This window comes from Anabrus simplex, chromosome 7 (genome assembly GCF_040414725.1).
Source record: "Anabrus simplex isolate iqAnaSimp1 chromosome 7, ASM4041472v1, whole genome shotgun sequence".
NCBI lineage: Eukaryota > Metazoa > Arthropoda > Insecta > Orthoptera > Tettigoniidae > Anabrus > Anabrus simplex.
In genome coordinates, this window is record NC_090271.1 from 69,382,119 (window position 1) to 69,526,297 (window position 144,179).

Below are 144,179 nucleotides of genomic sequence, written 5' to 3' on the forward strand. Positions count from 1 at the left end.
AGTGAACTCATTGTCAATATTCATCCTATGTTCCCAAAAGTCTTGAGTTCGAACCTCGGATGAAACAGCGGCCCTGGGTTTGACAGTGGAGGTATAACAACGATTTTGGTTTCCACTTTGTTCGAATTCCGTTTTCCATAGGTTCCACTACAGTAAGTAGTTTGTATTTCAGCGTTAATTTCCATGAAATGCGAATATTTTCTTAAACACCAGGTTTCGTTTTATATAGATTTTGCTGCGGGCAAATTTCGCTGTATACAGGGTGAAGCGAAATTCGCGCACTTGGGCGTCGCAGCGCGACTCCTCACATGCCAGCAATAAAAAAAAGTCTCTCACAAAAGTTCGTCCTGCGAGTATATCCGGCAGGAAAAGGAAGTTGAAGAGTGGCAATCTGGCAACACTGTAATTACAGGTAGGGTAACTACATTTGTCAGCAGGTTTTAGACGTACTTTACAGTTGGTGCAGTGGGTAGAGTTTTGGGTTAGCTTGCAGGAGGTCGAGGGGTCGATCCTCGGTTGAGGAGTATGTTTTTCATCATCATCATCATCATCTGTTTACCCTCCAGGTTCGGTTTTTCCCTCGGACTTAGCGAGGGATCCCACCTCTACCGCCTCAAGGGCAGTATCCTGGAGCTTCAGACTCTTGCTCGGGGGATACTACTGGGGAGTATGACCAGTACCTCGCCCAGGCGGCCTCACCTGCTATGCTGAACGGGGGCCTTGTGGAGGGATGGGACGATTGGAAGGGATAGGCAAGGAAGAGGGAAGGAAGCGGCCGTGGCCTTAAGTTAGGTACCATCCCGGCATTCGCCTGGAGGAGAAGTGGGAAACCACTGAAAACCACTTCCAGGACCTCCCGAGGCTGAGTGGACTCCGTTCCAGCCCTCGTACCACTTTTCAAATTTCGTGGCAGAGCCGGGAATCGAACCCGGGCCTCCGGGGGTGGCAGCTAATCACGCTAACCACTACACCACAGAGGCGGACATGAATTTATGTCAATTATTTAATTCTTAAGAGAATGAAATAAATTTCGTACGAATGAATTCAATGAGGTACTTAGATTATTCATAGAGCATTGCAGACTAGAGACAGAAAGGCATATATAGTAAATCTATAACGCCGATACAGTTGAACTATTTCTACAGAATACCTACAAATTCCAAAAAAGTAACAATATTATACACAAGTGCTCGGGTTTTGATTTTCTCTCTATGAATTTTGGATCATTAAAGTCTGTATGTATGCTGTATAATATTATCTAGATTACAGCCTGTGGATGGGAATGGCAGAATAACAGGCAGGATACAGTGATTCCTGTCTGTCGTCGTAAAAGGCGACTAAAAGGGACACCAGGGGATCTTAGCTTGTGAGCGTGGGCTGGCGACCACGGGGTCCTTAGATGAATCCTGGCAGTGCTTCCAATTACTTGTGCCAGGCTCCTCACTTTCATCTATCTTATCCGACCTCACTTGGTCAACTCTTGTTTTATTCTGACCCGACCGTATTAGAGCACGTTAAAGCAACTAGCAAAAACCACCCGAGCTCGATAGCTGCAGTCGCTTAAGTGCGGCCAGTACCCAGTATTCGGGAGATAGTAGGTTCGAACCCCACTGTCGGCAGCCCTGAAAATGGTTTTCCATGGTTTCCCATTTTCACACCAGGCAAATTCTGGGGCTGTACCTTAATTAAGGCCACGGCCGCTTCCTTCCCATTCCTAGCCCTTCCCTGTCCCATCGTCGCCATAATACCTGTCTGTGTCGGTGCGACGTAAAGCAAATAGCGTATTAGAGCATTCAAGGCCTAGGAAGACTTTCATTTTCACGCTGCTCGTGGCTCTTGTCTTTCTTTGGCCGATACCTTCATTTTTCGATGTGTCTGACTCCCTTCATTTTTTTTCTCAGATTGGTGTTATATAGAGGATGAGTGCCTAGTTGTACTTCCTCATAAAACAATAATCACCACCACCACTTTCTTAAGATTTTCCGACACAATTTAACAGTTTCTGCAGAATCCCTACAGATTCCAGAAAAGTAACAATATTATCCACAAGTACTCGAGTTTTAATTCTCTCTCCTTGAATTTTGGTTCGTTAAAGTAAAAAGAAAATGTCATCGTATTTAAGCTATATCAGCCCGAATTAATTATTTAATGTGAATCTAATGAATTTAATGTCAATTATTTAATTCTTAAGAGAATTAAATGAATTTAGTACGAATGAATTCTATTTCACGTCACAAACGTCCGAATGAATTATCATGTATCGCGAACTAATGTATAAATATTATCATCATACTGGCCGGCTCCATGGCTAAATGATTAGCGTGCTGGCCTTTGTTCCAGCGGGTCCAGAGTTCGATTCCCGGCCGGGACGAGGATTTTAACCTTCATTGGTTATTTCCGATAGCTCGGGGGCGGGGTGTGTCTGCGACGTCTTCAGCGTTAGAAATCATCGTAGGTAGGGCCCCATCCTCATAGACGCGCAGGTTGCCTATACGGCGTCACCTCAAAAGACCTGCACCAGGCAGGCCACACGCTATTATTATTATTATTATTATTATTATTATTATTATTATTATTATTATTATTATTATTATTATTATTATTATTATTATTATTATTATTATTATTCCCACTCTAAAAGTACACTATATAGGACGTTGTTTACCAACGAGGCATTATTTTGTCTCCTATATCACATGTTGATCCAGAGGTAATGCGCCGTCTATTTCCTCATTCTCCTAAAACGTGTTTTCGAACTTCCTTTATCGTGTTTACTATTCAGCAGATACGGGTGTTTCAAGCCCCATACTTTTGACAGACTATACATCACTGGATGTGTGTCTGAACAACAGGCTGACATCATGGAAGTGTGCATGTCCTGTCTCAAAGGACAACAGCGTTCAGAGAGCTGAAGATTGAGGCCAATTATTCTAAGTTAATTATTCTTGAAATGTTCCCTTTGACGCTGCAGTACAATCTATCATACGTTTGAGCGAGTCCAGTAACGAGACACAAGATAACGAACTGTTATCTGTTTAATTAAAGAACTGTGACAGTAATCCTTAGACATTCGGGTAAAAAAATCTTGTGATTGGATTAGCTGTCACAGCGCACAGAGGGATTCCAGGAAGCGACTTTAGTACAAAAGAACACATAGCAGTTGTATGTTCTCGACTGTGAGCGGCCTGTTTGAAATAAATACTTGTCCTCATAGTATTGCGATGATCCTTTGTAGTGCTAGCAAGCATATATTTCGGCACTGAAAGAAAACATATCACTGTTGGAAAGAGGTTCTTTTTTCAGAACTTGCGTTACACCGCACCGACACAGATAGGTCTTCCGGCAACGATGGGATAAGAAAGGACTAAGAACTGGAAGGAAGATGTCGTGGCGTTAATTATGGTACATCCCCAGCATTTGCCTGGTGTGAAAATGGCAAAATACAGAAAACTATCTTCAAGGCTGCTGTCAGTGGGATTCGAACCCACTATCTCCCAAATCACGCGGCCACTCACTCGGTTTGTTGGAAAAAGGTACCGGGAAAACAACGACCTATCGAAGAACATTGCACAGCCATCTCCTTAAAACAATGAAGACACTTGGAAGAGTGGAAAGTTATCGGTCCATAGACTGGTTTCATGCAGCCGTCCATACCAACCTATTCTGTGTTAAACTTTTCATTTCTGCGTAACTGCTGAACTGTTTGTCATACTCATGCTTTGGTGCACTCCTACCATTCTTACCACCTACATGTCCTTCTGAAACTAACTGAACAAGTCCTGGGTGTCATTAGATGTGTCCCAGCATCCGGGAGATAGTGAGTTCGAGCCACACTGTTGGCAGCCCTGGAGATGGATTTCCGTGGTTTCCCCATTTTCGCACCAGGCAAATGCTGGGGGTGTACCTTAATTAAGGCCACTGGCGCTTTCTTCCCACTCCAAAGCCTTTCCAATTCCATCGTCGCCATGAGACCTATCTGTGTCGGTGCGACGTAAAACAAATTATAAGAAAAAACGTGTATCCTGTCATTCTATTCCTTCTTCTGGTCAAACATTGATTCCTCCCACGGGGGAGATAGAGAGTTCCGATAAATCGAAATAATAAAGAGTGTCACAAAAAACAATGGTACAGTTCATGAACTGAGAAAAAATTAAAGAGGTTCTAGACCTCGAAAATACGCCCATTTTAATAAAAAACATAACACCTTGAAAGACTAGAGATAGGAAGTTCATATTCATAGGATTTGTTTATTATTATGTTCTGCACAAACGATTACCATTTCATCCACCTAGGTTCAGCATGTGCCCTGTTGCTTAGTAGGCACTGTGTCCTCCATGGCCACTGATAACTTGTTCCATGCGTAATGGCATCGACGCGTATAAGGCGCCATCTGCATTCACCTGGTTCCACAGTTCATCTTTGGTGGTTGGCATTGGGTCACAGCGCCGCACCCGTCGTTTCACCATATCCCACAGATTTTCGATTGGCGACAAGTCCGGTGATCGGGAGGGCCAGGTCAACATTCCGACATCCTGTGTCAACAAGAAGGCACGTGTTCGTGCAGCAACATGTGGTCGCGCATTGTCCTGCTGAATTGTGGCGTCTGGGGCGTCGTGCGGAAAGGGTATGCCTACGTGTCACAGGACGTAATTCACGTAAGTCAAATTGCTCACAGTGCCCTGGACACGCACCCGCTGTGATTTGTGGTTGTACCCCATACACCCCACACCATAAGGCCTGAAGTTGGCGCTGTATGTCTTGTGCGAATGCAGTCAATGTGATGCCTCTTCCCCTGTCTGCGGCGAACCAAAAGGCGGCCATCGTTTCCAAACAAACAGAACCCGATTCGTCCGAAAACATTATCTGCTGCCATTTCTGTCCCCAGCGACATCGTTGCATATACCATTGCAGTTTATGCACATTAATCGAAAGTAGGTGGAGAAGTGGACGACACGCCGGTAACCCAGACCCTAATAAACGGCGACGCACTGTCACTCCTGATAGTGTACGATGTGTTACACGGTTCCACTGTTGCACCAGAGCCGAGGAGGACGAAGATCTGTCCTGCAATGCCATTCGAATGAGGTGTCGATCTTCTCTAGGTGGTCTCGGTGGAGCGACCAGGCCCATCTCGTCGTGTTTAAGGCCTCCTGTGAACCATTCTATACACACCCGTTGCATTGTCGACACACTTCCTCCCACACGAGCAGCAATTTCCTGGATGGATGCAGCACGTTCTCACACGCCAATAATGCGCCCTCTTTCAAACTGACTTATTTGACGGTACGATTCTCGCATACGACTGCAAGGCATCCTGCACGTCTGCTCAAGTCACACTGATCCATTACCTTCGGTGTATACCGACAACGAGAGCCGCAGGCACATCTTACCAGTCGGTCTTGGTTCGCCTAGATATCGATGTTGACATTGAACCTGAGGGCCGACATGGTTCAGATGCTAATCATTTCTTCAGAACATACTAATGTACATTTCCTGTGAATATAAACTTCCTATCTCTAGTCTTCCAAGGTGGTTTAGTTTTTATAAACATTAGTGTATAATATTATTATTTTCTTATTCTACCGCATTCCCCACACCTGCGGGGTCGCATATGTATATGTGGCCCTGTTTTGCGGCCGGATGCCTTCCTAATCCAAGCCTATATGGAGGGATGTAAGTATTTTTTTTTACGTATCTGTGGTGGTTGGAAGTGTGGTTTGTTGTCTGAATATGAAGAGGAGAATGTTGGGACAGGCACAAACACCCACTCCCCGAACCAGAAGGACTAATCGGATGTGATCAAAATCCACAACTCCGCCTGGAATCGAACCCGGGACCCACTGAACAGAAGGCCACAACGCTGATCATTCAGCCAAGGAGTCGGACATATTACTACTACTATTATTATTATTATTATTATTACTAGCGAATGTACCCGTGCTTCGCTACGGTATTCTACATTGTATTCGAATATTGAAGTAAATAGTGTACATGCAGTAAATAAGATTGTTTTAAAATTGCATGTCTCTTAGCGTTATCCGAGAAAGAGCATGGGGAGGTTCCCGTACGTTGTTTCCAATGTAAAGTGTTTGTTATGGATTTGTGATATAACGGCAGGCTCACTTGCCTACTGCCATTCACAATCGAGTTGGTAAGTTTACATTATAATTGCAGGTCCCATTGCCTACTGCGCGGACAGAATCGATTTGGGGAGTTTTCGTTAAAATGGCAGCCCCCTTTCCTACTTCCAGACAGATTACAGTTGAGGAGTTTCTATTATAATGGTAGGCAATTACCCTACTATCACTCGAAATTGAGTTGTGCAGTTATCATTATAATGCCAGGCCCATTTTCCTACTGCCAGTCACACCAAGTTGGTGAGTTTCCATCAAAATAGCAGGCCACTATGCCTAATGCCAGTCACATTTTAGATGAGGACATTTCTTTATAATGGCGGGCACCCTTGCCTACTGCCAAACACAATCGGCTAGGGAAGTTTAAAAAAAAACTGCATGCTCACTTGCCTTCTGCAAGTCAAATCGAGAAGGGAACTATTAATTACAATTGTAGGCCTTCCTTACTAATGACAGTTACACAGGAGTTGGAGAAGGAACCCTTTCCTACTGCCAGTCAAAGTCGGTGTGGGGAGTACTGATTACAATAGCAGACCCACCCTTTCTCGATCGCTAAAAGTCGACGTCAGTGAATATATATATATATCGACATACGAAAGTATATGCGTGTTTACAATATTGAAGACCTTCATTTACAGATTAACTGCTACTAAACGTACGTCATATCGACAAAGGATTATACCATAAGACACGCCGGATTTAGTGGCCTAAATGGCTGGTCCTATGATATCTCATCTATTCTTGCGTCAGATTGAGTTAGAAACGTGGAACAGCGTAAAGTTTTTGTAAGATTATCTCACATTGCATTACTTTTCGGATAATTATATGACAGCTACATACATAGCATTTGGCTCTCATATGGGTACTGGGTGGGCCAATTTTCGTGAAGAGTTTGATGATTCTGTATTTCATATAAGTAATCGAAAGTATGAATTATGCATGTGAAAATTCCAAATTGACTTAACATCGATTAATAGAGAAAAATCAAACGTAAAAGGGATACAGATACGGCAAAAAGTCATAAGACCAAGGTTGTAGATCATTCCTAATTGAACGGAGATTGCGCAATCTGTTATGTGATAGGAATTTCCGAAGGCTGCACCATAATTAAAATTGCCTGCATATTTCGATATTCTTCGGGGGAAAAAAGTGAAAATTTTAATGATCTTGGATGTTTTCCGTTCGTTACAGGCTAAAACGTATAATTTTGTCAAATTTCAATTATCTTCTTTTCCTTCTGGCAGATTATGCCTCAATCTGGATTTTGGGCGAGGCGGGTAAAAATTAGGACTTTCAGGAAACTAAACCAAAAATTATGCAGATGGTCATTATTACCCCTTAAACGGAAAGCTGTACGAAAATTTCGCCAAAATAGTCAGTGTAGAGGCACACAGTCGTTACGATTTGATTTATATAGATAAGGAATCTTCTCCATGTAAAACACCTTTTGGGCAATGTCCGCTGGACTTAACCTGCAAAACTGACCATTCATGATATCTCCCTTATTAATCCTCCTGAGGAAAAAATGCACATGGAAAAAAGGTTTAGAGGTGGAATTCTATCACGTTTGGTCGATTTCCAGTCAGGTGGGTCTTGTTCTGTATATATTGTGGAAGAGTAAAATCACCATTTCGGTTCCCTATAAACCGCCAGTCCATTCCGGAACATGAAATGTTATTTACGTTTAAAACCTACCTTTGGACAGGTGGATGCTAAATATAAATTTTGGTTCGAATGTCTTCAGTAGTTTTCAAGTTGTAAGGAATACGCTTTACACGCACCCGCTCGTGAGTTAAGTCCGATGGGACTTGTACAGAAAAACGGTCCGTTAATGATATCTCCCCTATTAATCCTCGTATCGAAATGATGCACATGAGAAAAAGGGTTTAGAAATTAATTTCTACCAAGGTAGGTATATTTCCATTAAGTTTGGTTGTGTATATTTTTTGGAAGTGCAAAATCACTGTTTCGGTTTCGTATAAACCCCCAGTCAGTTCAGGGATATGAAACAATATTTGCCTTAAAACCTATCAAGGACAGGTGTATTCTAAATATGAGTCTTGGTGAAAGTACATCCAGTAGTTTGTAGCACTCGCGTACATACGGCGTAATTAAGGAAGAAAATAATACAGTTAAGAAAGTTGAAAGTTATAGAAAATGGATAATAACTGAGGACAGCCGGACAACGACAAATATGTAAATGCCAAGTGAATGTATTGGAAAATCAAAAGCCCCTCAATAAATTAAGCTGGTGTGAGTTATGGATATAATAAAGCGGTAACAGAGGAGAAATTTAGGCGCAGTGATTCTTAGGTAAACAGATAAGGAGATGACTAATGGTGTTATTACTTAATCTATTCGAGGGCGGTTGTAAACTCCAACGATATTCCGCCAATATCCCGCAGATAGGCCGATTGACGCCTCTCTTGCCTTCTACGCAAGGAACAACCACGAATGTAAAAGCATGATGAGGAAAATGGCAATACGTTACTTCCCTGCTGGCATGCAGTCAGAGACGTTGCCATGGTAACCTGTAGGTTCGTTGTCGGTCTGTCGGTCACTCAGTGGTGGTGGTGGTGATTATTGTTTTAAGAGGAAGTACAACTAGGCAACCATCCTCTATATAACACTAATCAGAGGGAAAATATGGAAGGGGTCCGACATTTCGAAAAATGAAGATATCGGCCAAAGGCAGACAAGGGCCATGAAGGGCGTGAAAATGAAAGACTCCCTAGCCCTCGCAAACCTAATAGCGTCGGGGTCGGAAAAGAACAAGATTTGACCAAGAGAGGTCGGATAGGATAGATGAAAGTGAGGAGCCTGGCACAAGTAAGTGGTGTCGGTCACTCAATGCAGAGCATGATACCAGCGGAAATTTGTAAATTTCTCCGTCATGTGAAGAGTAAGGTAAATTATGAACATAACAAAAGTTGTTTATAATGAAGAGACGTTTCACGTACGGTAAACTAAGTTTACAGAAAATCAATAGTATAAGAGGAAATGGAGGAAAACCTTTCTGGTTTTCCTATAAACCCCCCGTCTATTCAAAGATTTTAAAATAATATGCATATCGAAACCTTCCCCGGGATGAATATACTGAAAATATGAAGTTTGGTTGAGATCTATCCAGCCGTTTCGAAGTGATGGTGGAAAAACCATTCAGCTTTTCCTATAAACCCCCCGTCTATTCAAAGATTTTAAAATGATATGCATATCAAAACCTTTCCCGGGATGAGTGTACTCTAAATATGAAGTTTGGCTGTGATATATCCAGCCGTTTCGACGTGATGGTGGAAAAACCATTCTGGTTTTCCTATAAACCCCCCGTCTTTAAAAGATTTTAAAATGATATGCATATCGAAACCTTCCCCTGGATAAGTATATTCTAAATATGAAGTTTGGTTGAGATCTATCCAGCCGTTTCGACGTGATGGTGGAAAAACCATTCTGGTTTTCCTATAAAACCCCCGTGTATTCAAAGATTTTAAAACGATGTGTATATCGAAACCTTCTCCGAGATGAGTATACTCTAAATATGAAGTTTGGTTGAGATCTATCCAGTAGTAGTAGTAGTAGTAGTAGTAGTAGTAGTAGTAGTAGTAGTAGTAGTAGTAGTAGTAGTAGTAGTAGTAGTAGTAGTAGTAGTAGTAGTAGTAGTAGTAGTAGTAGTAGTAGTAGTAGTAGTAGTAGTAGTAGTAGTAGTAGTAGTAGTAGTAGTAGTAGTAGTAGTAGTAGTAGTAGTAGTAGTAGTAGTAGTAGTAGTAGTAGTAGTAGTAGTAGTAGTAGTAGTAGTAGTAGTAGTAGTAGTAGTAGTAGTAGTAGTAGTAGTAGTAGTAGTAGTAGTAGTAGTAGTAGTAGTAGTAGTAGTAGTAGTAGTAGTAGTAGTAGTAGTAGTAGTAGTAGTAGTAGTAGTAGTAGTAGTAGTAGTAGTAGTAGTAGTAGTAGTAGTAGTAGTAGTAGTAGTAGTAGTAGTAGTAGTAGTAGTAGTAGTAGTAGTAGTAGTAGTAGTAGTAGTAGTAGTAGTAGTAGTAGTAGTAGTAGTAGTAGTAGTAGTAGTAGTAGTAGTAGTAGTAGTAGTAGTAGTAGTAGTAGTAGTAGTAGTAGTAGTAGTAGTAGTAGTAGTAGTAGTAGTAGTAGTAGTAGTAGTAGTAGTAGTAGTAGTAGTAGTAGTAGTAGTAGTAGTAGTAGTAGTAGTAGTAGTAGTAGTAGTAGTAGTAGTAGTAGTAGTAGTAGTAGTAGTAGTAGTAGTAGTAGTAGTAGTAGTAGTAGTAGTAGTAGTAGTAGTAGTAGTAGTAGTAGTAGTAGTAGTAGTAGTAGTAGTAGTAGTAGTAGTAGTAGTAGTAGTAGTAGTAGTAGTAGTAGTAGTAGTAGTAGTAGTAGTAGTAGTAGTAGTAGTAGTAGTAGTAGTAAACTCTGCTGTGTAGACTTAGCATGTCTTTCTCTTATTCCAAGGCCGTAGATTCGTTTTCATATCTCTTCGTTTTAGGAAGAAAGCGCACAGTGAAAAGACGGCACTACAGACCTGGTATATTTATTTATTTATTTATTTATTTATTTATTTATTTATTTATTTATTTATTTATTTATTTGTCATAAGTCTGTACAGATTTATCCTCCACATTCAACAGACACTATGCTCGGACTGAATAACAGAATGGATACATGAATGAATGAATAGATTAATTAATGATTGCGTGACTCAATTGTATTCATGCATGCATTAATGAATAAACACTTCTCTCTCAGTCACGGATAACCACCAACTGAGGAGAGAGCATTCCTAACTGAATGACTCGATGTACAAATGCATGGATGAATTTGTGAATGAATGCATTAATGGATGAATTAAATGCACTCGGCCTATAGCTACGAACCACCGACAATTACGGAGAGACTATCCCATTCGCTCTTCACTCCCAGTAACGGATAACCAGTAACTGCGGAGAGAGCCCTCGTTATTGAATGAATGAATGAATGAATGAATGAATGAATGAATGAATGAATGAGTAAATGAATGAATGTTTTCATCCTATAGCTACGGAACACCAGCAGCTGAGGAAGAAACATTCCCTCTATCGGACCGTGACCCATCACATGCAATTTAACAATTAATTGCATCGTGGAGAACTATCAACAACGACAATATAGTGATACTAATACTCACTATACTAATTACCACTAGTAACAGATTCTTAACTAACCTATTCATAAGTGAGACATCCATCCGTAATCTGCTCTACCCGCATTACAGGATCTTGCAACTTGCTTCTATATAATTTTATAATTAGAATTAATAACTTACTGAGGTTAATAGGCTTATACCATTCTTTGCTTATCATGCTAATAATTCTGTAGCCATTCTCATTCTCATTTAGCATGTGTTGTTCTATTCAAAAATTTCCTTGTAACCGCTATGGTTTCTTTACAGGATTTTAGCATGTGAAATTCTTCTCTATGTTCACTACAGAGAACTTACTGTATCATTCCCCCTAACTGACCTGGTATACATAGACGAACAGTGCTTTCCATGGTTACAATAGTGTTGGGAAATTGCTTGCGGTAACCCCAGATAAACCCCCAGCCCAAAAAACATACCCGTGTTAAAAGGGCTCATTGCCATATGCTCTCTATGAAAGGAATTGGTAGACGAAGCAGGCCACGGTTATTTCATCATCTTATGGAATGTTGTCCCTGTTGGAATAATATAATAATTACATGCACACTCGGCGGTTGTGGGTCATCAGTTGTCCAACCAGAAAACCGAAATAATTACAACAGTGCACCCCAGTTAACCTCACGGTAATGTGGGTAACCAAACATGCCGCAGTCAAATCCATTTTACTACACCTCGTCCCTTAGGGAAAAAAACTACTACAGTCCCGATAGAGAATTCATCACTTGATAGGTTGAAAATTGAATGTTAAGAAGCGATGATAGACCTGTCAGAGTCTCATCAAAGTCAACATAATATAACCTCATGTCACGAGTCAAGAAAACATCTAGAGTACGCGAAACGTTTAGTGATACTTCGGCTCCCTAGTGCTGAATCGGTAGACCTCGGTTATCTACTAGATTCGTATGGGCAACCTTTGACACACAAACTATGAATGGATTATTCATCGCCTTGAGACATCTGGCGTACACTTTGCGTACTAGTAGGACTGTTCTTTACACAGCAAAGCCAAGGTGATATTTCTGAGAAATCATGCTAGGAACAAGATTCGCATCGAGAAATGTTATATAATGTGTGTGTGTGACACAGTTGTTAGCTTAATATAATAAAGGTTTAGAAAATTCTTAACAATCGATCATACTATCGAATCAATTTAGATTTCATTTTCATTCGGTTGGCATATTACCGGAACCGGGATAGCTCCCTCCTTACTCCTCACCCCCGTAAAACGAAGTATCACTAAACGTTTCGCGGACTGTACTCATTCCATGGAACTCGTTACTTGTTAGACATTTACAGTGACTAAAGTGTCCTAAATGAATCTGTCTTCGCTTCGTTGTGATGAGCTCCTCTCCCTTGCTTTTTCTGTCCATATATTCTTGTTCATAATAATTTTGAATATCTGAGTTCATTTCCATCATTGTAATACTTTAGATTAACCAGCTGTTCAGCATATTTTGATATTCTGAAGGTGATTGGGATAGTGAGAAAGAAGAATTATTAAAAATCTGTACAAAAATCAGTCTGAAATGATAAGTATCGAAGGCTATGGAAAATAAGCAACAATAGCCAGAAATAAGTGAGGCAAGGCTGCAGTTTGTACCCTATCCTTTTCAAGCATTACATATAAAAGTCAGTAAAGGAAATCAAAGAGGAATTTGAAAAACGTATCACAATCTAAGGAGGGGAAATCAAATCTCTCAGATTTGCCGATGATATTGTTATTTTATCTGAGCCTGCAGAATATTTGGAGGAATTGCTGAATTGTATGAACAGTCTTTGAGAAGAAGTGTAAGATGAATGTAAATAAATTCAAATCAAAAGATATAGAGTGCAGTCGAATGAAGTCAGGGGATGCAGGAAATATTACATTAGGAAATCAAGTCTTAAAGGAAGCAGATGAATATTGTTACCCGGTTAGTAAAATAACTAATGATATCAAAAGTAAGGAGGACCTAAAATGCAGACTAGCACAAACAAAGAATGCCTTTCTTAATAAAATAAATTTTCTCACGTCGAACATTCATATATGAATTCTAAAGCCGTTTTTGAAGACTTCGTCTGGATCGTGGTATTGTATGGAAGTGAAATATGGACAATATGACAATGGCGTATGACTTTTAGTGCCCAGAGTGCCCCAGGACATGTTCGGCTCGTCAGGTGCAGGTCTTTTGATTTGACGCCCGTAGGCAACCTGTGCATCGTGATGAGGATGAAATTATGAAGAAGACGACAGATACAGCTAGCCCCCATGCCAGCGGTTGGTTAAAATTCCCAACACTGCCGGAAATCTAACCAGGGACTCCTGTGACCAAAGGCCAGTACGCTAACCATTCAGTCATGGGGCCTGACATGGACGATAACTAGTTAGGGAAGAATATAGAATGTTGTGTTACAGAAGAATACTGAAGGTGAAATGAGTATATCAAATCACAAAAGAGATACTGAATCGAACTGGTGAGAGGAGATCGAATTGGCTAAATTTGACTAGAACAAGAAATATAATTGTAGGACACGTCTTAAGACACCCAGGACGTATTCGGTTAGTTTTTGAGGGAATTTTAGGTGTTAAAAACGTCAGAGGTAGACCAAGGTAGTAAACAGATTAGAGTCGATGTAGAAGTAGAAGATGTAGAAGTTACATAGAAATGGTCCAGCCCTGCGGTATAGGGAGCAACGCGTCCGCCTGTCACCCGACGGCCCCGATTCCCGGCTGGTTCAGGGATTTTTAATTGTAAATGATTAATATCCCTGGCCTGGGGACTGGGTGTTTGTGTCGCCCTTAACGTTCCATTCCTCACATTCAACACTCTACACTTCCGCAACTACAATTACACGCAGGTTCATATCATACGGTGCAAGTAGTAGCAAAAGATCTACAGAGGTCGACGCCACAAACAAATATCATTTAAAAAGAACAATCGAAACAGTATATGGACTAACGACCCAGACAACAACAACAACAACAACAACAACAACAGTATATTATTGTGTATGAAGTCTTCTTGAAGACCATCAAGCCAGAGTTTCATAGGCCGACCACGCGGCATATTTCCAGATGGCGTGATGTGAAGTTCCGTCTGTAAAGTAGATATGCCTTATCTACGCATTACGTGGCCATACCGCCAAATAAATAAAATAAAAATAAAAAGAATGTTCAAGAAAGCACGTTTAGGTCACGTAACCAACGAAGAGGTACTCCATCGTGTCGGGAAGTCAAGTGAATTATTGACTCTCGATAAACCGAGGTAGGTAGCCTACTTCTGTCAAATCTTCAGAAAGGAAATACAAACCCTGATAAAACTGACAACTGAAGGCAAAATAGAAGACGGTGGACATGTGGGGACGCGATTATCCTGGACGCGGAACCTCCGACGGTGCCATGAAACAGCAACTCTGATACGGGAAACACAGAATAGAAAACATTACTCCATGATGGTCAATAATGATGGCACATGAAGAAGAGAAAGAATCACCTAATCCATACTTATAGTGTAACAGTCTTACTAATAAACGGGGAATAACTTTTATACTTGTCTTTGCTGTAAAGACCTAGTGTTATCAGTGCACTATGTCTTCTGATGTGGGCTACAACAAATTTGTTACTTTCATTGTCCAGTCTCAGCCTCGCCCTTGGCTTTGAGAACATGAAAGTGACTGAGTGATGCTAGTAATGCCATTCCGTATGCAGCCAGTCGCTGTTATAAATGGTGTGAAAATTTCACTCATAGGGTTGGTTGGTCCGGGAATTTCAGTGCGCTTGGCAGACTGATATGTAATAGCAACTTCTGGCTCAGTGAGGAAAGCAACGCGAAACTTACTCCTCACTTCCCTAGTACGCCTCTTCAGTGACGCCTGGGTCACTTGTGACGGCTGATGACGGAGCTGTTGAGGTCTAACCCAGCCTCCGGGCTGAGAACTCAACATGAATACAACTTTTATACCAGATTTATGTGCAATTTGTTACTAATAAACCGTGTATAATCCTCCTGTGTGTGCATCTGTTATCATTATTCACTGAATTGCTTATACAGACCAGGACCCTTGTATAATCGTTCTATAGAAGCGAATGACGAATAAGAAATAATGAGTGATCGGTTTATTTTAGTGGTATTTACTTTCTGCAGTAATATAATCGTGGTAAAATATCCGCCTAAACCATTAAGCACACAAAGAAACTATGGAAAATAACGTTGAAGCTCCACTTTAAGAGACGGAGTGACTCATTTCTCCTAGGTGACGAAAGTTTTAAAATGAAACATCAATTTACGCGATTTACGAAGCAGTACTCTCGAATTGTCATTAACACAGTCAGAAATGACTTAATGAAAGGTTCAAAAGATGGCTCTATATCTTGCGAAATTAACGTTCTCATGGCACTAAGGACATGAACTTGGAATCAGGTTAGTAATTTTTATAAGTGACATAATTATTAGTAGTGAGATAAATATGAAATACAGTATGTGTATTACTCTTCGGTTATTGCTTATTTGAACATTCTATTTTATTCTATTCGTGCTACCTCGTGGCTTATCGAAAGATTTTGCTCCTAGATAACCAGCAAAAGCGATCATAAAGACGGCGGACGTGAAGAAATACATCAGTGAACTGCAGGAAGAGATTCCTGCGGCTTGGAACGAGTGTATACGCGCAGTATAGTAATGCAATGAGTATCCCATGTTTATTAGTAAGAAAACTATGCAGCGTTTATACAGGGTTTATTCAGTGTATAACTATACAAGTGTTAACCAACGGTACAGCGAATGTTTATTAGTTAGAATGTATCAGTAGAAGAAGATGGTTGACTTATAGATCTTCCGCTTCTCCTCATTGACTTCACTCGAATAATTGTTCTTGATTCGATCTTAACGGTACCGCCGATAGTGCAAGTCGTGGTTGTGTCTTCTTTTGCTATCTGCTTTCCGTCGCACCGACACAGATAGGTCTTATGCCGACGACGGAATAGGAAAGGCCTAGGAATGGGAAGGAAGCGGCTGTAGCCTTAATTAAGGTACAGACCCATTATTTGCCTGGTGAAAATGGGAAACCACGGAAAACCATCTTCAGGGCTGCCGACAGTGGGGTTCAAACCCACTATCTCCCGATTATTGGACACTGGCCGCACTTAAGCGACTGCCATATCAATCCTCTTGATGCTTTCAATAACCACCAGACCATAAATTTCCTCGTGAATAATGTATCAACAATCCCTGATGACCTGAACGAACACGCTACGTATTCGATGTATTCTGATATAGCGCTGAAATATTTTACTTGTAGAGAATAATATGGGTATATACTTTACTACCTTACAACTATTTTTTCTGCTACCTCGCAGCACTTTCGTATGTGTTTTGTTTGTCCAACATTTTCGTGTGTGATGTCTTTGCTCAATGAAGTTGTTTTAATTAATTCGGTGCCGTTTTCTTCATGTTGTTCATTCGTTTTGTGACCTAACTCATTCATTAAGTGATATACTATTTATTGGTCCAGGGATCATGCTATTTTCCTTTCAACAAAAAAAAGTAGTATATTTATTGGTCCAGGAATCATGCTCTTTTGCTGTTTGAACTGCCCGCGCTAGTCATATGGACAAAGATAATGATAATTCACAGACATAGCACTCCCATTCTTCGGTGCTAACCTTGGACCTCAAGAAATAAACAAAAGACGGCACGAGCAGTGGAATGAAACATAAGGGATTCCTGTCTACGTATATATATTTATCTATATATTTCTCTTGTAACGAAGGCATTTCTTAATTTACCGCAGATTTTACACTTTATTATCATTATTATTATTATCATAATTATCATCTACCATTTGGGACAAATATTACAGTGACATTTGGTGGATCCAATTCGTTCCATAACCGCGCTGGAGTTTATCGTGGATGTATGTTATCCAGATATGGACAAAAATTCAGTCCTTTTGCACTGGTAAACACATCTCTTTAATTCACTATATCAATTAAAGCCGGACAAAGCAGTACTCAGCAATTCAGCCTAGAGCTCCTTTAATATAGTGAGATCATTGAAAGGTGTTCGTGACTCTTGACGGGTATGAGAAGCGGCATGCATTAAGAGAATAAGCTCACTTAATAGCCTGTCCCAAGCATGCATTTAGACCGTTACCTAACATTGATGTCCTGTACATGACAGGACGACGTTAAACCTGAAGAGCTCCCAACATGGTAATTAATTAAGTTCTCTAACTGTCCTAGTTAATCTTGAACACTGTCTCGTTTAACCTGTTTTGGTCTTTAGAATACTTTGTATATGGTTAACAATTCTACAGTTTCATTGTCGAATGTGCAACATAATATTAGCAGGTAACCTTCATCCGAACAGCAACCAAAGTAGTATGAAATTGTAGCTGTTGTTGCTTGCGCTATAATAATGGTACCCTCGTTGAAGATTGAAGCTAATAAAAATCGCGTGGCTTCAGTTACTGCGTGTAGGTAGTTATATATTACGCCATTTAGACTAGCTCCGTGTCACTTTTGACGTTCAGTTTTACTTTTCTTGTTAGCAGAGGAATCAGAACTCTACTTGACAGTCTATCGCTGAGATATAATTAATTTTGTCGGCTGAGGAACTTACGGGATTGGACAAGACTAGATTCGAGCAGGCGATGAGGGCAGTCGTGCTTGTGGCTAACTACCAGTAATAGAGAAGACATTACAAGAAGAAGAAGAAGAAGAAGCAACACCAAGAGCGTCAAATGCCGACGTCGTGCAAAGGGGAGTGTTAAATGGGCAGTTTTCGCCCTCCAAAATTTCGAATGGCTCTGCTGAATTTTCAATAGACGATCTTGGGATAAGAGTCGTTTTTTTATTAATCACTACTGATCTACATTTAGGGCAGTCGCCCAGGTGGCAGATTCCCTAACTGTAGTTTTCCTAGCCTTTTCTTAAGTGATTACTAAGAAATTGGAAATTATTGAACATCTCCCTTGGCAATTTATTCCAATCCCTAACTCCCCTTCCTATAAAAGAATATTTACCCCAATGTGTCCTCTTGAATTCCAACTTTATCTTCATATTGTGATCTTTCCTACTTTTAAAGACACTACTCAGACTTACTCGTCTACTGATGTCATCCCACGCCATCTCTCCACTGACAGCTCGGAACATACCACTTAGTCGAGCAGCTCGTCTCCTATCTCACAAGTCTTCCCGGTCCAAACTTTGCAACAGTTTTGTAACGCTACTCTTTTGTCGGAAATTCCCAGGAAGAAATCGAGCTTCTTTTCTTTGGATTTTCTCCAGTTCTTGAATCAAGTAATCCTGGTGAGGGTTCCAGACACTGGAACCATACTCTCGTTGGGCTCTTAGCAGAGACTTATATGCCGTTATATGCCCGAGCAAGCTGGCCGTGCACTTAGAGTCGCGAAGTGAGCTCGTATTCGGGTGATAGTTGGTTCGAATCCACCGTCGGCAGCCCTGAATATAGTTTTCCAATGTTTACCATTTTCACACTGGGGCTGTATCTTAATTAACACCACGGCCGCTACCTTCCTGGTCCTAGCCCTTTCTCATCCTTCCGTCGCTGAAAATGTTCGGCGTGTTAGTGCGACGTTAAATTTGGATACAATGCAGACGCTCTATAATTGACACACAGAGGGAGCTAAGACCGATGGAGTGACTAAGGGAAGTCCACCTTCGCTTGCTATTACAATTACTGCAGTACATCCGGAGAAAGACTGACTGCAGCTTATAATCAAGTAAGAGATGGATTACAATAAAAAAAATTAAATGGATCTTGCATTGAAAAGTTATAGAATTTACGGTAATTTGGATTTAAGCTTATTGAAAAATGTAAATGTAAATTTATTTAATGTTATGTTTTATTTGGGTCTTTGTCAAACAAAGAACGAAAAGGGAAGTCCACTTTTTCTCATAGGAGAAAAATGTACTGGATCTCTTTATATGTGAAGGCTTTTTCTTCAGCATTCGTTAATTCAATGATTTGATGAAAGTCAGGAATGACCGGGCGAGTTGGCCGTGCGCGTAGAGGCGCGCGGCTGTGAGCTTGCATCCGGGAGATAGTAGGTTCGAATCCCACTATCGGCAGCCCTGAAGATGGTTTTCCGTGGTTTCCCATTTTCACACCAGGCAAATGCTGGGGCTGTACCTTAATTAAGGCAACGGCCGCTTCCTTCCAACTCCTAGGCCTTTCCTATCCCATCGTCGCCATAAGACCTATCTGTGTCGGTGCGACGTAAAGCCCCTAGCAAAAAAAAAAAAAAAAGGTCAGGAATGTAGCAATGATTGTTTTAGTTCAATATGTACATTTATTCTACCTCTCCTGAACGTTCTCGCGAGGAAATTTGTGGTAGCCTCTTTTGACTCCGCTGGTTCGCAAGCCTATCCACACAAATCTTATCTCCACAACGAATCTCACAATTGTCCAGCACAAAAACAGGCTATTCTCACAACGCTCACCACGGGAGTGAAACGCATTTCTTTTAGGGCAAAGGCGTACACAATTCGGTTCAATGGTAAAAGGGAAGAGTAAGCGCTTTATAGAGCCTAGCAGCTGCTTGCACGACTCTCTGTTGCAACGAGTGAAGAGGTGCTTATCTAAACAGATTTAAACTTTTAACAGTTTTATTGTGCCTAAAGACTCATTCTATTCAATGCTTTAGATTATGCCGAAGAAACAAAATAAGTTATTTTGTATACATATGCCAATTTCATTAGGTTATCTGCAGGAAACAAATGTAATTATTTTGAGATGTAATAGCTAAATACTCCTTTGTCTACTACCTGCACTCGTAGAAATACTGCAGGCCAACATAAAAGCTTGTTTAGGAATACAGTATTAACAGTGCATGACAAACGAACTGTACGATTGTACTGAGTAGATATATTTAGCCAGGTGCAATGCTGTGCCTTGACGCCGCATATAGCCAGGTGCTACCTTTCTCTCGGCTCTGCCGGCGCCCATGCCGTTGGCACAAGGAGCGGGGCTGTCATTGCCGACCTATGGTTTAGTGTCTCCGGACGTATCATCCTATCTCTTTCACCATGGACTCTTCACCTCGGTCTTTTCTCCCTTAGTTATTTCGACCTTTCACCTCAAGCCTTGGTTCACCAATAATTATTATAATCCTTAGTTATTTAAAACTGCCATCGCAAGTGTTAGAGCACTAATTACAATCCTTTGTCATTTAAATATTTCATTTCTTTCGACGCAAGTGTTTCTTCAGCATTTCTTATTGCATTGTGGAGAAGCAGTGCAGTCAGTCTTCATAATTTCATGGCATGACACAAAATCAGAAATGACTGCTATCTTTCTCGTGGAATATTCAGGAAGCAGACATGGCACTCAAAGCATGACTGTTGAATTTCAGTCAATGTAAAACGTCCAAGAGGCACAGCGCAAGAAATGCATTCCAGAAAGAAACATTCCGCAAATTGTCACTCGATAGTACTGTACCATTACGTTACAATTGACGTCAGTTGACATGAAGATAGATCGGAAGAAAAATGGCGCAGATCAGATTCAAGCGTTAAGAATGCACGGAATAACTTTTTGTGACAAGTTGACCGCAACTAGGAGGCAGTGCCTGGCGAGATGGAAAGGAAACTATGAGAAATGAACCATTGTACGTAAAAAAAAATTGGAAAAAGTTCTATTATTATCTACCTTGGCAATAAGATTTCATCAGAAACGAACTGTGAATTGCAATTACCTAACCAGAAGAATAACTATTATAATCAATACAACCATATCAGAGTCCATACAAAGGAAGAGTATAGAAACAAACTACTGAAAAATACGTAAAAACGGCAGGGAAGCACGTATAATACATTTCAAATACTGTGCCGAAGAAGAGGTGTCGGAATACGGCAATCGTAAATAAGGCCTAAACTGACTTAGTAAACGGCCAGAGTTCCTCAAATAATCCGTATAACCCATCTATAAGATTCAAAAAACATTATTCAGGCAACAGATTTTACCAAGAAAGAACCAATTTATAAAAATATAATTAATTCTGAGCTTTATCTAGAGAGGATAAGAAATATAAATACAATTAGACAAAGTCCTTGGAAGAGCTATATATACGGAGAATTAAGATGTATTCTGTTAAATTAATAATATATTTTCGTTGCATGGAAATTGGATACGAAATGGAGCGAGCGTAAAGCGATGGAGGAAGGCTGACCAGATCATCGTAAGCTCAAGCCTGGCGACCTAGAGATCCAGCATGACGTAATCCAGTGCAAGGCTAGACGTTCCGAGATGCCGTGAGGAGGAAGAAGAAAGCAACGTCAGACCTAAAATGGCTTGAGATAAATAACATTTTAAAAAATTTAACTATAAAGTATTTCATTTAGTGTAGTATAATTGTAGGAATGCTGAAGTGCCAAAGATATGACCTGTTTGTGCCAATATGTGAATTCTAAGGCATATGCCGGAGAAAATAACCACAGATACGTATTATTATGTGTAGTAATATACTGCCGTGCTCATAAGTTTGATCTGAGGTTAATGTGAGCAGTATCGGGAAGTGAATAAGGATGTTTTTGAACCAATATGTTTAAGAGTACGTCGTATATTAAGCTAGGCAAGGCTAAAATATGAACGTGCAGTGTAATAATAATAAACCTAGGCTACCCAATGACCAGATTGAATAACTAGGCCAATATCGTCCATATTTACGATGAGTTGAAATAAATAGTAGCAGCTTGCGATGTTACGAAAAGATATTAAGGTAAAAGAAGTGTTTTACTGCGACGTAGTAGTCATTATGAAGAAGTTGAGTAGAGATATTGATTGAATGCGGAGGAATCGCAGTAATTAGAAGCATAAATGATAATATGTTGTTGGAGATTTGAGATGTTCAATAGGTATTGTGTAAGTAAATGATTGAAGGAAATAGGTGCGAATTTATGCTTAGTCACAATTATGTTGTGATTGAAAATGAGGCAAGCAGTGGAATTAAGGCCTAGATACGTGAATATTAAGTGTAGTAAAGAGGTTAGATGGTCGATTGGTCGAACTTAAATGAAATATGGAGATAGGTTAAGCGTAATTTACATGTATTTGAAGTGTATATGGGAAAGAGATACAGTCGCCTAGTAATATATTTGTCTCACATAGTGAATATACAGTATTGGAGCACGCGTTAACCTGAAAATGGTAAAATTGGTAGGCAGTAGAAAGAGTCATTTTAATTGAAAATACACATAATATTTAATTGAACTGTACGATTCTGGCAGGTTATGATGATTGAAGAACATGGAGATGGCACTCGTAAATGAAGATATTTTATTTTATTTTGGCACATATTTTTAATATATAAGGATGTTGGAATTAATATTAATGGTTAGGATTATTTTTTTTTTTTTTAGATACTTAAGATGGCATTTTGAAGCCATAATTGGAAAGAGTTACTTATCTCATGCCATAAACAAGTCAAAGACGCAATTCCCAAACCAATCCCAAAGAATACTTCAAATAGACCTAAAGGAAAGAAAGACCACTCCCTCCTTTAATAAAGAGTAAATCCTAATTGTCCCCATGATGAAATAAAATGATGAAATGTGGTCACGCAGCAAAATAATAATTGCCCAAATGAATTAAAGATACCTCCCCAATTTTAATTATGTTAATTCATTAATTTGAGCTGTCAAGAAAGATAATATGTGATATTCGAATTTATTTTCCTCTATTACCAGAGATGGTCATTATTTTGTTAGTTATAGTATTGGCATGCTAATAAATTAGTTTTAAGATTATTCAAGCGTTTATTTTTAAAGGTAGAGATAGGAAGATTAGTTGTAAGGATATATTTAGATTGGTATTTCGGAAATCATGATATTCAGCGGCTCATATTGATTCTACGGTAGGATTTTGGAGAAAAATGAGTGACTTATTGAAATATACACCCTCTTCAACGGAACTTGCTAAAGTAAATAGTATTTTTGAATATGTATAGATGTTTTTACCCTGAGATATTGACTTAATATTGACATGCAACCACCGCGCTTGATCTGTATATCCATTTCCAATTTCGGATACTTAATTAGTACCAATTAAGTAGGAATATTGCGTGGGCAACATCATATTAATTTAGTACCACAACATGTAGTGAGTTGAATGGAAGTACAGCGCGATGGTTATACCTATACTTTTATCAGTCCAATGTGGAACTTGGTAAGAATTAGGGCTGCGATACCACCAAAGGTTGCATTAAATTTATCGCCCATACTTGGGGCAAGTTGAATAGAAAAACACCGTTGACGCAGGTCGCAGTACGAATTATTCAGGGAGACAGGTCGTACCTTGGACTGCCTAGGAACTCACACGCCGAACACAATGTAACTAGTTATGGGCAGCAACAGCAGAGAAACCTAAATTTTACATAATTTCAAACGTTTGTCGCTGTAAAGTCCCGTTTCCTGATAAGCGGTCGGGAATGAGGTGACCGAATGCTCTTCCTTTTCTTTCTTTCTTTTTTTGTTTTTTTGTTTTACTATTTGCTTTACGTCGCACCGACACAGGTATGTCTTATGGCGACGATGGGATATTAACGACCTAGGAATTGGAAGGAAGCGGCCGTGGCCTTAATTATGGTACAGCCCCGGCATTTGCCTGGTGTGAAAATGTTAAACCACGGAAAACCATCTTCAGGGCTGCCGACAGTGGGGCTCGAACCCACTATCTCCCGATTACTGGTCACTGGCCGCACTTAAGCGACTGCAGCTATCGAGCTCGGTAATGCTCTTCCTTATGCCAACCACTGAGGAGCTAATGTTGAGTGAAATTAGTTAAGGAGATGGAAGGTATTGGTTGTGACTTATGGATAGGACCTGCGCCGGCATTCGCCTGGAAGAGAAAATAGAAAACCACGGAAAACCATTCTCAGAATAGCCAACGTTGGCGTTCGAATTCACTCGTCTTCCGAACGCAGAGCTGTAGTCCATATCCGTAGTGCGGCCACTGCACTCGGTTGTAAATGATGAATGGTCAACTTTGAGGTCTTCGGTTCAGAGGGTTTCGAATTTGATTCACGGCCGGGTCGGGCATTTTAATCCAGTGTCATTAATTCTTCTGACTCGGGGACTGGGTGTTTCTGCTTGTCCCAAGACTCTCCTCTTCATAATCAGACAACACTCTACACTACCAACCACTACATAAACACGCAATAGTGATTATATCCCTCCATATAGGGTTGGCGTCACGAAGGGCATCCGGCCGTAAAACAGTGCCACATCCACACAATTCGCACCCGCGACTCCATAAGGTGTGGAAAAAGTGATACAACAATTTTTTTTTAAATGCTGTTTGCTCGGGGCGTCGACCTAGAAAGATCTTTTGCCCCCACTTGCACCATAAATGAGGAAATTGCGTGTATTTTGTAAATGGCGGAAGTGTAAAGTGTTGAATGTGGGGAAAGGAACGTTAAGGATGACACAAACACCCAGTCCCCAGGCCAGGGATATTAGGCTAATTATTTACAATTAAAAACCCCTGACCTGGCCGGGAATCGAACCCGGGGCCGCCGGGTGACAGGCGGACGCGTTGCCCCCTACACCGCGGGGCCAGACTATAATAATAATAATAATAATAATAATAATAATAATAATAATAATAATAATACCGAGATTTAGACCTCAACCCCGTGCATTTAGATGAAGCGCCACCAATAACGCTATCTATCACATAAAAATTGAAACAACTAGTGAAAAATGTTGGGACGTTGATCAACAGATGTCTCTACTAAAGTGATAGACTAATGTGTTATTTTAAGGTTTTCTGAACTGACTGGATGTCTTTTGTTTTGTTTTTTCGGTGTATCACAGTTTACAACAACGATTTCAAGAAGTTTGGACTTTTCTCCATAGATGTCTCTATTAAAAGAACTGATGTCACGCCCTCTGTTGCAAAGTGGAATAACTAGAAATTCAAAGAAGTTTTGTGTTTATAGGTTTTCTGAACTGAATTGACTTTCCTTACTTTTGATACTTCAAGGTTTGCAACACTTCTTACTCATCCCACCAGCTTTGGAGTCTGGCCAATAAGGATGCTTTGTGTATTTATTTTCAGCCAATCAAACGCTTCTTGTAACTTTTTTACTGTCCAATATAAATGAGGGGATGTGTCTGGTCTTAGGCCAGAGCCTTCTCGAACCTTCCTCTCGGGTATAAAAGCTGACGCTTTTTCGAGTTAACTTGTCTTTTTGATCGTCGCGTTACTGAGTGTGTATGTTAAGAGAGGAGGCGGCGGCCTCATTCTTCGGCAGACAGAACATCAGCTAAGGTAATGGCCACCATTTTTCTATCTTTGTAGTTATTTGCGCGAGCTGATAACAGTCAGTTTCCTAATATGTAATATTTCTTCCTTCTCATGTAAAAGTTCAAGTAAGTCAAAGCACTTAACTGGAAACCGGGGATGAGAGTGCGTTACCCTCTCGAATTTCCCTTCAATTAACCCTGAGGTGACTACGATTTTGTAACTGTTTTCCTCTTGTAAATTGTAAATTGACTTGTCCATCTAGTCACCTCAGTAGTTTGGGATTAGCCTCTGCATTATCGGACCACAAGCCCAAGTAGGGTTTTAACCTCTTGATTTCTAGGAGTGCATGTGTACGCCTCCATACATTTTGTTTTTGGGGCCAGTAATTGAACCTGTTGATTTCCATACAGGCCCAGTAGGATGGGTACTAGATACCCCTCTAAAATTTTTAAAAAAATTGATATGGTATTGCAAAGACCGTGTGATGGCTGACGGACGTGCGTGAGATCAGCTCCTCAGTCAAAGTGAATTAGCAGGTGTTATTTCCTAGTAACATATATCAAACGTTGTGTTAAAGTGTGCAAACATAGTTTGAAAGTGTTTAAAGTGAAAGTGTCTCCCTGTTGTGGTCATATTCTTATCAGTTCATTAAAATATTCCATTGTAATACAAGATGACCAGGAGTAACAAGCGCAACAGCAAGGAAGCGAACGGTAGTGCCAACCTCGTGGAAGAGACCGTCACGAGGATCCTGAATGAGACTCTCAGCTCGGGTAAGTTTCTGGACAGAATTATAGAGGCGATATCGGAGCGAGTGACCACACTTGTCGTTAAGGAACTAGAGAAATCTCTCCAGTTCAATGCTGAACTTGTAGCGGATTTAAAGAATAAACTTGAGTGTCGGGACAAGGAAATCCAGGCACTTAGGTCAGAATTCGAAGCTAGAAGCGACTCTCTCGAACAATATAGTAGGAGAAATAACCTTAGAATCTTTGGAGTGCAGGAGAGCTCACAAGAAAATACTGACGAACTTGCTGTAAACGTCTTCAGAGATATAGGCGTGAATATAAACATCAATGATATTGATAGAAGTCACCGTGTTGGGCCTAAATCAGTAGGGAAAACTCGGCCTATCATTGTCAAGTTTACTTCCTATCGTACACGACAAGAAGTATTCCGTAACAAAAGGAGACTAAAAGGCACTCATGTTACCATCCGCGAAGATCTCACGTCCGCTAGACTCTCCATACTGAAGGCTGCCATTCACCGTTTCCATGTAGCGAACTGTTGGACTGCAGACGGCGATATCATCATTAAGAAACCCGATGGGGGCAAAGTGCGCATTAACCGGCTGTGTGACTTACCGGAGGATAGAGATAGCAACTAAACGGACAATTCACTTGACTGTTCTGATCTCTATTTACTATATTTCATTTTATTTAAATACCACCTTAGTGTAATTTGATTAGATTAGCTCACTGTACTTAGATTATTTCATTCACATAATTATTAATTTTTCATAAGGTAATTAGATTAGCTCACTTTAGTTAGATTATCTCATTCGCATAATTATTACTTTTTCATAAGTTGGCAACGAGCACTAATGGGTTACTCTCCTCTGACAGTACCGGACATTCCTTCCCAGCCACAATCCCGTTCAAGGCCTCACTCACCCCTCCACTCTCCACAAACAGAACACGACCTTTTGACAACTGTCCACTGACCCCTCCTGGAATTACCCCCCTTCCTTCTCACTCAACTAGAGACCTGCTACTAGCTAAAGTTTCCTCTTTCCCGAAAGGTCTCCATATAGCCCATCTAAATGTACATTCATTGTCTGCCCATTTCCACGAACTTAAAGAACTTGTCCCGGACGTATTTGATGTTTGCCTTCTCACTGAAACCTGGCTTCATGATCTGATCCCTTCGAAGACTTTCAACATACCCGGCTACTGTTTACTTCGGAACGACAGAGCTGGAAAGAGGGGAGGAGGTGTAGCAGCGATAGTCAAAACCAGTTTAAAGCCTACGATAATTGCATGTTCAGATAGCGAATACAATAGAAGACCGGAGTTCCTGCTCTTGGAAATAATCGTAGCCCATCAGAAATGTGCTGTCTGTGTGGTGTACAAGCCACCCGCGATTGGACATTTGGAGGACGTAGAAAATGCTTTGTTACGCGTACTCCCGCAATATGAACATGTAATTGTCATGGGCGACTTTAACACAGACACCGGAAACAACAATGCCGAATGTCGGCAGCTTTTAAACATGACTACATCTTGCGATATGAGCATTTTGCAAACACTCCCTACTCACCACACCGCCACGTCACACACGACAATCGACTTAATGATTGTCAAGAATACAAAGTACTACAACACGGACAGACATCTGTACCAGGAATTTCAGCTCATGACCTAATATACATATCCTACTCCTTAAAGACCCGAAAGACAAAACCAAGGACTAATACATTCAGAGATCTCTCTAAAATTGACTACAGTATGTTCACTGAAGATGCACTAGATGTTCCATGGCACCATATACTAACAGTTGACGACATTGACGTTAAAGTAAACATATTTAACGAATATCTGACAGCGCTCTATGATCGACACGCCCCGCCGAAAACAGTACGGGTAACGCGAGCCCCAGCACCGTGGCTAAACTTAGAGCTAAAGGAGTTAATGGCAAGACGAGATGCCGCACATAGAAAGTTTAAGCGACAACCGACACAAGACAATTTTGACGCATTTAAACGGCTACGAAATAAAACATCGCAGTCAGTACGCAACGCTAGAATTAGACATGCACATACCCTGCTAAATAAAAATACTAGACCTGCTATGGCTTGGAAAGAACTAAAACACATGGGAATAGGTAAACAAAGAGACGACCATCCTATTGACGTATCCCTCGACTCCCTAAATACATATTTTACCACTCCCGGACATACCATTGACAGAGAAAGGAAACATAGAACACTATACAGCAATTACAACTCCCCTGCACCTGACAGAGAAAAATTCTACTTTCCACATGTGACACCCTCGCAAGTTAAACAAGCCATATTTAGAATAAAATCGAAGTCCAAAGGGATAGACAACATAGAAATAGAACTTATTAAGACAATAATTGACATAATTTTACCTACTATAACTCACATATTTAACCACTCACTAATGACTGGCACGTATCCCTCCTTATGGAAATCTGCCGTTGTCGTCCCGCTCGCTAAAAAATCACCGCCTGAAGACGTAACTGACTATAGACCTGTGAGCATATTATCGGTCCTTTCAAAAGCCCTAGAATTCATTGTACACCAACAAGTCTCCAAATACTTGCAAATACACGATATTCTTGACGAACACCAGTCTGGTTTTCGACGTAACCACAGCACTACTACTGCACTACTTAAGGTTACAGACGACATTCGCAATGCGATGGACAAAAGACAAGTTACCATACTAGCTCTTCTTGATTTCTCTAAAGCTTTCGACTCTGTTGACATAGACATACTACTTTCCAAACTATTTAAACTCCAGTTCTCGACAAACAGTCTTCAGTGGATGAATTCATACCTCTGTGGTCGTCTGCAGTGTGTAAGAAACAACAACAATGAATATTCATCCTGGCGATCCGTAGAGGTTGGTGTTCCACAGGGGTCTGTCCTAGGACCGCTTCTATTTTCTGTCTATATAAATGATATTACGTCGTCGGTAAACAGCTGCAGACACCACATGTACGCTGACGATATACGATTATACTTGCACTGTGAACCGGAAAGACTAACCGACGAAATTAAAAATTTCAATAGAGACTTACAAGAAATCTGTAACTGGACTGACATGCATGGACTTAGATTAAATAACGTAAAATCTCAAGCTATAATAATTTCACATCCTCGGCTTTGTTCAAAAACTATAAGCAAATTCACTTTACCAAAACTTTACCTACAAAATTCACCCATTAATTTCAGTGAATCTGTCAAAGATCTCGGCGTTATGATAGACGAACATCTTTCTTGGAAGCAGCAGGTTACCAGCATCTCCAGGAAATTATTTGCGACACTCAACTCACTTAGAATATTCCGCAACATATTTTCTCGAATATTAAAAGAACGCCTTATTTGCACTCTGGTATTGCCTCACTTCGACTACTGTGACGCCGTGTACAACGACCTGACTACTACTCTTAACGACAAACTACAACGCGCGCAAAACGCCTGTGTTCGCTATATATGTGACCTACGTTACTTTGACCATGTTACACCTGCCTACGATGAACTCAGTTGGCTAAAACTCAAACAGCGCCGTAATCTTCATGCTTTATGCCTTCTTCGTCGAATACTCTCCTCATGCTCACCTCCCTACTTGTACAGTCAATTTCACCACCTCTCATCCAATCACAGTTTTGGAACACGGTCAAAATCTGATACACTCTTATCTATTCCACCTCACCGCACCACACGATACACAAACTCATTTGTTATTTCTTCGGCACGACAATGGAATGCACTGCCCGTCTCTGTCAGAGGAGCTTCGCCTGCTAGTTTTAGGCAACTTTGTCACCGCTACCTACTAAGTAATGCTATGGAGATATTGTAGATTTAGCCTCCCTCAAACTAGAGACTTTATATAATCCCACTGTTATTACCAAGGATAATAGAAATTAGCTAATCATGTCATAATTGTGTAAATAATCATCATCATCATCTTCATCATTCTCCTATTTTTTTTTCCTTTTTTAATCATAATATTGTATTGTTTAGTAGTTGCAAGATGTTTCAATTGTAAGTGTACCTATTTCAATTTTGCACATGTAAAAACTGTCTTTTCTGGTTAGATGGAAGAGAGGGCCTAATGGCCTTAATCTTGCCAGACAAAATAAATCTATTGTATTGTATTGTATTGTATCTTTCTTGGGAGTCTATGACTGAGTCTTAATTAATATTGTCGGGTGAACAACAAATGTGTCACGAGAGTTCTTCTAGATGACGATATCGTACAACATGGAGTGTATAAGGGACTTCTGTCCAAAAAAAAAGCAAAAAGCAAAGTCATCTCCTTTACAGGCCATGAAGGCTCTTGGAGGGGTGGAAGGTAAAGGCTTGATGGCACTTGATGTGGTAGAATACTTAGCTCTATGTCCGGCCGCCTTTGCCCCCAGGAATTAACCTGGTACTCATTTTTGGTGTAGACTGAGTGAACCTCAGGGCAATATGCACCTCCGGAAGTGGAAATCTCGTTTCTTAAATTTTATGACTTCCTGACGGGGATTCGAACGCACGTCCTTGCGGGTGAACCGAGCACGCCTTTACCGCCTCGGCCAGGCAGCCCTTAATAGACTTTTGCCTACCCTTCAAAAATCAGATTACCTCTGCCGGGTCTGAACCCGCTATCTTGGGATCCGGTGACCGACATTCTACCGCTGATCCACAGAGGCAGTTGGCTGTAGATAATTTCAAATGATCGAAGGAAATAAATGCTAAATATATATTTTAAGACTTTTTACGTCGCACGGACAAAGATAAGTCTTATGACGGCGATGGGATATAAAAAACTAGCAGTGGGGGGGGGGAAGCGGCCGTGGCATTAATTACGACGCAGCCCAAGCATTTTCCTGGCTTGTAAATAGGAAAGAATGGACAACCATCTTTAGGGCTGCTGGCAGAGGGGTTCAAATCCAATGTCCCCCGAATACAAGCTGGCAGTTACGTGACATCATTTAGTGTTAAATTCTTGGGTGAAACAGAGACGACACGTATGCAGAGAAACGTGGGTGAAACATGTATGAATGCAATAAACAAAAGTACAGAAGGAAATAAGTGAACATCCGTCTCCCTTACAAGAACACTTTGCACATTCCGACGTATGTGAATTCAAAGAATATCTCACTTTGACGGGAACATTAAAACGTACAACAACTCTCTGTAATATCACGTCATAGTTCATGGACTCTGAAATAGACTTTTTCCCCCAGGGCGAGGAATCACAGAAGGGGAGGCCATGCTCCATGTAGCCGCACACGTAGGACATTACAAGCGACCGTGATGAGTTTATTAACTGACAGATCAAAGAAACATTACACATGTGGTTAACAATTAATGTAGCTCTGGACACTGGTGCGGTAATACGTCGTGTGAGGCGTCATTTCATTTTTCTCAGGTATGCGGAAAATTAAAATAAAATAATTAAAACCTGAGAAAATTGCGTTGCGAAGAAGTGAGAGATAATATTTATTTCGTGAAATATCGAGACACTGGACAGATTATTGCTTCAAAATGGTCGAAAAAACATTCGAGAGGATAGAACGGCTTTTCGGATTTTTAAATCATCAATGCGGAGAGAGATGAGGTGTAGCCGAGTACATCCACTGCCCCAGTGGCAGAAAATTTCAAATTCATTCCATTTGGACACGGTTTAGACAATACTCAATACGTGAAAACTGGCGGCCATGACTCCGGCATAGCACCATTCGAATATTATCAGTACCACTCAGTCTCTATCGAGGTTTTCTTTGAGGCCCGCTATACAGAGAGTAAATGTAAATAACAGAATCTACTTATTATTATTATTATTATTATTATTATTATTATTATTATTATTATTATTATTATTATTCCACCACTTTTTCAACATCTGTGGGGTTGCGGCTGTGAACTGTGGCGCACATGTGGATTTGGCCCTGTTTTACGGCCGGATGCTCTTCCTGACGCAACCTTATATTGCGGTATGTAATTACTATTGCCGTGTTTCTGTGGTGGTTGGTAGTGTAGTGTGTTGTCTGAATATGAAAAGGAAAGTGTTGGAACTAACACAAACACCCAGTCCCCGAGCAAGAAGAATTAATCACACGCGATTAAAATACCCGTCCCGGCCGAGAATCGAACCTGTGACCCTCTGAAGCGAAGGCCTCAGTGCTGACCATTCAGCTACTAAGTCGGACTAATAAAATAACGGAACGATACCTAAACATTTTTTTTCGCCATTTAGGTAGGTAAGGGTTATTCTGCGCGAAGGCAGGTCCGAACCTCCGCAGAGGTGTTCCTGAGCCGGAGTTTACGTGCGGTAGGGTGGCCAGTTCCTTTCCGCTCCTCCATTCCCTTACCCCCCACCAACAGCGCGTGGCAACCCATCCAACTCCTGACCACGCCCAATGTTGCTTAACTTCGGAGATCTCACGGGATCCGGTGTTTCAACACGGCTACAGCCGTTGGCGCCATTTAGGTAATCATGTAAAATTGGGGGATTGGTATGAAAGCGTTTTAGCCTTAATAATAGACAGCAGTAACTCCCTCCCCCGTCCACTTTTCCGGAAGAAGAGTTATTGAAAACCTAACCCATCTTCATATTGACCATCAAGACACTTGGAAGAATAAAAAGGAAAAGCTTCCACAATCCACAACCTCGTCACTCAACCAGTCACCACTGATCTAGATTTAGGGCAGCTGCCCACGTGGCAGATTCCATATTTGTTGTTTTCCCAGAATTTTCTTAAATAATTGCAAAGAATTTGGAAATTTATTGAACATCTCCTTTGGTAAATTATTTCTATACCTAATTCCTCTTCCTATAAACGATTATTTGCCCCAATTTGGCCTCTTGAATTCAACTTTATCTTCATATTGTGATCTCTCCTACCTTTAAAAACACCGCTCAAATTTATTCGTCTACTAACGTTATTCCACGCCATTACTCTGCTCACAGCTCAGAATATACCTCTTAGTCGACCAGCTCACCTCCTTTCTCTCAAGTCTTCCCAGCCCAAACTTCGTAACATTTTCGTAACTCTACTCTTTAGTCGGAAATCGCCCAGAATAAATCGAGCTGTTTTTCTTTGGATTTTTTTTCCAGTTCTTGAATCAAGTAATCGTGGTGAGTATCCCATACACTGGAACCATACTCTAGTTGGGGTCTTACCAGAGACGTATATGCCCTCTCATTTACATCCTTACTACAACCCCTCGTCACTGAATTGGATAGAGTTGCTAGCTATACAGAGTGTAAGAATAATGTACGACCAAACTTTCACGACACATCAGCGCATCCGGCTTCAATGGGACGGCGTGTTGATGCATGTATCAGTGTCAATGAAGGGAACATTTAATGTAGGAAATAAGTTTACATGGTGTGCTGGTAAGTTTTGTTCTCGAGTATTTACCCTAATTAATAAACAATATACAGTGGTAGAAAATTACTCCTAACATGGAAATAGGTCGTTTTCAGACCCATGTCCTTATAACATACTTTCTTCCTGAATGTTTGTCCGTACATTATTTTTACACCCTGTATGCCCGACCGCCGTTTCACCCAGGAATTCACCAGGTGCTCACTTTTGGCGCAGGGTGTGTCAAACTGATGATCATTGCCTCTCCAAAAGTGGAAAACATATTTCTAATTTGTTTACGTACTTACCGGAAATAGAACTCACGTCCTCCTGAGTTAATACAACTAAAACTGATATTATTACAGTTACTTAACCATCCAAACTAACTTGACTGCAAAGTATTAAGAACACCTGGACATCAGCAAAAGACCAGCATCGCCTTTTAAAAAAAAAAAATTATCATTATCGTGTTGTTCAGGGATCTCGAGTCGTTCTCACCAGAGAGCAGCCCTGGCTACGTAGGAATCGGGACAGGTCCACATTTAAAGCTATCAGTCAAAAGTTAGTTTCAAGTGTTTTAGAACCACTGACAGTTCAAACTAATACGAAGAATAACATCTACAGAACAGTGTAGCCTTTGTGTTGCAGATGCATCAGAAAATGCAAGGAAGCAGGAGTCATAGAGTGAGTCTCTCTCATCGGTTGACCGGCAGGCGCGCCCAGCGTATCTGCCTCCCGTTGACTCATCACTTCCCGTTACACAGCGCAGCGACAGCACGGGAATGCCCGCATTTCGCAGTTCGCCTACGCCTAATTAGCTTGTACTCTGGAAGTCTGTTATTCGCTGACGCTGACAGCCGAAGTGATCGGCCGCTCTTTTATGTTTATCAACTTGTGCATGTGATCTTCAATCAAACAACATCAATTTTATTTAATACTTACAGTATTTGCAATATTCTTTAGTTTTATCATTAGAAACAGGTTGAAGCCACCCTTTAAATTCCGCCATCCCACTCTTTTCCATTCTGTTGCGTGTACTTAGGAGGAATTTTCACTATTTATTAAAACTACGACAGAGCCCCCGTGACTCAGGCAGCATTGCGCCAGCCTCTCGCCGCTGGATACCGTAGTTCTAATCCCGATCACTCCATTTGAGATTTGTGCTGCACAAAGCGGAGGCGGGAGAGGTTTCTCTCCGGGTATTCCGGTTTTCCCTGTCATATTTCTTTCCAGCTACACTCTCCATTAATATTTCATTCCACCTATCAATCATTTATCATTGCCCCAGAGGAGTGCGACAGGCTTCGGCAGTCGGCACATTTCCTATTCTCGCCGCTAGATGGGGGATTCATTCATTCCATTCCTGACGCGGTCGAACGACTAGAAACAGGTTGTGGATTGTCATTACAACTACAGTACTCACTCATGTTAATAGCAGCTATATGTACACTGTACATTATTACCGTGTTGTGTTGCATTATCGCTTTCAGTCGTATATTTCAGGCATCGTCAATCGAGAGCAAAATGCCTTCGGAGCCAGTTTGCTCCCCGCTCTCGAGGAACGAGAGCAGCTTAGCGAGCAAGTAGGGGAAGAAGTAGGGGAAGTGAATGACGTAGTACTCTATGTGCTGAAGGCCAGTGGCGCAAGTACAGTACGATCACGGTATGCAACCCGCCTGACTGTTGCTCTCTTGTCACGTGACAAACACCCGTCCCGAGCGGAGCAACTAACACCGGCTCCCAAGAGCAACTACGTGATGACGTCTGGTTTATTTCACTAATTTAGCAATTCCACTGGTTTGAACGTTGTCTCAGTTTGAATATGAGGCTGTCAGCCAACCAGGAAGCTAGCCGTTGGAAGATAGGGATTTACCGAGTGATGGACTGGTTGATAGCCTCTAATGATGCAATGTAGTCCTGAAACCAGAGTGTAGTGAGTGATGTAATTAATAACCATTGTACCACTTCGTCAAAGGTCGCCTATAAGTTGAACGTGCAGTACGACTCGGGTGTCCTTCGCAGTGAATATTTACAAAAATCCATTAATTACTAAACAAAAGCATTAGAAAGGGAGACAGCCAAATTAGCACACATAATGAAAATGTATAGCTAAAAATGTAGCTAGTAGCTAAACTCAAAATTTTGTAGCAAATGGCTTTTCAGAATAGCTAGAACTAGGTATAAAATGGCTAAATTGCAACACTGTGCAACAGCAGGTAGATAGGGAGCCGACAGATAAGTAGATGACAGCGTATTGAGGTAAGCTGGTGACTCGCTCTTAATCTTTTTATCGAAGGGTCTTGGAGGCCAATTTGTTCCCAGATACTTATTTTCCGCGTGCTTCCTGTCTTCACCGATAGAAACTCGCTTCACTTGTGTGTGTGTGTGTGTGTGTGTGTGTGTGTGTGTGTGTGTGTGTGTGTGTGTGTGTGTGTGTGTGTGTGTGTGTGTGTGTGTGTGTGTGTGTGTTTCGAGAGAAGGATTTTATCTTATTTCCATTCCCTTTCGTTACTACTAAGCTCAGCTTACATAACTATATGTCTTGAAATCAATCTTGAATTTATGACAAAACCAGGAATCGAGTTCGCCGAGGAGTTAGTATGACAACTATGGCGTCTGCGGGTTTCTTAACGTGCTGGCTCGTGTATAACAAGCACGCAAGTTACAGAATATTAGGCAAAAATGTGGGGGGGGGGGGCATTTTAACATATCGTGCTGTCATGTAATAACACAATAACTAAGTTACATGAGTGGATCATGTCTGAAACAATGTGAATATGTGTAGCCCAGCGGCAATTTATGTAAACAAAAATTGTGAATGTTAACATTGTAACTGAACTCCAATGTGCAGACTACGATGTTGTTCTAGTGAATACAAACTATTCTGAATGCATTTAATTAAGCACATACTAAAATCAGATTAGAACTTAATATCAATAAAACCGAGCTCGATAGCTGCAGTCACTTGAGTGCGGCCAATATCCTTTATCGGAAGATAGTGGGTTCGAACTCCACTTCCGGCAGTCCTGAAGATGGTTTTCCGCGGTTTCCCATTTTCAAACCAGGCAAATGCCGGGGCTGTACCGTAAATAAGGCCACGGCCACTTCCTTCCCACATCAAGGCCTTTCCTGTCCCATTGTCTCCATAAGACTTATTCGTGCCAGTGCGACGAAAAGCAACTTTAAAAAATAATAAATGCCGTGTGAGTCAGCCGCGCCTGACGTTACTTCTGTTAGGCATACCACCGAAAGTCAGTGGGATGCTGGTCGATTTTCCTTTGCCGTATACCAAGCTACAGTCGCCTTTAAAGCACTTACTGCGTCATCACTGCAGGACTTTGGCAAAAACATGTATGCGACAGGTATTTACGCAATACATCAAACTGTCCTACGGTTAAGAGAAATGTACGTGCCAATTGTAAGATTTCGATTGGTTATGAAATTATCGCTAAAAGCGGTGGTATACTGATAGAAAACGTGTGTGAGTTTGTGAAGCTGGACGTAGTTTTACACCAAGTGAGCTTTCTGATAAACTTGAGGCAACAGTCACCGTGGTGTATTGAACTAATCACAGACGTGTTGACGCATGTGATGTTGGTAGGTGGGTTGATTCCCACGAACGATAAATTTTCTTATTCACATTTTAAACTTTGAGGATCAAATATGACGCCATTCATGCCACATTATACCAACAGCATGCATATTGAATGTGCAGTGGCCTGACACTTGGTGTAGCCTAGCAGTCCTGGTCATTTCTTCGCTATGTATTCAGCAGATGTGTATGTCGACACGCTACTAATCTGCGGCGAAGCGAGACAGAACGCACAGGAAGCACGGTGCCTGTACACAGGAAAGGTTTCCACACAGACAACAACCAAATACAAATACTTTTAAAAGGGTGGAGCGACGTTTGCGTATAACTTCGTCACTTTCCCGAACAGGCCCTGTTAGAGAGGCACCAATTATGTCCGGTGAAACTGCTGAGATTTTTTTTTTTTTTGACACTTTCCGGGAGAATCCTCACACGAGTACCCGGACAGTGGCACAACAGGCCAACATCAGCCAGTTGTCTGTTGTAAGGATATTGCATTCCAGTCGTCCGTATCACCTGCAACTACATCAAGAAATCCACGGACGAGATTTCGAAACACGTGTTGATTCCTGTGCGTAGATACTGATGCAAGTGGCAAATGATGCAGCATTTGTATCTCATTTCATTTTCGGACGAGACACGATTTCATAATAATGTCTTCGTGAATCGTCATAGTATGCACTACAGGAGTATTTAAAATCCCCACTGGGTAAGGCAGGCAGCATTTCAGGCACGATGGGGAGTAAATGTCTGGTGTGATATACTGGGTGATCACCTAATTAGACCATATATCTTTGAGGATCATTTGACAGGAGCCCAGTACCTACAGTTTCTACAAGACCAACTACCATTGCTGCTAGAGGATGTGCCCCTGCGTGAGCGTGTAACCATGTGATATCAACACGACGGTGCACCCGCTCACATATCAACTGATGTTCGCAACTACCTGAAAGTTACACATACCGGTCGGTGGACCGGAAGAGGAGGACCTCTCACCTTGCCTGCTAGATCGCCCGACTTAACGCCAATGGACTTCTACGGAAGCCTGTGAATCCGTAACACCTACAACGCTACAAAGAGCCCGAATGGCAGTTCAACGGCGTGCTGAAATGTGCATTACTGCAGAAGGCCATCTATTGTAACATTTAGGCCTACTGCGTTAACAGGCTGTTTCTCAGTCAAGCGAAATCAAACCTCCAACCATTCTATCCTCGTCTAGCCCTGCTTATAAAACGTCCACATAAGCAGCCCTAATAGTCTAGAACAGTGTCAAAATAAATAAATAAATAAATAAATAAATTAGCTAACTAATTAAATAACCCACGACGTGAAGGCATTCGGATACATTGGCTCTGTGGATGACTCTCGACGTAAAAATACGAAAAATCTTACATGCTCAAGTGGCATACGAACCCACCTACCAAACGTAGCTGCAATAACAGCACCGCATATAATGACACCATGGCAAATCCATCCAGTAGGCTTGCAGAAAGCCTGCTAGATGGATTACTACTTCCGCTTCACAAATGCACACATTTTTTCTATCAGTATACCATCGCATTTGGCATTCATTTCATAGCCTACTGAAAGCTCATAATTGGCACGTACTTCTTACATAACCGTATGACAGTTTGATGCATTGTGTAAATGCCTGTCGCGTACGGTATATGTTCTTCTTCTTTATCTGTTCACCCTCCAGGGTAGGTTTTTCTCTCGGACTTAGCGAGAGATCCCACCTCTACTACCTCAAGGGCAGTGTCCTGCAGCTTCAGACTCTGGGTCGGGGGATACAACTGGGGAGGATGACTAGTACCTCGCCCGGGTGGCCTCACCTGCTATGCTAAACAGGGGCTTTGCGGGGGGATGGGAAGATTGGAAGGGATAGACAAGGAAGAGGGAAGGAAGCGGCCGTGACCTTAAGTTAGGTACCATTCCGGCATTTGCCTGGAGGGGAAGTGGGAAACCACGGAAAACCACTGCCAGGATTGCTGAGGTGGGAATCGAACCCATCTCTACTCATTTGACTTCCCAAGGCTGAGTGGACCCCGTTCCAGTCCTCGTACCACTTTTCAAATTTTGTGGCAGAACCGGGAATCGAACCCGGGCCTCCGGGGTTGGAAGCTAATCACACTAACCACTACATCACAGAGGCGGACGGTATATGTTTTTGCAAAGGAAGTGGAGCAGTGAGTGTTTAAAGGCGATTGTTGATTGTTGCTTGGTATACGGCAAAGGAAAATGGACCATAACACCAGTGACGTTCGGTGGGATGCCTAACAGCATAAAACATCAGGCGCGGCTGACTCACCCGGAATTGACTTTAATAACATCCAACCAGGCAGCTCCTTCCTTCACAGCCAATGGTGAGTCCCTGTACAATAACGAACACTTCCCTTACCTCAGCAGCCAGCTGCAACAAAATTGTCAATATAGGCGCTGAAATAGTGTATGGCATCAGATGCGCTAGCGTTGCGATCAGCAGTCTCTTTAAAACGGTCTTCTCTAACCATGACCTTAGTGTCTACACTATTATAGAATTCTTGTCCGCTAGCATATACTCGTTATTCGCTTCGGAAATTTTTCATTCTAACCCAACATGCCGGACTCTAACCATTAGACGCGATGTTGGAATGTAATGGATCTCTGGTGACACATTTCATGTTTTCTTAAATCTGTTTACCCTCCAGAATTGGTTTTTCCCTCGGACTCAGCGAAGGATCCCACCCCTACCGCCTCAAGGGCAGTGTCTTGGAGCGTGAGACTTTGGGTTGGGGATACAACTAGGGAGAATGACAAGTACCTCGCCCAGGCGGCCTCATCTGCTATACTGAATAGGGGCCTTGGTGGGGGATGGAAAGATTGGAAGGGATAGATAAGGAAGAGGGAAGGAAGCCGCCGTGGCCTTAAAGTAGGTACCATCCCGGCATCCACTTCCAAGATGGCTGAGGTGGGAATCGAACCCACCTCTACTCAATTGACCTCCCGAGGCTAAGTGGACCCCATTCCATCCCTCGTACCACTTTTGAAATTTCGTGGAATCGAACCCTGGCCTCCGGGAGTGGCAGCTAATCACACTAACCACTACACCACAGAGGCGGACCATTTCATGTTCAGCCATTGGTCACCCAATAGAGATCTGCTGTCCGGTAATTTTATTTTTTTTAAATTTTTTTTACAGGTTACTTTACGTCGCACCGAGACAGGCAGGTCTTATGGCGACGATGGGAGAGAAAAGGGATAGGAGTGAGAAGGAAGTGTCCATGGCCTTAATTAATGTACTTCCTCAGCATTTGCCTGGTATGACAATGGGAAACCACATAAAACCATCATCAGGGCTGCCGACAGTGGGGTTCGAGCCAACTTTCTCCTGGATACTTGATACTGGCCGCACTTAAGCGACTGCGGCTATCGAGCTCGATCGGGTAGAAGAAAACGGAACGTCAAAATTGACACACAGGTAGCCTAAATGATGTGAAATTGAAACTTCTGCACCCGGTAGATGGGAACATAGGATTAATAATAATAATAATAATAATAATAATAATAATAATAATAATAATAATAATAATATTGGCTGACTCATTGGCCGAATAGTCAGCGTTACAGCCTTAAGTTCATAGGGTCGCGAGTGCGATTCCCGGCCGGGTAGGGGATTTTAATCACGTCTGAATAATTTCTTAGGCTCACGGACTGTGTGTTCATGTTTGTCCCAACACTGTCCTCTTAATATTCTTACAACACACTACACCACCACCAACCACAGGAGCACGCAGTAGTGATCGCATCCCTCCATATAGGGTTGGCATGAGGAACGGCCTTTATCGGTAAAACAAGGCCAAATACATATGTGCGACACAGTTCGCACCCGCGACTCCACAGATGTCGGAAAGGCGTTGTAGAGTTGTTATTATTATTATTATTATTATTATTATTATTATTATTATTATTATTATTATTATTATCATTACCGCTTGGGCCTACTTAGGACCATGGAGCTTCTTTTCATTTTTTACATTCTTTACATGAGTCTTCTGTTTCTTCTTGGGCAAGAAAGCTTTCATTTCCTGGCTGTGTGCCAACTTCCTCTCCTCTGCCCACATCGGTCTAGTGATCCCTGTGGGGGATGGGAAGATGGAAGAAAGTGACCGTAGCTTTAAGTAAGGTAGCCTACCGTCTAGCCATTTAGCTGGAGAAGAATTGGGAAGTAACGGAAAACCACTTCGAGGATGGCTGAGGCGGGAAGCGAATCCCCTCTACTCAGTTGACTTCCCGAGGCTACAGTAAATGGACCCGATTCCAGTTCTCGTACCACTTTCAAATTTCGTGGCAGAGCCGGGAATCGAACCTGGAACTTCGGGAGTGGCAGCTAATCACACTGACCACTACACCACAAAGGTTAATAATAATAATAATAATAATAATAATAATAATAATAATAATAATAATAATAATAATGTATAATTATGTTCAGTCTTTGTGCATTCACGGCGTTGGAATAACGTTCAATGTCCCGCAAATCCAGACAATAAGGGTTACTCTGTAACATACGAGAAATCCGTAGGAAAGGAGGTTATATCCAGATGTACAGCTGTTGTATTGCCAGACTTCAGCGAAGTGGACATGTTTTTAATTACTCAAATACTGAGCTTAATAAAATTAATTAAGTTCTCTGTGAGCGATATGTTATCTGAATGTTAATCACAGTGCCCAGATGGTTCACTCTCACCAGGCTTCGTCTGCGATCAACAAGTGTCTCGTCATAGATACCTCATATCATCTCGGCTTGTGTCAAATCCACCCGCGTTACCCTCATTATCTTCTTCCAGTACACTCTAATGCAAATTGCATGTATTAATATAGTGCTGCAGTAAGAGATCATGGATACATTATGAGAGGTGTGTGTCTGGCTCCTTCGCTGGATGGTCATCGTACTGACCTTCAGTTCAGTAGGCCCCGGATTCGATTCCCCGCAGGGCCTGGTGTTTTCACTGCGCATGGCTAATTCCTATGGCTCAGGGACTGGCAGTTTATGTTTGTCCTAATATACTTCTCTTCATGTAGAAACAACACTACTAACCACCACAAAAACATGGAATGGGAATACATCTCTCCGCATAGTGTTGGTGTCAGGAAGAACATGGTGACGTAAAACTGGGTCAAACTCACATCATGCAAGATATGAGTCAATGTTCAAATGCTCGGGCACTTGGATCGAGTCCATTAATGTTTTATTATTATTATTATTATTATTATTATTATTATTATTATTATTATTATTATTATTATTATTATTATTATTATTATTATTATTAATCTGCTTACCTTCCAGGGCTGGCTTTTCCCTCGGACTCAGTGAGGGATCCCACCTCTACAGCCTCAAGGGCAGTGTCCTGGAGAGTGAGACTTTGGGTCGGGGATACAACTGGGGAGAATGACCAGTACCACTCCCAGGCGGCCTCATCTCCTATGCTGAATAGGGGCCTTGTGGGGGATGGGAAGAATGGAAGGGATATACAAGAAAGAGGGAAGGAAGCGGCCGTGGCCTTAAGATAGGTACCATCCCGGCATTTGACTGGAGGAGAAGTGAGAAACCACGGAAAACCACTTCTAGGATGGCTGAGGTGGGAATCGAACCCACCTCTATTCAGTTGACCACCAGAGGGTGATGGACCCCGTTCCAGCCCTCGTACCACTTTTCAAATTTCGTGGCAGAGCCGCGAATCGAATCCGGACCTCCTGGGGGTGGCAGCTAATCACACTAACCACTACACAATAGAGGCGGACATTATTATTATTATTATTATTATTATTATTATTATTATTATTATTATTATTATTATTATTATTATTATTATACGACCCCTACTGCTCAGCAGCATTAGTTATAAGCAGTTCAAATAAATCATCTTGATCTGTCTGTCGTAGTCATATTGTATTGCCTGGACTTTTCAATGGTTTTATGAATATTTAATAAGAAGCGCGTTACGGTATGCTGCAGTTGGTAGTCAGAATTCATCCATTCTGACGACATCTTGCCGTCTGTTTGGTAAAAGCCACTCCATATATTCTTTTTTTTTTTTTTTTAATCTTGCAGTTCTTGATGGAAATCTTGGTATTGTGTCGTAGCAGGCAATGGTACTTTTAATCGTAGTTCTTCTATGTAGAGCGGTTATTTTCTGAGCTCATAGGTTAGTCTGGAAGGAGCGTTTATTTCCAGCCAGAGAACATTTGTAAGTTACTTGGCCTTCAATCCTTCTAGTATAGCTAGGTTATCCTTCGACAGGTGTTCCTAGATAATGTCTAAGGCGTATGTCATGATGGGGTCTTTTTTTACGTATATCTTTTTCTCTTAGCAGCATGTAAGTTATTAGGAACGCTCTGCCATCTGCTGAATATATTTGGAAGCTGGAAAAGGTTAGAGAATCAAAGAGTATCTAGCAGAGAATAGTATTTTTCCGTGATCAGAGGATGTGTACACTCTCTGGCATCACAGTTAGTAATCAAACATGGCTGCATGCAATGAATTTACTAAGGATGAAAATCACATATATCAGAATATTAAAAAAATGTTAGTCGCTTAACAACCTGCTAAGTAAACAATGTATTGCGGGTTAGAGTAAGCCTTCGCCTGCAATTATTGGAGTGATTACTTAATGATTTGATTTTATGATTACTCAAAGTTGGCTGACGTTAGAGACCTATCAATGCCTTATGATTGACAGGAAGGTAATTCCGGAGTGAATGAAACAAAAATGAAGCAAATCGTACAGAAGGATTCGCCAAAGCTGTTTCTAGTAAACTCTTTTAAATATATTATTATTATTATTATTATTATTATTATTATTATTATTATTATTATTATTATTATTATTATTCTTTGTCGTTTAGGCCTACTGAGGACCACGGGGCTCGTATCTACTCTTGGGTAAAGTTGTTGCTTTCTTCTTCTTCCAATACTCCTTCATTTCCTGACTATGAGCCAGCTTTCTCTCCTCGGTCCACTTAGTTCCTGTAGTCTTCTTACTTGTAAGGGACGTTATTATTATTATTATTATTATTATTATTTATTATTATTATTATTATTATTATTATTATTATTATTATTTGTCGTTTAGGCCTACTGAGGACCACGGGGCTCGTATCTACTCTTGGGTAAAGTTGTTGCTTTCTTCTTCTTCCAATACTCCTTCATTTGCTGACTATGAGCCAGCTTTCTCTCCTCGGTCCACTTAGTTCCTGTAGTCTTCTTACTTGTAAGGGACGTTATTATTATTATTATTATTATTATTATTATTATTATTATTATTATTATTATTATTATTATTATTATTATCCGAGAGCCATCCAGAAATTAGCTTCCCCCTATTTAAATAAGAGACAGCATATTTACATGAAAAACCTTATTGGCACCCGGAACAACAATGCTGTAGCTATTGTTCGACATAATCACCACCACAATTGAGACACTTGTCAAATCGCGGGATCAGCGTTTGTATATCGGTGTCGTAGAAGTCTGTGGCCTGGGAATGGGACCAGCGTATGGCATTCGTGTTCAGCTCTTCGTCCGTGTAAAAACGTTGACAGGAGGACAGTAATTTCTCGAGGTTTAAGAAAGGAAGAAAATCACTGACAGCAAAATAAAAACAGTACGGTGGATGATCAAACACTTCCCAGCCGAACTTCTGCAGAACAGTTGCTGATCGCCGAGAGGTACGTGGGCGTGCATTGTCATGGAGCAGCACAACACGTATACTGAACATTCCACGCCTCTTGTTTTGAATGGCCCATCGAAATTTCCGTAGAAACTTTATCACAGACCGAACCTCACAGGCGGCGGGAGAGAGAATACGAGCCGTCATTTAGAGCCACTGCTGAAGTGCTACTGACACCAGGCGATGCTCATATTTCTCGGCTAAATACGTTTACTTTACAAGAAAATAAATAGGAAAACTTAAATTTTGGATGAGCTATGTATACGGCGTGTGTCCTCTGGAGGTCTCCTGGTGTAGATCTTTTAATAATAATAATAATAATAATAATAATAATAATAATAATAATAATAATGTCCGCCTCTGTGGTGTAGTGGTTAGCGTGATTAGCTGCCATCTCCAAAGACCCGGGTTCGATTCCCAGCTCTGCCACAAAATTTGAAAAGTGGTATGAGGGCTGGAACGGGGTCAACTCAGCCTCGGGAGGTCAACTGAGAAGAAGGGTTTCGATTACCACCTCAGCCATCCTGGAAGTGATTTTCCGTGGTTTCCCACTTCTCCTCCAGACAAGTACCGAGTTGGTACCTATCTTTAGGCCACGGCCACTTCCTTCCCTCTTCCTTGTCTATCCCTTCCAATTTTCCCATCCCCTTACAAAGCCTCTGTTCAGCATTGCAGGTAAGGCCGCCTAAAGTCTAAAGCTCCAGAGCACTGCCCTTGAGACGGTAGAGATGAGATCCCTCGTTGAGTCCTAGAGAAAAACCGACCCTGGAGTGTAAACGGATTAAGAAAAATGGAAATTAATAATAATAATAATAATAATAATAATAATAATAATAATAATAATAATAATAATAATAATAATAATAATACTGGCTTTACATCCCACTAACTACTTTTACAGTTTTCGTAGACGCCGAAGTGCCAAAATTTACTCCCGCAGGAGTTATTTTACGTGCCAGTAACTCTACCGACACGAGGCTGACGTATTTGAGCACCCTCAAATACCACCGGAATGAGCCAAGATGGAACCTGCCAAGTTGGGGTCAGAAGGACAGCGCCCTTATACCGTCTGAGCCACTCAGCCCGACAGTTCATTTTAAAGGTGGTGGCAAGCATCAAGCACCGTGGCTGACTGGTACGCGTCGAAGCCTACAGCCCTCGAGGCTTTGTGGTTCTTCTCACAGCATTGTCGTGGAACGTAAAAGAAAGTATTCAATAATTGAATATCTCCCCTAGAACAATTCTGCATAATTGATTTTATGAATGTATTTATTTATTTATTTATTTATTTATTTATTTATTTATTTATTTATTTATTTATTTATTTATTTATTTATTTATTTTTCTTTCTTTCTTTCTTTCTTTCATTCTTTCTTTTTTCTTGCTTTCTTTTTTCTTAATTATTTTGTTTACCCTCCACGGTTGGTTTTCCCTCGGACTCAGCGAGAGATCACACCTCTACCACCTCAAGGGCGTTCTCCTGGAGCGTGAGAATTTTGGGTCGGAGATAAAACCGGGAAGGAGGACCAGTATCTCGCCCAGGTGGCCTCACCAGCTATGATGCACAGGAACCTTGTGGGGATGGGAAGATTTTAAGGGATAGACATGGAAGTGGGAAAGAAGCAGCCGTGGCCTTAAGTTAGGTACCATCCTAGCTTTTGCCTGGAGGAAAAATGGAAAACTAAGGAAAAGGATAGATGAGGTAGGAATCGACCCCCTTCTCAGTTAACCTCCCAAGGCTGAGTGGACCCCCCGTTCCAGCCTTCGTACCACTTTTCAATTTTCGTGGCAGAGCCGGGAATCGGAGCCGGGGCTCCGGTGGTTGCAGCTAATTACGCTAACCAGTACACCACAGAGGCGGACATTTATTTATTTATTTATTTATTTATTTATTTATTTATTTATTTATTTATTTATTTATTTATTTATTTATTTATTTATTTATTTATTTATTTATTTATTTATTTATTTATTTATTTATTTATTTATTTATTTTATCGTCCAGGTTTGGTTTCCCCCGGATTTACCGAGGGATCTCACCTGAACCACCTCAAGAGGAGTGCCCAATGAATCTGATTTAGAAGCACAGACATTTTGCATGTCCTATCTTCTTAGGACTATTGCGGCAGATACAGAAATACGAAATATGTGAGAGATTACGAAACTTTCAATTTGTAAGTCCCATAAATATGTTTCATATCATCAAGAATATGGCGGACGTAAGCGGCATTTGTGAACCGTGCAGATTAGTGAATCTTTTATATAAAAGAAGACCTCAAACGCCAAATATAGAGAAGTGAAAGTAAGCGAAAAGTAAAATACTGAGGAACAGCGAGGAAGAATATAAAACCTGAAATAATAGTACCAGGAAGTAGCCTCCAAACCAAATAAGAGTAGGCCCCATACACGTTGCGTATCCGAGTGTATTGGTTCATTATGTGCAACATGAAAAAGAAATTAAATATTTAATGAGATTTAAAATATTGTTGTTGTTGTTGTTGTTTTTACAATTGGCTTTACGTCGCACCGACACAGATATGATTGTCTTACAGCTACGATGGGAAGGAAGCGACCGTTCGCATAATTAAGTTAAATCCCCAGCATTTCCTGGAGTGAAAATGGGAAACTACGGAAAACCATCTTGAGGACTGCCGACAGTGGGGTTCGAACTCACAACTGCGCAACCCTAACCACATGGTCAACTCTCTCGGTTTAAGATATTATGTTTGTACTGTTATTTTATGTTAGTTAAGATATAGTGGTGATATTATTTTCATATGATTATTTCACTTGAATATTGATGTTATATTACATCGGAAACATTGGAGTTAAATATGCAACATGCTTATCATTTTGAAGTGTGTTATGGGTATATCTAATTTATAAAATAACAAATAATTAAGTGTTTGGTGCTTACTTGTTGGTAAACTTATATAGTGTTTCACATAAATTATGTGACGCTATTCTAGGGTGGTATGCAATCAAACTCACTATAATGGAGTGTTATTGTCTTCACCCGGTGTGATTTAGTGCGTAAACGTGGTAAGAATAGTCATTAAATTACTGCATAGTGAATTTGAGGCGAACAACATTAGTTTTCAGATAATCGACTTCATACCAAACATCACAAATAATTGCTCGGCTGCAAGCATCTCTCCTTGAATAAAATACGATTTATCAGTGTAGTTACTAAAAGAGATGTGTGCAATTTTAAACTCGAGTACATAATTTGTAAAAGGAAAGTAATAAATGTTTTATTTATTTATTTATTTATTTATTTATTGATGTCTTTATTTGTGGCGAAGTTAGGGCTCTTGGCCCTCTCTTACACTTTATGATATCGTTCATTAAAGTAATATAACCGCTGCTCAGCCCGAAGGCCTGCACATTACGAGATGTCGTGTGGTCAGCACGAAGAATCCTCTCGGTCGTTATTCTTGGCCTTCTACACCGCGGCCGCTATGTCACCGTCAATAGCTCCTCAACTGTAATCACGTAGGCTGAGTGGACACCGAACCAGCCCTCACATCCAGGTAAAAATCCCTGACCTGGCCGGGAATCGAACCCGGGGCCTTCGGCTAAGAGGCAGGCACGCTACGCCTACACCGCGGGGCCGGCGTTGATTATAATATTAAATCTTACTGTACCTTACAGGTAGGAGATTGGTGGGGGGGGGGGCAGTTCACTTAAATATAAGGTTACAGTATTCGTGTTGCATAAAAACGCGCAACTCCTACATAGCATACAAGTAAAATATAGCAGGTACCTGACTAGCTATTCTTCTTACACACTATGCTTATATTTGTCTATGAAAGGCGTATGGGTATGGAAAAATCAGAGTCGAATGGCTGACGTCAACATCACTGGCACCATGTGGTGAGGCTCGCGTAACTGTGAGCCTGCATTTGAGATATGGTAGGTTCGAATCCCAGCATAGACAGCCCTGAAGATGGATTTCCGTGGTTTCCCTTTTTCATACCAGGCAAATGCTGGAGCTCTTCCTTAATTAAGCCTACGGCCACTTCCTTCCCAAACCTAGCCCTTTGCTGTCCCATCGCCGCCATAAGACCTATCTTTGTCGGTGCGAAATAACGCAAATAATAATAATAATAATAATAATAATAATAATAATACCGCTTCCTTAGTTTTTTCCTATCCTTGCATCGTCGAAAACCTTCAATGTTATAATGCAACCTTAAACCATTAGCAAAACAATCGATGTCACGTTCTAATCCTTTTCCACTAGATGCTTCTGCGACGGTCCAGTAGTATGGATATCAGTCGATGCCGCGTCTGAATAGGATGATCAATTAGGTACCCATGCCTGTGGTTGACAGTGCGGTCTGTATAGTGTTGACGTGCACCATTACAATGCCTATTCACAATAACACAGGTCATATCTTACGACATCTTGATGAGATGAAATGAAAATCCACAGCCTGTTTCCAGTCATTCGACCGGGTCAGGGATTGAATGAAATCTAGCGGCGAGGATAGGAATTGTGCCGGCTGCCGAAACCTGTCGCACTCCTCTGGGGTAATGATTAATAACTGACAGATGAAATGAAATGATATTGGAGAGTGTTGCTGGAATGAAAGATCACGGGGAAAACCGGAGTACCCGGAGAAAATGCTGTCCAACCTCCACTATGTCCAGCACAAATCTCACATGGGGTGACCGGGTTTTGAACCATGGAACCTAGTGGTTAGAGGTCGCCGAACTGCCACCTGAACCACGGAGGCTCTCTGAGGCGATGATGTGAACTTAAGACGGTTGAGTAGCAATAATCTATACATCTCAACGATTGGTCACATTTCCATCAGCTGCACCATTTACAGTTCTTCAATGTCCTCGTTAACGACAAGCACGCTTTTGAAGCCTAACTGGCCGGCTATGTTTAGATTCCTTGTCCGCGAGGTACTAGGGTTTCCCCAACTCGAGACACAGCGTTGTCAACTCTCCGTTTTAATTACTTAACCTCTGAAATCGAGCAGCGAGACTGGACATAACTGCGTGCAGCTGTGCAATACTGGAGACCTGATAAGCGAGGCAGCTTCAGGACCGGCACGATTTTGAAGTACTCCACGTGGACTGTCACTGATAAAGCAAGCATGATAGTGGTCAAGGGCCATCTGCTATTGGTTACAGCAGAGGCGACTGTAGACTGTCATAACTCTGGTTACTGTCGGAAGAAGATACTGCTTAGCGTTCGAGTCGCCGGCTGTTAACCAGGAAATTGTTAGAACTCTACAGCTGATGGTGGGACGGCATAATTGATATTATGTGCGACCTTATGGTAGTGAGGCCAATCATTGATATGAACGTCCTTTTTATTTGCTAGTGGCTTTACGTCGCACCGACACAGATAAGTCTTATAGCGACGATGGCATAGGAAAGGCCTAGGAGTGGGAAGGAAGTGGCCGTGGCCTTAATTAAGGTACAGCCCTAGCATTTGCCTGGTGTGAAAATGGGAAACTGCGGAAAACCATCTTCAGGGCTGCCGACAGTGGGATTCATACCCACTATCCCGGATGCAATCTCACAGCCACGCGCACCCTAACCGCACAGCTAACTCGCTCGGTGATATCAACGTTCTATTTTGGTAAGTAATTGAGAACAATACGCATGTGAGAGTCCTTATTACTTCACTTACTAGTCGATAAAAAGTGCAGCATTAGTGCAGAGGAACAGGGAGTTCTCGCAGTAAAAGCTGTGACGTGTAGCAAATCTTCTCCAACCCTCCACTTGTTAGAGGAGAAGAGCGAGAAGGTGAAAGAGAAAGAGATTTCCTCTCAGCAACAGGTAGGATGAGGTGTATTGGAAAAATACTGTAAAATGATTCACCTTCTTCACTAAACATTGTGCATCACATTTTAAGGTCACAGAGAACGTGCAAACGCACCGTCATAACCGTCCGAGTTTAGTAACATTTAAGCCTTGTATCCAATAAAACAGCCACTATCTTCTTTAAATGTTATCCAGTAATAATAATAAAAATAATAATTAATGGGTGTTTGCCTCCGTAAAGGCACTGTGAAGGCCTTTCCAGTAGACGCGCTAAAGGCGACCTGCTCGTATGTGAGAATGGGGCCCTTCCCGAGATGAATTCTAACGATGAAGGTGGCACAAACACCCAGTCCCGAAGCCAGAGGAATTAATCATTGAAAGTTAAAATTCCTGACCCAGCCCGTAATCGATCCTAGTATCCCTTGAACCAAAGGCCAGCATGTGGCCATTTCGCCATGGAGCCGGGCAATAATAATAATAATAATAATAATAATAATAATAATAATAATAATAATAATAATAATAATAAAATAATAATAATAATAATAATAAATAGTCTCAGCTACCGCAGTGTGTGCAGTCATTTTGATTTGACAAGATTTAGGTTACATGTGTGTTAATTTCGCGTTCTTTTTATTTATTTATTTATTTATTTATTTATTTATTTATTTATTTATTTATTTATTTATTTATTTATTTATTTATTTATTTATTTATTTAGAAAGCGCAAGATACAGCTACTTCTCACTTATACTGCCAAGAGAAGAATTAAGGAACTAAACTTTGATACTAGATATGACAAAGAGTAACGATATCATGTACGTATAAATAATAACTGTCCGAATCGAAAACCACGAGAATGTCCATGTTCATAGCCAAGTCATCGTAGGTGAATATGGTAGCAAATTTACCTGTTTTTCAAAAATTATTCACCCTGCTATGAAATCGACTTTTCCTTGGTATGTCAAGCTCATGTCTCTTGTTAACATTGTTAAAGAGGACTGGAGGACAGATTTGGAAAAAATCGTTGGAATATTGTTTGATGCAAGTGCGGAATGTGAAGGAGGTCTTTGAATCTGGTGGAGCGGGAAGGGACGCGGAGAGAGGACAGAGGACAGTGAAACAAGTTATTCCAAACGGAAATATCAATTTAAAATACCGTAGAGAAAACTCTGGTTAGCTGTCGCGGTGACAGAGTCATTTGGCCTTAATGCCTGCTAGGAAGACTGATTTCTAAACTTGGGTTTTCTGTTCCTTATAATGATCACAAATAAACATACTTCCCTGTCTGCCTTATTAATATTGGAAAGGAGGACCGTTGTCAAAATCGGACTGCAGTAGTTTTATGGAACATGAATAATCGTAACGAAAAAGGAGAGTTCGGCCCATAAAGAGAAGAATAAAGGTCGAGAGGATTCTTCGTGTTGACTATGCTTCACTTCATAATGTTCAGGCCTTCAGGATGAGCAACAGTCGCTTGGTAGGCCAAGGCCTACCAGGCCTGTTATGCCACTGGGCAAAGAAACCGGAGCTCTTATTGGGGACCTATTGCTGGACTTTTAAGTTTTCGGTTAAAGTAATAATTTGGCAGCAGAGATATTTTACATGCCAACAACCTACGGCATTGAAATGAATCGTTTCAATAACTTCAATATGTTGACTACAACTGCTGGATTTGGACGGATGATCATGGCATTCGAACAGATCTACAGAAGTTATTCCCCTCGGCCAAGGCCAGTGACCTGCCGAGAAAGAAGAATGGTACAAATAACATCCAGCATACTGACCCCTTTGTCCAGGTGGACGTACGGGTTTTCCGGAGCCCAGTCAACGCAACCGTGACGGGTATCATTTTCAATTTCCTGAGAATTCATCATAAATTTTATCTACTTGGACAACACTTCAAAATGACGTTACGTTGTTTAAAGTTCAAACGTGTCTGTACCATTTTTGGGACTCTCTCTGGGTCACAAACTGACGTAGCAACTCTTTAAATACAAGGTAAACTACAATTTGCCACAATAATTCAAGTCATATTTTAAAAATTCGCATAAATAACTGCTATAGAAAAAGTACCGTATTCATTCTTTGGACCCCTTTTCATATCAAGGATAATTACTGGTGCACTCAGTCCGACTCATTGGCTGAATGGACAGCGTTCAGGCCTTCGATTCAGAAGGTCCCGGATTTGATTTCCGCCCGGGTTGGGTATTTTAATCGCGTCTGATTAATTCTTCTGGCCCGGGGACTGGGCGTTTGTGTTTGTTCCAATACTTTCCTCTTCATATTCAGACAACACACTACACTACCAACCACCGCAGAAACACGCAATAGTGATTATATCCCTCCATATAGCGTTGGCGTCAGGTAGGGCACCCGGCCGTAAAACAGGGCCAAATCCACATGTGCTACACAGTTCGCACCAGCATACGTAAAAAACATGCTCCCAGGACCAAAAAAGCACCAACACACAACACCATCACAACAGAGACTCGAACCCATGACCCACCCCGCCCCACCCTTGTCACACAGTGCTTCAACTGCCTTCTGCTACATCACTCTGCAGCTACATGCTCAGAAGCTACTCGTTGCAACAGATGTGGTGGCCCACACCGCCACACAGATTGCACGGTACCGCGGGACCAGCCGAGGTGCGCAAACTGCCAAGACAGTCATGCTGCCTCATTCCCTGGTTGCCCCTTCATTAAAAAGGCAGTGAAGGACCATTACAGACATGCAAAACACTTGCATACAAGTTCGAATCACGGATAAACTTTGTACACTTTTACTAGTCCATTAGGACAACGTAATATGCAAGTAGTAAGGCGTTCTCGAGAAAATCGCAAGAGAAGCTTTCGCGTCGAACATGTACCGGTGCGTTGCGATCATGAGCAGGATGTGGCGGTGGTCGAGTGGTTAGTGTTCAATCTCTGTAATGGCTGGATCGCTGGATCGAGTCCTGCTAATCGTTCTTCTTTTCAACATCGGTCATATTCTTTCATATATATTGCAGTTCAAAGGTAATATAACGTCCGCCTCTGTTGTGTAGTGGTTAGTGTGATTAGCTACCACCCCCGGAGGCCCGGGTTCGATTCCCGGCTCTGCGACGAAATTTGAAAAGTGGTACGAAGGCTGGAACGGGATTCACTCAGCGTCGGAAGGTCAAATGAGTAGAGGTGGGTTCGATTCCCACCTCAGCCATCCTGGAACAGGTTTTCCGTCTTTTCCCTCTTCTCCTCCAGGCAAATGCCGGGATGGTACCTAACTTAAGGCCACGGCCGCTTCCTTCCCTCTTCCTTGTCTATCTCTTCCAATCTTCGCATCCCCCACAAGGCCCCTGTTCAGCATAACAGGTGAGGCCGCCTGGGCGGGGTACTGGTCATACTCCCAGTTGTATCCTCCAACTCAATGTCTCACGCTCCTGGACACTGCCCTTGAGGTGGTAGAGATGGCACCCCTCGCTGAGTCCGAGGGAACACCCAACCCTGGAGGGTAAACAGATTAAGAAAGAAAGAAGGTAATGAAAAGTACGTGTATTTGCATGAACTTTTATTGAATTTCCAATGTTATTTGGCTGTTTACTCATTTTTATCATTACAAAAAATAATATTATTTATAACTATCGACAATTAAATGACCAAATGCATCAAGTTTTCCTGAAAATATTTGACTGTCGTGATTTGCGAAATCCCTCATACCTGACACTCAAATCGTTTAAAATACCCGGAACTGCTTAGCACCTGGACACTTTGACCTGCAATATAGGATGAAATAATATGACCAGTTTTGAAGAAAAAACTATGAGCTGGACTCGATCCAGCGATTACGGAGCTTGAACGCTAACCACGCGACCGCCGCCATCTCCTGCTCATGAATGAAACGCGCTGGTGCATATTAGATGTGAAAATTTATCTTGCAATTTTATCCAGAAAGCGTAATTATTACGCCTTACTACTTGCACATTATGTTGTCCAAACTGTACAAAGTTTGAAGATAATCCGTGATCGGAACGTCGTGGCCTCCGCTTGTTAAAACATGTGTCGTACGCTACACAACCGTGCGCTACACTCCGCTCTGATCCTCCGCGAGTAATTGCGGTTGTAAGCGGAGGGGATAGTATACAGTAGAGGTGGGGACGGAGCGAGTAATACCGATGAGTAATCCGGTTGTAGCGGTAGAGCGCACCACCGATCCCCTCCGCTTACAACTGCGAGTACTCGCGGAGGACCTGAGCACAGTGTAGCGCACAACACACGTACGAAAGTACCTGTATTCAATCTGTGTGTTTCGAATGTACGTATATATTTCCTACGCATGTTATGTTTTGTAGATAATGTAAAGTCTGTTAGATTATATTTGTGGCGTTAGTGTGATATTTAAACATATTCGTAGATAGTAGTTATATTTTAGAACATTTAAAGAAATTATATTCAGGTTATTCTTCTCATTAACAGTGTACCGTATCTTATGAACTTACGAAATAATAGTTAATACATTACTTTTCTGTTAACTTCCAATCCCCTTGTATACAAACCCTTTCGGTAGGTATGCGCCATACTTTGTTTCACTATTCGAATGAGTTAACTATACGAGTTACTAACATTTATTCCACATACTACCTCCTACTCCCTAGCAGTTACGTATATAACAATTATAGTGAATATATATGCAGTTATTTACAGTTGTTACGTTGTGAGAGAAGAGTATTAATAGGGGGATGCAATACCTTCGCAGTGCCATACCTATAACGTGTTTAAACGTCCCGCGTCAGGACATTCACTCGGTAGTTCACTCGGTACTACCGGGTGATGACGTCACAACAACTGCTCCGCTCCGCTCCGTCCCCAGCACTAGTATACAGTATACAGTTTGTTCTATCATTGTTAGTACTAAGTCCCATTTTCACACCAGGCAAATGCTGGGGCTGTACCTTAATTAAGGCCACGGCCGCTTCCTTCCAACTCCTAGGCCTTTCCTATCCCATCGTCGCCATAAGACCTATCTGTGTCGGTGCGACGTAAAGCCCCGAGCAAAAAAAAGTACTAAGTCCGCGATATAAATTGGTAAGAATGGATCCGTATCGGTATGCCAACGGAGAAAAGGCTGATATGCACCTAGCCTGTGGCTCAGCAAATGGCAACAGGCGAGAAGCCGCACTGATGTATGGCGTCTGGCACCTTAATCGGCGCCAACCTCATCATTCAAACCTTCGTACTGTTGGCAGGCGACTGCGGGAAGGAGGGCGGAAGAAAACCATCGTGTAACAGTAGCGCGCATATTTCAGTATCGGTTTAATATCAATATTTGGGCCGGCATTGTGATGACTATTTTCTTGGACCGTATGTCCTTCAACCTCCCCTGAACGGTAAAGAATGCTACCTTTTTTTTCGGTAGAACCACTGCCTGGATTACTAGAAGATGTTCCTCTGGCTAACCGGCAGTAAATGTGGCTGGGTCGTAATGGGGATCCATCGCAATTCACTCGTCGTGTTACGTAGCGTTTAAATTATCACTATACAGGGAGATGGGTAGGCCGCGGTGGAACAGTTAAATGGCCTCCGTGCTCGGCCTATTTAAATCCCATGAACGTTCTTGGTACATGAAGATCGAAGTAGAAGAAGAGGAGTCGATATTTAACATTTACTGTAACAAAATACTAGGCCTATTGTTTCTTCCGTTCAGTACTTCATTCCTTTTAGAATGTGTGAGCAAAGGAATGCACGATCGTGTGGTGGCAGCGATGTATATTCGCGTTACTGAGACCAACAGAAGAGAGAAATGTGATCGGGTCCATTCCTTGACTGATAAGTGTGTCTTAGTTATTGTATGTGTGTGTGGAATTTCCGCTGCTTAATTAACAAACAGAGAATATTGTATATACATTTGGAATTGCCCCCAAATCTGCAAGTACAATTTATGTAACTCAGTCCTTACTGTAATCGACTATCGATCTGACTCTCTTGTTGCAAACAGTTGTATAATACTTTTCACAGTGTTTTCCACATAATACACACACGCACTCAATAATTTGCCTCATGAAATTTCTTATTAGTACACAATTTATGCTGAAAGCCATGAATTGCGAGTCTTGTTAAAACAGATCTTATTGGTTGGTTTTCGTTCGCCCATCTCCTGTCAATAATTGCATCAGTAGCGTAGAAGTCTTGAGGTATTTCTGCACGTTTTTGTTTTCTTCTCCCAATCACTTTAGTTTCAAGCTTAGTAGCAACTAGTGCTAGATGCAGCCATAGATCTTCTAAATAGAATTTTTCTCTTGTCATTTTATAAACTAGACGAGAATATTGCCTGTAAGAGACAAGAAAAATTGTGCGCGAGTCGAAACTTGTACATTTGCACAGAGCGTTATATCTGTCTCCGTCTATCATACAGCCCACGTTCCCTCCCTTCCCTGTAGTACAGAAGCGGAAGCGGGTTGCGCTCTGGAACAGCAAATACGGCGTGTTCATCAATTTGAATGGCGCGCCCGGGAAATAAAAAAAGTAACCTCATTTTCTTGAAAAGAAAATGTTTCTCCGCCAATCCGATTGCGCCATCTTTCTTTATATAACACGTAAAGTATCCCTGATTTTTCGTCCCTATAATTTAGATACACACTGTAGTTGTAACATCGTGTTATATTTTCATTTCAAGAAATTTGTAACCATGTAATTCTTTGCTTTAATATTTATATTTCAGATCCAATTCTTCTTCTGTTGCAGATTACTGGAAACAGGCCTCAGTCATCTGGTGAGTAGAAGATTAATCTCTTCAAATTACAGTAGCCGTCACATCACGTGGCAATATCTTCCCAAGTTGATTGCATTTTGTAACGCGACGACTTTCTCATTTACCCCCCAGCTTTTTTTTTCCAGGATTTCTTTTCAGTGGTCGGTCTGCGTGGAAACTAGAGCTTTCCACAACGTCTGGGATATATTTCCTATCATTTTTAGTAGTATCGACACAGAGCGAACACTTGTTATACGCATCCCATTGGAGACTATCTGCTACTGCTGCTGCTTGTGGTGGTGATGGTTACTTTTTTAAGTACAACTGGGCAACTAATAATCAGACTAATCAGACGGAAAGAAAGCGAATGGAGTGTGTCACGGTCATGGCGGCAGGTCTTGAAATAAAGCACGAACCGCGTGATGAGTATTGTCCAAATAATGTATCTAGTCAGAATGGGTTAGAAATTTCCACCACTGTAGAATGGATGTCTTCGTCTGGGGCTCCACTTCCATGAAACTCGCCTCACGATGTCCGAACTCCTCAAATCTGAAGTGGACCTGATAAGCCTTTTGACACTCGGAATCGGTGATTTTGAACGTTTTATAATTCCGACAGCCACTCTATCCTCTCGAATGCAATTCGTATAATTCTCAATTGGCATTTTGTGAAAGAAAAGTACTTTCCCAGTTATTCGCCCCACAGTCTTCTCAAATGTGCGCTATCTGATTTTTCTTTTGCAGTATGCTTTTAGAACCCACTGAGAAGAACAACACCTCACACGGCTTGCTACCACGACAGAGTCAAAAACTACACAAATTGCTAGCCGCGCGGCACGGTGATTTTAATAGCTCACGATGACGGCGTAATCTGATCAACCGATGACGCCATACGAAGGTCTGACTCTTGTTACCTGGTGCACAGCTCCTTCCTCTTTACAATAAGGTATTGAACGTTGTCGTCATACGATTGGTCTGGAAGTTATTTAGATTTTAAAACTGTCATGTTCTTGTTACGCCCACTGGCCCAAGTACGGTTCCGAGACTATACTATAAATATTAAAAAGGAGCGTTTTGACAGATAGGGCTGGAAGGAGGAGCATTGCGCGGTGTTGCAACATTCCTGAATTCCTTTCTCCTTCCCTTCGCTTCCGGATCACTTGTTCACTCATTCAGACCGCTGTATTCTGTTGAACGTAACTCAGAAGTGAGAGGTTTGGCAACTCCACGCAACACTAGCGGCAACAGGCTCATCTCCATGGTAACCGCAGTGGGTTCGCCCACATTTCCATGGGAATCATACCCTGAAAAGCCCTTTTTATTACAATTTGTTTTACGTCGCACCGACACAGATAGGTGTTATGGCGACGACGAGATAGGAAAGGCCTAGGAGTGGGAAGTAAGTGACCGTGGCCTTAATTAAGGTACAGCACCAGCTTTTGCCTGGTTTAAAAATGGTAAACCATGGAAAGCCATCTTCAGGGCTGTCGACAGTGTGGCTCGAACCCACTATCTCCCGGATGCAAGCTCACAGCCGTACGCCTCTAACCGCACGGCCAACTCGCCCGGTGGAGCCATAGTCCCTATTCCCTTCTCCTCACCCAGGCAGGTACAGTAGTAAACGAACTTCCTTCTAAGAACTGTCAGAACGCATCTTTCAATATTACGACTACCGGTATATATTTTTGATATTTGCTTTACGTCGCGCCATGGCGACGACGGGATAGGAAAGGCCTAGGAATGGAAAGGAAGCGGCCGTGGCCTTAATTAAGATACAGCCCCAGCATTTACCTGGTGTGATAATGAGAAACCACGGAAAACCATCTTCAGGGCTTCCAACAGTGCGGTTCAAACCCACTATCTCCCATTACTGGATACTGGCCGCACTTAAGCGACTGCAGCTATCGAGTTCGGTAGTACGACTACAGAGATCAGCGATGAGCATCTGGGCCGCGTGTGCACTCGTGAGGATTAGAGAGAACGAATGAGTGAGCAGTGTGTTGTAATCCAATCAGCGGCGGCCAGTTACTGCATCGTAACATTTAAATAATGATTTATTTCCCTTTCAAGTTGTATGATTTTCTAACCAGTTATAGTTGTCACTAAGTGGACACGTAATAATGCATTTCATTACATAGTTCCTACTACTTGTTTTACGACGCTACTAACACGACGAAGGTTTTCGGTGACTGAAGCATGGGCAAGGAGTAGGATTGGAAAGGTAGTAGCCGTGGCCGTAATTAATTTGCCTGGTGGTGAAAGTGGGACACTATGCAAAACCATCTTCAGGGCTGCCGACGGTGGGGTTCGAACCCACTTCTCCCGAATGCAAGCTGACAGCTGCGCGACAACGAGTAGGACGAGAGGAAAGACGAGAACAAAGTGGGTGGTCGAACTCCGGATGGACTAGACTAAGATGGTGTCAATGTGGAAGGGAGAATAAATGTCCACCAAGCAATATGCCAGAGCTCAATGACGGCGAAAGGTACAGGAATAGGATATAGGAGCACCAATGGAGGAGACAAGAGAAGAGGATACTAAAAATATCAGTTGAAGAACAGGAGAAGAAGAGACAGAGAATGAAGAGGTTCTGGGAGGAGAAGAGGAAGAAGAAGAAAACCCAAACCATGACAAAGCTGCCCGTGATGCTTCAGAGGAAATAATGAAAGAAGAAGAAGTAACATATTTTTAATTACACCATTAAGTAGACAAGTTAAATTGTTTCGTTTCATTAATTATTATACAGTGGAATATCGATATCTCGAATCACCTCGGAAGCTAAATTTTATTTCAAGTTATCGAAATTTCAAGATATAGAGAATGCCGTTTTTTGAGTATGTATAGCACATAATTGAATCATATGTATCTATGGGCTTATAATGAATACATTACTTTTAACAGTATTTAAAAATACCCAAACAAACTCTATTTTACATCACTTTTATTTATTTATTTATTTATTTATTTATTTATTTATTTATTTATTTATTTATTTATTTATTTATTTATTTATTTATTTATTTATTTATCTGAAAGTACACAGGTTTTACACCCAATTAAGTACCTTCTTGACATTCAGTAACAATCTGTATCTATGAAGTTAAAGTTTAACAAAAACAAAGTTAAAAATGAACAAAAAACAAAATAGAACAAAATTAACATTATATATGATACCATTTACAGTTGATAATTGTTACGGAGTTATCCGTGGTAGTTAGAGGTGAAAGAAGGTGCTGGGATGAATAGGCCTCAACTTACGAAATTAAAGTTAATTTAAAACTTTAACAAAGGTTATATTTTCTTTTCGAGATCAAGAATAACAAGTATAACAGGAACACAGTTGAATATCAACAAGTTAAGAATGCACAATTACAGGTTATTAATGGATTTTGGGCTTCGAGCCCCAGATTTACAATCCCTGAGCAATGAGCTCCACTTTACTTATACACAAGGTTTGACAAAGGGGCAGAAAACCTAAATCATGCCCAGGAGCACTTGCTCCCAATTACCCAGTAAAGCCTGCTCGAGGCACACAGAAAATACAATTTTTAGAAAGAGCGAACCCGCTCTCAAAGTTCAAGCCTATTCAAAGGCCACACCAAACTCCACCTTCAAGCTGCCCTCCAGGCACATAAGAACAGGGGTAATAATACCCAATCTACTGAGGCCTATTAAGTAAAGAAACAGGTCAATTACATGGCCCAAAATTCTGAGTTGAATGGAGGCGTAACTTGCACTACTAATACACTTTTTTTAAAACCTATTTGGCACTAGGCCGCTTATGCAAGGGCTAATCCCATACTACGGAGGTGACACGATAGAAAAACTTTATTACATTACGAGGAGAAGGGAAACCATTATGAAAACGTAGTCACCTCAAAACACTATGAGTGGGAGCTCGAGAGGGTTAGGCACTCTCTATCCCAATTTGTAGTTAAAGAGACGGAATTTATACCAAGTGTCTTTTACATTTTAAAGGAAAGTTACATGATAAAATTTCGAACCTGCCCGAGGGTTAAAATGCTGAGCTAGCAAGAAAAGAAGTTATTAAAAGGCCATTACCTTATGGATGAACTGCTGCCCGAAGAAAGAGACGCTTCCCGCCCCCTGCTACATAATCACACTAGGATAGATGTTACTGAAGTGGTCCGGAGACCAGAAAATCAGCAGTTTAAATACCCTCGTGGAACATTCGAGACCTTTCAAGGATGAGAACCCACACCCCCCCCCCCCTCTCAATTTTATTGGCTAGGATCAAGCAACATATCCATATCGGAGAAGACACACATTATTGGTCAAAAATTAATTAGAGAAATTCGGGATTGGCTAAATTCAAAACAAGCGGAAAGAGAAGGGTTATACTGCCAACCCAAAAAATGACTGAAAGAAATTTAACAAAGAACAAACTCATGAACACAAAATTTCTCAAAAAAAAACCAGTTCCTTCACTTCGCACTAGGGTGCACCATTGTAGTTCTTCAGTAGTGCCATCTAGAAGAGAATGTTCACACTTCTCACTACAGAGCACGGCCCACTGGATCCCTCGCTGCGCTCCTTATACCGGCCTTGACAATCGCTTGTGAAGCCCAGCATAAAGCTGTAATTGGAAAGTTTCACCGTGATGCCGCTGGAGCGCTGGCCTACTACCCACTGACAGGAAGCTGTATATCGCAAATTGCCGCATTTCCAATTTTGCTTATATGGTTTTGCTGTCGTAAATGTTGGCAATATGTTTGCATTGAGGTGCGTGTTGGCTTGATATTGAGATCTGATAGTTATGCGCTAGTGAGTTTATTTTTTATTGTGTAGTGTAATGATTATATTTTTTAAATTGTGTTTACAAATCTTGGAATTTGTGACATTCCTGTGTACCTTTTCGTACTTCGAGCAGAAAGTTTATGGAAACAAGAACAAAGTGATTTCTCGCTGTAACTTCGTCCTGAACAAGGATTTTAATTTACGCGTTAATTCGTTTTTTAATGATGTGGTGATTTGCTTGTCTTTAACTGTGTTAGGAAATATTCGAATATATATTGCTGTGTGCCTTTTTTGTATTCCGAACAGGAAAAAAGAGCAAAGGGACACAAACATTTCACGAATTCTCTGTAGACCAGGACAAAACTACGGAGTGGCTAAAAGCAGGTAGCACTCTCATCTTAGTTTTCCGTTTCTATTTCGGGAATTTACCTTCGTTCTTTCTTTGTTTCTTGTTCTGTTTACCCCTCCAGGGTTGGCTTTTCTCTCGGACTCAGTAAGGGATACCACCTCTACCACCTCAAGGGTAGTGTCCTGGAGCGTGAAACTGCGGGTCGGGGATACAACGGGGAAGGATGGCCAGTACCTCGCCCAGGCGGCCGCAACTTCTATGCTGAACGGGGGCCTTGTGTTGGGGATGGGAAGATTGGAAGGCATAGACAAGGAAAAGGGAAGGAAGCAGCCGTGGCCTTAAGTTAGTTACCATCCCGGCATTTGCTTCGAGGAGAAGTGGGAATCTATAGAAAACCACTTCGAGGATATCTGAGGTGGGAATCGATACCCCTCTCTACACAGTTGACCTCCCAAGGCTGAGTGGACCACGTTCCAGCCGTCGTACCACTTTTGAAATTTCGTGGCAGGGCCAGGAATCGATCCCGGGCCCCCGGGAGTGGCAACTAATCGCGCTAATCAGATATTTTTACCCATGGATTTTCTTTCATAGAATAATCCTTTAGGCAGTGTCGTATTTGCCATATGACAGCAACACAACACTTTTTTATCCAAGATAATCTGAACTTTAACATTTAAACATTGATAAGTATGAATCACTACTGAGATCGAACCCACTATCTCCTGGATGCAAGTTCACAGCTCACAGCTGCACGCCGCGCGGCCAACTTGTTCCACCCTACTGCATTTCAAGTAAAAATTATTGTCTGAATTTAGCACGGCCAACTTGCCCGGTATTTAATATTCTAGTGAAAGGTATGAATGAAATGTAATCTGAAACTATATATATTGAAATTAAAATTTAAACATGTTTGAGTCAAAATATTTATGTTATGCATACAACGAATATGGAAAAAGTAAGACTTTTATGTTTTGTCCAGCCCCCTACCTGAGAGGAGCGCTTGAAGAATTTTAAAACTCTAATTGAACACCGACTCTTAATCTCAGTATTAACATCAGAAGACAAAAGTATTGTGGTAAGTTCTGCAATGTATCTAAATGCCATGATAATAAAAACGATTACTATTATTCCTCACAATTAAGGAACGTCAGTTGGACTACTCCATCCTCCGCAATTTCATTTCTCGACGTTATTTTGGCACATATCAATGAAAGTAGCCTTTAGGATTAATCATTTTAACAATATTAGTCAATATAACATACTATTTTGTTCCCTAAATTAAGATACATCGGCAATGAGAGACAATATCAGAACGTTAGCTGGACTAAGTCATCTTCCCGCAGTTTCATTTCACGACATCATTTTGACAAATATCAACGAAAGTAACTTTTTGGATTAATCATTTTAACAGTATTAACCTATGTAACATTCTCCATAACTCTAAATTACGATAAATCGGCAATCAAAGTCAATATATTTTCCATAAAGGAGTATGCATTTCTACCGCAAATAGGTCGGCCGCCAGCGCCACGTGTCGACCTGTGTAACTACTCCGATTACAGTGCGTGGACCCGATTGTCAAGGCCGGTAAGGAGCTAGCTAGAGCGACGCATCAAGTCGGCCGTGTACAGAGAAAACAAATATAAATCGAAAAAGACACAGTTCAGAACTCTTCAAAATTTACAATAGCGACATCTTCTGAGAAACTTTAGAATTAACATGGTTGTTAAAGTTCAGGCTTCCTCCAGTAGAGGAGTTTCAACTGGCGCAATGTTTGAATTAGCGGCGCGGAGGTGTACCGGCCGGTACAATAATAAATGAAAAATTCACTAAGAAATCACACAGTAATACAAAGCAAAAGACAATGCAAAAACAAAGAAACTTAAAACATGAATGAGTACACTGGGAAATATGAAGAATACCAGAAAGAAGGAATTATCAAAAATTTACAAATTGTAAAGGCAGGCTTCTAGTTTCTTACTGAATTCTTCATCCGATTTGGTGAATATATCGACTTCTTTTGTTACAGTGTTGTAAAGCGTTGTCATCTATATATATAAAATAAGAGTTTTGTCTGTACATTGCTCAGAATTTGGAAAGAATGGTATTTCTGTATCGGTCATGTCTACAGTAACAAGGAAATGCATTTTTTTCTTTTCCGTAATTTCTGTCTGTCTGTCTGTCTGTCTGTCTGTCTGTCTGTCTGTCTGTCTGTCTGTCTGTCTGTCTGTCTGTCTGTCTGTCTGTCTGTCTGTCTGTCTGTCTGTCTGTCTGTCTGTCTGTCTGTCTGTCTGTCTGTCTGTCTGTCTGTCTGTCTGTCTGTATGTATGTACACGCATCACGAGAAAACGGCTGAAGAGAATTTAATGAAAATCGGAATGTAAAGTCGGGTGATGAACCGCTACAATCTAGGCTATTAATTATTTTATTCACGCTGAGTGAAATGTTAGTTTAGGGGAAGGCCTGAAATTTAATTCTCAAATATTTATGTTATTAGTGGCCGTGCCTTAATGAAAATCGGCATGCAAGGTCGGGGTAATAATTCGATATAATCTAGGCCATAAATAATTGTATTCACGTTGAGAAAAATGGTAGTTTAGGGGAAGGCCTAAAACTTAATTCTCAAATATTTATTATATTAGTGGTCGTATCTTCACTAAAATTGGTATGCAAAGTCGGGGAATAAGTCGCTATAATCTAGGTCATCAATAATTTTATTCACTCCGATTGAAATGGTAGTTTAGGGGAAGGCCTGAAATGTAATCTATATATAAAATAAGAGTTTTGTCTGTATACTGCTCAGAAATGGAAAATAATGGTATTTCTGTATCTGTCATGTCCACAGTAACAACTAAATGCATTTTTACTTTTCCGTAATTCCTATCTGTCTGTCCGTCTGTGTGTATGTACACGCATCACGAGAAAACGGCTGAAAAGAATTTAATGAAAATCTATGTGTAAAGTCGGGCGATGAACCACTACAAGCTCGGCTATAAATTATTTATTCACGCTGAGTGAAATGGTAGTTTAGGGGAAGGCCTGAAATGTAATTCTCAAATAAGTTATTTATCTTATTTATTTCTCAAATAAGGTTCTCAAGGGATACCTGGTAGGAAGGTATCGATAAATACTACATAACTAACATAATTTTAGTTATGTCGTAATTTAGTAGTAGTTATGTAAGAAGTTATTAAATTTCCGATCACTTATGTCTTATACATTGTTACCGTACCGCATATAATCTCAGAGATATTTAATGAATTTGGATTTTTGTTACTAAGTCATATAAGCGCCGAGTCACGAGAAAATGGGTAAAAAGAATTTGGTGAAAATAGGTATGTAAGTCTGAGAATAAGTAACTACAGTCCACGATATCAATATTTTTGTTAGACGCCCTAATATCGCAGAGTCGAAAGAAAACTAATGCGAAGGCCTGCAATATAGAAAGCTCATAAACTTTATCAACAATAACATTACATTGACCATTGTTTGTTGTGATGTGCTTTTTGTCTTCTGTTTCCACTCATCCCCGATAGATAGGATTACTGCAGCGTACCGAGGATTTTTAAATTTGATTTACGTCGCACCGACACAGGTAGGTCCTATGGCGACGATGGGATAGGAAAGGAATAGGGTTGTGAAGGAAGCGGCCTAGGCTTTAATTAAGGTACAGTCTGGTGTGACTGGTGTGAAATGGGAAACCACGGAATACCATCTTCAGGGATGCCGGCAGTGGGGTTCGAATCCACTAACTCCCGGATGCAAGCTCACAGCTGCGCGCCTCTAACCACTCGGCCAACTCGCCTGGTCGTACCGAGTGTAACAGCCTGCCTGTATATTGGCGGGAAGTAGCTGGGTAGTTAGATAACTTTCTTCTTTAGCATGCCATTCCTCTGGTTCATACATTTTCTGATATTACTGGTACGTAATACACTGGTTCATCATAGCATTCGAGCTATTCGATCTCTACTCTGAGGCACTGGTTGGAATGAGTAGTGTGCATATTTAACGGAATAATGACAGAGGAGTGTTCACGGCAGTCTGCGACCTGGTTAATCCAGCTCTGGAACTTTGGACTGTTAGATCGGCACCGTAGTACTGTTCCTTGAAAGTGAGAAAGTGTGCAGTTTTTCATTTGATCGAGTATTGTATATGATAACATTGCTTTCAATCGCTACATTCCTACTGACGTTTTTGTAATGACCCATGTTGAATTCAGTTAGGAAAACCACCAAGCCAGTCTTTCTGAGAATCCCGTAGCGAAGCACGGGTACATCAGCTAGTTTTTACGAAAGATGAATTTGACTGATGCAATGTTCTTGACGTTTGAACGTGAAATAATTGGTGCTGACGTGATCTTGTCTGCGGAACATGGAATGAAATGCGTCTTAACAGGTCCAAGGAATCAAATCGTCCTATTACAATTTTTCTTAGTATTTGTATAGAAATTAGGGACCGCCTGGTTTTCAATGAAGTAAATTGAAAAATATTCCTTAATAACTGGGTTGATGTGTCGAAAGGGCAAAAAGTCTTAAAAGTTTTGAAATAAAGGTAACGTAGGAATTTGTTTTGTATAATTTCAATAGCATTCACTTGGTTTCGTATACGGGCTCCAGATTATTACAGAATATTCCAGTATGCTTCGTACCAAGGTAATATATAATTTATTCAGTACAGAGGGCTGAGTAAATGGTCCTTATTATAGTAACCTTTTAGAAGGCAGGATACAGTCCTACATACAGCAGTGCAACAAGAAACGTACCTCCATTAACACCTGTGTAAAACATTCTTTAGTCTCTTCTGTTTGTTACCGTAACCTTTCTCCCTTCACGTTGAAAATTCTCGTCAATACCACGCAGCCGAGATTTGTAACTGGAGCTTGTCATCCGCGACTTCGGAAGAAACAGCGAGGCTTCACCGATTTTCCGATCACAGATATATTCCTGAGTTTGGATGTCCACTCAGAATATTATCAGATCACGGCAGTCAGTTCAGTTCAAAGATGTGGACTACCAAGTTGAATGAACTGAGTGTTAAGGCCATATATTCGTCTCTTCGATACCCCACAAGGTAATATGGTCGAGCGGGTCATGAGAGAGATAGGATGAATATTCAGATCATACGTACACGATAAGCACAGTTCGTGGTTTTCATGACTGGGTGATGTAGAACGATGGTGTAATACTACATTATATAGTTTTCGGTTCCCATCATATTAGGTCCCAGCATCATTTTAACCCTTTCTTTACTTGTTAAGTGTTCCTCACAAACCACAAATGCTGTATTTTACAGTTAATGTTGAACAAAATTCGAGTCACAGAGTATTTTTTGCTTCAAGGGAGGAAATAATCGAGAAATTCGTGTAACCGAATTTCGAGTAGCCGCCTCTGTGGATCCGTGGTAGAGTGTCGGCCTCCAAATCCCAAGATAGCGGGTTCAAACCCGGCAGAGGTAGTCGGATTTTTGAAGGGCGGGAAAAAGTCCATTCGACACTCCATGTCGTACGATGTCGGCATGTAAAAGATCTCTGGTGATACATTCGGTATTTACCCGACAAAATTAATTAAATCTCAGCCATAGACGCCCAAGAGAGATCCGGTTTACTCGGTCTGCCATCTAGCGGACCTAGAGTAAAACGGAACGTCGAAATTGACGAGCAGGCAGCCAGATAGCGTCAAATCGAAATGTCTGCACACGGTAGCTGAGGCCATACGATTATTATTATTATTATTATTATTATTATTATTATTATTATTATTATTATTGACCGAATTTCGAGTAATAGAGAAATAAATACACGTCAAGAACAGTACAAACTGTCGGGAAATTTAAGTTACTTCGAGATACTGAAAATTCGAGTTAAGGAGGTTCGATATATCGAGGTTTGACTGTAATACCTTTAAATAAGCTATACCATAAGTTATAGGAGCAACTTCAATCATATTAGTATATAAAGAACATACGGTATCATTAAAAGTCAACTTGTTATGTTTTATCTTGGGTATGATCGTTGTCACCTTACACTCATGTTTATAAGCTTCTCTTGGACTTCTGTCATCTTTTACGTTTTAAAATGTACCCAATATCGGGGTGAATTAATTGTGCAACATGTGCTGCCATGATTTCAATGACTACGGCAGAATGGTCGGAAGTAACGACTCCATCGAGCTCGATAGCTGCAGTCGCTTAAGTGTGACTTGTATCCAGTATTCGGGAGATAGTGGGTTTGAACCCCACTGTCGGTAGCCATGAAGATAGTTTTCCGTGGTGTCCCAATTTCACACCAGGCAAATACTGGGGCTGTACCTCATTAAGGCCACGGCCGCTTCCTTCCCACATCGTCGCCATAAGACCTATCTGTGTCGGTGCGACGTGAAACAACTTGTAAGAAAAAAAAGGAAGTAACGTGTTAGTAGTTGCCGGGCTGAGTGGCTCAGACGGTTAAGGCGCTGGTCTTCTAACCCCAACTTGGCAGGTTCGATCCTGGCTCAGTCCGGTGGTATTTGAAGGTGCTCAAATACGACAGCCTCGTGTCGGTAGATTTACTGGCACGTAAAAGAACTCCTGCGGGACTAAATTCCGGCACCTCGGCGTCTCCGAAGGCCTTAAAAAGTAGTTAGTGGGACGTAAACCAAATAACATTATTAGTATTATTATTATTATTAACGTCTTAGTTTGGGAGTTCTGTTGTATCGCATACAAGCCGCCCCACCACATCAGTCCCGCCTTATCAAACACCTGACAGACATGAGCTGCATGAGCAAGTGTTCCTACTCTCGCATACTGCACGAGTGTAACAATGAGCGCTTGTTCACAGAGAGCACCAGATGCTCATCGCTGCTACAGACATTTTCTGCCTCAAAATGGAAGAGATCCCACCCTTAGAGGAATGAGGGTATCGGTAAAGGAAACCGAATAACCGCAAAATTTGTGAAAAAGAAATACTTTCCTGTATCGGAAGAAACGAGAATTGACCAAATGAGGCTCGATAGAAATGATGAAATTCAGGTTCCTGACACAAGTAAGGGAAGCAATGTGAGACACAGCTGGGTATCCCGTGAATGCCTCCCCATTCTAAGTTGACAGGCCGTGAGCGCCATCCTTTCAGTCACCCCTTAAGTCAGGCAGTGGGTGCCATAGATGTATTCGTCCACTCCTACCCACAACCATAGAACTCCGCCTGACAGAGCGTGGTCAGTGGTGAACTGGCCTAGATGGGCCAACTGGACTACCAACGTCCAGAATCGATTAGAGCAACTTCTGTGATTTTATTAAGGGGGAGAAAGACATTCTGTGTAAATTCCCTATATTTTCTTGATGAAAATTATTTTCGTGATTTGCATTAATTTTTTTAGCTGAATATACTAGTATTTCGTTTATGAGAATATTGTTTTGTATAATTTTTCTGGGGGGGGGGGGGGATGTTTTATCAATTTTTTAAAGTTTAAGTTTAAGTTTAAGGATCTCTACAAGTTGACCTGCTATACAGGGTAACTCTTTTACCTCTTGTCCGTCTCCATGGCTAAATGGTTAGCGTCCTGGCCTTTGGCCAGAGGAGTCCCGGGTTCGATTCCCGGCAGGGTCGGGAATTTTAACCTATCATTGGTTAATTTCGCTGGCACGGGGGCTGGGTGTATGTGTCGTCTTCATCATCAATTCATCCTCATCACAACGCGCAGTTCACTTACGGGTGTCAAATCAAATGACCTGCACCTAGCGAGCCGAACATGTCCTCGGACACTCCCGGCACTAAAAGCCATACGCCATTTCATTTCATTTTTAACTCTTAATTATCTCGACGCTCGGTCTCACTTTTAACGTGAAGAACACGATGGTCGATAGTCCTTTGCCTTCCTCTGATACTGTACCAAGGCTTTGCGGATGTACTCTGCAAAGCAAATTAGTCTCTAGCGTCAGGCTGCTTCATACATAAAGTCCGTTGTAAAAACATGTATGCATTAATTAGTTAGTAACATAATGCATCTCTCTATCATATGATGCGGTTAACAGGTTGCGATCTGGTATGGTGGGGTATGAAAGCAACGGTGAGAAATGATGCAGAGATATGACCCTAAGACTAGGTATACACCTTAAGTAGCTCCATGGGATAAAGCCTAGGTGCTGATACATTTGTCGTTCACTTGGAGTTCAGAATCTAGTCCACCTTCGAGAAGTTGTTTATTTTCATCCGGAGCTTCGCTGTGTGTTCAATGAACAACTGTGTGTCACAATATCCATTAAACAGCGTAGTCAGTTGGGCGCTGAACACAAAGTAATCAGTATAAAGACTTGTTAAAAATTCTTTTTTTGAGCTTCGAGCATTTTTCTTTCCACCAGCAAACATTTTCTAATTAAGGCTTATATATAAAGGACCTGTTCAAGTCAAAATATCATGTATACACTGAAAATCAATGAAAAAATTAAAATAGATGTAAAATAAGAATAAAACAGATAAAACTAAAGCAAAAATTATTAGTGTGTAAAGATATTGACATGTATAATGCAAAGTTTTAAAATAACATTTTTAGATGAAAATGAATGAAAACCTACAACCTGTTTTCCAGTCATTGACCGGGTCAGGGATGGACGAATGGAGCAGATATAGGCTGTTAGTGCGAGGGGTCGCCACTTGCAAAGTGATTTATTAATGACTGATAGATGCTACGAAATGAGAATGGAGAGTGTTGCTGGAATGAAAGATGACAGGGAAAACCGGAGTACCCGGAGAAAAACCTGTCCCGCCTCCGCTTTGTCCAGCAACAATCTCACGTGGAGTGACCGGGATTTGAACCACGGTATCCAGCGGTGAGAGGCCGACGCGCTGCCGTCTGAGCCACGGAGACTCTGTAACAGTTTTAGATATTGAAAGCTTAGTAAAAAGAGCCTTCCCATGAGGCATGAACACACTTTTCATCATGCAGCTTTTTGCTATGCACGCGGTCGTTCCAAATGAGCTACGTAACATGGTGCAGACAGCTTTTCGATGTACCTACAAATGAAATCTACACCTGGCCTAAGTGATCAGTTTCAGTTTTTCAAACGCTTCGTTCGTGCCAGAGAACGTTTTGCGAGTGCATTGACGATCGATATGTACGGTAAAGTATCTGGCTTGTTATTGGCTCTGTTCACCAAGTACACAGCCATAAATGCATATTGTAGTATTCACGTATAATAGGGATCTGTATTTTCAGTGTGTATAAAAGGAGCTGCTGACCCTCTCAACGTAATGCGTAGGAAACTACTCAGACTTTATTTATTTTTTTTTATTTTTTTTTGCTAGTTGCTTTACGTCGCACCGACACAGATAGGTCTTATGGCGACAATGGGACAGGGAAGGGCTGGGAGTGGGAAGGAAGCGGCCGTGGCCTTAATTAAGGTACAGCCCCAGCATTTGCCTGGTGTGAAAATGGGAAACCACGGAAAACCATCTTCAGGGCTGCCGACAGTGGGGCTCGAACCTACTATCTCCCGAATACTGGATACTGGCCGCACTTAAGCGACTGCAGCTATCGAGCTCGGTCAGACTTTATTTAGCAATACATATTCGGTTATCAACTTGTGTTTGCATTAAGTCATGATAGTGATGTATGACCGAGCTAATCGTTTTCTAGCAAATGTGTGCACGCCACCACAAGCTGCCGTGTTGTCCCTAGTCTCATGACAGAAGTAGAAATACTAGGCAAGGCCATTATTTGTATGAGAGTCGCGGTCCACGAGGCAATTGTGTTAGATTTATGAGTCTGAACTCTCCACGACCAGCCAGTACGACAGAATATTTATTCAAGCTCCAACCATTGGACTAATGGAATGTTTTAATTCCAGAAAACGCCTATCTACATTCATTCATGTCGGTATTCGTAGATCAGATGTTTCTGAGCTCAAATTGGCTGGTTCAGTTCCGGTTCAGTCTGATGGTATTTGAAAGAGTTAAAAGATGTCAGCGTCATACTGGAAGATATACCGACACGTAAAAGAAATCCTGAGGAACTAAATTCGGGCACTTCAGCGTCTTCGAAAACCGTATGAATAGCTAGCGGGACGTAAACTATTAGTATTATTACAGCCCAGAATGTTTAGGTCTAATGTGTTAAAATGAAAATTTATTCGGGTTGAACCATGAGGTGTCCAGCCCGCTTTATTTATATGGCGGGGAGTTGCGTACATTTTAGGGATTCTAACGGAAAATATCCTTCATGTTTATGCGAATCTAGTTTCTGAACCGTCTTGAGGGTAGAAGGAAACTCGCTACTCGTTTAAATAAACTTGCATGGGTACTAACTTATTATTATTTTTATTATTATTATTAATGTTGTTGTTATTATTATTATTAACTTACCTTTTTCCTCCCTTGCTTCCTTCCTTCCTTCCTTCCTTCCTTCCTTCCTTCCTTCCTTCCTTCCTTCCTTCGTTCCTTCCCAGTGGCGAATCGTGAACAAGTTTTCAGCGGGTTCACAACAAAATTTATGTTCACATCTCAAATATAGCCTACTAAAGTAGAATGCAAATAAATGCAAAATCACTTCATTATTTCACTAAAATTTTCTTGTACCGTTGTTCTCTGGGTCAGGAACACAACGAACTAATCATGGAGTTCTGTATTATCTGGTGGTAACGATTCTCAGCATCAATATGGAATGGCTGTGCTCCTCTCATCTGATCTGGTGAAGTCTGTCATTGTTTTCATTCCGTTTGGAGAGCGTGTCATGTTTCTTAAACTGCAAACTTCCCATCGTCCCATGAATATTATCCGGGCTTATGCTCCAACCGGTGATAAGGAAGACGAATTAGTCGAAGAATTCTATTCCGTTCTAGAGGAGGCAATGTCCCTTACAAAGAAAGGGGATGTAACTCTTGTCCTTGGTGATTTCAGTGCTAAGATAGGTCTCGGTGCAGAAGATGAAATTGTTGGACAATATGGCCTTCGTGAGAGAAATACCAGTGGTGATCGCCTAGTTCAGTTTTGTTCAGAACAACAGCTCTCTGTTATTAATACTTTTTTAAAGCTACATCCCCGGCGCTTGTATACATGGATATCTCCTGCAGTTTGTGAAGGTCATATTGTTAGGAATCAGATAGACTTCATTCTCATCAAAAGTCATCTGAAAAGATACGTGAAAGCTGTCGAAACCTACCCTGTGGCGGATGTTGACAGCGACCATAATCCTGTCGTCATGGACCACTCCATCGTTTCGTCAAGAACATACGCTCTGACATACCTAAGCGCATCAATACAAAGAGCCTTGACAGTCCCGTATTTCGAGATCAAACAACCTTGAAGTTCGAAGAACGTATGAGAACAATAAACGACTTGGAAACAGAGGATATTGAATCGCAATGGACTACACTAAAGAACATACTCACTGATACTGAAGAGAATGACATAGGACATTCGAACAGTTCAAAAAACAGCCATGGATGACAGAAGATATTCCACGGCTCATGGACCAAAGACGGAAAGTGAAAAATGTAAGTAAAGTCCATTACCAAGAACTAAACAGGACGTTGAGGAGGAAGTGTAGGGAAGCAAAAGAACTATGGCTTGTGGAGAGATGCAGAGAAATAGAACTTTTCCAAGAGAAACATGGCTTGTTTAATCTCCACAAGAAGATCAAGGAACTTGTAGGGAAATATCACAGGCCATGTAAAGCTATACTTAGGGATGCCAATAACACCACTTTAGTAGGAGTAGAATACAAGTTGAAGTGTTGGAAAGAATATGTTGAAAACCTATTTAGCGATGTAAGGCCAGACCAACCCCTTTTATTGGCGAAGGCAGCGAAACAAGTCCAAATATAACCCAAGAGGAAGTACTGTATGCAGTCAAACTCCAGAAGAATGGAAAAGCTGTAGGTCCAGACAAGATTCATGCAGAAACTCTCAAACTCATTGCTGAAGGCCATGGCAGAGGACTAGAGCTGCTAACTACATTATTCAACGCAATATATAAATCTGGTAGAATTCCATCTGACTGGCTAAAGTCTACTTCTGCAACGATACCTAAAAAGGCTAGTGCATCACATTGTGATGATTATCGTATGATCAGCCTAATTTCCCATGTGCTAAAGGTATTTCTGCGTATCATCCACGCTCGAATCTACCTCAAATACGAACGCCAAGTTGGACATACTCAGTTTGGCTTTAGGAATGGACTGGGTACTCGCGAGGCTCTTTTTCCTTGAATATTTTGTCCCAGAGATGCCTAGATATGAATGTAGATGTGCACGCTTGCTCCATCGACTACCAAAAAGCTTTCGATTGCGTATCTCATGCAAAACTTGTTGAGATTTTAAAATCTACTGGTGTAGATGTTGGGTGATCTTCGTATCATTGCCCATTTGTACTGGAATCAAACGGCAGATGTCAAAATAGAAAGAACTACTATTGAGGACATAACTATACGAAGAGGTGTCCGCCAGGAATGTGTCTTGTCCCCACTCCTTTTCAACATCTATTCTGAAGCTGTGTTCAGAGAGGCTATGGAAGATGTTAATCTAGGTATGAAGATCAATGGTTGTGTCATTAATAACATCCGATTTGCTGATGACACGATTGTGTTAGCCAGCAACCCTAGTGATATTCAAATCATTATAAACAACATCGTGAGGACCAGTGAAACCTACGGTCTATCCTTGAATATTAACAAAACCAAGCTGATTGTATTCTCGAAAACACCAAAACAGGTCTCCCCTTATATCAACAACAACATCGTCCAACAATTATCTTCCATCAAATATCTTGGAACTCTAGTGAACCAGCATTGTTATTCAAAATGTGAAATCTTATCCAGGATTGGACAAGCAAAAAATATGTAAGTAAAGTCCAATACTAAGAACCAAACAGGACATTGAGAAGGAAGTGTAGGGAAGCAAAAGAACTATGGCTTGTGGAGAGATGCAGAGAAATAGAACTTTTCCAAGAGAAACATGACTTGTTTAATCTCCACAAGAAGATCAAGGAACTTGTAGGGAAATATCACAGGCCATGTGATATCTTCAACAAGAAAGAGCTTCTCATACTGAGGGATGCCAATAACACCACTTTGGTAGGAGTAGAAGACAAGTTGAAGTGTTGGAAAGAATATGTTGAAAACCTATTTAGCGATGTAAGGGCCAGACCATGAGGACCTTATTAACCAGCCGAGAACTCAACCTCCAGCTCAGAGTTCGAATGCTACGTTGTTATGTATTTCCTGTCATTCTGTATGGTTTCGAAGGGTGAACGTTCGGCCCTTTATTGGAGAAGCGTATTAAATGTTTTGAAATGTACTTATACAGAAGAATACTCCGAATATCTTGGGTAGAAAAGAAGACAAATGTTCTCAACATCTTCAATGAGAAGAAAGAGCTTCTCATAACCATCAAGGAGCGTAATCTCAGCTACCTCGGGATCATCATGAGAGGTGAACAATATGAACTTCTCCGACTGATCATTCAAGGGAAGATTGATGGGAAAATATATGTGAAAAGACGGAGAAATTCCTGGCTGAAAGACTTGCGGCGGTGGTATGGAATGCGTCGATAGAAATATTCCGTGCTGTCGTATCGCGTGTAATCATAATCAATTGGATCGCCAACTTTCGGAGGGAGACGGCGTCATAAGAAGAAGACGAAGTTGGTTCTCTACTCATAAAGTGGTCGAACCCTTATAATCGAGGATGTATTTTTCCGAGACTAAAATTACGACTGCCGGGCTGAGTTGCTGAGGTTGAGGTGGAAAAGTATGACATGGAACAGGAGCTGGTTTAGTAGTAGCTACAATAGATCCTGTGATTCCGAACACCTGTTCAGAATTAGCTACTGGCGAAATCTTCTGGCGATGTAATGCAATAGTAACTTCTGGGAGCTGTGGCCAACAGTAACAGGGGAGGTGGCGAATCCTTATGGTCAAGTGGAATACTACCTCTGGTTTTAGGGTGAATGTAGACGGAAAGGTACATACCGTGCTCCTCACTTATGAAGATATCTGTGAATAAACCATGACGTCATATCCATGCGCATGTGTATAGTCTTACGGCTCGTAGCAAAATATCCATTATCAATGCAAACTCGTGTCGCTCCCTGGCATTTTCAGTCGAAACGAACAGCTGTCAGTATAACGTATCTTCGATATAAGTCGAATTCTTTCGATCGATTGACGAAATCATGTCGAGAAAAGGAAACAATTTTGAACCACCAGCGTCCATGAATGCGTGAATATGCGTTACAACTGGGTGTTCACGTGCTCATGTGCTCGTGACTGTTCCTTCCTTCCTTCCTTCCTTCCTTCCTTCCTTCCTTCCTTCCTTCCTTCCTTCCTTCTTTCTTATTGGTTGCTCAATCCGAAAATTGGTGGTCAATGGATCTTCTCCTCCAATTTTCACTTTTTTCTGATATTTCATTTATTTCAACACATGATTTTGCATTCACGTCATCAGTGATGTTCGTCAATGAACTGCAATCTTCACCTGCGTTTTCCTCATTCTACCTCTACTTTCTCCTCTTAAACATTAACCGTAAACGCGTTGTGCCTGTGAAAGTGTACAGTAGACCAATCCCTTCGTTTAAATAGCTCCTTCCAAAGATCTCTTTTCTCCAAATCTGGTAATATGTCAATATTGGTGTGAAAATGAAAGAAACCCATTACAAAAGTCAAAAGTATTAAGTGTCTTAAATTTAAGGTTTCTGAACTTCTTAAGTTGAGTTGAACTCTGCTCTAAATCCAGCTGCGCACATCTACTGTCCCAGTGGTAGAAAATGGTATGAAACACGTGATCTTGTAGATGTTTAAGTGGTGAATTAAAATTCAAACAATGAAACTTCAAACCCATACTTTGTTTCGACAATATCTATCACGCATTACGTGTCTTCGTCAAATCTTGCGACCGTGTCCCTGACACAGTTCCGTTAGAAACTTTTACTAACCCTCTCGTGATTAAAAATCTAATATGAGATCCTTAATATGTGTCTTATTCAATGTGGCCTTTTACACCCTTTAAGAATTCATGCAAAATAATGACTCCGCACTTCAGTGTAGAGCTCATGTAAGGAGTGGTTCTCCCTCGAACTGTTGATGTTTTATATGTGTAACACATGCCAAGTTACTGAAGTAAATATATACAAATATAATAGCTGTGAGTAAAACCGTTTTCTGTATTAGAAATATGTGTTCTTTCCCATGATACTTATCATGCATAGTATATACAGAGTGGTCGGAAATTAGGTGAACCGTGTAAACTTAGAGAGTTGCTCATACTGATGAATAATTTGGAAAAAAATGGCTATCTCACGCCGCTTTCATTTTATGAGTTGTTGAAGTTAGCGAATCAGATCGCTTCACGGATGAATTCAAATTGGCTTTTCGAGGCGATGTTGCTAAATCTGCTTGAGGCTTAAGACCGGCATTAAGGAGTCTAATCGATGAAAAGAACTTCGCCAGAGGAGAGATTTGATCACGGACTGCCAAGTTGACAGGATCATGCTGTGGCGGGTAGGTTGTTATAATTATATTTATTTACAAAATATAAAAAGGGATCGTGAAAGCGACATATTCAAGTGCTGGGCAAACCGTGGATGGTACAAAATGGGAAGATTTAAACAGCAAAATACAATGACGCTAGAACATGAACAAGAATTGGCAAGTTCAGATGAACAAAACTAGATGTATTAAAACACATCACACAACAAGTTAAGAACAGTAGAGCACCAAAACATCAAAGATTATAACACTTTTCACAACAAACCACAAAGGAAATATTTCAGAGCTCCGTGATAGTGACAATTTAGATTTCTTTCGAATAACATCTACAATAACATTCATTAATCAGAACAGATGTTTCCCAACCAAATGTACAAAGATATATAACAGGAAAAACAGTATAATAGAATGAATTAAAGATCAACATTATTAAATTGCAATGTCCCGGCGTACTATAAGAATTGACCTGACTAAAAAGTAGTGCACTATTTCAACATCAACTTCCAGAAAACACTGAATGTAACACAGATCCATTTAGTCACTGGAATAAATGTACACAAGTTCAAGGTAAGACTATTACGCAGTAGAAGAATGTAAACTAATTTAAAGTACCAGAAATTTTCGAGAGTATTGACACACACAAAAGTCATTGACACATAAATTAAAGCAGCTTTCCAAATAAAGGAATTAGACATCCACCTGCTCCCTTATGGATACATAACCAAGTGAAACCATTCGAGAGTATAGTCATGCAAAGTTTACAATACGTCATGCTCGAAGTCCCATACAGGTGTGAAAATTTACATCGGGGTAACACAAAGACGTTGCCCTCTCGCCAACAACCGAAGAACACCTCGAGGTAGTAGGCAAAGAGAGCTTCTTATATAGGCCAGTTGGAGAGGGGAGGTACAGGGTAAGTGATGACACACGGCACTAGAAACGCCGAGAACGTCCATGAAGAGTGCAGAGTGTAGAGTCGATGATGTCATCCAGGTTTGACGCAGGTGACAGTAGGCGCGTAGCTGTGGCAGTTTGTGGATATCAAACGAATTGGTTCATAAAGAAAGGGCATCAGTCACATTTTTTCAAAATTCAGTTAACATTGAATTTTTCAGCTTGAATGGTCATCACATCGTTTTATAAAAAAAATAGATCAGTACAGCCTCTCCTTCACTGTGATATTGTGATTGGAAAGTTAGCATTCTGCAAAAGGAAGAGCATCGGTCCGCACTGAAGCCCTACTCAGTTGTAAACCTCTTTTATCACGAAAGGTTATCAGTCCACACGATTTTAAAAATCTGTATAATTAAACCAATGATGATAAATTCCTGAAATATATTCAGAGGTATCCTAATATTTTTCTCTATTTGATGGTAAAATTTTTACATATCTATTATGATAGAAAAAGTTGTAAACCTCTTTTATCAAGAAAGGTCATCAGTCCACAAGATTTAAAAATCTGTATATTTCAAATACTGATGATAAATTCATGAAATATGTTCAGAGGAATCCTAATATGCATTCTTTATTTAATAGTAACAATTTTTACATTTGTATTATGATAGAAAATGTCCAGATAGTTTTACTTGATTTCCCAACAATTAGCTAAAATGGACTGAAGCCCTTTCTTTATGAACCAATTCAAACATCGGGAAGAAAGCAGTGGAAAATGACGAATGCGGTGGAAGTGAGCTGACTGTGTTACACTGCCATAACAAGAACGCTACGATGGCACTGGCTGAAACCCACGGTGCGTTTGAGTTTGATACCGATTTCTCGGCATGGCCCTCAAGCCGGTTTTAAACCACTGCAGATTTAGCAACACTGCCTTGCAGAGGCTATTTCAATTTACCAGCGGAGCGATCTAATTAGCTAAATTCAGCAGCTGACAAAGTGACTACGGCACGACATATCAAATATTTCAAATTATTTATCAGTATGAGCAACCTTCTATTGCTACCCTGTTGATGTCGTTTCCGACCAACCTATATGCAATATACTCGTATTCTCATTACCAATATCTTCTCAAAAATATGTAAAGGCCTGACGTGAGGTCATCTGGTTTCAGTTAAACTTGAGGTTTCGAACGTGAAGCTTAAAAAAGCTTTTTGAAATTTTACTAATGTGGTCAAAATGGGCTTGTACATTCATATAATTTGTCTCACTTGTTCATAACATCACCCATTTACAATCAGTGACAAGTTTAAACAACATTAAAAATATTGTACAACTGCATACACGCAAGGTTAAAAATGATTTAAGAGAAGGTGAGGATGTTCTTGTAGAATGAAATGTAATGCGTTGATTAATAACTTATCGTTCTAAGTACTTCAACAGACTGAAAACTTATAAGATTTATTAACTGAGTCGACGCTAAAACTTAAAGGCTCTTTCTATAAAAAGTTGTCATTCGTAAATTGTTAAGGCCATGCGAGAAACGGATCTGTAATTATCTTAAGAAAATATTGTTGGTTCTTGTCAGCAATCAGTGAATGGAAAATATATGTTTCTCTTTCGCTTCGAAATAAAAATGCGTGCCCGAGATGGTCAGTTAGGTTTAAGTGGTGGTGATTATTGCTTTAAGGAGAAGTACAACTAGGAAACCATCCTTTCTTAACAATACTCAGAGTAGAAGTCGTAGAAGTCTGATCCTTCGAAGAATTAGGGTATCGGAAAAAATGGCCCAAATGGGTGTGAAAATGAAAGACTCCCTGGGCCCCACAATCTAATACCATCAGGGTAGGAAGAGAACACGATCTGACCAAGGGGAATCGGATAGGAAAGATGAAAGTAAGGAGGCTGGCATAAGCAAGTGAAAGTAATGTGACTGTGATAGGAGCACCGTGGTCACCTAGTGGTGAGTTCTTGGGGATTCTGTCTCCTCTTACGACAGACAGGGATGTATTCTACCACTTATCCCCCTCACCACCCACAGTGGGTAAGATCATAACTCTCATCATAGTCAAGGTAAATAAGTATAGAAAAATACATCGAGGCCGTCTTCAGTTTTATACGCTTCTGAATTACCTGAAACCAATTTGTTTAGCAGATATGAATTTCAAAAACACCTGATGTCTTTTTACTAACTAAGAACATCACCTCTTATTATGAAGCAGATGCTATAACTGATCTAACATACTAGAGATGACTTGTTTGGTTTCAATCTGGAAACTTCACCCAGAGGACACGCACGCACAAGCCAAACGTATCAAAGCCAGTCCGCCCAAGATAAAAAGCCGGGGGGCAAAAGCAATGATGGCAACTCTCCTGCCTAAGCTATTCAGCGGAATACGGTAATTTCGGGAAATCCTCTGCTTATGGAAAGGAATTTAACTCCTTTCACCAAATTGCATTATTTCAAAAGTGGGGTTATAAATCCGTGTTCTAGTAATTCATCATGGTATACACTACAGGAAATAACATTTAAACATGTTTCACAAGATATTTCAACTCCATTCTCGATTTCTATGAAATTTATTGGTACTTCTATTCAGAATGTTCTATAGTAGTACCACTGTATACCATGATGCATTCATGTATATACGCCACCCATCCGTTAGTTCCAGTCAAGTGAAATTTTTTCGTATCGTTGAACCGGAACATGCTCTATTTTAATAGTAATGGAAAATTCTGTGACCACAGAAGGACTACTGATGGAACTTGGAAGAAAAGGACAAATGAGCAGCTCTACAATTACACTGAAAAGATCAGGGACACAATGCGTAAACGAAGGCTGAAATTCTACGGATATCTAGTAAGAATGGATGACAAACGACTGACCAAAAGTGTCTTCAGGTACATGATGGGGTTAAAGGCCACCTCCAGGTGGGTAGAAGAGTTCAAGAGATATGCGGAAGAAATTGGAATTTCACTAGAGATAATCCACAACAGAAGAGAGTTCAGATGAAGAGTTGACAGTATACAATCATTTGCAGAGAAACCATTAAAAAGAAGACCTAAATGCATCATTTCCAAAGGAAGGAGAAATATGAGGAAAAGAATGAAGAGGTTCTGGGAAGAGAAGAGAAGAGAAGAGAAGAGAAGAGAAGAGAAGAGAAGAGAAGAGAAGCTTTAAGTTCTCTAGTATGGCATCTTTACGTATTACTCACACTCCGCATTGCCGTTTGTTTAAACGTCTTCTTGGCACGAACATAAACAAAGATTTGCTGCGTAACACGTAGTACAGCGCTGCATGACCGAGAATGAAGACTATAGATTAACTTTCTAAGCACCAAGTTTTATTCACAATTATGCATGCCCATTCCAGGGTTTTTTTGATGACTCAGCAATGGCTGAAATGGGCTAAGTAGTTTAGAAGTATTACAAACACAATATTTACAGAGTTACTAAACAATCATGGAAGGAAGACATTAATAATTGTTATCTTTCGCCTCTATCGCCGGAACTGAACAACCGTGTCACAGCAAACTCTTTTTCACTATCGTCCTAAAAGCCACATTTAATAACATTCCCGGAAATGTATAAAATATCCTCCATCATATTTTCATTACGCCTGAGTAGAGACATGTAGGAAGAGAGAACACAGCTGTCAACGTTGAACACAAGGTATAGAATTATTGTAAGAATATTGCGAAGTGATGAAGCAAATCAACCGTCGTCTTCACAGGGTACTGCCCAGCTCCGTGGCTAAATGGTTAGCATGCTGGCGTTCGGACAAGTGCTACCGGGTTCAAATTTCTTCTAGGGATTTTAACTTGTATTACATAATTTCTCTGGCTCAAAGACTGGGTATTTGTGCCATCTTCAGACCTGCTTCAGGCCTCCTCGGAGGCCATACTCCATGGCTAAATGGTTAGCGGTAACCTTTGGTCAAAAGGGGCGCGGGTTCGATTCCCGGCAGGGTCAGGAATTTTAACGATAATTAGTTAATTCCGCTGGAACGGGCGCTGGGTGTATGTGTCATCTTCATCATCATTTTATCTTCATCATAACGCGCAGGTCGCCTACGGGTGTCGGATCAAAAGACCTGCACCTGGCGAGCCGAACTTGTCCTCGGACACTCCCAGCACTAAAAGCCATACGCCATTTCATTTCATTACACACAGGACACTGTGAGATTACACCACCTCGTGTCGAACAACAGAACTGCTGTGTCAGACTAAACTCGGGACCGGAAGAGAGTGTGGAATTAGAAATTAAAATTAAATTAACCCGGGCGTGGGATGGAAAAGGTTCAATGATATAGTCTCTGACATGCGGCCATATCGGCAAACCGCGAAACACTTCTGTGAAGCAGTACTGTGTACTGCAACTCAGTAGAAAGATCCGGCTCTAAACTCTCACATTCCTGGCCCTTTCCCAATTATTTGTGATCGGCACTAATGTCCTGTTATGCCCAGTTTTATGGTCTGATTCTCTTCCTGACGCCAATCCTATTTGGAGGAATGTATTCATTATTGCGTGCCTCTGTGGTGGTTGGTATTGTGGTGTGTTGCATGTAAATGAAGATGTCGTTGCGCCTGCAAAAACCGCTATGTGAAAAATTTTTGGGATAAATTACTGACCCGCAGCACATATCTCATCAAAAGCAAGAATTCTTTGACATATTCACACAATATTGAACCTTCAATGACAGAACCTTGCCAGCCAAAGTTCTAAGCTAAAATATTTCGCATTGTGGTTTTCGCAGCCGCGAAGACGATGTGTATTAAGACGGTCACAAACAGCCAGCCCGGAGCTAAAAGAATTAACCAAATGTGACTAAAATCCCCGACCCAGCCGGGAATGGAACCCAGGACCCTGTGGACCGAAGGCTACTACTCTGACCATTCAGCCAACAAGCCGGACTATGTTGCTCTTAACTGACGGTAAACATTTGCTCGTTTCTCAGAAGATATTAATTTTAGGACCCATTTCTTGTTTGGATACGTACTAACTTTTCTTTAAATACTGCAACCATTTTGTACAACGCCTCAACAATTCGCTTGCGCTATTGTCTTCCTTACTTCTGACTCTATTGTTCTTGTTGTACGTTATATTGTTGTCATCAGCTGATCACGCACACTCTCGGCGTTCATTGTCACAAATTAATCAAATTCTATTTAAAATGTCGTCAACAATTCTATACTGAAACTTGAAGATAACACATGTAGTTTTTCATATGAAAGCAAAATCGTCTAATGATGCGTTATATTTAGCTTATTATATAATGTGAACCGCCTCTGTGGTGTAGTGGTTAGTGTGATTAGCTGCCACCCCAAGATGCCCGGGTTCGATTCCCGGCTCTGCCACGAAATTTGAAAAGTGGTACGAGGGCTGGAACGGGGTCCACTCAGCCTCTGGAGGTCAACTGAGTAGAGGGGTGGTTCGATTCCATCCTCAGCGATCCTGGAAGTGGTTTTCCGTGGTTTCCCACTTCTCCTCCAGGCAAATGCCGGGATGGTACCTAACTTAAGGCCACGGCCGCTTCCTTCCCTCTTCCTTGTCTATCCCTTCCAACTTTCCCATCCCCCCACAAGGCCCCTGTTCAGCATTGCAGGTGAGGCCGCCTGGGCGAGGTACTGGTCATCCTCCCCAGTTGTATCCCCAGACCCAGAGTCTGAAACTCCAGGACACTGCCCTTGAGGCGGTAGAGGTGGGATTCCTCGCTGAGTCCGAGGGAAAAACCGACCCTGGAGGGAAAACAGATTACGAACGAACGAATATAATATGAACGAGCTATTTGTGTTCTTTAAGGTTCCAAATCCTTTAATGGTCGGCTGGGGAACATCTTACTCTGATGCACCGAAGTGTACTAGACGATGTAAATTTTAATGATTCATGGCTGAAGATGACTTTCAAGAAATGTCGAATTTAGTGCCATGGTGTTTTACTCTATAGCTACTATAATAAATGTGTACAGAATAGGTGTGACTCTTTCTTAATATGAATTGTAATTATCCTCTATACGGACCACTACGAAAATTATAACTAATGTGCTTTACGTTTATGAAATTAGCTAAGAAACAACCGTATGATACCGCACTGGTTGCACAAAGTAATAACTTCGAAGACGGAGAACGCATTCTGATGGAAGATCTGGAGAAATAGTCAGCAATTTTCAAGACCTGGAGATTAATCCCAAGCACAACAAAAACTGAAGCCTCTTGTTTCAACCTAACATCGTTTTGCGAACCATAAACGAAGAATTTTCTTTAACGGTCAAATGCTGAAATACAAACCTTACGTGTCTTGTCCTTCAGTGAGGTCTACAATTCTGTTGACAGTAATATCAGGACTCAGCTTAGGATACGACTTTTTGGGGTGATGTTTCCATTTGATCCATTCTGGACTCTCCAAGATTTCCTACTTGATTTTACAAAGTTAATTTCTGTGACTTTTTCTTCCCATCTTTCTCGTCTCTTCTTGTTGAGAGAGTGAATTAACTGTGAGCCCACTGTTTGATTTACAGAACTTTGGTATTCCTGGTGCTGATTCCATCCAGGCATATACTCCTTCCTGTAACCCCTAGAAATATTTGACTTTGCAGCTTTGATTAAAATTCTAACAAATTCATCATATTTACTAGATGTTGGTTGTAAGTTCTTCTCAGCTAAGCTCGAGTCGAAGTTTTTTTGAGAATGCATCCCAATTAACATGTTTAATGTTCCATCTGGGTAGGGACATTGCGTTCACAAGTGGGATATCCACTATAACAAGTCCATGTTGACAATTCGGGAAGTTAGGCAGAAAGTGTGAGTGGTATAAAGAGGTTGATTTAGGTGATCTTTGAGCACGAATGTCAAGTCTGGGTTGTAATCATTATCTCAGCGTGCTGAAAAAAGGTGCATTTATCCTTTATGTCAAAGGCCAAACGCATGTTGGAAGTTTCTGCCCATTGAACTAGTGGCTCCCCATTTTCATCCACAGTGTCATATCACCAGTTGATGTGGTGGCTGTTAAAGTCACCAGTGTATATACAGGGTTGTTCAAATATCGGCAATACCTTGGGAGACCAATTAACACGTGGAGGCTTGTACAGATGGACAATTTTTAAGTCATTTATCTGAATAACCATTGCGTAGATGCTTTTTACTCTCTTTGTATTATATTTATACTTGACTTAACGTAAGTGTCTATTCCATGATGGGTAGCTTTAACCAGTGAATATCCTGCTATGCGTCCTGTGCGCTGGAGATCCAGTTCAGCTTTGGTGTGTGTTTCTTGAATATTAATAACATCAATATTAAGGTCATGTAATTGCTTCTGTAGATGTAAACTTTTGGCAGAGCTTATGCATTCAATATTAAGTTGCATGCGGATTATGTGTTCATCATCTTTGATTTGATGGTTCTGAAAAGAACCGTTATGTCTATAATAAATGTGTATTGAATAGGTGGAACTTTTTCTTTATTTGAATTGAACATTTAAAGGTGACAAAAACAAATACGTGGACTATCTTAGAAATTCTATTTTATCCTACATTGAATGGAGCGCCAGAATACAAAGATACATAATGGACTTTGACAAGACCTGTTGACTATGCGCAAAGTACAGATACCAGGGTGTCACGGGGAATGGGGCGAGTTCAGTACAAAGCGAGTGGAGTAGTAGGATTCGCAGAACTAGACTGTATTATCCATTGAGCAAGGCAGCTATCGGTGTGTCGTGTCGATTGGTGTGATTAGTCTGACTGTCCTTCGACTGTCATTCGATACATGTTGGATCCGTCTGGTGTGAAAGCTTCAGATTCCACTACTCACTGCATGAATCGTACCGTTGTCCTACGTCCAATATCGTTGTGTTCCAATGAGCCTATAATGTTATGTTCAACAGTAAATTGAAGTTGCATAGTTATGTATCGATCATCTATACGAGTTCAAGGTAATGACTAAGAGGGAAGTTTTAACATTTTCATTAATGTTCAATGAGTAACGTGGTAATTGTTTTTTTTTTAAGGAAGATCATATTCTATGAACGTAAAATCGTTCTTTCCGTTGTCAGATCACTGTCCTTGAATTTTACGATACCTTAATATATGCTTGCCTGTTGGTCAAATTCATTTGACTGATACGGCAGTTCGTAATTAATAACAAAAATAATTGTAAATTATTCTATCATTGACCTTAAAGGAATTAAACATAAGTAAAATTAGCACCAAAAGTCCTTTTAGCTGTTATTAACTGCCTCTACTACTTACATTAATATAAAATATTTTAATAAGAACTGATAAGAATGCACATACAAAATTTCAATTTCATGGATCCAACCATGAGGTTTGAATTGAGTTCAAACCAGCCACAGGAGATTAACAATGAGAAGAGGCCTATCTACGAACCTACAGTGCCCTACTACGAAAACAAGTACAACCTTGAATGTACTGAGCTGATTGGATTGATGATGGGTGCTTGTGGAAAGATACCAAGACTTTTCGTAAAGACCTGCAAAATTCTAGGCATTCCTAATAATACCACAAAAGATATTGCAATCTCGGCAGTTAAGGGATCTGATTCAAATTTAGGAAATCATGTATATGCCACATAACACTGGGTTATGATCCTTAATCCCTTCTACTATTTTCCAACCTGTTATCAACAATCGTATTACCATATTTTATGTCTTTGTTATCCTTTGTCCCTGTGAGAGCACTGACAAATTTCAGGAAGCGAAAAAAATAATAGTTTGAGTAACTTAAATTATTTTAATCAAATTCACTTACATTCCTAAATATGTTGTGAGACAGCAGCGATTTAAACACCTGGTGGTGATTGTGATTATTGTCTTAAGTGGAAGTACAACTAGACAACCATTCTCTCTTGATATCACTCAGAAGAAAAACAAGGATGAAGTATGATCCTTCGAATAACGAAGGTATTCTCAAAAGAAAGAGAAAGGGCACGAAGGACATGAATACAAAGGACTCCCTAGGCTTCTCAAACCTAACACTGCCGGCATTGGAATGAAACGGGAGTTGACCAGAGGAGGTGGGATAGGAAAGATGATAGTGAGAAGCCTGTCAGAAGTAATTGGAAACAATGCCAGACTCAGATAGTGCCCCAAGCTCCCAAGTTGAGAGTCTCCAGAGTCCCCTTTTAGTTGCCTCCTATGGAGATGTCGTGAATATATCCTACGGCGCCCACCCACAGTGGAAAGTAGAGATATCTTTTCTGAACAAAGACATTTCTAAACTGTATTTAATTTTGTTTAAATTCACTCTATAATCGAGAGTAAAATGTTGTGTTTAATGAATTCCTTCCATTCTTAGGAGCAGGTATCGATACATAAGGGAGAGTTTCTCCTGCTTCCATGACCAGACGGAGGAGGGGGGTTTATACCTTGTGTGCAGGGCTAATTGATGTCCTCTGCAGTATTTGCGACAAGGGGCGCTCGTCCCCAGAGAGGCAGAACTAAGGGAGAATTATCGCGATTAGAGCTAATTGCTAACTCGATTGATTCTGTACTTGTAAAGATGACAAATTCCATGTAAATGACTCCATTTATGGAACATTGTAATCACTCCATCTATTTAACGTAGAGAAACTCTTAACATTATTTAATATATTACCACTTATTTCGGCATAGAAACAGTAATAATAATTGTAATAGTAATCACTAGGATACGATACAACAACCAAGCTTGGTAAGGAGAGCGCAAATGGGTAATAATCACTCCATGATGGTCGCCAAGCTTTTGTGAGGAGGAGGAGTAGGAGTAGGAGGAAGCACCAATCGAAGAAGAAGAAAAAGAAGAAGAATTAGAGGTTCAAATGTTTGCTAGGAAAGTTCATTCACACAGATAATGAGTGCTTTCTCCACTGATTATATGGTACAACAACTGGTCAAATGTGTATAGAAAATGACCTGCCAATATTTAATACCTTTGTTTGTTTGTTTGTTTGTTTGTTTGTTTGTTTGCTTGTTTGTTTCCTTCTTTCTTTCATTCTTTCTTTCCTTCCCTCCTTCTTTTATTTTTTCTTGTGATCAGAATGACCGATAGACAAGTGAAGAGAAAACCTATAGCACATTCAATAATAACTATGGTATACTGTAGATTACATGTTACAAATAAAGAAGCAATAATAATGGTAATTTAGATACAAAATTGTGGAAAACATGAACTAACGACACATTTATTGAACTAATAAGTACAACAGATATAATCCTTAACTAGGGTGATTAAATACATTAATTACATACAGAGGTTAGCTTCTTTATTGCTTATTATTGGTTACAATTATTAGCTAGGAGGCCAAAATAGTTAACCAACTATGTAATTAGTACGAGTACAATCCAGTATGTGCATGAATATACATGAATATGAATATGCATGAATGTAAGGTTGATTCTGCCGACTCTGGCCACTCCAAGTACATTAGAAATAGCCAGCACCAAGTCTTCCATCGTACAACTTGACAGACACAAGGGAAGCATCGTAGGTGTTCTGTTGTCTGTAGCTCACAATAGTCGCAAAAGATTGTATAGATGAGGAAGTTTCACTTCTGCAGATTCGTCCTGCTTCAGTCAACGCCGGATCTAAGGAGTTCCAGACCATCCAATCCTCTTTGAGGCCGGAAGGTAGCAATTCAATATATCAAGTATTTGGCGGTAGGTGCGGGTGATCACTATCCTAAAACCAAGCAAAAACCCTGAACATCCAAAACGTTAGCGGCCAATGTCTCTTCTTTGCTACCTACTTCAGTAAAATAATGGAAAAGAATTGATTTAATCGCCTTATTGAAGTTATCGACCCACTTCTCATTGCACAGCACTCAGGTTGAAGACATGGAAGGACTTGGCACTTGAAACAGCATATCGCAGATGGTTTTAAGTCCAGAAAAGTCACGGGCATCACATATATTGACCTTACAGCGGCATAAGACACGGTAAAACATGGGCTGCTCCAACACAAAATTCGCAGCCCCACTAAGATGATTGATCTAACAAAACTTATAGCTGCAATACTGCAGAATCAACTATTCTATTTCATGGTAAGCGTTGTCGTTGGCGAGCTCAAAAGATAGCATTCCTCAAGGAACTATACTGGCGCTCACCACAACCTCAGGACACCAAGACCTTCATCTATGTCGATGACCTTGCTCTCGCTGCCCAGTCAGATAACTTTGAATCAATATAACACAACTTGGCAATTGCATTGAAGGAACTCGCCACCTATTATATGTATATTTTTTATTAAACACATTGTGTACAAGGTATTAATTAATTAAACGAAATTAGCATCATTTGCATGGTGTTACAAAGTCAATGTCCTGTTTTTGCACTCAATGATATGATACGTGTTGCATGGTCCTGCACATATGGTGCACTGACATCTGTCGGAGGGGCTGTGGTATCCCTTGGTTGAACATATTCGGTGATGTAGTCCGTGGGCTGCCACTCTCGTGTATATATGGCGCAGTTGGTAGTTGGCCTTTCTCCATTCGTTGCTTGTCATCGCTGGGGTGGTGAGGAGTCCGGGATTGATGTCCCTCGCTTTCTGTCCCCTGTCTTCTAGGAATCTCGTGCTTTGTGGCGTTGGTATCAGATTATGAGCTTTCATCAGGTCTTCTATAAAGAAGGTTGTGTCTGCCAGGATATACGTTATTCTGTTTTGCGTGTATTTTGATACACAGAGCATTCTTTTCAGGTAGGCTGTTTTAATTCCCTCTAATCGCCTCAGATTCGAGTATGTGAGGTGGTTCCATATAAGCTGTATGCCGTATGAGGCAATGGGAGCAATCTTTATGTCGAATAGTCTCAGGCCTGTTGTGACGGATAGTAGATTCAGTTACTTTATCTCGAAAGTCGCCTTTATTGCTCTTACAGCTCTGTCTTCAATGTGCTTGGAAAAGGCATGTCCTGTCACTTGCAGTGTGACCGAACAAGTCCCAAGTTCGTGCGTTCCACATACGATGACACAGACAAGCCAACAGAAATCTCGTGGTACCACGGAACGGAGTTTTGCTCCATCAGTGCTTCCATCTCACATACATGGGCGCTACTTTGAACTGAACTCTCATCTTCAAGGAACAGAGCATGAAAGGGAAACGAAAGGCCTCCTCCAGAAATATCCTTCTTCAGACATAGACACTCACTGGAACAACCATGGGCGCACATTGCAAACAATGAGAGCTACGATTGTGGCCTTAAGCGACTCCGTTGTTGAATATGCCTGCCCAGTGAAATACACCAAACAGATTGACGTGACCCTCAACAAAAGCTGTATAATAATCACTGGAGTACTGAGACCCACTCCAATTCACGAAATCAGTTGCCTTGTTGGTATAGCTCCTTGTACGTCTGGAGAGAGTTTGCCGAGAATAACGAAATGCTTAAATGAATTCTACGACGTTCATATCCACTCTCTGGATATTAACCCGCTGTCATGAAGTCTTCCCGAGGTAGGAACTCAAGAAGGTGAGTTCCTCTGAGAATCCACCTTTCAAAATCACTCTTCTTGTTTATTACGGTACTTCTCCCTACCAATAAATTCTTGTCTTATACAAATATAAACTACAGTACCATAAAATTCGTGATTTGCCAGGCTGTTGCCACTATGTGCAATCGGCTGATTTTTTCAGTTGACATTGAATATGTATGATGAACACTGCCTCCCTGGTGAAGGTATATTGTACCTGACTATTACCTGGAGGATCCGAGTTGAATTGCCGGAGGAATGGAACGGGGTTCACTCAGGCATTTGAAGACAACTGAGAAGGTCCATGGTATGGAATGCAGCGGGCCCGGTCAATACCTGGGTAAGACAAAGTGATACTGCTGTGGAAATATTTTCACAATCACTTGACACTTCAAGATCTACGGAGTTGGTTTCATAGACAATTTGCCTACGTAATTTTGGCAACCATGTAGGAAAAATTGTACGGAAAGAAATTGAAAATGAAAACCTACAACCTGTTTTTCAGTCACTGATCGGGTCAGGGATGTAATGAATGAAACATATATAGGCTGTTATTACAACGGGGTCGCCATTCCCAAGGTGATTTAATGAGTGATAAATGCTATGAAATGATAATGCAGAGGGTTTCTGGAATGAAAGATGACAGGGAAAACCGGAGTACCCGGAGAAAAACCTGTCCCGCCTCCGCTTTGTCCAGCACAAATCCCACATGGAGTCACCGGGATTTGAACCACGGTATCCAGCGGTGAGAGGCCGACGCGCTGCCATCTGAGCCACGGACAGAAATTATGAAGATATAAATTTACATTTTCACACCAGGCAAATGCTGGGACTGTACCTTAATTAAGGCCACGGCCGCTTCCTTCTCACTCCTAGCACTTTCCTGTCCCATCGTCGCAATAAGACCTATCTGTGTCGGGGAGACGTGAAGCAACTTGCAAAAAAAAAATTCACATATTAACCTACCCATTGATCCAAAAATAAATTTTTCGTGGTGAAATCTTGCACAACGGCAGTATTGTTTCAGATATAATAATTGTTTTATCTTACGATGTCAAAGCTATAGTGGTTGGCATCCCTTTAAATGTTGTACATTATAGGAAATATGCTAAGCGGAAGAGAAGGTATTTCTACATCATTTAATAGTCCTAATTGCTACTTTAACTCTTTTAACATCGTATAATGCTTTGTTGTTCATCAGCTCTTTGCGTTGTTTTTGCCCAGTACGTATCTGAAGACATGTACAGTTAATTCCCGATGCAAATTATTTAAAAACGGGGCTGGTTCTTTTTATTCGTAGTGCTCTCAAAGACTTTGAATTAAAGCATATTCTGTGGAGGTGTTCATTATAGTAAAACATATGATTTAGTGCGTACATGTAGAAATTAAATGTCACGCTTTATTATTCCAATCATGTTGGGAGGAAAGAGAAATGCTTCTCTGTAGGGTTTTTCAAATCTCGTTATAACAGTATAATTAATACAACACAAGCAAGAACTGAGATTGTTACAACACTCCTTAAACTTTTACCCCTCAAGAAACACAATTATGTGGGACGAGATTGTATTAAAATGAGCTTCAGCGAACAAAGAACCGTCAAGTCTGGAGACAGACGCAAATCTTATTACCTGAGTTATGAAGAAACTTGTATGTGTTTATAATTGAAAGCTTTAAATGTAGCGTTCCATTTTCTATCATCGTACAAATGCCATATAGCTTTTTGTCCCCTTTGAGGTAAATATCCATGTTTATTAAAGGTTTCCTGAAGGCAGTTTATTAAGTATGGAAGTTGAAATTGTATTTGAATGCGTACATACTTTTAATTTATTTCATTGTAGTCCTTTCTCCAACCTTAATGCTCACTAATGCATACAGTGTGTTTGAGAATTCAGGTCTTCTTCGTTTAGGTGGAGCTTATTCTTTAAGGGGAGATTTCACAAAACTTAACATCTACAAAATTATCATTTTTGAGATATTGGTGTTATCTGGTGTTTTAGCACCATCCGAATTTATTGCCGTAGTCGAAATTTAGCTAAACTTAACATCTGGTGACGTAGTGGATGAAGATGCGGAGTTTTCATAAAACATAACATCTACTGGCAACGGGTTTTCTTATTACTTTTTTTTACAAAAGTGAACATCTACATAACACTTACTGAAACTTGATATATATAAAACGGAAGGCGTTTTTTCCTATTCTTGGTAGAGACTGGCAAATATTTGATTCTAAATCTAAATCTCAGGAAACTTTGAAGAAGCAGCTTCCATTCAAAATGATTGACGTTTGTGTGATGCTGTGTAAGAAGGGACAGGTATCCATGAAAACAACATACGCAGAGTCCAGTAGGCCTACTGGAAGATATTAAGCGGACAATAAATAATGCAAAGATCACTGATACAGGTGTGAAACTTCCATTCATAAAATAATCACGTTAGTGGAAAAAAAGTGCTGACATAAAGAAGTTACTGAAGTACTTCGATGTGTTTTCACAAGAGGTGGTGGTGGTGGTGATTATTGTTTTAAGAGGAAGTACTACTAGGCAATCATCCTCTATATAACACTAATCATAGAGAAAAATTGGAAGGGGTCCGACACTTCGAAAAATGAAGTTATCGGACAAAGAAAGACAAGGGTCACGAAGGGCGTGAAAATGTAAGACTCCCTAGCCTCGCAAACCTAATAGCGTCGGGGTCATAAAAGAACAAGAGTTGACCAAGAGAGGTCAGACAGGATAGATGAAAGTGAGGAACCTGGCACAAGTAAGTGGAAGCAATGCCAGGGCTCAGCTGAGGGCCCCGTGGTCGCCAACCCACGTCCCAAATTTCAGAGCCCTTGGGGCCCTTTTAGTCGCCTCTTACGACAGGCAGGGGATACCGTGGGTGTTATTCTAGCGCCCCCACCCACAGGGGGTGTGTCTGCACAAGAAGCGTTAACATTTTGTGAAGACATGTGTCGGGATTGTCAGAAGAATGGTGAGGATAAAGCAGCGTCTATGTATTTTGTTGAAGAAACTACATACACTAGTGTCCAAAAGTTAATCATAATCACTAAACGAGGCCATTCCACCTGATAGGAATGTCAGACGGATTGCTGAACAAACGGAAGCTGACTCACACACTTGTCCAAAAAACAGTGCCAGAAAGGTTCTGATAAATAAGGTACACCTCACAAGTCTACGCTCCCAAAGACAGAGCCCAATGGGATTCTTTCTTTTACTCGCCTCTTCCTAAAGGGGGGAGATACCGTGGATGTATTCTATTGCTCTTACCAACAGAGCTATTGTAGGGTGTGAACCCACATTCTCCCGAACGTAAATTTGCTAAAACATGCCGGAGACCACGCAGCCAACACGCTCGTGCCTCGTGATCACCATTGACGATCCCAGGCAGCGAGCCCCAGAGGTTTGTCCCATTCAGTCGCCTCTTATATGCCTCTGCATTCCGGCTGGTCAGTGGATACATTCTAGCACCCTCATCCACAGAATGATGAGAGGATAACAGAATAAGAATTATCAAGGGTGATATCCTGTCGATAATTTCACGAGCACGCAATGCGAGAGAATATATGAAACAGATGGAACCACAAGTTGCATTTGGTGAGAGTATTTAATGTTTAAAAAATAGTATTAATAAAATGAAAAAAACACAGGTCCTGCAGCGTGAGACTTGGGGTCGTGGGGATACAACTGGGAATATGACCAGTCCGTCACTGAGGCGGCTTCACTTGCTATGCTGAACAGGAGCCTTGTGGGGATGGGGCTGGGAAGATTGGAAGGGATAGACAAGGAGGGGGAAGGAAGCGGCCGTGGTCTTAAGTTAGGGTACCATCCCGGCATTTGGCTGGAGGAGAAGTGGGGGAAACCGCGGAAAACCACTTCGAGGATGGCTGGGATGTAAATCGAACCCTCTCTACTCAGTTGACCTCCCGAGGCTGAGTAGACCCCGTTCCAGCACTCGTATCACTTTTCAAATTTCGTGGCAGAAATGGGAATCGAACCCGGGCCTCCTGGGGTGGCAACTAACCACACTAACAACTACACCACAGAGGCGGACTGCGGTAACTTCATTTCAATAACATTTCGGTGATACTCGACTGTAATTGGTTGAATCTGACACGAACTGTATATTGGGTTGGTCAATATTATTCAGTGCGTGGCGGATGAGATAGTCAGTGAAATATGATACTTTGCGATGAGAATGTATGCATATTTTGGTTTTTAAGTCTCTACAGATGGGACACTCCTCTGCATTATTCCTGTAGATGTGTGTAGGAGTAGATCAAGAGAAATGTTAGAAGCTGCAGAGAAAACTACTCTGTCAATGAGATGCTTGTTATATTCTGCTGCACAGCCGCGCGCTGATAACCATTGAGCTGGAAATTTAGCTCCAATGCGCGTTCCCAGACCACACTCGTGTGCCGGCATCCCCGTGGGTGCTAAGTGCGGGTATTAGCTACCATCAGTACTGCCCGAAACCAAGAAACTGATTTGAGTTTGTTCCCTCAGCGAGCAGTCTGGCGCAACATTCCAACTTCACCTCGTAATCACAGTACTCTGTTTATGTTTCTTGTGAACATTATAGGTTTCCCCAATTACAATACACACTACTGTCTGAATATTCGTAACACGTATGCTCACAACTGTCAGAATTGAAACGCACTATCTGTCTTTATTTCTTCATTTCATACAATTCTTTATAGCAAAATTACATAACATTTCTTTATTTTATTTCTTTCTTAATCCGTAGACAGTCCAGGATTGGTCTTCCTGGCGGACTCAGCGGGGAAACCCACTTCAACCGCCTCAAAGGCTGTGTCCGAGAGCGTGAGACTTTAGGTCAGGGGACACAACTGAGTGGGTATGAAAATCGGGACGGATAGACAAGAAGGAGGGAAGGAAGCGGCCGTGGCCTTAAATTAGGTACCATCCCGGCATTTGCCTGGAGGAGAAGTGGGAAACCATGAAAAATCACTTCGAGGATGGCTGGATGGAAATCATATCATTCCTTTACACCCTTTCTCCATCAGCTACGTAGAGGAAATATAAACATAGGAAAAGTTACACAGTTGAGACTCACACTGCACTATTTTACTTTATCTGTGTCAACGCAGTATCCCGTCTCTTGGATCATCCCCCCCATCCAACCTCCCATCGGCTAACCTGATGTTAGGCCGAGGGGGGGGGGGAGGGCCCACTCCATCACCTGTTCTCTTCCTTTCCTCTCTTTCCCCACTCCCCTTAGGGAAACCAATACTGAGATAGGAGAACTTCTCCCAGGCTTCCTCATCGGAATACCAAACGTAGAGGCACCCCAATCAACCCCCTCTACACTACCCTTGTGAATTCAGACCTGACCTACCTTACTTGAGTTCTGAGGTGGAAATCGAACCGCCCTCTACTCAGTTGACCTCCCGAGGGTGTGTGGACCCCGTACCATTTTTCAAATTTTATAGCAGAGCCGGGAATCGAACTAGCCTCCGGGGGTGGCAGCTAATCACAGTAACCACTAAACTACAGAGATGGACATTCCTTTATTTTACCTTACTTTACCTGTCGATCTTCTTGCATTTTATTTATTTATTTATTTATTTATTTATTTATTTATTTATTTATTTATTTATTTATTTATTTATTTATTTATTTATTTATTTATTTATTTACAGTGGTGAAGTTAGGACTCATAACTCTTTCTTACACTTAACTACGTAAATTATACAATACCGTACTCAGATAGTGGGTAGATCTTCTCGGTCTATCTCTCGCATCTGAAGTAGACTGATACATCACGAAGAACAGTCGCAACAACTAAAGTATTGAAGAAACCTTTTACACAACACTTCTCAGCAAATCTACCTGGAAGCTATCAAAGAGAGGTACTCTGATATCTCTCTTCATTGTGAAGGTGATGAAGGCTACAAGACGTCCTCACCCTTTGAGATCTTGAGGATCAGTCTGCGATCGAGTAGCGGCAACGACTGATGTCTCGGAAGCGTCCGAAAGGTGACAAAGCGCACCCACTCTCTGAATGGTCGCCAACTGACAGACTGCGTTAGTCAGTTAGATCAAGACTGAATGAATTCTCATTGGTTCATTTTTTGTGTAAGGATGTTAGTTAACCATTTTCACACTAGGTAGACAATTGGGCTGTAACTTAATTAAGGCCACTTCCTTCTAAATCAGCCCTTTCTTACCCCATCGTCACCATAAGACCTGTCTGTATTGGTGCGACGTAAAGCACGTTGAAATAAAAATACATAACTTAAGGGGAATCTCTATGCCAAATTTCACTCTGATGAGGTCGTTTGTTCCTAGGGAGCAGAGTGGTCGGAGATGTTAACGTGCTATGTCCCTGCAGCCAAGCTCTGCATTCGGGAAACGAGTGGATTCGAACCTCACCTTCGGCTGTCCTGAGAATGTGACTCTAAGATGGTGACTGTGATGTTAGGCTCACTCTCTTATGCAAAATCCGCGAATCGGCATTGCACTACTACTATACTAGGGTTCAGTGACCTCGGATGAGAACGCGCATAGATACACTACTAGGTGTCAATGACCTCGGGTGCTGACTCAGCACAAAAATGCTGACAAGGTGTTTTAGAACATACATTGCTATACTAATGTGGTTCCTTAGATATCATCAGACTTGATTTAAATAAACCTTATTCAATATCACTTTTCTTACATTTCATAGTTAAGTAAAAATCAGTAGGCTTCCGTCAGTTTGTCACGCTCATGCGTAGAGTGATGAAAGCTCCAAGGTAGGGTATAGTTGCGGGAACAGGGATGATGGATTCATAGCTTCCACCAAACCTAGATTTTAATTTTAATGCCAGAAGTAAAGTGTAATGTAGTTTTCATTTTTCATTGTGGTGAAGGGAAATAGACTGTCTTGTTTTTTGGTGATAGCGGGCGTGGTCTTGACTAAAGTACAGCTCCACCATTTTCTTGCAGTGAAAACGGGAACACAGCGGGCTGAGTAGCTCAGACGGTAGAGTGCTAGCCTCTTGAGCTCGATTTGATAGGTTCGAAGCCTGCTCAGTTTGGTTGTATTTGAAGGTGCTCAAGTATGCCATCCTGGTATTATCAGATTTACTGTCAGATAAAAGACCTCCAGCGGGAGAAAGCTACCATCCCGTTGCCATTTATTATTATTATTATTATTATTATTATTATTATTATTATTATTATTATTATTATTATTATTATTATTATTATTATTATTATTATTATTATTATTATTATTGTACCAGGAGGCACACCTCAACTCCGAACATTCAAAAGAAGCGCCATAAAGAACTCTATCTATGAAACAAAACGTAAAATTGCTACTGCATGACGTTGGAACATTAATCAGAAGATGTCACTACTGAATAATTGAGAAGTTTGTCATTTCTAATTTTTCTAAACTGATTGGATTTATTTTGTTTTGTTTTGGTGTACATCAGGACGTTTGAACTTTTGTCCATAGATATATCTACAAAAATCACTCTGATGCATTTAAAGAAGATTTGTGTTCTTATGTTTCTTAACTAAATTATTGTTCATTTGTTTTTTCTATATATTTCTAGGTTTGCAACACCTCTCTCTCATTCCCCCAGTTTTTTAATTTGACCAATCACTATTTTTCTGTAATCATTTTTCAGCCTATCACAGGCTTCTTGTTGGTTTTTGGGTGTAACTTTTTTGATTCTGCCAATAAAATTGAGAGGGTGTGTCCGGAATAGTCCAGAACCCTCTAGAACCGTCCCCTCGCGTATATAAGCTGCGGCTTTTCTGGCTACCTTGTCTTTGGATCACCGTATTTCTGACAGTGTGTGTGTTATGACAGGAGGCGGAGCGTCTCATTCATCGCCAGGTAGTCCATCAGCCAAGGTAATGACCATCAGTCTTATTTTTCTGTAGCTATCTCCGCAGTATTACACGAGGGGAAGGTTCAAATTTATAATTATGTAAACTCCTGTTTTCTAAAATGTAAACCTCCTTTCGGCTAATGTAAAATTTCATAAAGTCTTAAAGCTGTAAATCGGGGATGGAAAGTGCGTTACCCTCTCGAGTTCCCCTTCAAGTTGGTTTGAGGTGACTACGACTTTGTAACTGTTTTTCATTCCTGTAATTCGTTAAATTAATCTTCATTCGAGTCACCTCAGTAGGTCGGGATTACCCCTGTATCATCGGGCCGAGAGCCCCGTTAGGATTTTATACTTCATTATCTAGGAGCGCAAGGGTACGCCTTCATTCAGTTTGTGTTCGGGCCATTAATTTAACCTGTTCTTTTTTCACGAAGGCCCAGTAGGTTGGGTAATAGGTACCCCTGTGTAAAAGAAAATTTAAATTGTAAATTGTGCCGAGAGGGGCCGGAGATTGTAAGATTTTTGTAATGTCGCCTTAAGCGGGCTGTTAGAAATTCGTTAATGTTGGAGAGCGTGTAAGCTCTTTTCTGAGATTGTGAATTCCCTGTAATAGGGAGGGCTGCCTCTGAAAGGCTATAGATTTGCAACCTTTGGAGCAAAGTGTTCTTGAATTGGGAGATTTCTGTTCTTGTGTAAATAAAACCTCATTTGCGAAATTGTAAATTTGTAAACTAGGGGCTTGAAGCCCAGAAATTGTTAAAGTTTCGAGTTTTGAGTGTTCCAGTTCTTGAAATTGTCATGGTACGCGTAACCTTATTATTTCACTAAGTGAAAAATTTGTTAAGTTTGAGATTCTAAAGAAATATAAACTTTGTTTTAAAGTTTTGAATTAATTTTTGATATCGTAATTAGACCCATTCAACACCAGCACCTTCTTTCACCTCTTTCTGCTCCACGTAACCCCGAAACAGTAATAATAAGAAGAAGAATATATTATATTATATTATATTATATTATATTATATTATATTATATTATATTATTATTATTATTATTATTATTATTATTATTATTATTATTATTATTATTATTATTATTATGTCCGACTCGTTGGCTGAATGGTCAGCGTACTGGCCTTCGGTTCAGAGGGTCCCGGGTTCGATTCCCGGCCGGGTCGGGGATTTTAACCTTCATTGGTTAATTCCAATGGCCCGGGGGCTGGGTGTTTGTGCTGTCCCCAACATCCTAGCAACTCACACACCACACATAACACTATCCTCCACCACAATAACACGCAGTTACCTACATATGGCAGATGCCGCCCAACCTCATCGGAAGGTCTGCCTTACAAGGGCTGCACTCGGCTAGAAATAGCCACACGAAATTATTATTATTATTATTATTATTATTATTATTATTATTATTATTATTATTATTATTATTATTATTATTATTATTATTACGTCCGGCTCCATGGCTAAATGATTAGTGTGCTGCCCTTTGGTCCAGGGGATCCCAGATTCGATTCCCGAACGGGACGGTGATTTTAACGTCCAATGGTTAATTCCGATTGCTCCGGGCTGCTCGGCGTGTGTGTGCCTTAGCATTAGAATTCATCAAAGGTAGGGCCCCATCCTCACAGGCGTGCAGGACGGCTTTACGATGTCAACTCGGAAAAACCTGCACCAGGCCTCGACAGAGGACACTCGCAAGGTATTTTTATATTTTTGTAGACGTTTACTGTCGTTAGAGACCAAAATAAGCAACATTCACACATTTTTAGAAGCCTTCTTTGCAGGCTGGTATCGTTTCATTATCTTTCTGGAAACCTGTCTCCTTTCCGCTGACCACCCGCTGCTCTGCTGTTCTTCTTCACGAAAGCCCTTGAAGTTACTGATCTGGTGTCAGTACTTGGTTCTATTAATAATGTCTTCACGATTTAGTCCACATATTTTCAGATCCTTCCTGATCTCCCTGAATTATTTATGACATGAGTTAACTCTACTATCGAGTGTGGTAAACATTTTCTTAGTCAACCGGTTGACTTCTATTCAAAATAGATGGCCATAGAAATTGAGTCGTCGCTTTTTGATGGATTCCATCAGTCGTTCGGTTTTCTGATATAGTTTATCTCGATCTCACATCCTGTATTGTCCAGCCACGATCTTTGGGCCCATTATCTTTCCAAGGATCTTCCTCTCAAACCATGTAAACCATCCACAGGGCTGCCGACACGGTGGTAGGGTCCGAACCCATCATTTCTCGAATGCAAGCGCACAGCTCGGTAAGGTATGCTGAAACTAACTGCATGACACTTATAGCCCGCATGGTGTCCGTGACCATTAAGTGTCAAGGCTTCCTGGTCTGACACCGCGGTTAGACGGTTCGAGTCCAGTTGGTGTAAAAACAAACCCCATGAGAACGTTGGCCAGCGGGGTAGGAGAGGTGGTGCTGTACAATTTCTAACCTAGATATCATGAGACAAAATCCGGGGTTAAATTCCAAACCTCCCCGCAATGTTCATATGGAGCGAAGGTGATTTAATCCTTCGGATGGACAAGTTAATAGGCTATGTGCCGTCATCGGATTTCAACCTCTCCCTCCCTTGTCACTAGACCCCGGAATGTTACGCAGAAATAGGTTAGAATGCAAACTAATTTCATTATTGGGAAATGTAGTCAAGCCCGCTGTTCGGTTATGTAGCGAGAGTAACGTAAATTCTAGGGGTTCTGATGGAACATACCCCTATATTTATGCAACACTCATAGTGAAACCGCTGTGCACTGTCAGCGTTGCCAACCTCAGAAAATTGAAAAACCGTACATAAATTATGAATAATCGTAAACCGTATACTTTAACGAAAAACCGTACAGTGCTGATTTTCACTGAAATACACTAAAATCCATACATGCGTGCAATAATAACAAGCACCGATTATACAACCTGTGACAATAACGTTGGTGAATGAAGTCAGAAAGGTCGATCCGCCGACACTGGCGACACACAACGCTGCACCTGCGTAGCAGCAGGTTTTGGTCACCTGCTCCCAACGTTGTTCAGTTGAGCATCGTGTGTGTGGCCTCTAAGACCTGTTTGATACAGTGCGTGTTTAGTGCGTTGTTTCTGAACTGCGAGCAAGGACATGAACGACCAAAAGATCAATGTACAGTTCTGTTTTAAGCTTGGCAAGACACCGAAAGATACGTATGCGATGCTGGTACGTGTTTATGAAGATCAAGCACTGTCCTTTAAGTGTGTGTACGAGTGGTTTGCCCGTTTTAGAGGAAGCCGGGAAAGTGTTTCTGACAACCCCCGTACCGGAAGACCGGCGACCGCCGTCAGTGACGAAAACATTTAGAAGGTGAGGACATTAATCACGAACGATCGGCGATTAACTGTACGCATGGTAGCGGATGAACTGCAGATTGACCGTGAATCGTGCGACAAATCGTTACCCAGAAGTTAGAGAAGAGGAAAACGTGTTCTCATCTTGTACCACATCACTTGACTGACAATCAGAAGCAGGCACGTTTAGAGGCTTCACAGGATTTTGTCGAAACGGCGGATGCGACACCAAATTTCTTGAACTGTATTGTCACTGAAGATGAAACCTGGTGTCTCAGGTACGACCCTGAAACGAAACGGCAAAACATGGAATGGCGTTATCTGGGATCCCCTCGTCGGAAAAAGTCAGAGCCTAAAAGTCACGCATCAAACTCGCTTTGAAAGAAAAGAGATTTGACGATATTTCTGACATCCACCAAAACGTGACGAGGCTTTTGAACACCATCCCAAAGGAATCCTTCTTGCAAAGTTTCCAGGACATGTATCGCCGATCTCAGCAGTGCATAGTTAGGGGAAGGGACTATTTCAAAGGGCAGTAAGGTCACTGTCGTGCATTGTTCACCTATTTTGATAGTACAGGACTATTCACCGAACTTTATTGCCACAGGTTGTATGAAATAGGATTCGAAAATGTTTGTTTTAATACGCTGTAAAGGGTCCATGGTACTAAACGGTATATTGTGTTACGCGAAGAAAATACCTAGAGTTTTATTTCTGCACTGTGTGCTCATTTCTGACCACGTTACGTTGAAAACAGGCTTGAAATTGCTATGACGAGTAACGGACATAACCTTCATATTTTAATGTGCTTTTCGCTTTTGTGGTGTGTTTTAATATCACTTAATTCCGAGACAAATGTCACGTTACAAACTTTACAATTTTCTATATCCTTACATGTTGGATCAGCAAGCAATACTACTCTATTCCATACTATTCTATACTCTCCCACGACCGCCTGTACTTTTGTTTCCTTCTGGGTGTTTTAACAGAAAGTTTTAATTTTTTGGGTGTCCAAGGATCTGCTTCACCTTCGAAATCAGAAGTGAACAACATATTTATTTATTTAACATAATTAATACATGGTAAGCTCACTCACACGGAACTGAGCACTGTGCTATCACGAGAAGAATGTGTAAGTACATCACAATATTACTCATAAGGACGATAAAATAGCATTATCCATAAAATTTACAACTAGATGCTGCACTTTTTTTTTTTTGCTATTTGCTTTACGTCGCACCGACACAGATATGTCTTACGGCGACGATGGGATATGAAAGGCCTAGGAATTGGAAGGAAGCGGCCGTGGCCTTAATTAAGGTATAGCCCCGGCATTTGCCTGGTATGAAAATGGGAAACCATGGAAAACCATCTTCAGGGCTGCCGACAGAGGGGCTAGAACCCACTATCTCCCGATTACTGGATACTGGCCGCAAAGATGCTGTACTGTTACCCGTCTAATGTTACACCTCACTTCACATTTCCGATATCTGATTAAGAAACAATTGACGGAGTTCGGTGTGAGCTGATTCAAAAGTGTGCCTGTGAACATAATATACAGGACTAACAGAAGTGTGAAGGAGGATAATCCCGGCAGCGGAATGAGACAGAAAGTTCCACATGTCAGATTATACAGAAGCATCATTGGATAATCTGAAACCAGCTCACAGGTGAACCACAAACAAATCTCTGGAGTCCACTAGAGAAATGGAGGCCACGTCATAGTCATACATGTCCAGGAAATGAGGTATGTTCACACAGGAGGAGGAGAAAACGAACGAAAAAAATTTGCATAAAAATCTTAAAATCTAATATAAAAAATTAATATTTGTTTGTTCGTCTCGAATGGACTCAAAAACTACTGGTCCCATTTCACTGAAAATTGCACAATTTGTCCTTATTACTCCCCAAAAGGGTTTCGGAAGTGGTTTTAACGAAATCCGGTAGGTATTTTTATGATGATTAATTGTATGTAATTAATTTCATTACAAATCCGCACCAAGATTCGAATCGATAAGAATGGACAGATTGCTGCTAGGCGACAGCGACTTACTAGGTATCATGACAGTCCGGTAAGAAATTCTGTAGACAGGAGGATGAGAACACGCCGCCATATTTTATGTAGTTCCTTTCCATACCTTCTCCAAATCCACTGCAACAATTTCTACCAAAATTGGCGCACTTATATGACTTACTACCTGGAGACAAACACTGTGGGGGTAAGACACACCTATCACCCCTAGGAGTGGGAGTGGGAAAGGGGTGACATCTAAAAATAATGGGAAATAGTGTCGAATCCATAGTTTACGGGATCTCCGAGATGAGCAGTGACACTCTGGATGCCATTTAGGTTAACGTTCAGCCCTCACTGACATATGGGGTGAGAAAAAATATGCAAGAATGACCAAGATTATGGATGTATGTGCGTATGTACCAACATAGCTCTCAACCACACTTGATAGAAAGATGACTTACTATCCCGAAATAAAAAAAAACTGTGGGAGCAAGACACCATTAGTACCCCTAAGGGAGGGGTTGATATGTATAAATAAGTGAAAACAACCGATATTAGTGTGGAGTCTATGGCTGTCAGGGTCAGTGAGATGAATTTTGATGTTCTGGATGCCGTTTAAGTCCAAGTTCAGCTTCCATCGGCATAAGGGTTGAGAAGGGGTGACAAAGAATATGTCCCTAATGATTGATATTTGTGTTGTGTTCACAGTGTTTGTGGTGACAGTCCAGGTGACAGTTGGAATAGTGTGAGGCGTAAGTACATGCAGTAGTTTTATTATTTGTTTGAAAGAATCAGCTACTCCCCTGATAATCTGGGCTGCAACAAGGAAACAGTTTAACGTTAAATTATAATTTCAAATTAAAACTGGAAATTAAACACATAAAAATAATTCTAAATTTAAAAAATGTTCGTAAACTTTCAGTGAACGCCTCAATAAAAAAATCTAGAAAAGATTACTTAGAAGAGTTAATACAATTCCTGAAATTAAAAAGTCAAAGAAAGTGCCCGGGCAGAGCCGGGTACTACAGATAGTTTCCAATAATAAAAAATGCCCGTTTCACACTTTCGCAGAGCCGTATATAACACGTAAGGTTTGACGTTCGAACCGTACAGATAGGACTGAAAACCGTAAATGTGCGGTTGGCAACGCTGTTCAGGATACACTGTACTTGTTTTTAGCTTCAGTAAGTTTACATTCCAACCTATTACAGCCTAAAATTACCATCATCATGCACTCAAACGCACGGATCACCCACGGGCATCAGGAAGACTTGCACCATGACCCTCCGGAGGCTACAGAACATCATAATTAGTTTCTGGTGAGAGCGAAAAAGACGTTCTTGTTTAGAATCAGACAATGATAATCCACCTCCCTCTCTCTCTCACTAGAATGTACTCTAGAGATAAGGATATGTTTAACGTCACAATAACGCACCGCGAGATGGGAACTGTTGTGTTAGAGGTAGCGAATAATTTCAGAACAACACTCCACGTATTATTCCTTCCTTTTTTTACAATTTTCTATATGTCGCACCGATAGAGATAGCTAGGTGTATTTTGTTAATTTTGAGGAGAACAAAGAATGAGATTTTTTTGTTCTATCCAAACAATATTGCTATTATGCTTTATTGTGTATCGAGGATAACATCGCTAGTTGTGATCGAAGGTTACAAAGATGAATTCCTCGCTAGGAAGTACCTGACAGTTATTAACGATCGTAGGCATAGGCGTAATTTGGCGGTGGTAAGGGGTAGCAGTTACCACCCCAATATTTTGAAGGAAACCAAATTTTCCTAACAATATAAATTTAGAAATATGTATTTTACAAGTACGTTTTGTCGTTACTCCGTTTAATTTAGCTCAATGAAACAACATGATCGTTTCAAAATTGTATAAGCTTCCTATATAATGTGTAATATTATTCAATTTTACCTTCCTCCACCATCCTAATTAAAATGTCGCTAATTCAGCAACCTATGATAGGTATTTTTCATGCTTGCCAGCGTTTAAACACTTATTGCAAGAACAGGACCGTCCAGAAAAGGTTCTTAGGCTTTTTTCCTATCAAAATTAGTACTAATGTTGCCATTTCAAAAGTAACTAACGACTTTAATTCAAACCGGAAGAGAAAACTTCATTTTCTGTAAAAATACGATGTGATCAGATATAGCAAAATAAAGATAAGGTTTCGTCTTTGTCCATGTTGTCTTTTTGATTCTTACTTTTACGGATAAAAAAAGTTCAAGTAACAAATACATTTGAATTAATTCTACTTTGTAATTCTGTGTGAATGTCCTTTACTTTACAGAAGTTTGGTTATCAAATTAAAAGTATTAACATAGAATATTAGCAATAATTTTTTGGTCGAAAATTGTTCTCAAAAGGGAGGAGCCATAGATCCCCCGGTGATGATTTCTCTCCCCCACCCCCCAATCAAAATGTTTAAATTATGCCCATTGTTGGAGGCGATACTTCATATTACATTAGTCTATTTTCAGACCGATTTCGCTGTTCCACAGTGAAAGCTGGGTGGACTCAGTATATATTGTTCATAAGTACAAAGTAACATACATGAAGGTAGCGAGAACGACTGCTGCTAAAAGCAGGTGGGAACATTTCAAGAGGTATTTGGAATCTATATGAAATCCTTAATTCTGTCTGTCATTCACAGCGATATTGAGATATCGGGAAAGTTTCTACAGCTGAAATTGGTACCAGTTTTAGACTGTTATGTCTACTGCACACGAAAAATACAATAAACCCCTCACAGCCACGACTTTCGTACTATTTAGAAGAAAAATACGTTTGTCACCGAAGTTATTGTCTCATTCTTTTTCACTTTTTAAAATGTATTTACACTGTTAAACTGACAAACACTAAATTAATAATTGAATAATAACTACTACAACCAGAAATATGAAAACTTTTTTTAAAGTTCCACACTAATTTCAAATATATTAAGCACATTGAAAATAGCCATTGTTCCTTTCTTCCATTTCCTTTACACGTTCACACTGTAATACTGGAGCACTCATTTTGTGAAACCGCACTAGCACTTGGTTAAGATAAGCCAGCTAGTTTACTGGCGTATTTTCCGAGGCACTTCCTTTTCTTCGGACAAGTAAGAGCTTTCCTTAAGCAGGCACTCATATCAGAGAAGATATATTACCTATCTCAATAGCTGCAGTTGCTTAAGTGCGGCCAGTATCCAGTATTCGGGAGATAGTATGTTCGAACCCCACTGTCGGCAGCGCTGAAGATGGTTTTCCGTGGTTTCCCATTTTCACACCAGGCAAATGCTGGGGCTATATCTTAATTAAGGCCACGGCCCCCTTCCTACCCACTCCCACCCTTTCCTGTCCCATCGTCGCCATAAGACATATCTGTGTCGGTGCGACGTAAAGCCAATAGCACAAAAAAAAAATATTCTTCACTTCCAGGACTTTTAGTGTGCAACACGCTGTGCACATAACACCCTAGTAACAGCACTACTGAACTGTTCAATTCACATGACGTCAAACTGGATGTAGGACGGTTTAATCAGTCAGATGCAATGCAGATGTCTGATTGATTTATAACGGTTTGTAATATCCCCCAAATGTTCTCCATGCCTGTTGGATTATTTGACACTGAGCAAGTCTGTGATGTATGGTATTACTTCGGTTACTACCTAACGTGCACAAATCGCTTTCTTTCGTATGGATGCGGTGTATCTTACAATTTGTGGGTATTTTATCGTGTATTACTCTATACCAGGTGTCCCGTGGTGTGTCTGGAAGTGCACGATTCTATGCATTCCTCCAAACACGATACCAGTTGACAATTAGCGCCGTCTTCATGATGTTAGGGGCTTGATATTGTTGTCGGAGCATATGGTTGTTATTTCTGTAGATGTAAGCAGGTCCCGGGGAATGTAACTCAGTTCATATCTTAAGCATCGTGCATGCGGTGCGTGGGGATTGATATCATACACTGCAAGTGGATTACTACTTTCGCTGGGGTTTAGGAATACTTTTGATGAGGGGTGTCCAGGTGATTGCATCAATTTGAAATTTCGTTTAAGGAAGAGCGCTTTGGTTTTTGTATGCACATCAACAAGAGAAAGTCCTCCTTCAAATATAAGTAGTGAAAGTGTAGTGTATGGGGGAAATGGGAACGATCTAAAGACTTGAACTGGTACCAGAAATGGGTTACCATAACAATGCAATGGTGACCATCATACTTGAACTGTTTAGTGAAAAATACTAGCCTTAAGTAAAATGAATGATTTTCTCTATTCTGGGGTATCAAAACACATTATTTCTATCAATTTGCACAGCGTTCTGGTGGCCGTAGTCGTTAAAGTCGTCAAGTATATTACGGTTAGCCGGTTCGAGACCTGTTGGTCGAAAAGAATTTTACCATTAGAATGTTGTCCGGCAGGGTAGGAGAGGTGGCTGTATAAAATTTCTAATCATTAGTTTGCGTGCCAAAAGCCTGGCTTAAATTCCAGATATTTTCTCAGTGTTCGTATGGAGTGAGTGCATATGACGCTGTTGATGGTCAAGCGTCTGTCGGATAGAGAGCTAAATCCTTGAACAGAACCTTAGACAGGAGTAGGCTATGTCCCTCCCCACTGTCATATATCATGAGTTTGAAAGTTTATTCACAATGTTCTCGTCATTCCTCTGGTTGTAGTACCTTCCATGATGTTCTTTACTAGCCCACCTCTGTATATTCTCCCTGTGAAGGATGTTCGTGTCTTTTATATTTATGTGAAATTCATGTAAATGTAAAGGGGTGTAGCTTAGATCTGCTTCAACCACACCTCTAGGTAGAATGCTGTTATCTGTCCAGCAATGTAAGTATTTCGCCAGGTTCATTATTTGTTGGTTGTGTAGAGCTATAACATCAAGAATTCCTCTGTCCTCCTTTGTTCTCGCCATTGTAACACTCTTTTTCCATGAATTAGGATGCATTATTCTGTGCTTAGTAAACATTGTTCTTATGGTTCGATTGATGTTTTCTTGATCTCTTTGAGATCAGTTTAGAATGGAAAATGAATGTGTCACTGCAGTTACAGCACTATTATTATTATTATTATTATTATTAGTAGTAGTAGTAGTAGTAGTAGTAGTAGTAGTAGTAGTAGTATGGGGATTTATCGTGGAATTCAGAATTAAGGAAGTGTGTGGGGTGAATGGCTGGACAAATCTACTTTAACACCAATTGGAAATTGTATCTCTTTCCTCTCTTAAAACCAAAATGGAGTAAGCTAACGATTTAACTACAAATAGTTGAAAAATTACTTGATAATATTCGCATTTAACAACGAGCTCGTCAGCTCCAACAATATATTGGACTTAGAAGTCCTTAATCAAGTGCAACGTTAATTGGGAGAAACTCCCAGTCTTTAACCTGCATATGAAAGAGCATAATTGCTCCGAAGAGATTCTGAGCTCCAAAAACTTAGAGGTTAGCCCCAATAAAGTTATTACATTCTCAATTACACAAATAACTAATTGTGTGACCCCACTTCACAGTGTCCATACACATGTTGCTCCATGGTTGGCTTATCTGTTACAAAATGTCACAACCATGTTAAGCACTGTCCCCCAAGGGAACCTAACCGTAAACACGGTTACCCGCAAAACAATGAAGAATATACAGGGGCATATTGCCCATCCTACGTGGCCTTAAGAAAGAAAAGGAAAATAAAGGTTACAGTAAAAGTAGGCCATTAATGAAAGGTAAGCAGACGAAACACCAGCACACCTTAAAAGAACATTCGGGAACACCAAGAAGCTAAGTGGGCTCGAGGCCCGAAGACATAGAGGCTAATCCTATGTTAAACAGGATGACTGAAGGGGAAAGTTTAAAGGCCGAGACAAATTTCTCAAATTTTCGAGGTTGAAAACTTTAGTCACCCAGCTCAAAAGTAGAAGGGGAGAGTTCCGAGTGTCACCACTCGTGCTCCCAGTAGGGAATATAAATTGAGTCCGAATACTGCGCAGAAGGTCCTACATTTCAGCAAGAAACAACATATTACATGTTAGATTTTAAGAAAAACTGCTGAAATCTTCCCCTCGAAACACACGCCGGTACAATCACATATTTAGGTAAATTCAGCCATTATCTCTCTATGCTGGATCTTCTTCAAGCCGGCCACCGTCTGCCTCCTGCTTCCTGCCCCTTATGACCTCCGTCAAGTCGCACTCTCAATCACCGGAGCAAATCAGAGAAAGCGCTCTCCTTAAATAGGTCCGCAGACTATATTATAGACTATATTATAATCCAGAGCGCTGATAGGCTAAATTTTCATACACTCCTCCGGGTTCTGATTGGTTAGAGAACTGAGTTACAGGCATGTGATAGGCAGATTACATTAGGGGAGGACCTACACGAAATATTAACAACTTCGGCACATACAAATACAATAACCAGTAAAAAGGTTTACCAACTTAGACAAATTAAATTTCTTCGTAAATTAATTTGGGTTTAGCCCAACTTTGATCACTAGAAAATACTAGATGCCAGAGCCATCTAACCATCGGAGAAGAAAGTTTTAGAACGTCTTAAAAGTTCTCGATCGCTGTCAGAGATGGCCATAGTGGAGAAGGCGCACAATTTACGTAAATAGCCGAGAAATGTGTACCCCTGGTACAGTTATTATTATCAACTACTGCCATTCCTTGACGTCTGTTGCACAGGCCAGAACAAAGTGTAGCTTCCATCAAAGTTCGGTCTCATCCATGGCTGTGGCAATGTGAAAGCCGCTGGGGTATGAGTGGTGCTAAGTAATGACATTACGAGCACGGCTAGTGTGTCTGAGTGTTATAAAAGATGTTTCTCATAAGGTCAGTCGTGAGGAAAGCAATGGTAAATTACCTCTCTCCTCATCTTGCCTAGTAGGCCTACGCCTCCTTTAGGCGCCACCCTCACTTGTGATTTCCCCGTAACCGTATTAGCTTTGGTGGTGCTATTTGAAGATCCAACCAGCCTCTGGGCTGATGACCTGACATAGATTATTATTATTATTATTATTATTATTATTATTATTATTATTATTATTATTATTATTATTATTATTATTATTATTATTATTATTATTATTATTATTATTATTATTATTATTATATGTTTATTAACATTTTTTTATTCGTGATCGTAGCATCGAGACGTCAAGTTATACGTGGATTCCGAATTACGGTTTCATGGTATACCATATCCAAAATGTCACATCCATTGGCCAAAATTCGAACTGTGGCCTCATTGATGATAAGTCAGTGGTGTCAGCCGGCTATCACACAATTATTATTATTATTATTATTATTATTATTATTATTATTATTATTATTATTATTATTATTATTATTATTTACTAATATAAGGAATATATATATGAAGTGTGCTATTTTCCTTGATATAGCCTAGCGGTGTCTCAACGGCGCACCAGCCGCCAGCATCTTGGACAAAGACTACCTATGGGGGGGGGGGTGTAGATTAACACCCACGGTATCCTCTGCCTGTCGTTAGAGGATATTAAAGGGGACCCCAGGGGCTCTTAACTTGGTAGCCTGGGTTGGTAACCACGGGGTCTTTAACTGAGTTTTGACATTCCTTCAACTTACTTTTGCCAGGATCTTCACTTTATTCCATCCTATCTGACCTCTCTGGATCAACTCTTGTTCTTATCCGACCCAGACGGTATTTTTAGCCGATACCTTCACTTTTCGAAGTGTTGGATGTCTTCCATTTTTTTTCTCTCTGATTAGTGTTACCTGTATAGAGGATGGTCGCCCAGTCTTAAAACAATAATCACCACCACCGCCTTCCTGAACAATGTGGCAATCCAATGACGAGTCCACTGACATACTGGGACGAAAGGCTGGTAATTTCACGACTGAAAATGACTAAAGAGTCGATGAAATTAAAACAAGGTTCCCTGCTAGGCACTTAATTTTTGAAATAATAATAATAATAATAATAATAATAATAATAATAATAATAATGAGATGCTCTTATCAACCCTTCAACTGTTATTACATTTTGAAACGTTGAGATACCACAGTGACACTTTTAGGTAGAAGCAGTCTATTCTTGGCGACTGTACTGTATTATGCGGAACGTATCCCTCGCTAAAAATGAATACGCTAAAGAACATGTCATGCATGACAGATGTTTGTGAAGGGAATATCCATTGTGACAGCAGACGAATGAGCGTTCCTTACCTGCGAGAGCAGCGTAACTGTTGCGTATGTTAACCAGCCGCTGCATGTCAGTGTTTACTGAAATAACAAAGAACACATGCACTGAAGTTGTATGTTAAAGCACTTCATTTGAATCCCTCTTCCAGTACATGACCAAGGAAGCTGTGAGCAAAGAATTCGAACGTATGTGTACGTGGTGGAGTAACGGAATGAGGAAACATTCTGCATGTAAATAGACTTATTTTTAAAAAAGAGTGTATATCATATTGACTAAACTAAGTAAAATGTATGCATTTTCGTATTTTTAACTGATTAGTAAGTTATAAAGTATTATGATTATTATTATTATTATTATTATTATTATTATTATTATTATTATTATTATTATTATTATTATTATTATTAACAAATACATCGGAATTGGGAAATATCCCGGTGGCAATGGTCACTTACGGTAGTGAGATAATAAAGTAATATTAACACACCATTACGCAACAACAGCATCAACAACAACAACAACTAAAACCACGAAAGTACAACAAGCAATTCCCTGGAAAGAAAATATTACAAGGAATAATACTTCTAAATCCAGGATCATCATACAGTATATACAAATTCACATACAACGTAAGTATTTCCGGTGCTTAACACTACGGCTTACGATACTATAGGTTGAACGTACTATTAGCTTTACATTACAACACTGTCATATACATATTCACACGTGTCCTAAGTATTTCAAAATTTTACACTAGCTATGTCTTGCAGCAGATTGAGCTCTCTAATTACTATTACCTTAGCATTATAAATACAGCACGTTCAAATACAAAATCACACATAATTTATAATAGTCAAATGCCTTAATACTACAATGTATAGTGGGTTGAGCGTTGTCTCAAAATATGACACCATCACATAAAAACACACAATTTACAGAAAACTGGAGTCTATGCTTAAAGCATCTTACATCAACATTCACCTTACAATTAAACACCCTACTTTTTATTTAATTGAAAAGTTAAATGACTTACAACCTTTAAAAATATACAACCTCTAACTTAATAAATCCGGTTATAATTATCTGGAATTAATTTAATTTATTTTATGGAATTCCATATGGTAATTATTCTAATTAATACATAACGTATTGTTCAGCGTCACATTTCAGGTCACCTTTTTGGTCACAGTCTTTCTGAGGGACCGATGACCTAGATGTTAGGCTCCTCTAAACAACAAACATCATCATCAGCATCATCAGTCTTCCTGAAAATATATTTGAGTGAGATTTAGATTCAGCAAATAAAAACTAATACTTTGATATCACTGTTGCTTCTTACTGTATAGAACAAATTAGACAAACAAAATAATATCATTAACATACATTTTTCAGCGTTCTTATTCTGTGTCATTTTCATGTTCGGTTGGCTAAGAAAAAGTTTCTGGGCTCGTAAAGAATGTAGGCCTGGATTTTAATTACGTCTTGTATCATTGCTTGTTTTAATTGGAAATTTTCCATTTGGATATGACGGTGATGATGGTGGTAGTGGTGTCCTTGAACTAAGACCCACGAAGAAAGTTTGGTTGATGATACGGCTTGCTGTTAAATAAATGGCAATGGGTGCTGATTGAGAAGTTAACTCTTTCGTTTCGGGGTTTTTGTTTTGTCTCTTCTGAGACAAAGTTAATGAGATACGCCACTTTAAAACAAACTGCCATTTTTGACCCTTAATCCTCTCTCAAAACCGGGGCATCAAAAACGCCCATTCAAAAGTAATAGACAGGCCTGTGTTTAAAGTTTCCGAAATTTGCATAAACAGAAATTAGACCAAATAATTAATTACGCCCGTTTAAAAAATCGATTCGTGTTCAGAAGAGGAAAGTAATTCTGTACAGGAGACAACCTTCACCTTTGTATGACAGGTTTAATTTTCTTTCCCTCAAAAAATCTTCCCCTTGACATATTGTGACGTACCCACTCTTGCCCACAGATGTGCGACAATATGTGACGTGCCGGGTCACCTTAATTTTAATATAAATAAATACTTGCTCATATACCTCGCCATAAGCAATAATTATAATTTATAACAATAATAGGTAATGAGACTCTAAATACTCCCAGAGGTGGCGTGACGGAAAACTAACCATTAAGTACACACTAACTTGGAAATTAAGGGTCATTAATAAGAATTTCTGCAATAACCAATAAAATAACTATTTATTAGGATAAAAACGTGACGGCGTATTTACGAACTCTGAACTTACGGTAGCAAAATAAAAATCGAATTAAATAAAATGTAATAAACTGAACTGTTGCGTGGAGGCTTGCAGTAATATATGTCATTAGCTCACCATTTGTAGACTCTGTTATCCGGACACGATCTATGTAGCAGCTGATGTGTGATGGACCTCTCGTGCTGACGTCGTCATCTCTCCTTATAGGTACTAGTCCTATTTCTGATTCGTGCATAGCTCATTAATTGAACAATGACTTTCCTGACTTTAATACTTCCTACAGTACTCCATTATATAAAGTTGTAATGAGTCCTAATTTAAATAGAAAAAACCCCTTGGGTTACGTTCATGGACAGAATACACTTGTATTCTTCCGTATTACAGAATTGTAGCGTAACTAAATACATTACAAAATTTCTCCTGTCCTACACCACTCAAAACCGGTCTCTCGTTGACTCTCGTCATTGTGATAGCCAGGTCTCAGTGAGAATAATTTTGAGTGGTGTTCTACTCATATGCGAAATGAACTAAGTTAAGATCTTCAGCAGTTAAGACCTCCTTCGATGTCAAGATGTACAGCCCTCCTCCAATTTAATGATAGAATAGATTAAAATTGACCGATAGACCCTCTACAGCTCTTGTCGTTGATGTATATAGGCTCCAAAATCTCCCTCCATGTACCATTTCACATGGTCCAGTAACATCTGATGTACTATCCCTTCCCCTATCTATCGTTGTATATCCATCATCTTGTTCCATAACGTCCATTCACATAGGTAGAACTTGCGCATGCTCTCGACGCGTCATGCAGCGTTCGAAAAGTAGGCGTTTACAAGTCTTTAACTGTCTCTTCAAAATATGGAAGGGGTAAGGACTCTTGCAAGCTTGATGACGTCTTTTTTCCTCGTAATGGTGAGTCCGGTCACCTGACCTCGGCTACTGGAAATTTACTTCAAGCTATTAATATGAGTGATGTTGTAATAACTTACTCAAAAACTCGTTCCTTCAGAATACGTTATAGCCGTGATACAAAGAAATGATGTGAAATGAATGACAAAATACCCTAAATATAAACATAATAATTAAAAATGACCTACCACTAATGAAATTTATGCAATTTTCCAATTAATTACACAGTTCGATAATTTTGTACATACTGTGATGTTCCAAACATCACAATATATGCTGTGTGTCTGGTACTGATGAAAACCCTTGTGCCTTCGTGGACACCGGTGTTCATAGTGGGATAGGATGGGGCTAGCAGTGGACACCCTGTATACGCGTGATTTAAAGTGATTTTATAAAATCTGAGGATGTTCTTGCAGAACAAAACATGTCATTATTTGTTTAATAGTGTGTACTTTTACAGGTATCGTATAGTGTTATAAAAAGTGATTTTAACAGACTGGAAAGCTTTAAAGATAAATTAACTGAGGCAACACTGAAAAGTATGGATTCATTTTCAACAAAAGAAATAAAATTCCATATTCCTCATATATATATAGATATATATATATATAATGCCGCATATGAGAGCAAATCACCAACTTCAGTTTGCTCCTGCTAATTTATACAGGCGATGTACCAGTAACACTTAATACACATTTCATTCTGAGAATTAACTGCATGTCTTTCATCACTTTTATTTCCCCGAACGATTCCGTTCGGCGAAGTCGTGACACTAGCAGTGTATTTTACTGTTGTATTTCACACGAGCCTCGGGGCCACTTTGAAATGAATGTTGAGAGAAAGCAAATAATGCAGTGATAAACATGTTTACGTTTACGTTTAAATATTACAAAGGTCTGATGTATAGCAAATTAAATTCTCTGCGGAAAATATGTAATGCGGTTCTAAAATGATATCCTCATAATATTCGTTCCTGTACTGTAAAACTATCTCGAAGAAGGAATTCCTTCATTTGATGTAAAACAATTACGTACATGCTTACGTATATACACACAGTAGGATGGCATATAAATATACTCTGCATAAAAATGCTGAACATTACCCACCCGTTTTTTACAGTAATTCAAATTATTATTATTCCTACTTATTAAATCATATTAAAAACAACCAATTTACAGCCACAAAACAGATTTTTGATATTATGCACTTAGGAACATGAAGAAAGTACAATAGCTGGATTTCAGTATTTTCTACATATTTCGGGTAACTGTTGATTTTTTATTTTTTATTTTTTTGCTATTTGCCTTACGTCGCACCGACGCATATAAGTCTTATGGCGACGTTGGGATAGGAAAGGCCTAGGAATTGGAAGGAAGCGGCCGTAGCCTTAATTAAGGTACAGCCCCAGCATTTGCCTGGTGTGAAAATGGGAAACCACGGAAAACTATCTTCAGTGCTGCCGACAGTGGGGCTCGAACCCACTATCTCCCGATTACTGGATGCTGGCCGCACTTGAGCGACTGCAGCTATCGAGCTCGGTAGGTAACTGTTGAAACTGAAATATGTTTGTATAAAGTGATGGTTAAGAACATACTAGCTCCTAGCCTAAAGAACTTTAACTATTTTATCAGTACCGCATATAACATGAAATTTCAAAAGGTATTAATGATTTTATACATTTCCATCAACTTTAAAAAAGGCCAATAAGCGATGTTTCATAATTGAAGACCTCCCCGGGATAAGGATGTAACCATCAAATCAGTAATTTTTCAGGAGAGAGAGGAATATTATTTGGGGGGTTTATTTTATGATACACAGTACTTGAACCAATTGCATATGTAAGTGTACAAATAAGTTCATCTATTATTAACAATATTTTATTGTTATAACTTAATGTTTAAAAAATAATGTATGAATTGTAAGTGTTACAATATAGAATAATCAGTAAGTATGCCTTACGTTTATATATAACAGAAGAGAAATTATGTACATACACTGGGAACAAAAATGATAGCAAATAATATTAGTGTAATAATAAAATTAACAATAAAAATTAAAATGTCAAGAAAATATTTCAAAATATAGATGTTATTAGTCCACCTCTGTGGTGTAGTGGTTAGTGTGATTAGCCGCCATCCTCGGAGGCCCGGGTTCGATTCCCGGCTCTGCCACGAAATTTGAAAAGTGGTACGAGGGCTGAAACGGGGTCCACTCAGCCTCGGGAGGTCAACTGAGTAGAGGTGGGTTCGATTCCCACCTCAGCCATCCTGGCAGTGGTTTCCCCTGGTTTCCCACTTCTCCTCCAGGCAAATTCCGGGATGGTACCTAACTTAAGGCCACGGCTGCTTCCTTCCCTCTTCCTTGCCTATCCCTTCCAATCATCCCATCCCCCACTAAAGCCCCTGTTCAGCATAGCAGGTGAGGCCGCCTGGGCGAGATACTGGTCATCCTCCCCAGTTGTATCCCGCGACCCAATGTCTAACGCTCCAGGACACTGCCCTTGAGTCGGTAGGGTTGGGGACCCGCGCCGAGTCCGAGGGAAAAACCAAACCTTGAGGGTAAGCAGATTAAGAAATAAAAAAAATGTGATTTTGTCTGTACCGGGCGGTACACCTCCACGCCGCTAATTCAAAAGGTGCGCCAGTTGAAACTCCTCTGCTGGAGGAAGTCTGAACTTTATTGACGGTATTAATTTTCTACTTTCTCAGAAGATGTCACTACCTGTAAATTTTGGAGTTTTAGAACTGTGTCATTTTTGATGTGTTTTTGTTTTGCTTGAAGTAAGAAGTGTGAACTTTCTCTTCTAGAGGACACTACTGAAGAACTACAATAGTGCACCCTAGTGCGAAGAAAAGGAACTGTTCTTTGGAGAAAATTTTATTTCAAAAGTTTGTTCTTTGTTAAATTTCTTTCAGTCATTGGTTAAGTTGGCAATATTACCCCTTTCTTTCCCCTTGTTTTAAATCTAGCCAATCCCGAATTTCTGAAATTAATTTTCCACCAATAATGTGTTTCTTCTTCATCTTGTGTAGGGGTTTCTCTTTATTCTCCAATAAAGTGATTGTGGGCGGGTGTTCTCATTCCCCTAACGCCTAGAACCTTCCGCGAGAGTATATAAACTGCTGATTTTAGGGTCTCTGCGCCACTTCTGTTCCATATTTCTGTGTGTAAAGTACATAGCAGGGGGCGGGAAGCGCCTCTTTCTTCGGCAGCGGTCAACAACAAGGTAATGGCCAATTAATAACTTCCTTCTTTGCTAGCTCAGCAGTTTAACTCTCGGGGCGGGTCCGAAACTTTTTCCATTATGTAATCTTCCTTAAAATGTAAAGAAACTTGTAACTATTTCATCTTTTAAACTGCATATCGGGATAGAGAGTGCTTAACCCTCTCGAGCTCCAAATCATATTGTTTTGAGGTGAACTTATTTTTCTCAACCTATTCTTCGTTAATATAATGTAAATTGTTCTTTTCTGAAGTCACCTCTGTAGTATGGGATTAGCCCTTGCATTAACGGCCTAGTGCCAAGTAGGTTTTAAATAAAGTGTATTAGGAGTGCGGAGAGCCTCCTTTCAAGTTGGTATTTTTGAGGCCATATAATTAACCTTTTCTCACTTAATAGGCCTCAGTAGATTGGGTATTTTACCCCTGTGTTTATGTCCGTTGAGGACAGCTTGAAGGTGGAGTTTGGTGTGGCCTGGGAGAGGCTTAAATTTGAGAGCGAGTGGCTCTTTTCCGGAAACTGAGTCTTGTATGCCTCGAGGAGGCTTTACGGTGTAATTTGGAGCAAGTGCTCCAGGGTTTGATTGGGGTCTTCTGCCCCGTTGTTGAAATTTGTATATCGTAAAGTTGGGCTAGTTGCTCAAGAATTGTGTTTTCAGGGCTCGAAGCCCAAATCCTGTAAATACTGTAATTGTACTTTGTTGTCTTGCTACTCCGTACCTGCCATTCTTGTTATTTCTGAATTTTGGAAAGAAAATATAACCTTGTTAAATTTTACATTAACTTTAATTCCGTAGTTGGAGACCTATTCACACCCGCACCTTCTTTCACCTCTACCTACCACGGAAATCTCCGTAACAAGTGGTAGCAGAGCGTGGTTGATTGGGTCTCATTTTAGCCCCTTTTGACGGCTAAATATTGTTCTGTTCCGAACTCTAACCATTTTCTCAGTTGCTGGAATTTTTGAGGTTTTCAAAATTGTTCTGTCACCATGCCCGGCCCTCGCGATGTTCTCCATCTTAACTATTTGCGCAAGGAGGAGTTGATCTATGAGTTAACTATCAGAAATGTACAATCTGGAGGCACGGTTGCAGTAGACACAAACAAGCTTAGAGAGTCCCTAGATTTGCCCATTTCCATCCCCAATTTGGGAGAGAAAGAAATTGACGACTCTCTTTCCACGATCACGGACAATACTACCGGGCTAGCTTCTGTAGTTAGTTTTTTTGATGAAAATGATCCTTCTCCTAATCAAATTAAGCGTGTGCAAGCTAGGCTGTTTCATTTTTCAAATAGAGTTAACGATCTGTTGTCTCTAAAGTTGAATGACGTTCAGAAGAAGGAAGCTAGTACGCTGCTTGAAAATATTTCTGAATTATCTAGCAAGGTCACTCAATTGTTAACTGGGGAAGTTCCTCCCAAAACTGATCAACCCGCCACGATGAATGCTGGGAGCGAGGAAGAGCCTCCTAAGGGAGAAGTCAATAGGATAACCGTTGCTGCTCAAACTATCTCTGCCCCATTAGACAACGAGTCTGAACGCCGTAACTCATTGAATAATGTACGTTCTGAATTAACTTCTTTGCCACTTAAACCTTTACCGATTATGTCACCTGGGTTCAGTAGTTTGCCCCATCCATTGGCAATGTTGCTCAGGGGTATCTCTAAGTTTTCAGTTAATACCACCAGTGAAGTAATTTCATTTTTAAGTTTTCTAGTTGAATTTCAGGATCATGCCCTTGTGTTTTCTCTTTCCCCATGTCAGTTTTTGCAAATCATCTATCCCTATGCAATAGGTATTCTCTCAGACAAAATAGTTAGAGCCATTGCCGAGCAATCATCAATTGAAGACTTCCACGCCCACTTGCTAGCTAACTTCATCCCGGCTAGAGCAAGGTCCTCCCTTATTCAGAAGTACTATTATCGTGTACAGCGTTTGGATGAAAACTTGGCTGACTTCATCCAAGATATTAAATTCTATACTAGGGTGTTTGCTCTTCACTTTCCGGAGGACCAGATTGTACAAGCCATTGTGGAAGGCATTTCACCATCCTATAGGTCATATTTGTGTTTCACGGCGTGCCCGCAAACCTTCTCTGAACTTGAGGCATTGGCCGTCTCAGCGGAAGGAGTTAGATACGCCGATTCATTGCGTGTCGCGAAACAACCCCCGCCTTCTTTTAGTAATACTCGGCCTCCGACTCGCCGATCAGTCACACCCCGTAAATGCTATGCTTGCGGGTCGCCCGACCACCTTCGGAACAAGTGCCCATTGCTCAAATCTAGTGTGACAAGGAATGGAGCTGGTTCATCACAAGGCTGTTGTAAATGTGGGGCTTTCTCACATATTGCCAAGAATTGTCCCAATTCGAATAGCACCCCCTCCTGCTCAACTTCTGGTGCAACTTCCAACAACAATATAAAGTGACTAGTGCCTTCGGCTGAGTCGATTAATCCATCTTCCCGAGACTCAGCCCCGGGTAAACAGATCGAAAAATCAGGGAAATTTCAATCTTCAAATCCATCCCTTGAATGCCCCAAGGAGTGTCTTAGGATTGCGGCGGATACCCCCGCACCGGTTCCTTTTCTTAAGATTGAGTTAAATAATGAACCTGTAACAGCTCTCTTAGATTCAGGCAGTGTTTGTTCGATTATTTCGGCTGAATGGTATTCTAAATTGAAATCTGTTTGTAAACTACCTGACTATGTCTCATCTCCTGTTCAATATGTTTCGGCTAATTCATCTCCATTAGAAATTCTAGGTTCCGTACAGGTCAAAATTCGTATTTTTAAATTTACATGGAAAACCAAACTGTTTGTGGCTAAGCATTTGTCTTGCCCCATCATACTGGGAGCGGACTTTATTTCTCACACTGGTCTTGTGCTCGATCTTCAGAGTAAGTCGTGCACATTCAAATTTGCGTTCAATTGTAAAATTCCCTTGTTAAAGTGTAATTCTGTATCATGCTCATCTATTTCGCCTACCCAGGATGAGATGTTGTTAGACCTTAGACATCTACCTGAGGAGCAGGCTGATAGTATTCGTAAATTATGTCAGTCATTTCCAGAGGTGTTCTCTGATACTCTTGGTGTTACTGACATTGAATACAAAATTGAGGTCACGGATTCTATTCCTGTCCGTTTTCCACCTTATAGGCTATCTCCACCTAAAATGAAGGCTCTGAAAGAAATCATCGATCAGATGTTGAAGGACGGTATTATTAGGCCCTCTAAGTCGGCGTATTCGTCACCTATCTTTCTAGTCCCGAAACCCCAAGGAGGCTTCAGGCCTGTCATTGATTATAGGGCTCTCAATCGGAAGGTGGTGTTGCAATCTGTGCCCCTTCCTGACCTTCATTCTTGTTTTTCATGGTTTCGTAAGGCCAAGTTCTTTACTATCTTGGACTTGAATCAGGCCTATAATCAAATTCCCCTTGCCGAAGAGTCTAAACATCTTACAGCGTTTGCCACGGATTGGAATTTGTATGAATACAACCGCGTGCCTTTCGGGCTCCCCACGGGAGCAGCTGTACTCACTAGGCTGCTAGATAGGGTCTTCTCCGACATCAAATTTGAGTACTTATATCACTACTTGGATGATGTCGTCGTATTTTCAGAAACTTTTGAAGAACATCTAGATCATCTGCGAGAAGTTCTCGATCGCCTTCGTAAGGCTGGGTTAACTGTCAAGTTGTCCAAGGTTGCCTTTGCTAAGCCCTCTATGTCATTCCTAGGGCATATTGTGTCACCTGACGGTGTAGCAGTCGATCATTCTAGAACACAGGCCATCCGTGATTTTAAACCTCCCAAGGACATTAAAGGTATCGCCAGGTTCATTGGTATGGTGAATTTCTTCAGGAAGTTTATTCCTAACTTCGCTAATAGAGCGGCGCCCTTGAACCTTCTTCGTAGGAAAGGCATCAAATTCGAGTGGGGACCTTCTCAACAAGCCGCTTTTGAAGATCTGAAATTAGCTCTCTGTAATGCCCCTGTCCTTGCTATGCCTGATTTCTCAAAGAAATTCATCGTCCAAACGGACGCGTCGTTGTCAGCAGTAGCTGCAGTCCTTCTTCAAGAGACTGAACTAGGGAGGCGACCCATCGCCTATGCATCTAGGACTCTATCGGCTCAAGAAGCAAAATACTCCATATATGAGCTCGAAGGTTTGGCAGTCTTATTCGCCTTAGAGAAGTTCCGTCTCTATCTGGAACATGTCAAATTCGACCTGGAGACAGATAATCAAGCCTTAAGCTGGGTCTTAGGTAGGCCGCGTCGTACTGGTCGTATAGCCCGTTGGGCTATCCGTATTTCTGCCTTCCAATTCGATGTCAGGCATATCCGAGGTACCGAAAATGTTGTCGCTGATGGACTCAGCCGTATGTTTTCCAACGACATTGAGAACCATGAACCGGTCGATAGTTCATCTCCTCCCGAGTCCATGTTATCTGATGTTAATGCCATCTTAACAGATGCCCCCATGCTTTTTAGGGATATCGAGAAATACCAACGTGAAGATCCGACGCTGGCTCCGATAATGGAAACCCTTTCTTCTGGGGAACGTGTGGTCCCTTATGTTCTGAGGAATGGTGTTCTATGTTGCCCTTCGAGGCAGGATAAGATGATGAAAGTTGTCGTTCCAGCTGTTCTTGTACCTATGATCTTCAAGTACTATCATGAGACCCCATTAGGGGGGCATCTTGGAATCTTTAAAACTCGTGAAAAGATTCGTGAAAGGTTCATCTGGAAGGGTATGGACGGTGAAATCCGTGAACTAGTAAAAGCATGTAAACCTTGTTTGCTTAGTAAACCCACTATGTCCACCAAGGTAGGCCTTCTGTCTTCGCAACAAGCGTCGCGCCCCATGTATATTGATTATGTAGGACCCTTCCCCCAGTCAAAGGGAAATGCCAACAAGTTCATCTTTGTGTGCGTAGATGGTTTTACCAGATTTTCCTGGTTATTTCCGACTAAGCTGGCTACCGCTCAGTCCACCATTACTTGCCTAAATTCTATTTTTGCTTCTTTTGGTCCATGCCAATATGTTGTGTCTGATAATGCTAAGGCGTTCACATCAAACCTTTTTCGTAAATTCTGTTTTGTCTTGTCTGTCTCTCATGTAACTACTTCTGCTTATTACCCTCAACCACCTCTGGCTGAACGGGTTAACCGTAATCTCAGGTCCGCGCTTATTGCCTATCATCATGAAGATCATTCCAGGTGGGACACGTCCTTGCATTGGTTAGCTTTTGCTTTGAATTCGGCGATTCATGAATCACATAAGTTTACTCCAGCCTCTTTGATGTTCAAGTTTGTTCCCAACACGCCGCTCTCTAACCTCTGGTCTCTGAGTGACATTCTACCCGAGACAATAGATCCGCGCAACATCAAAGATCTTTGGAAGAAGGCTAAAGCCAATCTTAAAGTCTCTCATGAAAAGGTTAGGGAAAGCTATGATCGTGGACGCAGACCCACCCCTTTGAAGGTAGGTGACCAAGTTATGGTCAAGAATTTTGTTCCCGCGGGCAAGCTTGCCCCCAGATTCCATGGGCCTTGTATCATTCTCGATTTCCTTACGCCGGTCACATTATTATTAAGTAATCCAGCCACCGAGAGGATATTTAGGGTTCACCTGTCCCAGGTGAAACCGGTGTAATTTCTGTGTTAACGTGCTTCATATTATCTTGAAAGGAATATGAAGGTTATATTTTTTTTGAGTTTTCACTTTTAAGGCATTCTGCCCCTTCTATAATATTTTGTTTCATATGTAAGTTTTTGTAAACCCCTCCCGCACGGTTAAACTGCCATTCTGTCCTTACCACGGCCATTACCACGCTCCCGTCTCCTGCTATACACACTGTGGCTTGCTTATATTAAATGCCATGGATATCTGCACGCCGCTGGCCCCTCAACCTCTCCACAAAGTCTGTGCCCTCAAAAAGATGATGGTCCAACAATATTCTGCCGCCTAGCTTTAATGTTTCAGTGCCCCCGCAGCCGCGCGGCGCTGTGCCGCGACTGGGTTTGAGGATGGGCCCCCTCGACCCCAGCGAGGACGACATGTGCACGGCGAGCCGGAGCTCTCCTCCCGGCCAAGGCTGATGTACGGCGCACGACCTGCTACTTGCCCGCAGCCTGTATATCTTCACCGCGGGCACGGCGTGTTTCAACACCACTGCTCCCCTCATGGTGCGGGCGAGCGGTATCTCAGGGTACTTGAGGGGTCCGAGCGGCCTCTCCTGGACGCAAGCGGCAACGGCCGATCTGGCCATTCAACTTAGTCTACATCAACTACATGGACATTCCAGTTCGACATTACTACCTTCTCTTGGATTTTTCTGCAATACCTGGTGGACTTAGAAATTTTTTTTTCTCTCAACTTTAAAAACTAAAGTTTATCTTCTGAATTCAACTTCTACAAGCATAAAGACTTTACTTCACCTGCAACAACAAAAATTTTGAAACTGAATCAAACCATATTAAGGGAATGTTATAAATACTTCTGCAATTAATCTCCACATCTACATCAAAACTTGGACCTACTTTTCAAACAAATTTCATGTGTCACCCCTGGAGGAACATTTGGGTGGGGGGAGGTCTGTACCGGGCGGTACACCTCCACGCCGCTAATTCAAAAGGTGCGCCAGTTGAAACTCCTCTGCTGGAGGAAGTCTGAACTTTATTGACGGTATTAATTTTCTACTTTCTCAGAAGATGTCACTACCTGTAAATTTTGGAGTTTTAGAACTGTGTCATTTTTGATGTGTTTTTGTTTTGCTTGAAGTAAGAAGTGTGAACTTTCTCTTCTAGAGGACACTACTGAAGAACTACAATAGTGCACCCTAGTGCGAAGAAAAAGAACTGTTCTTTGGAGAAAATTTTATTTCAAAAGTTTGTTCTTTGTTAAATTTCTTTCAGTCATTGGTTAAGTTGGCAATATTACCCCTTTCTTTCCCCTTGTTTTAAACCTAGCCAGTCCCGAATTTCTGAAATTAATTTTCCACCAATAATGTGTTTCTTCTTCATCTTGTGTAGGGGTTTCTCTTTATTCTCCAATAAAGTGATTGTGGGCGGGTGTTCTCATTCCCCTAACGCCTAGAACCTTCCGCGAGAGTATATAAACTGCTGATTTTAGGGTCTCTGCGCCACTTCTGTTCCATCTTTCTGTGTGTAAAGTACATAGCAGGGGGCGGGAAGCGCCTCTTTCTTCGGCAGCGGTCAACAACAAGGTAATGGCCAATTAATAACTTCTTTCTTTGCTAGCTCAGCAGTTTAACTCTCGGGGCGGGTCCGAAGCTTTTTCCATTATGTAACCTTCCTTAAAATGTAAAGAAACTTGTATCTATTTCATCTTTTAAACTGCATATCGGGATAGAGAGTGCTTAACCCTCTCGAGCTCCCAATCATATTGTTTTGAGGTGAACTTATTTTTCTCAACCTATTCTTCGTTAATATAATGTAAATTGTTCTTTTCTGAAGTCGCCTCTGTAGTATGGGATTAGCCCTTGCATTAACGGCCTAGTGCCAAGTAGGTTTTAAATAAAGTGTATTAGGAGTGCGGAGAGCCTCCTTTCAAGTTGGTATTTTTGAGGCCATATAATTAACCTTTTCTCACTTAATAGGCCTCAGTAGATTGGGTATTTTACCCCTGTGTTTATGTCCGTTGAGGACAGCTTGAAGGTGGAGTTTGGTGTGGCCTAGGAGAGGCTTAAATTTGAGAGCGAGTGGCTCTTTTCCGGAAACTGAGTCTTGTATGCCTCGAGGAGGCTTTACGGTGTAATTTGGAGCAAGTGCTCCAGGGTTTGATTGGGGTCTTCTGCCCCGTTGTTGAAATTTGTATATCGTAAAGTTGGGCTAGTTGCTCAAGAATTGTGTTTTCAGGGCTCGAAGCCCAAATCCTGTAAATACTGTAATTGTACTTTGTTGTCTTGCTACTCCGTACCTGCCATTCTTGTTATTTCTGAATTTTGGAAAGAAAATATAACCTTGTTAAATTTTACATTAACTTGAATTCCGTAGTTGGAGACCTATTCACACCCGCACCTTCTTTCACCTCTACCTAGACGATCTGTTACATCTGCGAATGAACCAACACAAGCACTTCATCCTTACACCACTGAGGATAAAGTTCTCCTGGCTGTAAAACAGCTTGAAGTTCAAATGTAAGACATCAGATGACACCACAGCATAGAGTCGTGATGATGATACACCCTATTTCCACTAAAATCGTATTCTTGAAAAATTTGTTGGTTACGTCCTTATTCCGGGGAGGTCTTCAATTATTAATACACTTTACACTAGCGTTAACTGTATAATTGGAGTTTCTACTCCTTCAAGGTACAATATTAGCAAAGCGTTGAGGTACTTCGGAGTTAAATACAGTAAAGCATTATAAACCAGATGAGGTGCGTCTTGAGTATGTTAATTTAACTCCCCTCTGTAGATACATACATACTGTACATACAAAGGCATGAAAACTGATTTCCATAGAAGTACTGTACTGTATGTTTACCTTGCAGAGCAACATTCGATACACGCGAAATTAAATAACAAATTAACTACATCGATGGAGGTTACGCAAACAGTTGCGGTTGCTTGAGATGGTAAATGCAGGTACAATCTTTATGAAAAGTTGAAGTCCACTGGTAGATAAGTTTTTCATAGTTCATCCATAGATTCAAATTGATGAAGCTGGTGAGTACATTTTTCACAATAAGAAAATAAATTTTAAACAAAAACAATTGATCTAGATCAGCCCTCTAGTTATGAAATTTTAAGGAAATAAGAAACTTTAAAACCTCTGGTTTGTGAGCATATTTCAAATGTGTACAGAAAATATGTTTCCCATGTAAATATACAGGGTGAACCGAAATTCGCGCACTCGGGCGTCACAGCGCGACTCCTCACATGCCAGCAATAAAAAAATATATCTCACAAAAGGTCGTCCTGCGACTGTATCCGGCAGAAAAAGGACGTTGAAGAGTGGCAGTCTGGCAACACTGTAACCACATGTTGGGTAACTACCTCCTGTCAGCACATAGTAGTCGTACTGTACAGTTGGTGCAGTGGATAGAGTTTTGGGTTAGCATGCAGGAGGTCGAGGGGTCGATCATGGGTTGAGGGGTATGTTTTATATTTCGTAAATGTAATCCAGGTGGTATGGTGTCTGGCATCGTAATCGTCAACAGAGAATAAATTCACGCCCACGACGAGGAAAGGGTGTCTTTCAAAGCTGACCAATGAAAACGATTGTCCGTCCATTTCTAGGATCGTAGTATGTAAGTGCAAATGGTTTCTAGAGGACCCGCTGCAACCGCTGTTGACGAGATGCCAGATACCATACCACCCGGACTACATTTCGTTCGTTCGTAATCGGTTTACCCTCCAGGGTCGGTTTTTCCCTCGGACTCAGCGAGGGATCCCACCTCTACCGCCTCAAGGGAGATTCAGACTCTGGGTCGGGGATACAACTGGGGAGGATGACCAGTGCCTCGCCCAGGCGGCCTCACCTGCTGTGTTGAATAGGGGCCTTGCGGGGGGATGGGCAGATTGAAAGGGATAGACAAGGAAGAGGGAAGGAAGCGGCCGTGGCCTTGAGTTAGGTACCATCCCGGCATTTGCCTGGAGGAGAAGTGGGAAACCACGGAAAACCACTTCAAGGATGGCTGAGGTGGGAATCGAACCCACCTCTACTCAGTTGACCTCCCGAAGCTGAGTGGACCCCGTTCCAGCCCTCGTACCACTTTTCAAATTTCGTGGCAGAGCCGGGAATCGAACCCGGGCCTCCTGGGGTGGCAGCTAATCACACTAACCACTACACCACAGAGGCGGACCCGGACTACATTTACGAAATAAAAAACACACGCCTAAACCCAGGATCGACCCCTCGACCTCCTGCATGCTAAGCCAAAATTATACCCAATGCACCAAATGTACAACACGACTAACATATGCTGACAGAGGTAATTGCGCTACATCTGGTTACAGTGTTGCCAGATTGCCACTCTTCAACGTCCTTTTTCTGCCGGATATACTCGCAGGACGAACTTTTGCGAGAGACATTTTTTTTTTTATTGCTGGCATGTGAGGAGTCGCACTGCGACGCCCGAGTGCGCGAATTTCGGTTGATCCTGTATATTAATGCTGTTTCTTGTTAGTTGCCCTTAGAACGTTGAACATACATAAATACGCATTAACTAGCTTAGTCTGAATGTAGGTTCATTATTCCAGGATGAAAGGAGATTTCCAGTCTCTGCTCGGTTTGAAAGTATTCTGGTATTCTGAATAGTAATTTTATTAAAACATGAATTCTCTATGTATGGAAATATTACATTATAATAATGTATGGAGTAGAAATATAGCACACATCCCGACTTTCAAAAGCTACATGTACAAAGCTATTTCATACAGTCAGCTCATTACCGTTCCTTTTATCATCTATATTCTAAAACACTATTACCAGTGAAAACTTGGAGGCATATACAACTCTAACTTCATAGTAAGTAGCAGTACAGAAGTAAGTTCAGATGCCTGGAGCGCGCATGATTCGTTTACGACGTAGAGTACAGTGATAAAAGCAGAATAAAAAATAAACTCCCTTCAGCTCATCCCAACTATTTCTGGGGTCGCTAGAGCCACTTCAGTTTTGGCTGGAAGTTTAAAGCAGGATGCCCTTTCTGATGCCACGTGATATTTTTACTTAAATATGTCACTCAGGATTGACAGGGATTGACCGGGATTTGAATCACAGCCTTCTGGGTGCGAAACCAACACCTAAGACACTGGGATAGTTATGCCCCCAAAAGTGAGATGTAGTTATTGAGTTTAGGACAAGAAGTTTGAAGATAGGTAAGTACATTATAGGTAGCGTTGATATATTAATGGGAGCAAAAGTATAGACATTTCCCTCCAAGCAAAGAAACGGGAGGAGGCTTTTTAAAGTATGAAGGCTTTCACGGCCGGTGTCAATATAATAAAAATCTTCCGGGCTATTATGCCGTGGTCCACTCCTCTCGCTTCTCCCAGACGTTTCGACTACTGCTGCCCATCCAGATTAATCGGAGAGTCCTCCTGATGTCACAGCTAAAAGAGTTCATATTTCATCGATGTGTTCCTTTTATGGATCCATATTTCTATTCCGTAGAAAAATATTGGAAATTTGTATCACCTCAGAAGTCTAATATTTACATTAAGACTGACGTCATTGCTGCAGAAGAGTATCCTCGTTTTATTGAATACATTTCTGGCCTGACCTGACCTTATCGCCGCTACAATCGTTCGTTTTATTCACTTTTATTTATAAAACTGGAAGTATGACACTTTTGAAAAATGATTATCAAATAATTCCGCCTCTGTATTGTAGTGGTTAGTGTGATTAGCTGCCGCCTCCAGAGGCCCGGGATCGATTCCCGGCTCTGCCACGAAATTTGAAAAGTGGTACGAGGGCTGGAACGGGGTCCACTCAGCCTCAGGAGGTCAACTGAGTAGAGGGGGGTTCTATTCCCTCCTCAGCCATCCTAGCAGTGATTTTCCGTTGTTTCCCACTTCTCCTCCAGGCAAATGCCGGGATGGTACCCAACTTAAGGCCACGGCCGCTTCCATCCGTCTTCCTTGTCTATCCCTTCCAAACTTCCCATCTCCCTACAAGGCCCCTGTTCATTATAACAGGTGAGGCCGCCTGGGCGAGATACTGTTCATCCTCCCCAGTTGTATCCCCGACCCAGAGTCTGAAGCTCCAGGACACTGCCCTGAGGCGGTAGAGGTGGGATCCCTCGCTGTGCCCGAGGAAAAATCAACCCTGGAGGGTAAACAGATAACGAACGAACGAACGAACGAACGAACGAACGAACTCACGTTAAAGAATCCTGTCTTCCAAACACAGTAAATAGGATAAGTGTTAAAATTTCTTGATGCTACCACCATAGGAAACCACTGCACAATTCGCAACATCTATTAGAAGATCGTTTCTCCTCCTTACGCTGCGGTAAAGCCACAGTTACTGTGGAATTAGCCAAGCCTCCTCTATTTGTATTTCTGAGCTTTTTGGATTACTTACCCATTGATCATTAGATTCCATTACATTCTACCTTCGAGATTACCATGAACCTAATTTTACGACCACTCAATGCTAATCCGCATTCTTTGCCAGGTTCCATGCCTCGGTCAGTCAGACACTGAAGAATATGAAGACTTTCTGCCAACAGTAAGGTGTTGTCTACGAACATTAGGGTATTAATATTTGTTTCCACTAACTTTCATTCCTGGAATTCTTTCTGCTAGAATTGATTGGATAATTTCTTCGGACACGGACCCGCAAGTCAAAATTTAAACATACCTGTGCAAAATATGTAACGGTATATACAAACGTTATGTCCGCCTCTGTGGTGTAGTGGTTAGTGTGATTAGCTGCCACACCCGCAGGCCCGGGTTCAATTCTCGGCTCTGCCACGAAATTTTAAATGCGGTACGAGGGCTGGAACGAGGTCCACTCAGTCTCGGCAGGACAAATGAGTAGAGGTGGGTTCAATACCCACCTCAGCCAACCTGGAAGTAGTTTCCGTGGTTTCCCACTTCTCCTCCAGGCAAGTGCCGCGATGGTACCTAACTAAGGCCACGGCCGCTTCCTTCCCTCTACCATGTCTATCCCTTCCAACCTTCCCATCCCCCCACATAGCCCCTGTTCAGCATAGCAGGTGAGGCCACTTGGGCGAAGTACTGGTCATTCTCCCCAGTTGTATCCCCGATCCAATGTCTCACGCTCCAGGACACTACCCTTGAGGCGGTAGAGTTGGGATCCCTCGCTGAGTCCGAGGTAAAAACCAACCCTGGAGGGCAAGAGAAAGAATATACGGCGTGATTCAGCCGCCCCTTCCAATGCAGTTTTATGCAACCCACAATATAAATTCAGTCCTGAAAACATCTGCGCTGCCAGTATGCTCAGACAACACAACCGGATATCTTGGTATTTACCGCCTCACCATGATAGGACGCCGTAATGTTGTACTCGTATTAAACACTGGAAGACATACGTGTATCTTCTAGATCATATGAATCTGACAGGCCGGCGAAACACTAAATTGATATTTTGACCGCAGTAAACCTATTACATGCTATAAACTGCACACTGTGCCGTGCAGAACAGCAGCGTAGTTCGCAAAGGCGTTGCGGAGAGGGCTTTCGTGTGAGGTGGGAGGTTGGAGTCCTGGGCGAAGATTCCACTCTTTTGAAAGATTTGTTTAATACGTACCGCACATAAAGTAAGTTCAATCCCGCTTTCATGCAAATTGTGTGTGAATAAATGTGTTTGTGGCCCTAAGAAGGGCCTATTAGTTAGCACATATTGTAACAGTAAATTTGGTACTTCGGTAGAGATGAGACGCAGGGCGTGTACCAGTCGCTGAAGTGCATACAGAGGGAGAGGGTTTGTTTAAAAGAAATTTTAAAAACTTTGTTTCAGAGTTTATTAAAAAATTGAGATTAATATCACCTCTGTACAGCGTATACAGTCGAAAAAGTTCCTCGTCCTATGGCTGGCGATGTCCTTGGATTCCGGCAGCTCCATTTCCATAGCAGCGAACCACCATTCGTCCCCCGATGGAAGTTCTAGAAGATCTATTCGGTGCTTTGAAGATCCATGGCGTCGAGGTAGTCCTTGTAACTGGTGAACATGAATGAACATCGTTCAGCTCTGGGGCGAGTTAGTGCAAAGGCTGCTTCTGCACAGATGATAGAGTGTTTATAAATGCTTTTGACAAAGTCCAAACACAAATGTCTCGGTGAAATGTCACTTAACTTTATCACGTGTCAAGTGAAAGAAACATTCACAAAATAAAGTCCACTCGGAACTGATTGTCAAGTTTAAAGTTACTGAAAGTTTGTTGCACCTATTACAACGTGAAGTAATGTCACATTACTTAGTTCATTGAAGCACTGTTCAATTTAAATGAAATACAGATGTTCCGCTCGTGAATCAAACTCGTTCATGTGTTGAAACCAAAAGACGAAATTAACTGAGTACTGACAGTCCTTGGTTTGACTGTCCATAAACTAAATGTACACTGTTCATTAGAATGGAAATGCACTGTTCATTAAAATAGAGATGCGCTGTTCACACCTGCACAGTTCACAGTTCATGACCACAGTTTACGGATTGGTAAATTAAATTTGGATTAAACACAGTTTATAACTTAAAGTATCGAGTCCTCGGCAAGGAGCAATCAGATTCAAGTCCATAAAATTTCAATTTCGAACACCCGAAAATGTTTGCGGGTCTTGGACACTCGTATAGAGTAACAGTCAATAAATAATATCCAGACGATACACAATTCACCTCACGTCCTATCGGAGTAAAAGGTTGTCACAATATAAGGAAATCTGAATAAGTCCACATTCAACGTGACTATATTAAAGTCCACGAACTTGAAACTTAGCAGCGGTTTCACGCTCGATTACCGCACCCGCGAACTGACGGTGCGAATACTACAGTTTAGTGTGCTTATAGAAATCCCGGCCACAAACTGGTATCACATTCTGCAGCGCACTGCTGCTCACTATAACATGCTGCAACACACTCACACTGATCTGCTGAGCGAAGCAGCACGTATTTATATTTGATCCGAAACTCGTAGAACATTCTACATCAATCCAGGCTTCGTAGTGCAGCGAGGCATGCTGTGACGTCACCCGCTCACTACGTCACACGCGCGCAGCTGTTGCTCGCTGCCTAGTCAGTTCTTCGTAAGTGGTCCGGAGCATAACACGTAAGTTTAAGATTTTTATGACGGGGACTTAGCCTGTACCGCTGTTACCGGTACAATATAGACTGGAAATAATAGGAAAACAACTGCCATGACAATGTTTTATCGCAGCAAATGCTCTATATGATGACCGTCTTGGTTTATGCACATTCGGGCTCGGTGTTCAATAGATCGTCTTGCGCGCTGAAACATTCCAGGTGTAATTGCTCGTCAGGCGTCCGTGATCAGTTGCCGGAGCTGGTCGGAGTTTTCCGGCGCTTGAGTGTAAAGAACGTTCTTCAAATGTCCCCACAAGAAGAAGTCCAACGGCGTTAAATCCGGGGATCTGGCGGGCCAAGAAACAGGGCCTCCTCGTCCTATCAATTTCCCTGGCAGTTCCCCGTTTGGATGGTTCGAACAGCCGAAGTCGAATGTGGTAGAGCTCCATCCTGTTGCAACCACATCGTCAAACGATCGTGCAAGGGCACATCCTCCAGCAGAAGTGAGAGTTCCTGACGCAGTTAGTGCAGGTAGCGTGGAACCGTCCAATGGCCCGCAAAGAAATAAGGTGCAATCAGGCGATCCCCCAATATTTCACACCAAGCATTCACTCCCCATCGTACTTGATGAGCCGCCTGTTGTACCCAGTGCGGGTTGTCCGGACTCCAATAGTACATGTTGTGGCGATTGACGTTCCCATTATTGTGGAAGCGCGATTCGACCGAGAACAAGCTATGTGATACGAATGCTACATCATTGCCCAACCTGCCTAATAGCCACCGACAGAACTCCATTCGAGCTTTGAAATCCCACTCATGGAGCTCTGGTGTAGCACAAGATGGTATGGGTGAAATTTATGTTCATGCAGTATTCGCCAGACTGGCTGGTGTTCACCTGTCGTGCAATCGCCCTTGTACTGGTGTGTGGATTATTACGAGCTGCCTCGAGAAAGTCCTCTTCTGTATCACCCAATATAACGGGATTATCGCACACTGGTGGCTGGTTGGAAATCACGCCTATTGTCCTTAGGAGTCTTTCAACACGGCGGAATGTCGTAGCAGCCGGGTGTCACCTGTCGGGATACCGTTCCTGGTACAGATGTAGTACCTCGAACGCGTTTTGTCTTCCTTCCCCATAAATGACGAGCATGGCAACGTATTCCTCTGTGGAAAACATGCCGAATGACAGCAGAGATTACAGTACATTCAGGCCCTAACCAGCGGAGTATGCGCAGGACACATGTTGAATAACAGCGTCATTCTACTGTTTGAATCTGGAAAACGTGGGTGTGTTTACGTATTCAGACATCATACCAATGCAAAAATATTTGAACGCTGCAAGATTCGAACCGCCACTGGCACATTTCGTCGCCTGCTAGGCAAACGCCTAACCACATTCGCTACGCTATATTGTTGGAAAATGCTGGTAGTACGACGAGAGCAGAGTATATACGCCATCCGGTTCGGTGTTAAGACATTTATTACTGCACTGTTACCTAGTTTTATGCATTGATTCACCTCTTCGTTACACCCGGTCATGAGGCACGACATATTAACATAGTTGCATGGTAAAAGGACGTTGCTACATGATTTCAAGGCATTATGTTTTTCGAACGGATGATACATTTCTCTAGGGTTCAGAATCGTGTGCAAAATGCGCTCGCTGAACATTACTCTCATACAGTACACCTGCAGGGGAATAGCACCCCTATAACCATGTGCACGTTAGTTGGGTTGCAGCAAACGATATTGGAAGGGGCTGCTGAATCACACTGTATATGACAACCGTGATCTTGGAGCTAGATAGATGAGTTCATCCCTGTAAAGTGCTAAGATTTAGGTTGTGATGATTATGAAGATTGTCCTTTGAAGGGATCTAACATCTAGTTCATCGGCTCCTTTGGTTTAGCTTCCCAGTACTGTATGTGGATGTATAGAAGTGTACTTTACGCTCAATGATCCATCTAAGGCTGTGTCTAATTTTTTAAAATTTTGTTTTGAAAATTGCATTATTTCTGACCTCTATTTATCGTCCTCCCGTCCAAATATTTGCAAAGAGTCTACCATCAAAGTGGTACTATGTAGAGATGTGGGTGACTTATTATAGATCTTAGTCACAGGTGATCCCACGGTCCTCTCCACTTACCGAAGCCATGGTCTTCTGTGATATTTCCTTTACTACTTACTGGTATTATTTGTGTCCGTGTTTGGTTATAAAGTCACTGTCTTTTGTTGCAGGCTCCAAGATGAAGCAGATGCTGGCTACGAATGTTTCGAGCAGACTATCATACTAGAACGTGAGTAAATTTAATTTGCTAGAGTTCTGATTTGTACTCTGTTTACGAGAGAGTTAGCCGTGCGGTTCGGGGTCCCCAGCTGTGAGCTTGCATCCGGGAGATAGTGGGTTCGAATCCCACTGTCGGCAGCCCTGAAGGTGTTTGCCGTGGTTTCCCATTTTCACACCAGGCAAATGCTGGGGCTGTACCTTAATTAAATCACGACCGCTTCCTTCCTACCCCTAGCCCTTTCCTATCCCATCGTCGCCATAAGACCTCTCTGTGTCGGTGCAACGTAAAGCCACTACCAAAAAAATATACTCTGTTTATCAGCTAGTAAGGAAAGAGAACAGACAATCACAATGATGTTATTAATAATAATAATAATAATAATAATAATAATAATAATAATAATAATAATAATAATAATAATAACTCAGACACTACCATGCTTTCATCTGACCAGTAGGCCTGTATGCCTCCGAGTGTCTGATCCTTGACAGGAAAGGTCTAGCTGAAAAACTAGAGATCAAAGAAAGGAAGATTATCAGGAAGATAATAGGACCAGTCAAAATGTAAGATGAATACAGGAGGCGACACAATCAGGAGCTCTATAACTACACAGAAAAGATCACGGACGTGGCCAGGAAGAGACGTCTGACCTTCGACGGGCACATATCAAGGATGAATTCTGCCAGGATGATCAATCGTATTCTATCCTACTGGCAGAATAGAATGATTAAAAGACTTCGTGGTTAATGGAAGTGACTAAAGTTCTTCAGGAACTAGGAATAGTTGAAAGTGACCGTTCAACACTCAGAAGTATTCTGAGACAAAGGAGGTTGCAAGACAGGTGCCCTCTGGACAAAGGAGAGGAAAGGGCAACACAGCCGAAGAGTGCGCACGTACTGGGCAAACATCAAAGCCCAGTCCCAGCGAAGAAGTTGAATATCGTGTTCGTTAGGTGGCCTTATCGAAATAGAAATAATAATAATAATAATAATAATAATAATAATAATAATAATAATAATAATAATAATAATAATAATAATATTTTCTCAGGTATTGTGTACAGGCATTGTGATTTGATACCCATTTAGACCCCCTTCGTGTCAATATCTATGGTTTATTTACTATATCAGATAGCAGGAAAATGGATCTTTGTTGGCCCATCTATAGCTGAATCGAAATTAACTAATTAAGGTAAACATGTCGACATCACCTTGTCTAGAAATTATTTCGATTTCATTCACCTCACATAAGCTCACCACTGAAGCCGGTTTATACATCAACCGAGTTTGTTCTTAACGTACTCTTTCTTTCCTCATTTTGAGTACATCCCTGCGATTGTTCCCATCTAATTGTACCAGCAATCATTCTCGCAACTTTCATGTCTACTACATTAAACTTACGAGTAAGATCTGCTGAATCCACCTAATTTTCACTCCCGTGCAGTAAAGTCGGTCTGGAAACAGAGTGGTGTAAGATGATTTTCGTACGAAATTTACTTTTCTTACATAATACCATTGATCGCAACTGCAAGTTCACGATATTAGCTTTAAATTTGTATTTTCACTCAGAATATACATCCCAAACCTTAAAATAATCTAGAAGAAATAAGCGTTCTAATGGTGAAAGAGTAGCTGACACGACTGATTGGTTCCCGAGATTAGCCTCATTAGGGTGTTTAGGAGATAAATACATTTATCCTGCTGGTTATTCGTAGACAGATTATACTTCGTACGGCCCTAAATACATATGACGTCAAAGTAATGTCGTATTTCAAAAATAAAATTAAAAAATTAAGTTGAACATTTGATGTTTATAGCTCTGGTAGTGTTTAATGACGAACGACTTCGGACTTTGCTGACATACATTACAATATTTTCCCGTGTGAAACCGTTCGCTTCTTGTGCGTAGAATGTTTTCGCAGAAGTTACGCGTGCAAACTGCCTGTTAGAATTGTTTCTTGCACATTACTCATCCATACAAAATAGCTCAATATACCGTACTACTACACTCAGTACGCTTGTGAACTGGCGCCTACAATGTAGGCAACACCGGCGTACACTCATGAATTACAGTCAATAACTTCTTGGACTGGCTCTTACAGTGTGGGCAACAGAGTGTACACCTATGTACCTAGTACAGTCAGTATTTTCGTGGACTGGCGTTAACAGCTCAAGAAAACATAGTCATTTCGCATCTTTTCCTCGTCGTGGTGATCCGGGCGATTTCGCTAGCAGATTTGCGTAACTTTTGACAGACCTTAAAATTTGCTCGTTGCTCAAAGTATCATATTCTCAAGTTTCGCCACTGACATTTGACTACCATTCACAACAGAGACCAGCTCTGCTGATACTGTACACACGGGACTGCCTCTAGCTGGGACTAGTGAAGAACTGTCACTGTAACATCCTGTGGTGCAAACACTCCGCTGTAGTGTACCACAGTGACACAAGACGGCCAGTTCACTAACTTAATGACTCCCTACTACCAAATAGGTCTGTGATTAGTAGCACTACATGAGCGACACCATGTGGGATGAGGGAACCCATGGTTCTGGCTTGCCTATGATTAGTGCCCACTATATGTGGAACACCACGGGATAGTACGAGTCCCTGAGGTTAGTACCCTTATGTGATGAGCACCATAGGTTTACGTTGCCTGTCGATGGCGCCGCAATGTGCGAAACAGCGTAGGTCTGTAATACATGTGCGAGTAGTACCATAATGTGCGGAATACCGCGAGTCTACGCTACTCTTGATTAGTACCGCAACATGACAAATGCCATGGTTCTACTTTTCTAGGGGTAAGCACCATTGTGAGGGTCGATGACTTGGATTTTGGACTCCTTTCGACTACAAGCATCATTGATTCAGTATCGTGCTATAGAAGCAGTCCCTTGGTCAGTAATACTATTGTTTCACGCCAGCTTCTGTGCACGTGAGGCACTGTGGGTCGGTTGCATCCATCCATTCATTCATTCTTCGTCCTCACGTTTGGAATTGTGATCAGTGGAGGATTTGGGGTTTTTAATTTGTAATTTAATTTCGGTCCGCCTCTGTGCTGTAGTGGTTAGCGTGATTAGCTGCCACCCCCGGAGGACCGGGTTCGATTCTCGGCTCTGCCACGAAATTTGAAAAGTGGTACGAGGGCTGGAAAGGGGTCCACTCAGCCTCGGGAGGTCAACTGAGTAGAGGTGGATTCGATTCCCACCTCAGCCATCCTGGAAGTGGTTTTCCGTGGTTTCCCACTTCTCCTCCAGGTGAATGCCGCGATGGTACCTCACTTAAGGCCACGGCCGCTTCCTTACCTCTTCCTTGCCTATCCCTTCCAATCTTCCCATCCCTCCACAAGGCCCCTGTTCAGCATAGCAGGTGAGGCCGTCTGGGCGAGGTACTGGTCATACTCCCCAGTTGTATCCCCGACCAAGAGTCTGAAGCTCCAGGACACTACCCTTGAGGCGGAAGAGGTGGAATGCCTCGCTAAGTCCGAGGGAAAAACCGAACCTGGAGCGTAAACAGATGATGATGATGAATTTAATTTCGTCTCATTTCGAACCATTAGGGGCCGATGACCTATATGTTAGGCCCCTTTAAACAACAAGCATCAATCATCAATCAATAAATTTTAAAAAATTATTATATTTTACGAACTGCAGACATTTCCGTAGTGTTATCCTGTAGGCCTACGTACATACTTTACAACATAGAGCAGATGACCTAGACGTTAGGCCCTTTAAAAACAAGAAATATCATTAATAAATTAATAATATAGGATATGCTTGCTGCATTTAAATTCAATTTCACTTACTATTCTGCGTAAAAGTAATTCTGTATCACTTTGAAAATCCCACATGTGTCGTGTTTATTAAATAAATAAAAAATTGTATGCAAATTACGATGAAGTAGAAGTGTCTCATCATTACCAGCAGTAGAAACTTATAAAATACAGTATTTAATAACTGTCTAAACTACTATTATCGAATACTAAATTGGATATTGCGGTAAACTACTGCAATATGACATCAGAGAGACTTCATAAATTAGAATTCACGGGACTGTTGAAAATGACACCCCACAGCTCTTATATGAAACGACAAGGACAACATAATTAAATAACTGCACCCTTCGGGTCAGGGTGACCACAGTTATTTTCCCAGCTAGTCAGATAAACGTCTCAGGGTATCCATGTTTCCAGAAAAATGGTTAATTTTTCTATAATTCCATTTAACGTGCGTCCAAAAAGAGATAGTGATACCCTACGCGATTCAAAATTCCGTAATTCAACGCTCAATCGTGAACTCCGCATACGCATAATTCAATTAACATTTTCTAAGACATATCCGCTTATCGAGTACCTTATTCACTAAATATAACTACAATCTATCACTACAAATGAGAACTCATTCAATTATATAAAACATAATCTAGAAACATATTTATTAAATTAGTGAGAATCGCGAAAGAAATGGTTAAGTGTCAAAACAAGTTCATGAACTTTCAGTCATTAACCTAATAAAACAAGTATCTTAACTCCTGAATCAGTTATATTAAGTCAGCGCTGGCTTATTTCTAATCTAAATTTGCATATCACCACACTCTGGGTTGAGTATTCCTGAAATGAATTCAAATTCTGTTTCATCTTCCTATCAAAACTTAAGTCTGGTCATTTATGTACACAAATATATCATAATCTTCTGACCACAGTCAAAATTCAATATTTCAATAAATAATTCTATCACTTGCGGTGTTAAATACTCATCATCATCATCAAAAATGCTACCATTACAGTATTCATATTATTGTAAGAATGATCTGAATTTCAATAAAAGTGTCCTGAATTCTAATATCAGTGATCTGAATTATATTAAAAATTATCTGAATTCGTTGGTGCTGAATAAAGTGAAGAAAATGAGAAATCGAATGACGTACTAAGTTTCTTGGTCCTATTGCCATTTAAAATACGGCTCCTAGCTTAATATTCGCTTTTATGGTATTTCAAATTTAAAACATCGATGATATCCTACATAAATCTCATATTATTTCCCTATTCTAGCTAGATAATTTCTTATGTAACGTATCTCAGCTCAATGTGCACACAGCCAAGAAGCATTTATTATATACTTGTGTGCAAGTGCCTGCATTACGATATCTCAATATTATATTATCATACTGGTTACATAATAGTTTCATCTTCCATGCAATCAACATTCATTCAGAATACGACATAATCATGCATAAATCTACCCATCACCAGTTGTTACTATTGTCAAATCACTCTCAAACTTCATCTAAATACATATATAATTTTACTAACCATACCTTGCTATAGTTCTTCCCTGGGGCATATTTCCTTTCCGTAGTTGCCTTACTCTTGCCCATATATCGCATATTATTTATATCATATACGTCTAATTTCTTACAAATCTGCGCAATATTTCACTTAAAACATCACATACACTTCCATTATTTCATCTATAACCTTGATTTCAACTTATATTTAACTTATTCAACATCTGCAATTAACGCGTTTAACCTCCAATAATCATTAAATATAACGAGACATGACATTCTTTTAGCGCAGAATTCATTTCTTACAACAGGATTTATCGTATAATTCCACACATAACCCCTAATACGGTATCTACTCTTCCAATATAATCATTCGGCAAAGAGTATGGTAACCTAAATTAAACAATTCAAAATATGCGTCACTCTATGACGTAATCTGGGTTCGGATGGTACTATATCATTCATAGATATTTTTAACTAACTGGGATTCTTTGCAAATATCTGTTACACTATGTCATTTTAAAAATCGGATTCTCACTCCTCTGGTTAAGATAATATAATAAATACGTAACCATTATGCCACGAGATATCATCTTAAATTCACACTGACTTAATATATGTTAATATCATCTTAGATATTTCACACTGCACTTCCTTATGTTAATTGCACATTTAATTATTTCACGCTTAGGCTATTCAGTTCTATTGCACATACTGGTAATACTTTACATAAGAAATTATACTACTTATTACTATTACTTAGCTCGCCATTCAATATCTCGGGCCTTAGTTGCTCTTCTTCAACTGCTCCACGGTTTGGTCACAGGCCATGGATCAACAACTGGACGGTTCCTCATCTCTGGTAGCTCAGGTTGAGTGACCTCCTCCTCTCGGGTCAGGTGGTTTTAATTGCCAGGACGACATCTCTCTCCAGGTCGGTCTATGCCGATTTAGCAAGCCATCATTTCCCCAAGAATACTGTAGATAATATACATCAATTCTGAAACATATGTATTCATCATGGTTCTCTAAAATCTTAGTATTTATCGTTGATAACTGTATATATCTTTGCTAGCCTTCCTCTGCAGAAATATTTTCTTATTCCTTGAGGCCAGTTGAAGATTATTTGCCTCCTCTTAATCGTATATTCAAAGTTAGCTTATTTTCCTTTGGGAAGTATAATTTTCCAATGATCGCCTCTCTATTTACGATATCGTTGCTATTATTTTCTCCTGTTTTAGTTCAATCTTCAGCTCTCGCGTCTCCGTCAACCTTATGCTTCAAGACGATTAGCGTATAAGTATCCGGACGAAATTTCCAGAATTTCCGGGGTTTATATCCTCCTTACAGTATTTCAGGGATCAGCACGTTGTTTCCTTCAATATTAACGTCATCTAAACTTAATATTTTCGTTAGAAACTATCAATCTTGCTTAATTCTTCAGAGCAATGTTCAGCACGTCTTGTCGTTATGAAGTCAATATTTAAGTAAGTTTTTCTAATAATCCGTTCGATCTTTCTTTTTTTTTAAACAATTCAGTCGATTCTACTCTGTTGCACATTGCCTTCATAGTGCGGTACGTTTAAGTCAGTCATGGCCTTCTAACATACTTAAATATCGATACTCTGCTACACATTCCTTTACCTTGGCTGGTCTCTACCTTCCGTAGGCGCCATTTTGGAATATGTCCAGTAAATGCATCATATACACAGAATTTCTGTTACATGCAAATATAAAATATTTTCCACACAGAAAAGCATTCGATAGTTTGGGGTAGCTTCTCTTGCGTTCAGCATTACCAGTATTCCAATACAATATTTATAGAAATACTCCATGTGATTATTCATAATACCAAGTGTATATGCTGTATTTTGAGTGGAAGAAGACTAATTAATTACCTTGCCACTAGAGAACTCCGTGTTACTAACGGGAATGTCGTTGCCAGGCAGCGTCAGGTACAAAAAAAGTAGCTGTACTTGTAGTGGCTTGTTCTATATGGTCATTTTGTTTAAAAGCTGAGTGATGAAGCTCAGAGCGTAGTAACCAGCTGTCCGTGTACCACCACTGCGACAGACATATCTGTTATGGATACAACGCTCTAAAAATCCATACTTCCAACTAAACTTTTCAGTTATCGCAGATATTTGTGGAATCACAGTAGCGACACTGTTTATTTTCGATTTTCACTGGAATTTAAGATCGAATTTCTTGCCGACGTCACGTGACCTTGCTGGTGAAGATTCTTCGCTAGTATCTCTACCGGGATTTGAACCTTGTCCGTATTAGTGGAAATCCAACTATTACAACATAATTCCAATCGACACCCCCCGTTCCACATACACACACAAAAGCTCTCTGTTAATATAATATATTACAATCGATTTCACCGGGTTAGAGGCGCGCGGCTGAGAGCTTGCATCCGGGAGATAGTGGGTTCGAATCCCACTGTCGGCAGCCCTGTAGGTGGTTTTCCGTGGTTTCCCATTTTCACACCAGCCAAATGCTGGGGCTGTGTCTTAGTTAAAGCCATGGCCGCGTCCTTCCAACTCCTAGGCCTATCCTATCCCATCGTCGCCATAAGACCTGTCTGCGTCGGTGCGACGTAAAGCCACTAGCAGAAAAAACACAATCTACTTCTACATAGATCACGCCGTACCGAGCGACTTGGCCATGTGGTTAGCGCCGCATAGTTATGATCTTGCATTCGACAAAGAGTGGGTA